This window comes from Oncorhynchus keta, chromosome 19 (assembly GCF_023373465.1).
Source record: "Oncorhynchus keta strain PuntledgeMale-10-30-2019 chromosome 19, Oket_V2, whole genome shotgun sequence".
Lineage (NCBI taxonomy): Eukaryota > Metazoa > Chordata > Actinopteri > Salmoniformes > Salmonidae > Oncorhynchus > Oncorhynchus keta.
Genome location: NC_068439.1, coordinates 37,285,495 through 37,429,673, shown reverse-complemented (window position 1 = coordinate 37,429,673; position 144,179 = coordinate 37,285,495). Strand labels below are relative to the sequence as shown.

The 144,179-nt window shown below is 43.5% G+C and overlaps 4 protein-coding genes, 1 long non-coding RNA gene and 1 pseudogene across 7 annotated transcripts in view; 1 reads left to right on the top strand and 5 right to left on the bottom strand.

Moving 5' to 3' along the window:
* The window catches only part of LOC118398206 (zinc finger protein 14-like), a 19,472-nt gene extending 9,798 nt beyond the window's left edge, over positions 1-9,674 (bottom strand). Inside the window, exons 1-7 of one of the 2 annotated variants that reach the window (XM_035793309.2) lie at positions 9,333-9,674; positions 5,913-5,952; positions 5,418-5,566; positions 3,838-4,675; positions 3,100-3,631; positions 1,402-1,499; positions 1-225 (exon numbers count right to left, since the gene is read on the bottom strand). The exon at positions 1-225 is cut by the window's left edge and continues 164 nt beyond it. In XM_035793309.2, the coding sequence (XP_035649202.1) occupies positions 1-225; positions 1,402-1,499; positions 3,100-3,631; positions 3,838-4,675; positions 5,418-5,558 (1,834 nt within the window). In that variant the 5' untranslated portion in view covers positions 5,559-5,566; positions 5,913-5,952; positions 9,333-9,674. The remainder of the gene's footprint in view (positions 226-1,401; positions 1,500-3,099; positions 3,632-3,837; positions 4,676-5,417; positions 5,567-5,912; positions 5,953-9,332) is intronic. The other variant, XM_035793308.2, reaches the window with a different exon arrangement.
* Positions 9,675-14,187: 4,513 nt separating this feature from the next.
* Positions 14,188-21,286, bottom strand: LOC118397749 (ladderlectin-like; annotated as a pseudogene).
* On the top strand, positions 19,451-21,386 carry LOC118397750 (uncharacterized). Its single transcript, XR_004828475.2, has 5 exons — positions 19,451-19,562; positions 19,695-19,748; positions 19,978-20,027; positions 20,177-20,220; positions 21,043-21,386. It is a non-coding gene; the product is annotated as an uncharacterized LOC118397750 (long non-coding RNA).
* A 14,436-nt stretch (positions 21,387-35,822) lies between these two features.
* On the bottom strand, positions 35,823-57,088 carry LOC118398205 (glycogen synthase kinase-3 beta-like). The gene is made up of 10 exons (XM_035793307.2): positions 56,661-57,088; positions 44,700-44,887; positions 44,165-44,248; positions 43,855-43,965; positions 43,489-43,619; positions 40,538-40,742; positions 40,230-40,325; positions 39,941-40,127; positions 39,568-39,639; positions 35,823-38,971 (listed from the first exon to the last, which is right to left on the bottom strand). Exons 1-10 carry the CDS (start codon positions 56,833-56,835, stop codon positions 38,907-38,909), a joined length of 1,314 nt encoding a protein of 437 aa, XP_035649200.1. The 5' UTR covers positions 56,836-57,088; the 3' UTR covers positions 35,823-38,906.
* Positions 57,089-58,154: 1,066 nt separating this feature from the next.
* Positions 58,155-96,909, bottom strand: LOC118397682 (protein capicua homolog). Its single transcript, XM_052470446.1, has 20 exons — positions 96,728-96,909; positions 89,108-93,091; positions 84,269-84,400; positions 83,559-83,727; positions 77,503-77,602; positions 76,581-76,763; positions 74,825-74,957; positions 74,067-74,242; positions 73,624-73,762; positions 72,659-72,741; positions 71,923-72,382; positions 70,903-71,042; positions 70,577-70,737; positions 68,646-69,208; positions 67,194-67,417; positions 66,831-66,976; positions 63,151-63,302; positions 61,413-61,556; positions 60,955-61,080; positions 58,155-60,754 (listed from the first exon to the last, which is right to left on the bottom strand). The coding sequence occupies exons 2-20, from the start codon at positions 92,844-92,846 to the stop codon at positions 60,468-60,470; spliced, it is 7,257 nt and encodes a 2,418-aa protein (XP_052326406.1). The 5' UTR covers positions 92,847-93,091; positions 96,728-96,909; the 3' UTR covers positions 58,155-60,467.
* A 13,933-nt stretch (positions 96,910-110,842) lies between these two features.
* LOC118398204 (ETS domain-containing transcription factor ERF-like) lies at positions 110,843-139,736 on the bottom strand. Of its 2 annotated transcripts, none has more exons than XM_052470445.1 (5): positions 139,640-139,736; positions 118,196-118,430; positions 116,307-116,419; positions 114,447-115,330; positions 110,843-114,337 (listed from the first exon to the last, which is right to left on the bottom strand). In XM_052470445.1, exons 2-5 carry the CDS (start codon positions 118,225-118,227, stop codon positions 113,771-113,773), a joined length of 1,596 nt encoding a protein of 531 aa, XP_052326405.1. In that variant the 5' UTR covers positions 118,228-118,430; positions 139,640-139,736; the 3' UTR covers positions 110,843-113,770. The 2 variants fall into 2 exon arrangements, with proteins under 2 accessions (XP_052326405.1, XP_035649199.1); XM_035793306.2 differs by lacking the exon at positions 139,640-139,736 and adding an exon at positions 137,161-137,786.
* Positions 139,737-144,179: the final 4,443 nt, after the last annotated feature.

Genomic DNA, 144,179 nt, shown 5'->3' with positions numbered 1-144,179 from the left:
CCAGGGAGGCGGCCGTTGCATAGCGCCGTCTGCAGGGGGTCATCGGGCAGCGCAAGGGGGTCTGGCCGGCGTGGGACAATCTGTGGAGGTCCAGGCCTTCCTTGGTGACACAGCGATGGCGGCAGAACTCACAGTCCAGAAGCCCTGTGGTCTTGTCCCGCCTTCCGCCTTGGCCACGGCCTCTACCCTGGCCTGTTCCCTTAACCAGGTCTATGTCCACCACTCCTGTACAGAGAAGAAAGTCTGATTACATGGCACAGAAGCAGCCATGTTAAGTGAGCATACGCATAAAAGCAGAGGGTTAGAAACATAGAAATTTACATGGTTGATAATATCAGTGAATATATCAAAAGAACAATACAATAACAAGGACAATTACCAAAGTCCTAATTTAAACAAACAAAAATACTGCAGGTGAAATACACATTACCGTTCAAAAGTCTGGGGTCACTTAGAAATGTCCTTGTTTTTGAAAGAACATTTTGTTGACCATTAAAATAACATCAAATTGATGGACAACAAATGTGCTTCCTTTCAAAAACAAGGACACATCTAAGTGACCCAAATCTTATGAATGGTAGTGTGGAACATCTTCCATCTTTGTAGGCAACAACTTCTAACAGATACACTAAAATGATTAAGGGGTAAATAAAGTGGCGGGGGAAATTCATTAGTCAAAGTGAAAGGGGGGAGTATTCACAAGGCGGAGATGACTGCGCGAGGCCTTGTAAGTTGTGTTGCAACACTGCCCTTGACGACCTCGGTAACTGGGCCCGAGCCAGCGTGATTTAATAATGATAACAAAGAACAAAAGCAACAACATAAATCAGCAGGTAATGGCCTGTGAAACGCACAACGCAGTGTATTAAAATAGATCATGTGTTCTGACAGGGGCGGCAGGGCTGGCCGTTGTACGGCATTGTGGGATAGCGGGGGGGGGATTTCCCTCTCCGCCAAGTCCTTTCTCTTATACGTTTAGTTAGCGGTTAGTGGTTCATATGGATATGAAAGCCCGCTGACTTTATTAAATGTCATTTAAACGATATTACGCCGGCGCACTCACCCGCAGAGTACGGGCGCGATCCGTCGCTTAGCCGAGGGCAGACTTGATGTAGGGAAGAGCATATGGCACAGAGACTGGTGTAGATAAGCGTGCATATGCAAAGCAACAGGCAGACGGCCAAGTGTAGTAATACAGGCAAGCAGGTGCTCGAAGAGCCACCCACACAGTCAAACACACACAGAGAAACCCACAGAATGACATCACGCAGGGCTATCTAAACCATGCGGGTAAAAAGATGAAAGATTTGAGGGCACAGACGGGTAAAGAAATCATTACATTTACATTTACATAGAAATCCACACACGAACGCATGCACACACTATTAGTATTACTCTGACCGTCGTGTGTGAGAGCATGAAGCTTCAGCCTGCTCTTGTGGAAGAAGTGTTCACCACAGATGGAGCAGGTGAAAGGATACTTCCCTGTGCGAGAGTATCTGACGGCCATTTCAAGGGAAAAGAGAGGGGGAAAAAAGAGACAATTAGATGTGTTTTTCTGAAAATATAGAGATAACATTTCAAGCGAAAAGCCATTATTTCCAACATTCACCATAAGGCCAGGATTCCTTCCTTACCACGTGACCAGTCCAGGAAAGACTTCTGGCCCTAATCATGGTCCTATATGCAATTCACAATAAGACATCTACACCACCTCATACAAATTCAACATAGGACATGTGTATTCAAACAGAGTGGTTGCTAATATATTGTAGGCTGTTTAAAGCTTTGCGCCACAAGTCATGACTGTTGATCAACACAATCCTTCTGCAATAGACATGACACGTATAACACTTCTGACCCTGTGTTTATCACATTCCCTCTCGCATATAATAAAAGCTGTGTTGTCTGTGTGTGTGGTAAACTGTCCTAGTGGATGATGCAATCAGAAATCATCTGAATGAAAGCTAATGAGTCATGGCGCAGTGTCATTACTTCCACCCCCCCCCCCCACAAACAGTAAATTGTGAGTGAGAGCAGGTTGGTTGGCACTGTGCTGGATTGTGTTCATTAGGCACCAAATGGAAGAAAACTGAAACAGGGAGGGACTACATGGAGTAGTCTAATAAGAACATCACATTTTTTAGCAAAAAAAAACATTTTGCTACGGTGTGCCATAATGAATACTGGTGTCTATGATAGGTGGTGAAGAGCAAAAAGAGAACTCCGGCCTTCAGCCATGTTGCTAATGGGCTAGTCACATAATGGCACGTCCGTGTGTGTGTGTGTGTGTGGAAGTCTTGTGTAGCCACATAATGGTGGGTCCCACCAGACAGATCTCTCAATGTGATTACACTGTCAATACATATCCTCGGGCAAGAATTTAAAAAGAAATTGCAATGGAGTATACCCATCACTAACGAAATAAGATTGACCACAAGCGACTTATAAATCGATTCCTTATACTTGTGTTATTATACTGGAACTTTGTTGAGTCACTTTAACCTCTACCTACATATTACCTCAACTACTCCTTGTATGTAGCCTCATTATTTTATTGTTACTATTAACTTTTTATTTTTTTATTTTTAAATTAGCTAATTTTTTCTTCCTTTTTAAGTTGGGAAAGGGCTCGTAAGTAAGCATTTTGCGGTAAAGTCCACACCTGATGTATTCCACGCATGTAACAATGAACATTTGATTTGTTTTTATTGGTATAAACTACTTTGTATCTCTGTGCACATGAATTAATACAGAATGTCAAATGTACAGTCTGATGGTTCTGTATGTACGAATGCAGGCCTTGCCTTCATATGTTCAATTGTATTGTAGGAGCACGGAGAAGGATGTATTTAATTATGCTCTTGTGCTTCCCATGATAACGCCTTCTCAATTGCCCCAAAGTATTGTACTGGTCTGAATGAAGAGCAATCGGTAATCAACTTAGTATTGTGCTGTTACACAATGTAATTACCAGTGTTTTTTAAACACCTCAACTAAGAGGCCACATCTAAGCAGGCATAGAGAGAGGCATAATTGCCCCTGAGGCGATAAAGTTGAATTGAATTCAGGCCAAACTGAATTGATGGCCAGACATACCTGTGAACTGGCACCTGAGATGACATTCGGAAGCAGTGTGGATAATCAGGGCATTTGTATCGAAAAAATGTTGGGTACTTTGAGTTCTTTGACTCTACATCATTGACCACACCGCGACCCTCCTCCTTGACTGTGCCCTCCGTCACCACAACACCATCTTTGTTCAAGGCATCCTGGCGTTCGTGTAGTAGGTGGTGGGTCTGGAGCGTGCCCAACAGCGTGTAGTTCTTGCCGCAGCGCAGGCAGTTGTAAGGCTTGCGGGCGCTGTGGGTGATACGGTGACGAGTCGCGCATCTGTGGTAGGCGAACGTCATGGGGCAGAGGTCACACTTAAACGGTTTGAGGCCTGAGTGGGCCTGGATGTGGGTGCGCATGCGGCTGCAGCTCTTGAAGAAACGCCCGCAGTGGGGGCACGGTCCGAAGTGGTCCCCAGGTGTTGTTTCCAGGGCCGGTAGGGGGGTGGAAGAGTCGGGGAGGGTGGTGGTAGTGAGGGGTGGATGGGTCGGGGTCTCTTCTCCGCCACTCACCACAGCTGAAAGAATTACGGAGGTCAATAATGAACACTAAAGTAGGCACAAAATGTGAGAAAACGTTTTGAAAACGTAAGAGGTGCCCCTGGATATTATTCAATGAAAAAACAGATGAGCATTCTCCCTTTCAAGATGTTTTGCTACATTGTACTCTACTGAACACAGCCCAGTCTTCCATGTTCCTTTAGTAAGCCTACCTAGTACCTACCACTGTTGCTTTTCCACTGGAACAGAGGCGTAGGTAAAATGTGGTCCACCCGGGGTGTGCAGCCCTCAGAGTCCTTTTCCCCTCTGTCTCGATGCTGCCTGCGGTGGTAGAGGTACTTAGTAGTGTTCATAAAGCTCTCTCCACACACGTCACAGTGATGTAGCGCCCCCGGCAAGCCGTGGATGGCCACACGGTGCACCTTTAGCGCCGACTCAGTGTTGAAGCCCGAGCCACAGGCCGCACAGAAGGAGGTCTGGCTCGAGGAGGAAGCCGTTGGATTGGAACTACAGACAGCAGGGTTTGTAAACATGGGAGTGTTGGGGAAGGAATGCTGGGAGTTGGAGTTTGTTTCGGATTCCAATTCATTCTCAATGCTATGTTCTTGTTCCATCCCTCCTCCATAGTCTACCTCTTCCTCCCTCTCTTTGTCACCATCCTCCTCTATATTCACATCCATCCCTCCATCACTCTGTCCCTCTACCCCCTTTTCATCTCCTATCGCAGGCTGACACTCTGTGTCCATTTCCTGGTCCCTTGGTTCTGACCCAGTGGTTGCAGAACAGTCACCCAGCTTGCTGTGCTTCTGCCACAGCTCCAGGGACTCAAACAACGCCTCACATTCCCTACACTGATAGTGGATGAGCAGGGCCGGGCTAGTCAGGTTTTGCGTTTGGGTCTGGTTCTGAGGGATGTTGGAACCGGTCGGACTTCCAGTCGCTCTCTTCCCTATGAGGGAGTGCAGGTAGGGCAGGTTTGGGTTCGTCATGAAGGTTCTCTTTTGGTTTCTCTCTTGGTGCTGGGACGGTCCATTCTGAGACTGAAGCACCACTCTGGAGCTCTAGGACATCACCACACACACAGAGAAATGAAGGAAATACTTGAAACACAGAAAAAAATAAAGAGTTATACAAAAACCATTGTTCTTTTTCTGATCACTTCATTCATTTTTCGATGCATTTTCTGAATGCTTGTCATGAGTGCAAACCTGTTGCAAGCTGATTAGTTTGTTGCTAAGGATAATAGGGAGCTAGTGACTCATTTTCATAGCAACATAATGCATTAGCTCGGGGAGTGTCACGCACCAAGGTCCTCAAGGGCCACCGGGTCTACTTTTCACATTTCTCCCTCCCTGACACTTATGTGATCGATATGACATGTCTCAAATGGCACCCTGGGGCCCAGAGGGTCTAAATAGTGCTCAATAAAGGGAATAGTCTCCCATTTGGGACACATCTAAGGTCTCCAATCTGATGAAAGAAGGCTATGATGAATAGAGGCAGACAACCTGCAGCCCACAAGGACTGTCTGGAGGTTCAGAAGTGGTTGATACCAAACATTCTTCCTTGTAAAGATTTCTTAGTCATCACTATCTGCCCAGGCTAGAAAAGGACAAAGTTATCAGATTTTCTAACCAAAAAAACTATTTTAACTACTTTCCATGACTTTAACCCTAACTTATCCTTACTCCTAATCCAACATAAAGAACAAATAGCTCATGTTCATCATCTCGATCAGAAAGTCTTGCCATTTTGGTCCTTTCAAACATGGCCATCTAGCGACTTTGCCCAAGGCTGCAGTACCTCGGTCTGTGCTGTAGGTGGCGCTGCAGGGACCGTCTCCTCTGTGTTGACAGGTTGGCAGGTGAGCTGATGAGAGATCACCACCTCCAGAGAGTTGAATATCTGGTAGCAGGTAGAGCACAAGTAGAGGGAGGAGTCCATACCTACAGCTGAGAGGAATGCACACATTATACACAAAGTAATACAGTAAAAAGGGCACACACACACGATTGCAACCCAATGAACCCATGATTTAAGCAAACACACAAATACTCAACAAGACTGCAATCCAATTAAAACACACACACACACACACACCAGGACAGAGAGACACAAACACAGTCACAATGGCTCACATACAGCTGTCAGCCGTCCCTATCACATTGAATGCTTAGTGATGGATAATGCTGGTCGGCTGACATACGGAGGCTGGCTGCATGTGTTCCCTGGGGGGGTGGGGGGTTCGATGGGTGTGAAACAGTCAGTGTGAATTTCTCGATGTATTGTCTCTCTCACCTCCTCATCCCTGTCTTCCATTGGACAGTGTGGGGGCTTTCTGAGGGTAAAACAGATGGCTGTTCAACTGTTTGGCTAGGGACCCTTTCTGCCTCAGCCTCCATGTATACACACACACACACACACACACACACACACACACACACACACACACACACACAACTATGACCCTTGCAACAGAGCAGATTACACAGACACATGCTGCACCATTTTGGTTTCCCTTGGATTGTCACACGCAACCGAGTGTCTATCCGCGTCTGGTGTCGTTAATAACAATCGCAATTCGATTTTGACCTCGATAGGCGCTTGAAGCTAAATATATGTTTTAAACGAGTGGAACAGGGTTCATTTACTGAGTTGGCATGATGTAACAGGAGAGTGCAATACCCAACACAACTCTAAGGAGATATGGGAGATCTTAGATGTGTTTCCCAATTCCAAACTCTTTGACTGTGTCGATCCTGACAACGGCACCTTAACCTCGGAGCTCTGTGTTGATCCCAGGGGGTGTCGCCATCCTAACGATGTGTGACTTCTACTAAACATCTAAAAGACTAAATGAAATATTCAATCACCTTGGTTGGGTGAATTATAATATGGTGTGGCAGTGTGAGAGTAAAGCATGTCTGTCAACAATGTTTCATCTATTTAGTCAATGAATAGTAAATCACTCACCGTATTCATCTTCCATTTCCAGTCAAAAGTGCTGCCCATGCACTTGTTTGTAAACTGAGGCAGTGGGTTTTGGTGAATATAAGCCCTTTTATTTTGCATCTTTGCAAAAAAATGTGTTTGTAGAAGGTTATATAAAACTAGAGAAACTGAAATATGGGAGACTGTTGGGCTGATAGTTATAGAATGCCAAACAGTTGGCACCATTGCTGACAGCTGCCTTCAGTGCAAAGCAAATACTGATGGACTGTGCAATGAAGCCCCCAGGCTTAACAGCGTATAATGTGCAAACGGCGAGGAATTTCCAAGGAGACGAAACCATTTTATTTTAAATCCCTTAAAAGCTTTGACACTCGCGCTTGTCTCTCTAACACTGTACTTAAGGTTAGATATTTTAATGATTTCATTTTTTTTTTTTTTAAGGAAAACATTGGCAGTTAATCACATGCACAGGTACCAGGCTACACATCTTTACATACCAAGTGGAAAAACACTGAACTGGCCTGCAGGACTGTAGGGATCTGAAAGTCATTGAAAAAGAACTAGCCTATAGGGGCTTCTTGAATGGTGTTACTGTGTGTATGACAAAGGCAAAACACCTTTTAGAACATTACAGACCATGTTCTGACCTAGGCCTATAGGCGTATTCAAGCCTTGATTCTCCAGTGGTTTCTTTTGTTCGTCTGTAGGCCTACAAGTGCATTCGGAAAGTATTCAGACCCCTGCCCCTTTTATACATTTTGTTACAGTACAGCCTAAAATGTTTGTTTGTTTTTTTAAAGAAGAAAAAAGTTAAACATGTCCTCATCAATCTACACACAATACCCCATAATGACAAGTCGAAAACAGGTTTTTTGAAATTTGCTATGAGATGAGAAATTGAGCTCAGGTGCATTCTGTTTCCATTGATCATCCTTGAAATGTTTCCACAACTTGGAGTTCACCTGTGGTAAATTTCATTGATTGGACATGATTTGGAAAGGCACACCACCTACCTATATATTTTCAATGAGCTCGGAGACAGGATTGTGTCAAGGCACAGATCTGTGGAAGGGTAACAAAACAATTCTGCAGCATTGAAGGTCCCCAAGAACACAGTGGACTCCATCAGTCTTAAATGGAAGAAGTTTGGAACCACCAAGACTCTTCCTAGAGCTGGCCGCTCGGCCAAACTGAGCAATCAGGGGAGAAGGGGCTTGGTCAGGGAGGTGACCAAGAACCCAATGGTCAGTCTGACAGAGCTCCAGAGTTCCTCTGTGGAGATGGGAGAACCTTCCAGAAGGACAACCATCTCTTCAGCACTCCACCAATCAGGCCTTTAGGGTAGAGTGGCCAGACAGAAGCCACTCCTCAGTAAAAGTCACATGACAACCCGCTTGGAGTTTGCCAAAAGGCACATAAAGGACTATGACCATGAGAAACAAGACTCTGGTCTGATGAAACCACGATTGAACTATTTTGCCTGAATGCCAAGCGTCACGTCTGGAGGAAACCTGGCACCATCCCTACAGTGAAGCATGGTGGTGGCAGCCTCATGCTGTGGGGATGTTTTTCAGTGGCAGGGAAACTAGTCAGGATCGAGGGAAATATGAACGAAGCAAAGTACAGAGAGATCTTTGATGCAAACCTGCTCCAGAACCCTCAGGAGCTCAGACTGAGGTGAAGGTTCACCTTTCAACAGGATAACAACCCTAACTACACAACCAAGACAATGCAGGAGTTGCTTCGGGACAGGTCTCTGACTGTTCTTGAATGGCCCAGCAAGAGCCTGGACTTGAAACCGATCTAACATCTCTGGAGAGACCTGAAAATAGCTGTGCAGCGACACTCCCCATCCAACCTGACAGAACGTGAGAGGATCTGCAGAGAAGAATGGAAGAAACTCCCTAAAGACAGGTGTGCAGAGCTTGTAGCATCATACCAACGACTCGAGGCTGTAATCACTGCAAATAGTGCTTCAACAAAGAGTCTGAATACTTATGTAAATGTGATATTTTAGTTGCTTTTTTTATACATTTGCAAACATTTCTAAACCTATTTTTGCTTTGTCATTATGGTGTATTGTGTGTAGATTCAGAAAAACAATGTAATCCATTTCAGAATAAGGCTGTAACGTAAAAAAATGTGGGAAAAGTCAAGGGGTCTGAATACTTTCCGAATGCACTGCATGTGGCAATTCTGCCCCTAGCTATAAAATAAGTAATCTACTAGATGCAATGAACCAATAAACCATTATATATTACAGGCCTAAACACTTCACCGCATTCTATTGTACATAAAGTCTCTTGTAAAATCAGTGGTCTAACCTTTGATAAACTTCTCAGAAATAAATTCACTGTGAAATCCATCCAAGCCTAACAAGTGGTACTGTTCAATATAGTATTGGGATTTCAGTTAAGTATTGGTGCATATATATCTTTTTTTAGTCTGATTTAAACCGTATGCAATGTCGCCCCCTGGCGAGCTATATACAACTTCACAACTTGTGGAAAGATGAGTGTGTAAAGAAATAGTTGCAGGCGTAAGTGTAGGTAGATATTTATGTTCAAATATTATTTTGAGCAGATGGTTAGCCCGATCTTGTTTGAGATATTGATGCAAGTGACATACATTTATATTGTTTTTGTCTTGTCAAGCATTATTCTTTATGCATACATATTTACAATATTTAAATGGTCCTAAAACATTTCCAGGTGTTGTTAGTAGCTGCATTGTTTGCGTTCTTGTATCAAAGTGGGCTAACTGTACCTGCAAGCCAGACAAGTGGCGTTGGTTGCTATCCCATCGAGCTGAGAAACACTATTGCGCGTGCTTTCTATGGTACAATGGCCGCACCTCTGTAGGTCGATCGTCTATATACTCCCTCTTTCAGAATACATTATCCTCTCACGAATGCTTGGTTGCTTGAATACAAATGATCGTCTGTTTCTCGAATAAGCTCAAAAGTAAACGGCCTTTCATGAAATTACATACATGTATTGACACTAACTGCAAATCGACGCTACCAAAATGTTTGCCAAAACATTCGTTGACGTCCTCCTAGTAAAACGCTACTCGATTGGTTACTTTGGCGCGGAATATTCACCAATCACGTAACGCCTTTGGATAATTCTCTACTTGCGCTTCAAATTAGCAAGCAAGTGGCACTGGCTGGCTAGTGTGGTAGCATTTGAAGAGTAGGTACAGTATATTGTAACACTGGTGCTGTTTTATATTAAAGCTGCAATATGTAACTTTTTGGGGACCCGACCAAATGCACATAGAAATGTGTCCTAGACATGTTATTCTCGTTTAAAGCAAGTCTAAGAAGCGGCATATCTGTTCTCTGTGTGTAATTTCTTTGCTTCACGTTCTTAAATTTAGTTTTTGAATCTTTTACTTTCAGTTTTGCACACTAGTTTAGGACAATGCAGAAGGCTCAGAGCGGTCTGGTAGGCTGTTTGGTGGTTTAAGACAGCTGGATTTAGGACCGCAAGGACACCACAGAGCTTGCGAACAGAAGCAGCTATTGCCTGTGTGTTATGCGCTTTCTCTGAGTTGTAAAAGTAAGCAGAGCAGAAACAGGCTACTCTTTATTTGACTGATGTAGCTGGCAAGGTAACTGCTGTTTGACTTATTAAAAAATATATATTATTCCTGTGCTGAGCTCGTAGTGCAACTGACATGTAACGTTAGCTAATGTTTCGTCCCCTCTCGAATGAAGTTCTGTCTGAGGTGAATGAACTAGCTAGTTACCACAGCCAGTTCAGCTCTAGCCTCCGGCTATCTGTCAGGTAGCAGTATCTGACATCTGTTGTCTGTATGGAAATGTTTTGTAGCCTTTATTTTGTCCAGTTTCAACAGAAGTAAATTAACTTGTCTTGTTTTCGCCAGTTGATGTACCATTGGAGTTACCAAAAGTTGGATAATATTAGATGTTATTTTGGCCACAATCAGTCAGTATAGCAATATAACTTTATTGGTCTGTCAGTTTCCCTATCTAATTCCCTACTAATTGACACGGTATAAACAGCTCTACAGGCTTCACTGTCATGGTGCACAGTCAGTACACAGCACTATGCTCATCATGTCTTAAAACCACTTAAGGATCTGCCCCTTTTTTCATTTTTTTTGCCTAAAATGACTTACCCAAATCTAACTGCCTGTAGCTCAGGCCCTGAAGCAAGGATATACATATCCTTGGTATCATTTGAAATTAAACACTTTGAAGTTTGTGGAAATATGAAAGGAATGTAGGAGAATATAACACAATAGATCTGGTAAAAGATAATACAAAGAAATGGTCAAAGATAATACAAAGAAAGAAAAAAACTTATTTTGTTAAAAAAAAATGGTACCATCATCTTTGAAATGCAAGAGAAAGGCCATAATAAATTATTCTAGCCCAGGTGCAATTTAGATTTTGGCACTAGATGTGCAAAGTTTTAGACTGATCCAATTAACCATTGCATTTCTGTCATTTCTTTTTGTCAAGACTTCCCAAATGTGCCTCATTTGTTTATTAATAACTTTTCATGTTCAAAACTGTGCACTCTCCTCAAACAATAGCATGGTATTATTTCACTGTAACAGCTACTGTAAATTGGACAGTGCAGTAGATTAACAAGAATTTAAGCTTTCTGCCAATATCAGATATGTCTATGTCCTGGGAAATGTTCTTGTAATTTACAACCTCATGTTAATCGCATTAGTCTACATTAGCTCAACCGTCCCGTGGATGGGACACCAATCCCAAAGAAGTTTTAACAGGATCAGATGGGGACAGGTGTCCCAGCAGGGTCAGACAGCCAGGAAAGACCAGTCTATGGAGCTCAGCTCAGGTGAATTTTCCAGTATATTATAACAATCAGTGAATGGCTACAAAGTTCCATCTTGAGTTGATGGGTAGACTACAGTCAGGGATCTGGGAATAATGGTAATTTCACTACTGAACCATTTATTCTATTGAATAATATAATGTATAAATTAACACCCAGAGAGCAAATCAAGTGCACTTATAGGCCTACTGCTGGCCAATCAGATAACTGTCTGCACAGTTACCTTGCACCTGCGCAGTTTCCTTGCTAATTAATCCATGTAATATAGCCTACAACGTCACAATAAATTCAGTATTTATTTTAGACAGGTCTAAAGAAGCATAAAATGAAGGAAATGTAGTCTATTTCAGAAGAACAGTATAGCATACTCTGAGTTTTCCTTATGTTAGGTCCTGATCTGGCTAGCAGGCAAGATTTGCTTAGAATTCAGTGGCATTATTTTATAGTATGAAGAATACAATTGAAAAAGCTGAATAAAATAGAAAGGATATTTTCTCCAAACGATTTGAGGGAGCGCGCACATGCGGCTATTTGTGTTGAGCGGTTAACAAAGAAATAGGTATTCCTATATGCTTAATTTAGAGTTATTAATGTAACTTTAGTTGTTCTACAAACATTGGGCTATACGTTTAGATGTTTAATACATTGTAAGGCCTCATGATGCGACTCTAATGATGATTTTTTTTAAAAAGTTGCTTAAAAGGCATGAGCTCTGCTTTTGAGAACTGTCCACATTTACTTTTCGTCAGCCAACCAGATGAAAAGGTCTAACGAACAGCAAAAGCACTAGCCTATGTCAATCTACTATCCCCTATAGTACAAACGTCAACCTATTCTAATCTGTGCGTGAAATAAATATCCCAAACATAGTCTGGGACCGTTGTGGGATGCAATAGATCCCAAATGAATACAACCACTAGCATCAAAAAACCTTTTTCAAGCATTGTGGCTGACGCAACAGATCGAAACGATTAGCTTATAATGTTGATTGACTATTAGGTTATTTCTTCACATTAGAAGCGAAGCAATGCGCACATGGCAGTAAGCTATAAGTGCAAATGTTCCATTAACTTGAAAACACCATTATCAAAAGTGACTGCAAATGAAATTATGCATGTAATGCTTTAATTATAAAGGTGCATTGTTATGGTAAAAATGATCTTCCCCAAACTTGAAACTCGTGCTGCTTATGTATGCCAGTTAGGCTCTACACCCGTTGTAAAGCAGATTAATGTGCTTAATTTTAACATGTTATTTGGCCACTTTAGTTGTGATACAAACCTTAGCAAAACATATAGACGTATGGGCTAGGCTACATTAAGTGTGCGACTATGATTTTGAAAAGGTTGCAAAAAAAAGGCATTGTTTCTTATGCTGGGCATCATTCACAAGTGATAGTATATAATTCACAAGTGATAGGCTAATATTGTCATCCATCAGACTATTCTTAATTTCATCTTGTCTTTACATATACTAAATAATATATGTGTGAAATTTGTTTTATATTTAGAATGGACTATTATCATTTACCTGTGTCGAAACAGGGGCAAGGGGAAAAATACATGTAATATATGCACTTAAATAGCGAATGGAGGATGCTTTTCCAGTGGTTCATTTTCATGCCAGCAAGGTAGGCTATACTCCTGTTGTAAATGTAAGCAATATGCTTAATACTAAAACAGTTCAGAAATAAATATAGTAGGCCTAGCCTATAGAAAGCTGATGGCCTCTACTAAAAGGAGGAGGATCCCATCACTGTTTTCTCGCACAATTGCATAGCCTATAGAAATATTGCGCAACCTGAGCTCATGGGCTCTCATGAAGTGTTTGATTAGATTTTTTCCGATTACATTTGATGTCAGAGGGATTATAGGGACAATATAGTGCTGAGTACCAGGCAGTTCGCAAGTTTGGTAGGCAACTAATGACCAGCAGCAGCATCAGAGCTTGAAGAAGCCTAATTACCTTGACTAAACGGTCACGTGGAATTTGACTGCCTTCATGACTTGTGACAGCGGGTGTGGCGGTAATACAGTCACCTCAACAGCCCTACTTAGGAGTAACATGAATTGGTGCACGAGGCAGAAATAATGCAGAGCGACTTAAGTTTCTCCATCAGCTGGAAGATTGTCCCCTTTTCTTAGTGTAGAGAGGAGGGATGATGAGTCGGGTGAGAGGTAGCCTCCCTCCCTGCCCTCACTGATCATCAGATGCAGTAAAGTAAAAAAATAAAATTATTATGCTCACTTAGCTGTGCCTCAAAAGGAATACAACGAATGATCTATTACCAGTGTGATCATATACCTAAAATGTGGTCTAAAAATGGTCTGAGAAGAACAAGATTGGCAGGGCAATTCAAGCATAGCCAATATGCAGTGATAATGTTTTGGGCCTATAGCCTGCTGCACAAACCTCATTGTTACAGAACTGTTTTTAATATGTTAATGTTGCATAGGCTTATGTTTTTTAAGTAATCTGAGCGGTAGATCTCAGCTTGCATTTTGACTCAGAAAGGGATCTTGACTCAGATAAGGTTGGTGACCACTGCACTACACTGTACCTGCTTGTTTTGTCACAAACTGATATTAGGGCAGAGTGGTTTCTGTATAAAATATATTTAAGTGTGTAAATGCTGTGTTTATTGTTGTACATCAAGCTAAGCCTAGGAACGGTAAATCATTGGTGATGCAATGCACTGACAACATCTACACAAAATATTAGGGATATTATTTATTAGTAGCAAAACTTCACTATGACATTTTACATGATTAGCATCATTGAAAAAAATTTGACGACAGCCTATTTACATGATAGAAAATCCCCCTTCAGTTAAATCTCATGCTCGACTATGATTCACAAAAACTATAGGCCTACCATATATTTACATTCTTCAATAATACTGTACAGTTTTAATGACAAAAAAAGTGGTTCAGTTGATGTTATGATGGCAGATTTAACACATCCTTTTGGAGCACACAGATGGAAATATAGATCCACATTGAACATCATTCCAGCGTTTTTCACCTAAAGAGGAAACAAGGAACGCCAATTAGCTCTCCACTTGATTGCGAGTGCATGAGGTAGACTGGCAGAAAACATCCTAAAGTTTGTACTGCTGCTGCACGGAAACGGACTCAAAACAGACATTTACATTTCCTTGTCAGACATGTTTTTCTAAACACACATAAATGAAGCTCAATGTCATTTAAGGATATTGGGATAAGAGTTTGATTACTGTACCTCCATAGTTCATCATCATGCATGGCTCTCTGCCACCGACATTATTGGGTTCTCCTGTGAGCCAGTTCCTGTAGTCAAATCTGGAGCCGTCACTCCAGAGCCACACTCGGTTCTGTGGGGAAGAAGTGGTCTCAGTGTCAAAGAAACATAACCATAGAATACAAAACAATCAAATTGTTGCCAGTAGATAATACATAGGTAAACATGCTCTAATGTAGGCCTACAGTAGAATACTGTTTTTAAGATTTCCCAAACTTAGATCTGACTTCGTTGATGATCACTCTACCTGAACAGTGTCAAATCCTCCAATCCAGGCTAAGGGTAAAGTCTTCTGTCTGTAGTATGATCAACTCTTGCACGAAATGATACTCTTCAGAGCTGTGGATGGATGCAAGGTTTGCTCCGAAGTGCACACAGTACCGCTAGAGAGAGAGAGGATAGGAACGGAGGACAGAATATAATATCACTTAGATTCTATAATGGACGTTTTTTTTTAAACATACTTGTGTTCTTGCCACATGGACGCTTTTCAATGTATAATCCAGTGTGGAACTACAGCACTGTGATCGGTGATACCTGGTGTATACCTATATTATCAGTGTAATATGTCTAAAGCCAAAAAATGTCAAGGGTGCAACAGGTTAAAATGCACCTCAGCATTCATCCACGTCTTGCCGGAACGCACAAACATGAAACACTGTGCCCCGTACTTGAGCCAGCCAGGTGGGCAAGAGTCCCTGCTCTACCTCTCCGCCTTCACCACCTCTGAATGAGACAAGATATGATCAGAACAAACTCATTGAAGCCTAACATTACCAACTTACAAAACTGAAAGCACTGTGTTGATCAACTGGCTTATGTAGAGGAAGGAAATCGGATTTCTTCATGCACCAGGTTTCAACAATCAGTGTTGTAGTTCCACACTTTCAAAAGCTATTACAAGTTGCTCATTCATTGAAGACGGCGTAACATCATCAAGCACTTACCAGCAGGTGAGCTCTGTTCCATGTGGTTTTCCATGACAGTTGTAACCTCTGAAGAAAAGAGATTCCATTTTCAAGTAAATCATGTGAGCTCTATCATTTCTGTATGAGGATGACGTGTATTTTCTTGGTTTACTGTGTGTCTTACCTGTTGCACCGCTCAGAGCAAATGCAGCACAGAGAAGCAGGGAAATGGTAAACATTGCCATGGTGACGAGATCCCTTTGTTGTTAAAAACAGCACTTAGTGATGAACTGATGATTCCCTCAAAGTTTAATGGAGTAGAATAGGTGGACTAATCGGATACACTGTTTCCTGTCAGAAAGTGTCAAAGTGAATACCAGGTTATCGCTGTCGCTTCTCTTTAGTCAAGCAACAGGGAGCACTTTTATACTGTTGGCTCATATGGCCACAAGGAAACACATTTCCTGTAACTCCATATCAGTTGAACACGGTACAAAGTATCATGTTTGTGAGAGTTGTTAAATGTGATTGCCTACTATATTGGGGCAGAGATTCAACAATAGGAAGAAAATACACATGCAGCATTTATTGAGCAAGTACAGCGGACTGATTAAAAAGTTGCCCTGCTCTCCCGTACAGGCAAAAAAAAAAAAAAAAAACATGCAGAAAACCCAGACACCTGTGGCATTGTGTTGTGTGACAAAACTGCACATTTTAGAGTGGCTTTTTATTGTCCCCAGCACAAGGTGCACCTGTGTAATGATCATGCTGTTTAACCAGCTTCTTGATATGCCATACCTGTCAGGTGGATGGATTATCTTGGCAAAGGAGAAATGCTCACTAACAAGGAAGTAAACAAATTTGTGCACAAAATTTGAGAGAAATAAGGTTTTTGTGCGTATGGAACATTTCTGGGATCTTTTATTTCAGCTCATAAAACATGGGATCAACACTTTATATGTTGTATTTAATAATATGAATATTTATTTTTCAAATCAAATCACATTTTATTGGCCGCATAGACATATTTAGCAGTTGGTATTGCGGGTGTAGCGAAATGCTTGTGTTCCTAGCTCCAACAGTGCAGTAGTATCAAACAACTCACAACAATACACACAAATCTAAAAGTAAAAGAATGGAATCAAGAAATATATCAATATTAGGATGAGCAATGTCGGTGTCCGGAGTATAAATATAGAGTGCTTTCGGAAAGTATTCAGACCCCTGGACTTTTTCCACATTTTGTTACGTTACAGACTTATTCTAAAATGGGTAATAAATAAAATAAAAATCCTCATCAATCGACACACAATACTCCATAATGACAAAGTAGAAACATGTTTTATTTTTCTTTGCTAATGTATTCAAAATAAAAAACAGATATACCTTATTTACATACTTATTCAGACCCTTTGCTATGAGACTCAAAATTGAGCTCAGGTGCTTCCTGTTTCCATTGATCATCCTTGAGACGTTTCTACAACTTGATTGGAGTCCACCTGTGGTAAATTCAATTGATTGGACATGATTTGGAAAGGCACAAACCTGTCCATATAAGGTCCCACAGTTGGCAGTGCATGTCAGAGCAAAAAGGTAAGAGGACTTGTCTGTAGAACTCTGAGACAGGGTTGTGTTGAGGCACAGATCTGGGGAAGGGTACCAAAAAATGTCTGCAGCATTGAAGGTCCCCAAGAACACAGTGGCTTCCATCATTCTTATATGGGGAACTTTGAAACCACCAAGACTCTTCCTAGAGCTGGCCAAACTGAGCAATCGGGGGGAGAAGGGCCTTGGTCAGGGAGGTGACCAATAACCCGATGACCACTCTGACAGAGCTCCAGAATTCGTCTGTGGAGATGGGAGAAACTTCCAGAAGGACAACCATCTCTGCAGAACTCCACCAATCAGGCCTTTATGGTACAGTGGCCAGATGGAAGCCACTCCTCAGTAAAATACACATCACAGCCCGCTTTGAGTTTGCCAAAAGGCACCTAATGGACTCAGACCACGAGAAACAAGATTCTCTGGTCTGATGAAACCAATATTGGAGGAAACCTGGCAACATCCCTACGGTGAAGCATGGTAGTGGCAGCATCATGCTGTGGGGATGTTTTCAGCGGAAGGGACTGGGAGACTAGTCAGGATTGAGGGAAAGATTAACAGAGCAAAGTACAGAAACCTGACAGAGCTTGAGAGGATCTGCAGAGAAGAATGGGAGAAACTCCCCAAATACAAGTGTGCTATGCTTGTAGCGTCATATCCAAGATGACTCGAGGCTGATATTGCGGCCAAAAGTGCTTCAACAAAGTACTGACTAAAGAGTTGTTGTGGAATATTTCTAACCAAAGGAGAGAGACTTTTAGATTTCAAACTTCATTATTAATTATTGCAATAATGGAGCTGGTTGCTGAGAACCCACGAGCAGATTTGGGTTGCAGCTCTTTATAGCAAAGTATATCCTTCTGAATGTTCATGACAAACAACAGATGTGTAGAATTACACAAAGGTACATTGTGCTATCAAGCAGCAGACAGCAAGATTTACACTGCGCCAGGTTTCTGTCTGTAGGTGATTTACTGTTTGTTGATACAGGGTTATCTTCTCAGTTTCGCACTTCTTAACACACAGATACTAACGCAACATGGAACACTGGGTCCTCCTCACAATTTCTGAAGTCCAGTGTTCATCTGCATGTGGGAGAGAAACTGGAGGGAAGGTTCCCCTGGCACTGGCAGACAGGCCAGCATTTCAGACAGGAATCATTCAATGGAATGCCGGCTGTCGGTTTTTATCACTAAAGCCATCATAAATCAACTGCCAGCGTTAAGCTGCAGAGGTCCAACTCAGTCCCACAGACACAGATGAGAGAGTACTAATCAAAGCTATTCGATGCATAAACAGTGTTTAAACATAAGCGTGTACTTTTCTACCTTAGAGTCTGAATACTTATGTTATTGTGATATTGAATTGTTTTGTACATTTGCAAAAATACATTGACATTTTTTTTTAAAGGTATTGTGTGTAGATTGATGAGGAAAACAAACAATTTAATCCATTTTAGAGTAAGGCTGTAACGTAACAAAGTGTGGAGAAAGTCAAGGGGTCTGAATACATTCTGAATGCACTGTATGTATGGCATGTTTTTGTTTTTGCACCATAGGTTGGGTTTATTGGTGTACCTTGAGATTGTTGCTAAAACGTGAACCCTTGACAGAGATCAAAACAAGCACTGTATCTTTAGTCAGGTGACAGGATTCCTGAAAACACCCACACATACACATCCACATGACTCTGTGTACATTTCCATTCAACTGACTTGTAATCGAACAACACAAACTGTGCACATGATGTATCGGTGTATGCATTCCCATTCAACCCACCTCTAATCCCTACAGCTAATTCATTTGTTTTAGAACTCCCAAACGCGACACTGTGTAACATGATTTAGGCAGCTCTTGATTGGATATTGCAATTCAACCTAATTTCACAAAGATGAAAGAGATGACTAAAAGATAAAGTGCTTGTTTTTTTTTCATCTTTATTGATATTCCATCCTGATCTGGCAGACAGCGAGGAACAATTCCAAAATAACAAATAACCGGCTCACGTTTTAAATCTATGGTGCAGGGAAAAAACATGCCAAAAATATACAATACCAAGTAAAAGAAAAGTCTGATCGTTTCCTTGTGGCCATGTGAGCTAACAGCACAAAAGTGCTCTTGTTTCTCCATCTGAACAGAACTAACTTGTGGTTGACTCTAGTGGCTAATGTCCTCTTCTCACCTTCGACACTCTGTGTTGCTGTTTTGATCTCCTTTTCAGTGAGTTCTTTCTCAGAAATGTATTTTAATGTCTTGTTTTCAGAAGCCCATTTGTCATCAGCGGCAGCATGGCAATGTTGACCATATCTCTTCTGCTCTGTGCGGCCGTTGCTCTGAGTAGCGCAGCAGGCAAGACACACAGTAAGACACACAGTAAGACACACAGTATCATGCTTACTCCACTAGTTGACAAAATATTGACACTTTTCTAACTTCAGACAGATCCATTGATGATGTGTTCTGTTATCCAGGAGGCCCTACCTTCACTCTTTTATTGTGTGACAGTTCTTGTTTCAGAACCTTTATTGGAGGGAAACATGGAGCAAACCCCCCCTATTGGTAAGTGTGTGTACATAAGTCTAGATGGCCCTGCAGACATTATTGAAAGTCATCTTTTACATAACTGGCATGTTTATTCATACCTATCCTTTTACGGAACCCTTTCTGGAGACTAATATGGAACATAATTCCTCTAAGTGAGTGTGTTATTTATCAGGGAATACCGAGTAGTGGCAGAATGGACAAAATGAGCTTCCCATGTCTTTCCCTCCATATGTTTCCATTTCAGTGAGGATATGGATGATGAGGGAAACACCTTTAAACAGAACCCACCTCTTGGTAAGTCTTTACCAGGAACACTCCCTTCACTAGATGCTTCCAGTAAGAGGTGTTCGTGTTAAAAGAGGAGCAGCGATCAAACAGAAATGCTGTGTAAATATTGCTACTGAGAGCTATGATTGAATGCATCCCTTTGTGTTTCACTGTAGAAAGCCTTGAGGAGATGATGGACTTTGAGCAGACATTGCCTCTGGTACGTGAGCGGATATTAATGTTTGCCAGTGAAACATGTCTATAGTTGTTTTGTTTTGCTTGTGACCCCCACCAGTGAGTCAGTCACTGCTATTTGAAACATGCACTTAGAGATATTCGTTTATCTCTGTCTTAAACCATGTCCTGTGGGTTCCAATACACCGGAAGCCTGACTCCACACATGAAATAAATATTCCAAGCTAATAGAAAATGTAAATTAAACAATAAGGGGAGGTTTAGTATTTTACATGAGGCATGCAGTGCCTGTTAAAAGGCCAACCACTTATAAGGTAACGTCAAACCAAGTAAGTTGATTTCAATTGAACTTCCCCTTTAATTCATAGTAGAGGATAAGCATGATACATCTGCTAGGAGCCATGTCCTTGTATTATCGACAAACACGATGCAGCGTGAGCCAAATTGGAACCAGCCTGTGGGGCATTGGCTCCTGCTTTCTGTCCCCTTAGCTCCTGGAAGGACAGGCAGACAGGAATTCAAATGGACCAGTCGCAGCAACATTGTTCACAATCAACTGCCCCCACACACACTTCTTATTTCGATAAGCGAAGCCTCTTCCTATGAGGGGTGTCTACCCAGACATACTGCAGATTCATCTACTGACAAATATTTTATCATATGTTACACTTACCCAGATGCAAAGCCTGCTCAAAGTCTACTATGGAGTGTACAGTTAAAGACAATAAAACACAATAAATGAAAGCTGCTTTTGCAATGTTCATGGGACAATTCCATTAGTTATATACCATTTGCCGATCCGAGCTGTACTGGCTCTGACATTTTCTTTTCACATTGTCTTTTCCAGCAACAATTATGGATTGGCCAAATTCAAAACAGGTGCAGACTTGGTAAATGCACACACCAAGTCAAGGGGTTGTGGCTTTCTCCAGCAAAGGATTTGAAATAAGACCTAACAAAAATAAATTAAACATCCGAAAAATGTCATCATCAAGAAAGTAATCAAAAAAGTCATCATCAAGTGTCTTGCCTGCTGCACCACTCAGACCAAAGGCAGCAGAGAGCAGAAGAGAAATGGTTGACATCGCCATGGGGATGATGGGGTCCTAAATACTAGATAGACAGTCAGGGGAAAATAATGGCAGAAACAATCAGAATTCAGTGAAAAAAATAAAATAACAGCAAAGTAAATGGATTATTTACTGAGGAGAGGACTTACCGGTTGCATTACGTCTCTACATGACTGTAAGGGTTGCGGAACTGGTGGCAGTGAAGTCAGACGCAGGAGAGCAGAAATAGGTAATAGCTGGAGCAGTTTAATTTCAAAACCAACGGCAATAAAAAAAAAACCTACATGGGTACAAAACCCGGCACTCACCAGTAACATGGTGCACAAGAACTTACAAACAAACAATTCCACACAAGGACATGGGGGGAACAGAGGGTTAAATGCACAACACTTAATGAGGGAAATGGAAACCAGGTGTGTAGGAAAACAAGACAAAACAAATGGAAAATGAAAAGTGGATCGACGATGGCTAGAAGACCAGTTACGCCGACTACCGAACACCGCCCCGAACAAGGAGAGGAAACGACTTCGGTGGAAGTCGTGACAATGACATACTCACTTGATCGTCATTACACAAAAAAACTACACGACACACCCAAAGTCTGCCGTCCGCAGATAGACCCTTCTCCAAAAATAGCATAGCAAACTAGGTGAGAAATCCATTTGAATTGATAAGCTCTATTTACACACTTGAAATATGTACTTATTTCTTTATTGGATCTAAAATTGGTTTATTCGGTTGATAGAGCATCCCATGTAAATAGCTAGCTAGGTATTATGGCACCCTATTATGACACCCTATTACCTTTGAAGGTTTTGTGTAATCAAATCTCGTAGCACATTCAAGTGTCAGTTTTAACAAAAGACACCCTCTATTTAATTGAAAGGATAATTTAAAATCACTTGCTGTAGCATTTGTTGACAAGTTATTCCTATCAGTGGAGGCTCCTCAAAGGAGGAAGGGGAGGACCATCCTCAGTGAATTTCATAAAAATTGTAAAGCATTGAAAAACTATACTAAATATATTCACGTCATCAAATAATTGATTAAAACACACTGTTTGCAATGGTCTACAGAAGCCTAAACAACACTCTGTAGGGTAGCACCATGGTGTAGCCGAAGGACAGCTAGCTTCCGTCCTCCTCTGGGTACATTGACTTCAATACAAAACCTAGGAGGCTCATGGTTCTCACCCCCTTCCATAGACTTACACAGTAATTATGACAACTTCCAGGGGACGTCCTCTAACCTATCAGAGCTCTTGCAGCATGAACTGGCATGTTGTCCACCCAATTAAAGGATCAGAGAATGAATCTAGTACTTAAAGCATAAGCTACAGCTAGCTAGCACTGCAATGTGGTGAGTAGTTGACTCAGTGAGAGAAAGACAATAGTTTAACAAATTAATTTATTCAAAAATTAAGGAGAAGCAAGAGAGTGTGATTTATTTTCAGTTCCACTTCCTTAGCTAGCAATTGAATCTTGATAGTTTAGCCCACTCCAACAGAGGGATGCTATGTTAGCTAGCTGGCTATGATTATCCAACTGTCACGGCTGTTGAAAGGAGCGGACCAAGGTGCAGCGTGGTGAGCGTACATTTTTGTTTATTAATCAAAATGACGCCGAACAAATCAAATCACACCCTGACCAAACCAAATAGAGACATAAAAAGGCACTCTACGGTCAGGGCGTGACACCAACAACACTGGAACTCTTTCAAGTCAAGGTAAGCTTTTGGTTTTATTTTATGGCCACCGGTGTAACTGCTTACTGACTATACACTTTAACGTTACAGCATTATTGTAGCGGGTTTACTAACATGTTACTTCTATTAGCTATATTGACTATGACGTTACTTTAGCTAATATGGTGACAACGATGTAGGCTGTGTGTGGCGGATATGATGTGGTTTGGAAAGGTTTTTTCTCCTGGTCACGTGTTGTACATTGAAGTCCACAAACGAAGGTAAAGGTGAGAGGAGGAGAGTGCATAGAGGCTAGAATGAATACAACATGGTTGCTATGATCAGGGGTGCATTCATTCCACCGATTCTGTTGAAAAATGTTTTTTAAACGGAAGCAAATGAAACGGTGATAAAAATACAGGAATTTATCCAATAGAAATTCTAGTTTGCAACTGTTGGACTAATGATTATACTCTAGATAAGCTAGACGCAGGCAAGACTGTGCAAGGCAGTATGAATGTGTCACTGTCATCTCAATATTTTCTCTCGACCTGTGTGCACCTACGTTGTAAACATTCATAAATAGGCTAGGTTGCAGCAACCTCTTGATGGGTATAGGGAAAATTGGAGTATCATCTAGTAGCCTAAACCTATCAATTTTACATTGAACTGGGTGAATGGAATATGAATGACAGTCATCCAACATGCGTGGTGTTACAGAAATAAGGCCGTGCTAATGAAAACAAAAATGGTCCTCATCATAAACGGCACCGAACCGCACTGATTCCTATAATATGAGTCATGGAACAGCAGCATGAGAAAGCAGCACTAAGTCACTTGGAATGACTTGTGGGTACATTTGTTTTTTTTGTTGCCTCATGGTATTGCCTGTGTGGAAAGTGAGGTGCCTTAATTATTAAGCACCTCTCCAAACCAATTTTATGACAGAGTAAAGGTGATTTCCAATATTAGTAAAAAAAAAAATGGTATGGACTTTTCTTACTGAGTAAATACACATATGAACTTAAATGGTAAGGCATTTCATTAAAATGAACAAACACTTTTTTCTTGTTTGCCTTGAGGCTGGTCCCACACACAACATGTGCCAGGAACTCACACCCTGTCTTGAGGAGTGATTGTGTTATGTGCGTGATGATGTGTCAATAGACCACGGGAAGAATGATTCTTTCCTTTGTGAGTGATTATTATTTGCTATGCAAACTAGCATTGTGTTGGGTTTAACTTGTTAAAAGGCTTCAGAGAAGCCTTTACCATTGGCTTCCATGATTTGATGAGCTCATCATCAGTCAGTCATTGTTTATTAGGATCCCCATTAGTTACTGCACATGCAGCAGCTACACTTCCTGGGGTCCACATAAAACATACAAATACATAAAGTACAGAACAGTTAAAGACAAGAACATAAGATTATTACATTAAATTCTAAATAAATAACATATATTGGGGATGGGGGGACAAGAGACAACTAAAATACTGTTTACACAATATTCATATACTGTACATATTCATATATACAGTACAGTTAAATTATGTTTTATGAAGCTAAACTTGCTTTTTGCAAGTAATCTCTGGTGACGGAGAATTCCACTAGGACATGACTCTATACATAACTTAGGAATGTATTATATCTCTTTTTGGTTTGGCCACAGTGAAGAAACCCATAATGGCGTGTCTGGTGGGGTATTTATGTATATATGTATGAAGTGCATGCAACGAGATTATACAAGTGGTTTGGCATTTTCAACACACAAATGTTTCTTAAAAAGATCAGAGCCTGAACGAGTACAGTTGATCTTGTGTGTCAAAAACGCAGAACATATTTTACAACAGACATAACTGTCCCCTTCTTTTCAACAACTCTGTCAATATGACTTGACCATGCTAACTGACCATCCAATGTCTCTCCTAGGAGTTCAGCCTGTCTAAGAGAAGGCTTTGAGCCAAATACAATGCTTTTGGTTTTAGATGTATGATAAATGTCCATTGGGGTGAGGGCAGGGAAGAACCTCCACACACATTCACTACATGCGTCCACATACACATAACACACAAGTAGACCAACACAAAACAAACACACATACATACACATTACACCAGGGGCGCAACTTTCACTGGAGATGTGGGGGGGGATGACCCCCCACCCCCCCAAAGATTTATAATTGCACTGTCCCTTACAAAAAAGATAGTGGTCAGAGTGCAGTATAACTGCAGTATGCTGCAAATACTTTATCCAAAATATATATATATATTTTTTTACTGCAATTAGAGTGCAGTATAACTGCAGTTCAACTGTAGTACACTGCAGTTATTCTGCAATTACTGGGTCCAAAATACAACAGTTGAATTTTGTTAAAGGAATTTGATTCCTATATGTTTATTAACCAATTAAATTAGAACACTCTGCCCATTCCTAAGAATTTGTAAGATACTTATTTGCATAAAATGGACAGAGGCCAGTCTCAAAGTCAATCAATAGCGTTTAATCCCGAGAGTACTGATCATGGTACAATTTACAACAGGTTATAAACTAAAAATGACGTCATAGGTTTTAAACTGTCCTTCCTCCACACAATGGCAGTATAGTTCAGAAGCCTTCCCACATCGTCCACCACCTGTTAAATAATTTACTACTAGCCCAAGGTCTCTCCTCTCCCTGTGTAGAGATAAGATGTCCAGTAAGGAACACAGCATTCTAGCCAGTCTGACGATAACTTCATTAGTTTCTACCAAGGAACACAGTCTTTGTTCTAATTCTTGATTATAATTACACACATTATATTCTGATAGGCTAATTGACATAATTTGAGTCAATTGGAGGTGTACCTGTGGATGTATTTCAAGGCCTACCTTCCAGCTCAGTGTCTCTTTGCTTCACATCATGGGAAAATCAACAGAAATCAGCCAAGACCTCAGAAAAATAATTGTAGACCTCCACAAGTCTGATTCATCCTTGGGAGCAATTTCCAAACACCTGAAGGTACCACGTTCATCTGTACAAACAATAGTATGTAAGTATAAACACCATGGGACCACGCAGCCGCCATTCAGCTCAGGAAGGAGACGCATCCTGTCTCCTAGAGATGAACGTACTTTGGTTCAAAAAGTGCAAATTAATCCCTGAACAACAGCAAAGGACCTTGTGAAGATGCTGGAGGAAACCGGTACAAAAGTATCTATATCCACAGTAAAACGAGTCCTATATCGACATAACCTGAAAGGCTATGTCAGTAAGGAAGAAGCCGCTGCACCAAAACCACCATAAAAAAGCCAGACTACAGTTTGCAACTGCACATGGGGACAAAGATTGTACATTTTGAAGAAATGTCCTCTGGTCTGACGAAACAAAAATAGAACTGTTTGGCCATAATGACCATTGTTATGTCTGGAGGAAAAAGGGGGAGGCTTGCAAGCCGAAGAACAACATCCCAAACATGAAGCACGGGGTGGCAGCATCATGGTGTGGGGGTGCTTTTCTGCAGGAGGGACTGGTGCACTTCACAAAATAGGTGGCATCATGAGGGAGGGAAACTATATGGATATATTGAAGGAACATCTCAAGATATCAGTCAGGAAGTTAAAGCTTGGTCGCAAATGGGTCTTCCAAATGGACAATGACCCCAAGCATACTTCCAAAGTTGTGGCAAAATGGCTTAAGGACAACAAAGTCAAGGTATTGGAGTGGTCAAAGCCCTGTCTTCAATCCCATAGAAAATTTGTGGGCAGAACTGAAAAAGCATGTGCGAGCATGGAGGCCTACAAACCTGACTCAGTTACACCAGCTCTGTCAGGAGGAATGGGCCAAAATTCACCCATCATATTGTGGGAAGCTTGTGGAAGGCTACCCTAAACGTTTGACCCAAGTTAAACCAGTTAAAGGCAATGCTACCAAATACTAATTGAGTGCATGTAAACTTCTGACCCACTGGGAATGTGATGAAAGAAAAGCTGAAATAAATTATTCTCTCTACTATTATTCTGACATTTCACATTCTTAACATTTTGTGGTGATCCTAACTGACCTAAGACAGGGAATTCTTACTAGGATTAAATGTCAAGAATTGTGAAAAACTTAGTTTAAATGTATTTGGCTAAGGTGTGTGTAAACTTCCGACTTCGACTGTAGCTACTGCAGTTTCAAAACGGCAATCTTTTTTTTGTAAGATGTGATACAAAACACGGCACAGCTGTGCTTTAGGACCATGCGGATGCCTCACAGCAGTCAGGAAGGCTGTTTTCCGGTTTCATCCGGCTGGATTTCGGACCTGTCGTGGAAATTTCCTCTATTTACCAAATCATGGGAGCAAACCACACATCAGAGTTAGTTATAAAAGTCCATCTTTAATTATATGAGCTCTATCACAATCCTGTGACTCTCAGATAAATTCAGTGTTTCTCAGTGATTTCTCTGAGAGTCCCCTTACAATGCAACTGAGTTCCTTTAATAGCAAAGACGCACATAGTCAGACAGCATAGACATAATTCATCGTTCAGCTTTGTCTCCTTTCCCAAACCCCAGAACCATAAACCAAATCCTCCATATCAACAGGCATATATCAAATTGTCATTTAGATACAACCAACTCAAAATACAACCTCCTGGACAAACTCACGGAGAGGAGGGTGAGGCTATAGGTTAAGATAAAAGCAACATTAGAGGGAGCATAGAATGATTCCAGACACTGCAACCCTTCTTTCCCCACTAGAAAAGGTAGGGAGTAAAAGATATGTTTACACATGATGACCTCTCCCCTCTCTGTGGCCCATGCAACTTAGTTTTGACATAGAACAGATAACTGCAACCTCGCCACAGTATTATCAAAAATATCATTCTGATGAGAAGTAACTTACACACATTTGATGAATATTAAACATCTTACAAATGTTACCAACAAATTCTGATCCTTCCACGACAGACCAAACAAAGTGGTGTGTGGACAGGCTGTGTGAAGGGAAAGCTTCTGAAAGGCTGTCGTATAGGAACAGCACGGGAGAGATCTAGAGGCAGCTGCTGTTTGTGTTGCGATATGTCTCTGAGCTGTAAAAACAAGCAGAGCAGAAACTGGCTACTCTTTAGTTGACTGATCTAGCTGGCAAGGAAACTTCTGTTTGACAGTTACTGTTAGCTAATGTTTTCATCCCCTCTTGAATGAAGTGAATGAACTACTAGCAGTTAGTTAGTTAGCAAGTAGCTACCACAGCCAGTTCAGCTATAGCTAGCTAACTGTCAGGTCGCAGTATCTAACAGCTGTTGTGTGTAGGGAAATGTTTTGTATCCGTTTTTTCTGATATAATATAAATTCATATGATTTATATATTTAAGGTAAAGTTAAGATAATGACTCAATAATATTCCACCCTGAAACCATATAATTGTATGAAATTTATTAAAATCATATAACTATAATCTGATGATGTGTGTAGCTTTAGTCAGAATTAGAACAAGAACTTTTGTTCCTTTTTAGTATGTAAGCAGGGTGCAAGTGGAAAACAAATGATAAGAGGAGCAGACAAGTTGTACTACTGTGTTTCCTTACAGGACATTCTGTCTCCACCCGTGGAGGGGAGAAACAGTTAGGCTTGCAGAAAATTATGAAACATGTTGCAGATTAAAGAAACAATGTGTCTCTGTAGTGGGAAAACACCAACTGTCTGAGCAAGGCGTAGTTTAAGATTTGAACTTGTTTGTGTGTGTTATAAAGATTGTGTTCGCATTTTTTATTTTAGAGCGCTCTCGTGAATAAACATTTTGACTATTGTAAACTGGGACTCTGTCTGTTTCATTTAAACCAGTACCTTACAAACTCTGGGTTGCAGACTGAGTAGATTCATTTAAGTTTATGAACATTGATAATTAAATTCTCGTAACATTTTCCCTCCCATTTCAACATAATTCAGTTTGATGATGTACCACTGTACCATTACCTAGAGCTAGCCAAAATAAATCTTGCTTGTTTGTAGGTGACCAAATACTTATTTTCCACCATAATTTGCAAATAAATTCATTAACAAAAACCTACAATGTGATTTTCTGGATTTTTTTTCTAATTTTGTCTGTCATAGTTGAAGTGTACCTATGATAAATTACAGGCCTCATCTTTTTTAGTGGGAGAACTTGCACAATTGGTGGCTGACTAAATACTTTTTTGCCCCACTGTATGTGTATTAGTCAGTATAGCAATGTAACGTTATTGATCTGTCAGTTTCCCTAGTTAATTACCTACTTACCTACGTTTTAAACAGCACTACAGGCTTCACTGTCATGGTGCTCAGTCAGTACACAACATTATGGTCATCATGTCTTAGCAGGATCAGGTGGTGACAGGTGTCCCTGCAGGGTCAGGCAGCCAGGGAAAAACAGTCTGTGACAGCGCAGAAGTGAACTTTTGCAGATACAACACTTTATTCTCTACTGTGCAGCAAACACTGGACACGCAAGAAACGTCCAAGATTGAACTTATTTTAGGGCAGTATGACAAACCTCTAAAGTTGATTACCAAACTGTATCAAGAGTTATTAGAGACTTTTCCCAATGACACAAAACAGACCTGGGAGACACTATTCATGATAATGAATGGACACAGACTATGTATACAAAAGTATGTGGACACACCTTCAAATGAATGGATTTGGCTATATCAGCCACACCGTTGCTGACAGGTGTATAAAATCGAGCACACAGCCATGCAATCTCCATAGACAAACATTGGCAGTAGAATGGCCTTACTGAAGAGCTCAGTTACTTTCGAACATTGCACCGTCATAGCATGACACCTTTCCAACAAGTCAGTTAATCAAATTTCTGCCCTGCTAGAGCTGCACTGGTTAACTGTAAGTGCTGTTATTGAAAATGGAAACGTCTAGGTTCAACAACAGCTCAGACACGAAGTGGTAGGCCACACAAGTTCACAGAACAGGACTGTCAAGTGCTGAAGTGCGTAGCGCATAAAAATCGTCTGTCCTCTGTTGCAACACTCACTACCGTGTTCCAAACTGCCTCTGGAATTAACGTCAGCACAAGAACTGTTCGTCGGGAGCTTCATGAAATGGGTTTCCATGGCCGAGCAGCCGCACACAAGCATAAGATCACCATGCTCAATGCCAAGCGTCGGCTGGAGTGGTGTAAAGCTCGCCGCCATTAGACTCTGGAGCAGTGGAAATGTGTTCTCTGGAGTGATGAATCCTGCTACACCATCTGGCAGTCCGACGGACAAATCTGTGTTTAGTGGATGTCACGAGAACGCTTCCAGCCCGAATGCATCTGCAACTGTAAAGTTAGGTGGAAGAGGAATAATGTTCTAGGGCTGTTTTTCATGATTCGGGCTAGGCCCCTTAGTTCCCGCGAAGGGAAATCTTAACGCTACAGCATACAATGACATTCTAGACAATTCTGTGCTTCCAACTTTATGGCAACAGTTTGGGGAATGCCCTTTCCTGTTTCAGCGTGACAATGCCCAGGTGCACAAAGCGAGGTCCATACAGAAATGGTTTGTCAAGATCGGTGTATAAGAACTTGACTGGCCTGCACAGAGCCCTGACCTCAACCCCATCGAACACCTTTGGGATGAATTGGAACACGACTGCAAGCCGGCCTCATCGCCCAACATCTCGTGCTCGACCTCACTAATGCTCTTGCGGCTGAATGGTAGCAAGTCTTCACAGCAATGTTCCAAGGTCTAATAGAAAGTCTTCAAAGAAGAGTAGAGGCTGTTATAGCAGCAAAGAGGGGAACAACTCCATATTATTGGCCATGATTTTGAATGAGATATTTGACAAGCAGGTGTCCACATACTTGTGATCATGTAGCATGTGTTAGAATGCTCTGTCATGTTCTTATAATTCAGACATAAATTACTGCAGTTTAAGACCATCTATAGAACAAACTATATGCCAGTGAAACTGAATAACATGCCCTTAGAATTGTAATTCCTCTGCTGGATGTGTAAAACACAAAAGGGAACATATTTACATATGTTATGGTCTTGTGAAGGCTGGCTGAATTCTGGCAAAGAGTGTTATTTTATCTCAGCATGTCTACAGATTCCCCCTTCACCCTGTTTTTGTTTGCTTGGAAATGTTGATACTGGAGACTGTTATCAGAAGAAACTGCGTAACCTAGAATCTATAGCGGCTAAGAAATGTATTGACATTAATTGGAAGGTTGGTTATCCTCCCACAATAGATGGCAGAAATGTCAAGTTATGTATCACTAGATATGATTTATTACAAGATTAAGGGTATACTGTGCAACCGTTATAAGCCCTGGATGCCTTATATGGAATACAGTACAACAAAAGGAGACTGTATTGAAAACGTGCCCACTTCAGGGGAGATACCTATTTAGGCAATCTGCCATACAGTTGGTTGTCACTCTGGCCTTGGCCCAACACCTGAAACCAATAATGAATGATTCACTAAGATTCTCAAGCTGAGTGGGGTGTGTTGGGTTGGGGCACCGCAGGGCTGTGGACTCTTCGGGACAGAACGGGGTGATCCAGCTATATTGTGTGCAAGTAAAAATAACTCTACAGTAGGCCTATGATATGAATTATATGGAGGATGTACTGTTTGTGTGTTAATGTGTAGGTGTATGTGTTTTTATAAAACGTTTGTTTTCCAAACCTTCCCTTGAGACCAAAAAAAAGATGGGAAGGCAGTCTCCAAGACGGGGGCGTGCCCAGCCTGGTTCCTCCTTAAGTCCACAATCAACTCCCTTGTTTTGCTGACGTTGAGAGAGAGGTTGTTTACCTGGCACCACACCGTCAGAATGCCTACCTCCTTCCTGTTGGCCGTCTCCTCGTTATTGGTAATCAGGTCTGTTACTGTCACGTCGTCAGCAAACTTGATGAATGTGTTGGAGGTGTGCATGGCCACGCAGTCATGGGTGAACAGGGAGTACAGGAGGGGGCTGAGCACGAACTAAACTTGGAGTCACGCAAGGATATGTTGTGTGGTCCTCACACTACGACTCAGGAAACCATGCAGTTTATTAGAGTACAGATTAAATAAATTACAATGAACTTCACATGGTGGTGAAAGTGCACGGTGATGAGCTTTATGGTCCTTTCCAGTTTGAACTGTGTGAGGCCACACAGTCGTTGGTATACAGGGAGTAAAGGACGCACCCTTGTGGGGCCCCCGTGTTGAGGATCAATGTGGAGGAGGTAATGTTGCCTACCTTCACCACCTGGCCCCTCAGGAAGTCCAGGACCCAGTTGCATAGGGAGGAGTTCAGTCCCAGGTCTGTGAGCTTTGTGCTACGCTTAGAGGGCACTAAAAGGTATTGAAGTTCGAGCTGTAGTCAAACAGTATCCTCACATATGCATTCCTCTTGTCCAGATGAGTGAGGGCAGTGTGCAGTGCAATGGCAATTGCGTTGTCCGTGGATCTGTCGGGCTGTAGGCAGAGAGGGTTGAGTGTATCGGGATGAAGGATGTGATGTGGACTACCCTCTCAAAGCACTTCATGATGACTGAGTGCTACGGGCCGGTAGTCATTCAGTTCAGTAACTTTACCTTTCTTGTGCACAGGGATGATAGTTGACATCTTGAAGCAGGTGGGGGACAACGACCTGTGCTAGAGATTGAAAATGTCCGTCAACACAACAGCTAGCTGGTCTGCACATGCACTGAGGGTGCAGTTAGGGAGGGTAGTGAGGGTTAAGCAAGTAGCCCTCGTTGTCCTCAGAGGCTCTCCTCGGCATCTCAGAGTCGTTTCACTCAAAGTGTTAAAAAAAAGGTGTTTAGCTTGTCCAGTAGGGTGGCGTTGGTGTCCGCGAAGTGACTGTCTTTCCTTTTGTAATCCATGATCGTTAGGAGTCCCGACCCGCTGAATTGCTCCTCCACTTTGACCCTATACATGTGTCTCGCCATCTTGATCAAACTGCATAGGTCATATTTTTACTGTTTAACCATACAATTGTCCTTGGTCACCTTGCCGTGTTTATAAGCAGCATCTCTCTCCTTCAGTTTCCTGACAAGGCTGCCATCAATCCACAGTTTTAGACTCAGCTAAGTTTTGAAATTCACCATCAGAATCACATTTATGAATTTTTTCATGAATCATGTGGCTGAGTTGGCATATTCATTAATGTTATCGCTAGAGGCGATCCGGAAAATATTCCAGTCCATGTGATCAAAACAGTCTTGGAGCATGGATTCTGATTGGTCAGACCAGCGCTGTACAGACCTGACCACCGGAACTTCCGAGTCTTTGTTTGTAGGCGGGGTGGAGCAAAATGGAGTCATGGTCAGATTTGCCAAAAGGAGGATGGGAAATGGCCTTATACCGTGTCGAAAGGGCGTGTAGCAGTTGTCCAGCATAGAATCTCTGCGAGTTGGACAGTCAATGTGTTCATAGCAATTAAATAATTAGTTTTGTTAAACGCCTCCGGGTACGCAGTCTCTAGTTTGTTCAGGGTCCAATTAAGCATTTTTGGTGTCTGCTTGGGGTGGGATGTAGAAAGTCATAACGATAATCCCTGCCAACTCTTTCGGAAGATAAAAATGGCGACATTTGATGACCAAATATTCCAAGTCGGGAGAGCAAAAGCTCGCAAGTTCCTGTGCATTTCCCCCATTGGTCATAAAACAGAGCCTTCCGCCTTTGTTCTTGCCAGAGAGAGCCCTCTCCTATCTGCTCGATGTGTAAAACCCTCTGGTTGTATATAATTCATTTGGATGTCAGAGGAAAGCCAGGTCTCAGAAAAACAGAGTATGTTACAAAATCAGATGTCCCCCTGGAAGGAGAACCTCGATCTGAGTTCGTCAAGTTCATTCACTAATGATTGAACATTGAACTTGCCAATCATCATATTCCAATAGTTCTGCCCGGGTGTATGAAGTTTGCACAAAACAAACATTTGAGAAAATCACTAGAAAAAGTAGAAACCTGTAATGTTTTGTAGGAGCTCAAGACGAGGCACCATCCGTGATGTATAGTGTGCAATCAGCATACAGTCATTTTAGCTTCTTGTAAGACAAGTGGCAAATAATTTGTAAAAATAGAGTAACGGCCCAAGAGAACTGCCCTGAGGGATACCGCACTGTACATGTTAGAGAAGCTTCCATTGAATACTTGAGTTCTATTGGACTCAAGTATTCAACAACAAATTGATAATATAATATCAAAGGCTGCACTGATATCTAACAATACAGCTCCAACTATCATCTTATTATATATTTCTTTTAGCCAACCATCAGTCATCTGAGCCAGTGCAGTACAGGTTGAGTCCCCTTCCATACTTGCAAGTCAGTAGTTTACTTGTTCTTTGACAAACAATTTTCTCCATCAGTTTAGTAAGAACAGTCAGCAAACTAATTGGGTGGCTGTTCGAGCCAGCAAAGGGTGCTTTACTATTTTTAGGATGTGGAATTACTTTAGCTTCCTTCCACGCCTATGGACACACTCCTTTAGGCTTAGGTTAAAGACATGGCAAATAGGGGTGGCAATACAGTCTGCTACCATTCTCAACCGTTTTCCATCTAGGCTGTCTATACCTGGTGCCTTATCATTATTAGGCTACCCTAATGGTAGTGGTTAGAGCGTTGGACTAGTAACCGGAAGGTTGCAAGTTCAAACCCCTGAGCTGACAAGGTACAAATCTGTCATTCTGCCCCTGAACAGGCAGTTAACCCACTGTTCCTAGGCTGTCATTGAAAATAAGAATTTGTTCTGAACTTACTTGCCTAGTTAAATAAAAGGTCAAATAAAAAAATATTTAAAAAAAAAAATTGACAGAATTGTTTTCCCACCTCTTCCATACAAACTTGACCAAATTCCAATCCTTTCAATATTAGATCTTTAATATGCAAATATGATGTTTCACTGTGTAATGTTGTCATTTCACTTCCGTTTGTCCTCGAGTACCCCCAACAGTACACAGTTTAGTTGACAAACAACTCATTCAACTCATTGAGGGCTTGATTAGTTGAATCAGGTGTGTTTGTCCAGGATTACAATAAATATGTGTACTGTTGGGGGTTCTCAAGAACCAGGGTTGGGAAACACTGATGTAGCCAATAATTTCAAATGACTATTCACAAACTGGACAAACAGAAGTGAAATTACATTACACAGTTAAGTTTAGTCACAAAAGTTCTCAATTGATAGTTTGTCAACCAACCAGCTGAGCTGGTTTGCCACCAATTTCTGAACAAAACAATTTTCCATTCCTCATCGATCCAGGCGGCACTAACAATTCAGTTAGTTTAACAGGTGCATGTTTGTCAACAATTGGCAAGAATACTTTTAGATTCCGAGTACTGCATCTGGTTTCCCCTCCTTATACACAGACCAACATAAATGTTTTACATCTTCAATAAGAGAGACCTGAGAAAACGTGTATGATAGCTTATTAAATACCTTTAGGCCCCGCCTTTGGCATTCCTTGTTATTGCCACAATGTTATGGTCAATACAGCCAATGGGAACTGACATTGCTTTGGAGCGAAGCTATGCCGCATTAGTGAAGATATGATCAATACAAGTGGATGGCACAGATCCAACACTATTGGTTTACACTAGTTGGTTGAGAGATAACCTGGGTCATGTTACAGAGTCTCACACACAGGAAGAAGCTTCTTCTTGAGTACAACCAGTCAATGTTCAGGTCACCGAGAAAATACGTCCGTTAGATAAGGTCTCGGGTGCTAACACCACACACATTCTCCAGATACTGATAGTTTGCGCTTGGTGGCCTATAGCAGCACCCTAAAAGAAGAGGCTTCAGATGAAGCAGGTGAACCTGCAATCACAGCACTTCTAGGCTTTCCCCATAATTTAAATCAATTTTGAATAATTAAAAAGTATAATTAAAATGCAGAAAAATACCACGCACAAACCAGAAAGTCAGATTAGATTTTTCAGACCTATTTTACACTTTATTAAATGAGATCATTTCATACAGACAGTTTGGTTCTCTCCCTCCTTCACTCTCCTCCCTCATCCCAAAAGCACACACCAGTTCTCCTGGCCAGGATGACGCAATTGAAACAGGATTGGAATGAAAAATGACTGATCCACGTCACAGAACAGTAAAAGTGACCTCACTTGGGTTGCTATACATACACATGTTGATACACACGCAACATGGTACTTATAGGATATACACTAGTAGCCTGATACTGCTAAGATTTAGTTATGAAACCAGCAGCTCGGCAGGTACATAACACACACACTTCCACACACGCTCACGGAAGCACACACAGAAGGGGGGGGTTGGTAAATGGCTCGTCGTACTGCAGTCACTGAATTTTGTCTATGGCTGCCATTTTAAAAGCAGCAGAGGTCAGATTTGTCCGTGATGGGCTCAGGCATTGTCAAGGGCGGGAGGCTGGCTGCGTCAACCGACCTTGTCGCCATCATGGCCCTCAGGTTTACCCTTCACATTACACTGGGTAAAAAAAAAGGTATTATGGCTCCTCTGCACCAAACATGACACTTTCACACACTTGAAATATTTTTTTTTAGGTACCCATTGTAATGAATGGGGGGCAAGTCATTGGCCGAATGGTTGTCTGGTAAACTCAAAACAGCCCACACTCAAATTTCCCTGTCATAGGTCAGTACATATGTGAAACTGGAAATTATTTAGTTGGAATCGTACCAGAGAGTGATTAAATCTTGATATGTCCAACCAAACACCTTTTCCCCATTCAAAAAAGTAACTTGCTTTAAAATACCAATGTGTGGGTGCCAAGTACAGTACATTTGACATAATGCCCACAAAACAGTGAGGTGCCTCAACCTCTCCCTACATGAGAGAACACCAAGTGAGCAATAAATAAAGCAGCGAGATACAGTACAATGGTATGTTGATGGAGTGCACAACCAGAGAGATGGAGAGAGAGACAACAAAGAGGGAGATTTTTTTTTTTTTTTTTTTTTTTTGTAGGGCGGTATATACATCTTAAATCAGGACATCGAAAACAAATTGTATTTACAGACTTTTGAATGGAAATGAGACCAGTCAGTTACGGACGGCTTCAACAGGTAATGGAAAATAAACGCTAATACAAATAACAAGGAAAATGAAAAAAAAAAAAAAAAGGGGGTGATATTTACAGATGTGCAATAAGATGGGGGGGGGCATAGGTCAGAGAGAGAAGCAAATGGAATCCAAAACGATATGCTACATTTCAAGCAAATCAGTTGGGATTCTGGGCTAGGAAGCAGATGGCTTCAAAGAGATAAAGGGAGGGAAAATGAGTTATTTAAATCAATGTCAGCACATGAGGGTTGTTCATACAAGGGGGTGGCAGAGGTTGTACAATAGCATAACGCGCCTGCACTAGAAAGCATTCAAGTGGTCATTACTGAGAACTGAACTAAACCTACAACACTGGCTTTTTAAAAACGGTGCAGTTTGAATTGGCGGGTACAATTCTTCACATGAACACACAAATACTCTGCTATTCCCCCCACCCTTCAATTTCTCACTTATTTTCATGAACTCCCACAAGCACATAGCAAAGTACAAGCCTATAGGACTACTATGAACTAGCTATCTGCCCTTCTACACCAGTAACAGAGTATGTCTTCACACACCCACCTTGACTCCCATTTCAGAGAATTTATTATAAGGAAAAGTCCAAAATGGAGTTAACTACTCTATATAGTATATATTTATGTCCATATGGCTGAACCCCCATAGTCGATAATCCCTTCGTCCTCTACAATCTAGATGGGTGCCACACTGACAAAGATTCTTACAAGTGTGCTGCGAAAAGTCCACTTTCTTCACTGCAAATTTGAAATTAACATCTCAAAACACAGCACGGGTTTGTATATACTTTCAGAAAGCTCCCCCTTTCAAAAATCAGGAGTTCTGAAGAGTTCATGCTATGAATGGATAACAAGCACCAAATATAATTGATGGTATGCCATTTATTGAAGCCAATAGGAAGGTGACAATTGACTACCACAGCAGTCTTAATCATCGATAGCACCTTGATCGTCTTCCCACGGACCGTAAAAGTAGGCTCAGTTTGGGATTGTCAGTGGGAGAGATGCTGCTACATAGATGTGAATCCTGGATCTCTCTAACTCCACTACCCTCTGTCAAAACTTTTCCTTTAGGTCCTCAACACACATGGGAAATTGCTAGCAAGTACGGCTACCAATTATAACTTGCACTCCCGTTTCAATGTAAAAACTCAGTGCCTTTTCCGAAGCAAATTAAAAAATAAATACATTTACAAGTAAAAGAAAAAAAAGCAGCTGTCATTTAATCTCTTTTTAAATATCATTTAAAAGTATAAAACAAACACAGCCTCTTTATCTCTCCAACTTGCAACCAACACCATTTTATCCCATTAGAATCATTTGGTCACATCGTAGACTAACTGGGGAAACACCTCAATTGGCTTCTAGAGACAAACTCCTGTTCACTTTGTGTGTGGTGGTGGCAGGAACTCGTCATGAAGTTCTCAGTCAAATAAATAAAACAGAATAAAAAGAAAAAAAATACCTTGATTTAAAAAAATAAAAAATAAAAAAGTATTATAGAGAGGACCTGTCCCACCTACTGGAGCTTTAAATGTCACCCCCAAACAGCAGGGACATGAGTGTTATAAACAGCCGGAGAGAAAGAGGGCCAAAGGAGATGCAGCGAGGGAGTGGGATAACACTTAAGGTGTCAGTACATGAGAAAGTGTGTTTGTGTCTCCAACTCTTAGCCTGTAGTGCTGATCGAGTTTCAATTTCATGTAACAAAACTACCTTGTCAGCTAATGATCTCCTCTTCCGGCTATGAATGGTTTGTTCAATGTATGTACAGTACAAAAAAGGTATGTTTGTAACCAATGGGGAAAAATAACAAGCAGCGAGGAAGAAGCAATACAGTGTGTGTGTGTGTGTGTGTGTGTTTAGGCTGGCAGACAGAGGTGTGCGTGCGTGCATGTGTGCGTGTCGGGCTGGCAGACCGAGGGTTTGCAGGGACATTTCAGGTGTTGTTTAGTGATCCGGGTACAGAGCTGTGCTGAGAAGAGCCGTCTAACCCAGAGCCATCTACAAAGGGATAGGGGAAAGAGGAAGGGAAGTGGTAGAGAGATAGTGTTAGGTATATTGAGAGGATATAATACATGGCTTTTGCTTGTCAGGAATATACTGGAAACATAAGCAATTACACAGCTAATTGTAGTAAGACCTACAACTGATTAGAAAACCTGTCCCATGTTTCCAGTTAGAGGACCTCCTTTAGACTACAAACGTTCTCAATGCAGAAAGGTGGGGTTCTCAATGCAGAAAGGTGGGGTTCTCAATGCAGAAAAGTGGGGTTCTCAATGCAGAAAAGTGGGGTTCTCAATGCAGAAAGGGACAAACATGTGTCTCACAGACTGGTGCCCCTTTGGCTGTTGTCTTCTACAGAAAGGTTACTTTGACCAGAAACATGACATTCTTTTTGCCATTTGTAAAAGCAGCATTCATCTTACTATCCATTTGGATGCAGCTTAGAGCTCCACCTAACCTAGAATGTCTGCAAGCCAATCACTGCTTCATAACACCAGGTGCAGATATGGGAATGTATGATTGACAGCTACTCTATCTACTGAAGTGAAATGCGTAGCCAATGCCTATGCTTGGAGACGGGGCGGGGCTCATACCAGAGGAAGCAGTCTGTGCGCGGGCATGAGGAGGAATGAGGGTGGAGTTCAGCTGGGGCTGGATTGACAGTTCTGGAAGGAGAGACAAGAGATGGGAAATAGCATTAGTTTTATAAGACTGTGGTAAGACCAAGGTAATCGCATTTCAGAATTAGGTCAAAGTCTTACAACACATACTACAACACATATTGAAACAAATATATTCTAAACTTCATATTGTAGATATTCTGCACCTACTAATAGGATATATGCATAGGTTACAAAACAAAGTTGGGGTCAGGTCCATTTACATTCTTGAATTGATTCCCTGAATTGAAATAGAGTCAACCCCTTTCAGGTCACAGAAAGTCCGGGTTCAACAAGGTGTACTGACCGGTGGTGCTGAAGTTGAAGAGAAGGGGCAGCTCTCGGCCGCTGGGCAGCCGGGCGTTGGGTTGGCGCAACTCGTCGAAGAAGGAGTGAGCGCAGGCCTCCAGGGGCGAAAAGCGCGTGACCGGGGTGTATTCCAGCAGGCGCGAGCACAGGGCGACGGCCTCCGGAGGGGAGCGAGGCTTAAACACCTGTAAGAGGTGGTACAAGGACAGACAACATGAAAGTTGCATTCAAAATACGACAGTTGAAAGCCAAAAATAGAATAATGTTTACACATAATAACCATTTACCTTAGTCCAGGGGTGCGCTTTGATCTGGGGGAATTTGAACTCTGTGTAATTGGGGTTCATTTCACGGATCTGTTCACGTGTTGGAGTTCCCAAAACCTGAGTAGCAGACATACAAGTATACAGTTATTAGTGTACAATGGGTATCATTTGGTTTCTCTCCACAGCACTGATTATAATCCAACCCCCCCCCCCCACACACACACACACACATCCTCATAAGCCAAATGCTAATATGTAATCAGAATGTCAGGTATTTTGTCCCTGTAGTGTAAAACAAACAAAAACACACCCTTTTCCTATTTACTCACCTTGATGATCTCTACTAGCTGGTCCACTCCGCTGTCCCCGGGGAAGATGGGCTGTCCCAGCAGCAGTTCGGCCAGCACGCAGCCCGCCGACCAGATGTCGATGTTGGCCGTGTAGTCGGTGGCGCCGAAGATGAGCTCTGGGGCGCGGTAGTACCGCGAACAGATGTACGACACGTTGGGCTCCCCACGAATAAGCTGCTTAGCACTGCAGGCAGGAGTCAACCGCAGAGGTTAAAGGTTAGACCAGGGGATCAAACATTTTTGGCCCACGACCCCATTCTGATATCTGAAAACTTTTGTGACCCCAACAATGAAATTGGGGCTATGGTAGTCAATTGCAAAACATTCAAACAGTATTTCTGATTGTATTCTCAACTCACCATCATATATATTTGTAATGTGGGGTTATGACAAATTGCCAATGAGTCTGACAATTTCTCTTATCTCACCGGCACTAATGAGATGGGTGTGCTTGACACATGTTGCGTCGGAGCGTCTCAAAGTCAGTGAATGCGTGGTCTGCAGCTTTCGGTCACATGACAGCTCAATCAGCTGTTTGATTTCACTTACTGGCATGTCAACTGAGCCAGGATCACAGTCAAACGGATTTCGCTGATTCGGACACTAGTCTGTAGATTTTTGGGGGGTATTTCCCCTGCATGCCTGCGTTCAGTTTGTTCTTTTTCAAATAAAAGTGTCTGTTGCATAGGTAAGGAGACACCTTTTCTTACACAGAAAGTCAAAGTCTGTATTTACATCCATTGCGAATGACAACAGTTCCCCTCGCAACTCAAAAAAAATTAAATAATTCCAACACTCCCCCTCGATAACCACCAAGCCTCAAAGTGAAATAGAACAGTCATGCTCTGATCCCGTATCTCCATGTAGTTTACAATTGAAGTTACCGGCAGAATATCTCCAGGTTCTGCGCTCAGATTTTTTTGCTGCCAGTTGTTCTCATGTATCCATTATTGCTCAGTGGATGTGATGGGGTCACATTGGGGTCGTGATAGGGGCTGCACCAAATGTTTGATGTATTATAATAATTGATTATGTTTAATTAATAGAAGGGGAAGGGGTATAAGACTCCTCCCCCATTACAGAGTCCTGGACCACAGATTAGCAAATACATAGATTCATTATAATGTTTAATATTGTTCCACAGTTCATTTCTAGTCTCTGCTTCTTATAAGAAACAGTCTGAGAGATGCGAGTTATTGCAGTCAAAACAGGGTGTCTGTGAGAAAGCGCCTCAAGGCTAAAAGAGATTCAGACACAGAACTCTGCAGGGGAGTGAAAGAGATTAAACTAGGCAGACATACCACTATAAAGCAACTTGGAGAATGGAAGACTACTGCGGAGCCCTTAGAAAACACTGGAACTATTGTCTCTCCTGCAAGTTTGTATAACTGTATATGCATGGGCTTGGTCTCATGAGTAGAAGGTGTTGACGTAGGCAGTGAACATCACTAGGGGTTGACTGCAAGCATATTAAAGCAACTTGGACCCTTTCCTATTTTGCAGAACTTACTTGGAAACATGCGTGCTGTTGCCACGGTCAACTTCTGTCTGTAATTGCATTAAGAGGTTTTTGATTGATTTACTTAAAGATATTGTCTGATTTCTGATTTCACCAATAAGCAAAATGATTGACAAGGAACATACCTCAACCGGTGTATGACACAATGCGTCCGTATGGCAGAGGGAGACATTCATAACTAGAGTGCAGAGGCCTGCCCGCTGTCCTGTGATAGGTGGAGCCCCATCTGTGGAAATGCCCACCTTCGATCCCATGGAATTGGTTTTGTGTCAGTATAGCCACGCAGCACACTGAACAGCCCCTGTGCTGTTTCATGCTCAAAACAGCATGTCCTCGTGAAAAGCATCTCCCTATATGCAGCGAACGAAGGTCAATGCATCTCGGCCCTCACAGCGAACGTCCATTTGGAGAGCGTAAGGTAGGGAGTTTCCTCAGTTTCCTCTTGATTGCTAGCTATAGCATCAATTCTTAGTTTCACAGAGTTATCTGACAAAGGTATTGATGGAAGTTTGTGCCTCCCCACACACGGTTTTCACCATATTAATTGCGGCCGGTAATATCTCCAGTCACCATGGGAGTGGTTCAAGTGTAACTATCAAGTGCGGCCTTTTCCCCACAATTTAAGGGAGCTCTGGTAGAATTTTTATTTATAGATTTGAATAATTTTCATTTAGATTTAAGGTTTTTTAAGGTTGGGATATATATATATATATCTCTTTGTGGTTAACCAGAGTATTCTAAAATAAATCTAGTTGAAGCTAATACAGTCTCCTAAGCTGAGTGTAGGTTATGCCAAGACTGTGTTCTTACAATACTTCCATCTCTAACCACTGCAACAGTTGTTACTGGTAAGAAAATCATTAGATGCTTAGCAGTAGAGCCATGCAGGTCTAACCATGTGGTATGGGAATAGACACGGCTCTTTGGTGCCTCCTTGAGACCACCTGACCACACTACCCTTTGGTGTTTAGCGGAAACTAAGGGATACAGCACGAGAAACCAATGAACGAGGGGTGGGTCTCCCACGTCTCAGTCTAGTTCTATTTTTTTTTTTATACCCAAGTTAATATCTCAGTGGAGATTTCTACTTATTGATTTACAATTATGTGTACTTTTTTAAATAGAAAGCAGCCCTGCATCTGTCTGCATAGTAATAGAACTGGATGTACTATGAGGAAAATATACATGGAAAGGGTGTGAGTAGGTAACTAACTAAGGACAACTGAATCAGTGTTGCATAGCCCCATTCAAGGGAGGGCATAGATGCAGTTCACATTCTGTCTGGTTGAGCCCATTTATTCAACCAGAACACATACGACCCAAGTGTACTTCAATACTAGGTACCAGTCAGTCATATTGGATCAATCGCATGTTAACACACTGTGTGGAGGGAAATATCTGACCAGCTTACCTCCCAAAGTCACAGAGCTTTAGGATGGCCGTTTCAGGGTCCACCAACAGGTTCTGGGGTTTGATGTCTCGGTGGCAGACGCCCTGGGAATGGATATAGGCCAGGCTGCGAAACAGCTGGTACATGTACACCTGAGAAGAGACAAAATGTCCGAACAGAGACCAATTAGAATTATAAACAAATCAATAAGAGGGAGTCATTCTGTGTCAATGCCAAAGCCTGTCTGGGAGAGTAAACAAAAAAAAGAAGATAAGTCACTCAATTATGAACTATACTGGACAATCAAAGTCCAATGAACAGACGCTGCGGCAAGCAAAAGTGGGACAATGAAAGGGAGCAAGTGAAAAAGAAGGCGAGAGAGTTTACCTTGACGTAAATGATCGGAATTATGCTTTTGGCCTTGTTGAAATGCCGGGCCACCCTGTACACGGTCTCCGGGACAAAGTCCAGCACCAGGTTGAGATACACCTCATCCTTCTGTATAGGGGGAAGAGAACTAAAAATTACTATATGACTACACTAAATCATAACTCCATACGTCCTCAGATTATTCTTGTACAATGAAAAAGCACTTTACAAAATGTAACAAACTTTGTAGTGGGAAAAATGACTCGTTTGAAGAGGAAACAGACAGTTCAGGTGCTCAGTGTGCCAAAAACAATGGATGGCAACCTACCTTTTCACCACTAGAGTAGAAGAAGTAGCGTAGCCTCACGATATTGCAGTGGTCCAGCTTTCGCATGATCTGTAGCTCTCGGTTCTACATAGGAACGTTAAACAAAGAATAGTGGGAAACGTCAAGGGTCTCTGATTGACCTGTAAGCACATTGATCTTTAGTAGGCGCGTGATACGCGTTGTTCAAGTACATTTCTGTTACCTCAAACAAAAAAACGTAGGCTACAATACCAATTTTCTCCCACAAATTAATATGGAAATGTTCCTTGTAAAATTACAAAGCGGTGTCCCTGTATTCAGACAAACAAGTAGCTACTCATAACATTAGTGGGAATTATGTTAAACAAATTAGTGATAACAAATGTAAGTGATAACAATTTTAGACAGCAAAAAAACCCAAAGAAAACTCAGCATTACGGTCCATTAAAAAACAGCTTTCCATAAATTATGTGCTATAGCTTGGGGGGAAAAAAAACCCAAATATGACTCTGGGTGACACGAAGCCTGTACGTCTTCAAGAGAATGGCCTCCGTACCTTGAACCTCTTATCCTGCAGCACCTTCTTAATGGCCACCATCTCCTGGCTGTCGATGAGGCGCGCCTGGTACACCACACCGAAGGAGCCATTCCCGATCACCTTGATGTCCGTGTATGACACCTCCTGTGGACGGTCGGGACCCTGCCCAGATGTGGCCACCACTGTAGTCACCTTCCCACTGTCCCCTGGGAAACAACGATACGTTGTGTTAACGACATAGTCGTCTTTTCAGATTTGAAATGGAGGTGATCAGTGTTGTGTTCATTATTAACCTATTGTCTGAACAATAAGAAAATATGTTTTACTATGGTGTGTCAATGAACAAGGACATTGATGTTAATATAGCGCATTCTGAAAGTATTCAGACCCCTTGACTTTTTTCACATTGTTACATTATAGCCATATGGTGAAGCATGCTGGTGGCAGCATCAAGCTGTGGAGGACGTTTTTCAGCAGCAGGGACTGGGAAACTTGTCAGGATCAGGGGGAGAGGAACAGAGCAAAGTACATTAGAGCTCCTTGATGAAAACCTGCTCCAGAGTGCTCGGGACCTCAGACTTGAGCAAAGGTTCACCTTCCAAAAGAACAACGACGCTACACACACAGGCAAGACAAGACAGGAGTGGCTTCAGGGCAAGTCTCTGAATGTCCTTGAGTGGCCCAACCAGAGCCCAAACTTGAACCCGAACAAACATCTCTGGAGAGACCTGACAATAACTGCGCAGCGACACACCCCATCCAACCGGACATTGCTTGAGAGGATCTGCAGAGAAGGTCACCAAATACAGGTGTGCCAATTTTATATCGTCATACCCAAAAAGACAAGGCTGTAATCGCTGCCAAAAGGTGCGTCAAAGTACAGAGTAAAGGGTCTGAATACTTATGTAAATGTGATATTTCTGTTTTTTTATTTAAATATGCAAAAACTTTGGGGTATTGTGTGTAGATTGATGGGGGGGGACTATTTAATCCATTTTAGAATAAGGCCATAACAAAATGTGGAAAAAGTTAAGGGGTCCGAATACTTTTTAAAATAAAATGTGCAAACATTTATAAAAACAGTTTTGCTTTGTCATTATGGAGTATTGTGTGTTTGATGAGAATTATAATTGAATACGTTTTAGAATAAGGCTTTAACGTAACACAATGTGCAAGTCAAGGGGTCTGAATACTTTGAATGCACTGTATATGGTTCATTCCTACAGTTACTGTATCAGGAACTGTGATGCTCTTTTGAATGAATGTATGGCTAACATCAGTGACCTAGTTTAACATTGTGACGTAAACAAGGGCTCAAGTGATAATAGGCCTTTACATTTCCAAAACAGGCAGCAGGCAGAGAAAAGAATTGCTCAGCATAGGAAATAACCCTACAGGGTCATGTTAAGGAGAAAATACTATCTAGACTTGTCCAATAAGATTGTTTGGCGTTGGAAAAAATTGTTGCGCCAATGTCCTACTGAACAGAATCCAGGGCTAGGGCTCGAGTTAGTAACTACCTCGTGGTTGTTTAATCGCCTGCCTTGTCGGAAGACAAGACAAATACATGCTTTACTGTAAAATCCAATATCACTATTCCAGGGCTATTTGTGCTCCTTTGACCATCTTTTGACCTAAGGAACACAAGACTTGCGATTACTCAATAGGCCCATCCTCGAGCTCATCCATTACACTTGAACGCAAACAAGTGTTTGGTGGCCTGGATCAGAGAGTTCTGAGGCAGCCATTACCTTCATGTGAAGGTTCATTCCCTGTATGGAGGACAGAACAGGGCCAGATGGCTGGAATTGAACTGGAGACCTTTGCACTGAGAATGACCTTGCTCTTAACATGCTGACCACACCGCTTGCGTTGCAAAACAAATGTACACATACATATCATCTAAACTCCTTGCGTCTGTGTAGCCAGGCGCTAAAATAGACCTTGATTCTATTTTTGATGCGTGATGAGCTGCAAGTCCCGCCTCTCCCATCTCCTAATTGTTTTTTTAAGACCATATACCCTTGTGGGTGATTGAAAGATGAACACTAGTCCATTTGGTGGTGGTAATGCACCTTAAAGTTGGTTGCAAACCGACATACGAAATTCCTCAGAAGGACTACTAGAAACTATTAGTTTCCCCTTTTAAAAAAAATCGGGGGATTAAATGTCAGAAGAGAATACACGATTGTGTGACTCAAAAATGGGTAAAAATTCAGAAAGACTTTAAGCATTTCAGGTAAAATAACAAGTCGATGTTCAGATCCCAGGTGAAATGAGCAAGCAATTGCAAGCTGCTGTCCACATTTTTGCTCAATGTTTCAACAAGATTGACTTACACCATGAGGTTTGAGGTCAAATTTATATCATCAAAACATAATACGGAATGGCTGCAGATCCTTTTCCCCCTTGTACTAAAGATCTCGAAGCTTCTGCGCATGCGTTTATTCTCTACTTGACGAACCGTCTCTGCTCTATTCGTAGCGAACAGGCTACTCTGTGCGAATGGTCGTTTAACAAAGATAAATCCAAGCTGAATCAATGTCCGCAAGATCACAATGATAGTATTCTACATAACAGAACTTCATATAATAGTATCGTATGACCATTGCTTTACTTGGGCCAGAGCTGTTTGGAGCGCCGTACTGGCACCTCTAATTTTTGCGGAATTTTGGGAAAACAAAGTAGCCCATCTATTCTGGACCAAGTTAATGTAACGTAACGATGTGAAACGGCTAGCTTAGTTAGCGGTGTGCGCTAAATAGCGTTTCAAATCGGTTACGTCACTTGCTCTGAGACCTTGAAGTAGTAGTTCCCCTTGCTCTGCAAGAGCCGCGGCTTTTGTGGAGCGATGGGTAACGATGCTTCGAGGGTGACTGTTGTCGTTGTGTGCAGAAGGTCCCTGGTTCGCGCCCGGGTATGGGCGAGGGGACGGTTTAAAATTATACTGTTACATTAACACAGTCAAAAATGGTTGATCAAAGTGGAAATGCGGCGGGATCTGCATTGAATAGCAATCGAGTGAGGGCATACATTTCCTGATTCCGCTTTGTTCATGTTTATTTGCCACCAGTCTGAATCTGTGCGTAACAGTAGGCAGTTCAAGAGTGCACAGATTGAAAATGTGCCAGCCTGAATGCGTGTGAAGGCTGTTCCAAATGGTCAAATTAGGGGTTTTATTAGAGTTTAAGGTCATGAAAAGTCATGGAAGTTTGTTTCATCATTTTTATGTAATTAATGAAGGCACACATACATATTATCAATCACTTAATCAGCAATCATCGGAATGACCCGTAATTGTGTGTGTGCGCCAGTGGGCTGTTGCCAGAGGAGAGAGCGCGTGACATTTCAGTAGCAGGTATAAAATAATGACAAACTAACTAGACAGCCAATTCAAAACGTGTAGCATTTCTCGCTAGTTAACTATAGCTAAACTAAGCATTAATGTCGTTGTCGCCTTCCCCCTGGCAATAGCCTAAATAGATTTGCAACGTTAGAATGCTGAGATTCTCCTCTATTAAACAGCAGCCATGTAATTGAAACAACTTTCAAAATATTCTAATAGCCTAAATGACAAATAACTTGCTGTGCATAGATCTCGCCTGATACATTCATATTTTAGCCTTATATAAAACATGTCTAGTTAGATACCTTGCTTTGAAGCAGCCTACCTTATCCATTTGACCCCTGATTCATTGAATGAGGGAATACTTTCATAAAGACAAAAAGTATTTGGTTGTAATGTTGCAATATTTTATATCAAGGGTGGCAAACATCCTCCTTTTGGTTCATTTAGTAGCCTAAACAACAGCGCAACAGGACCTTGATAAGCAGACCTGGGTGTTTCAGGGACAGAACAAAAGCCAAGCCTACACACCCAGGAGTTCTCCAAATGGAGGCGTGACTGACAGTGCAGTTCTACTTTGTGGGGGTTAAGTGCCTGGATCTAGGGCACAACGGCAGGAGATGGTAGGCCTACATGGGATCAGGCACAGCAGCCTTTGTGTCAAAGCTGACTTTTTCCATGGAGGCTATATAATAATAGTCATGACAATTTGGTTAAGTCATGGAGAAGAAATGGGGAATGTTTTTGAACCCTTAACAGTAAATCAGGAAGTCTATAGCATAACGTTATTTGTGAACATAGTCTAATGGGACAGACTAGGAACATGACCGCTCCTGCACTTCTTTCATCAAGTCAAGCACTGAGTAAGAAGTTACTATAAGACAAAGACACAGCATTTCTCTCATGTGGCAAAAACTCAACAGCGGGCGCTCGCCGCTAGGCAAAATACACAGGTTGGCTATGCTACACTCTTATAAAGTAGCTGAAACGATTTTTTGAAGGGACCTTTTAATAACCTAATACGATTACCAAACATGTTCCAACGCCTTAAATTGCAAAAACTTCAATAGGTAAATATTTTAAAAAGTGTATTTTTCCATATACAGATAAGGTGTCTGTTTGAATAAAATCAACTTTGTAGGCTACGGAGCTTGTCTGACACTAAGTACAGTCATTAAAAATTAAGACAAATTACTAAAGAGGGAGCCAGACATCAATATAGCCTAACAAGATGGGGGGGGACTAGACTTACTGACACTCTTGCTCCCACTGCCGCTGGCTTTGGCAGATTCTGCCAATCTGCTGTTACACTCCTGAAGTTGCCGGTAATAGGCTACGCCAGCAGCAGTCGGCAACCTTTTCCATTTGGAGTGCCAAGTTATCATTCCATTTCTACGGATCTCCGTACCCGTTATGATTTTCATATGCACATTGTCATGGAACAGTTGCATTTCATTTATAATAAAGTCCTCATATCTCAAAACCAATGTCATGTGGTTAAATCAAAATGATCTAAAAAGTAACTTCTATTCCTATTGCCAATGTAAAAAAAAAGCCTAAATAAAGCCAACAAATAAAAACATTGCAGCCTGCAGGTTGAATTGGCTACACATGGCCTGTCTGTAAGGAACTTGAAACATTGTGTAACTTGGCCCAAAGCTCATGCTAGCAAACTTGCAACATTGTACAAAATATTCTGGGCCCTCAATTTCCCAGGTGCCAGTGAGCTCAGGACAGACACAGCTGTAAGCTATTTGCCCAAGGGATAAGAAGTAATCAGGTAGGCCTATTATCTTTTTTTTCCCCGAAAGGGAGAGAGCTGGAACGATGTTTCAAACAGGCTACGTTGAGGAGCTATTGTCATTCTGAAATGGAAGTAAAAACAGATTGTTTGTTTGAGGCAAAGAAAAAATTACTTTGAGAAGCTCCACAGTGATGCTGAGTTAAGACAATCAGAAATAGTATCAGAGCCCCAAAATGGGTACATTTACAGGCCTCCATTTGTGCACAGGTCAGTTAGCCTAGGACTACTTCTAAGCGTAATCAGGTGCGTGTTCTTACTCAAGACTGACAGGAGCGCTTCAAACAAAAGACAAGGAATAAATTGACTACTCGTAAATGGAATAAAATAACTTCTCACAAGTGTAGCCTAGGTTGTGCGCTCTGCAAACAACGTGTCCACTCCTATGACGACGGTAACTAACAATATATTGAATGCATTAACAGAAATTGCAGTAACCAAACAAACATTGTAGATTAGAAATTATGGGAATTAAATGGTAGGCTAAATGTACTACTGGTGTGCCTCTGCAATGGATTAGTCCACTGAGACAGGAGTGAATCAGACAGGTGTCTCGTGTGCCATACATTTTTTGGATACATTTTCCACTGCTCGACAAAAAAAGTACAGTAGGTAGCGTTAATGCACTAACGGATGCCAGCCACCGATAAACCCCACAGAAGAAGGGGGGGCAACAACGGTAGCTAGCCGTGCACCGGTAAACAGTGTCCTACGTCCGCGCCTGTCGGGGACTGTTTTCCCACAGTTCTGTTAACGACGGCGAGGGCGGGGGGGAATCAATGGGATAGAATGGCGCCGGAGGGGATGACCAGGCCCAAATTGCAGACATGTGTATGAAGAGGAGATGCCTTTACAGAAGTCGAAGCGCCAGATGCCTGGCGAGACAGCGTCGGTGAGTGGATAATCCGCCTTTACCCTCCGTTCTACTGGCGAAAGTGAAATCACCGGATAATAAACTGGATGAGCTCCGTTCGAGACCATCCTATCAATGGGATATTAAAAACGAATATTCTGTTTCACAGAGTCGTGGCTGAACAAGGACATCCCGTGCACCGGCAAGACAGAACAGCATCCTACGGTAAAGATCGGGTTGTGGTGGGTCTGTCAACAGCTGGTGCGATCTCTAATATTAGGGAAGTCTCTAGGTTTTGCTCGCTTAAATTAGAGTGCCTCATGATATGCTGTAGACCACATTATTTATCAAGAGAGTTTATCAATATTCTTTGTAGTTGTCTACTTACCACCACAAACCGATGCTGGCACTAAGACCGCACTCAACGAGCTGTATAAGGCCATAAACAAACAAGAAAATGGTCAACCACTGCTGAATGAGGTAAAATGTAAATCCGTTTTATCAAATTCCTACCAGCATGTCACGTGCGCAAAAAAATACAGTCCTGTCTCATCGCTGCAGATCCCGTACAGACTCGGGAGAGGAGAAGGTCGAGAGCCAGCGTCCTCCGAAACACAACCCAACCAAGACGCACTGCTTCTTGACACAATGCCCACTTAACCGGGAATCCAGCCACACCAATGTGTCAGAGGAAACAGTACACCTGGCAACCGTGTCAGCGTGCAAGCGCCCAGCTCGCCACAGGGGTCACTAGAGCGCAATGGACAAGGACATCAATGCCGGCCAAACACTCCCCAAACCCGGCGACGCTGGGCCAATTGTGCGCCGCCCTATGGGTCTCACGGTCGTGGCTGGCTGCACTGAGCTAAAGGTGAAAGCTGATGCTTTCAAGTAGCGGGACACTAATTCGGACGTTTTAAGAAATCCTGCACCACCCTCAGACAAACCATCAAACAGGCAAAGCGTCAATACAGCACTAATATCCAATCCTACTACACTGGCTCTGCCGCTTGTCGGATGTGGCAGGTCTTGCAAACTTGCATTTCGCTACACTCGCATTAACATCTGCTAACCATGTGTATGTGACAAATAAATTTGATTTGAAACTATCACGAATTACACAAGGGGAAACCCAGCCACGAGCTGCCCAGTGGCACGAGCCTACCAGATGAGCTAAATGCCTTCTATTCTCATTTCTATGCACTTTGAACCATGAATGAGAGCACCAGCTGTTCCTGGATGACTGTGTGATCATTCTCCATAGCAGATGTAAAACCTTTAAAACAGGTTAACATTCACAAGGCCGAGGGCCAGACGGATTACCAGGATGCCTACTCAGAGCACCAGCTGGCAAGTGTCGACTGACACTTTTAACCTAGCCCCGACCCAGTCTGTAATACCCACATATTTCAAGCAGACCACCATAGTCTCTGTGCCCAAGAACGACAAGGTAACCTGCCTAAATGCCTACCATCCCATAGCATTCACATCTGTAGCCATGAAATGCTTTCACCTTCATCCCAGAAACCATGGACCAATGGTCCATGACAATCTTTATTGCACTCCACCCTGCCCTTTCCCACCTGGACAAAAGGAACAACTGTGTGAGAAAGCTGTTTATTGACTACAGCTCAGCATTCAACACCATAGTGCCCACCAAGCTAATTACTAAGTTAACCCTATCACTGAACACCTCCCTCTGTAACTGGATCCTGGACTTCCAAACGGGCCACCCCCAGGTAGTGAGGGTAGGCAACAACACATCAGACATGCTGACCCCCCTCATTTTATTAGAAATGTTTGCGCTGACTCTCTTGCACAGGGTTGATGTAAACTCACTGGACTCTAACCACACTACAATGACCCACCATAACACACATATTCCTTCATACTCTGCTGCTACTCTTTATTATCTATGCATGGACACTTTACCCCTACATATTACCTCGACTTACCCGTACCACTGCACATTGATTCTGTACTGTATATAGCCTCGTTATTGTGTTACTATTTTTTCCCTTTAGTTTATTCCGCCAATTGTACTTTGGGAGATGCCCACATGGACTAACACCCCAAACTGCTGGCTGCAGTTGCGCACCAGAGGCCAATACAGCAACGAGCAACTCTGATCGATGTGGGAAGAGAGCGTGAAGACGTGCTAGCCAGTTAGTGGAAAGACAGGTAAGGTCCACAGCCCACCTGTAGCTAGATTACAGAAAGATTATAGCTAAATAACTTATGCTGTTTTCATGCTCACATTCATTTCAAATCTAGTTATCAAACAGAAAGAGAAAGATTTGCTCTCTCATAGCAGCTAGCTCGCGGTAGTATTATTAGCTGGGTCGATGCTCGTCACTGCAATTCTATAGCCCAGCTGTCCATATAGCGCACACTATTCAACAACAACAGACTGCCACGGTGGAGGATGAATTGCACTAACAAGGTGTCTTGTTTACACTGAAAACTCCTGCTGCAATGTAGTAGGATTTCAAAGTCTAGATCAATCAGCCCAGAATTGATTTCAATGCTTTGACCTCAAGATTCATAATTCTCACCATGTAATTGTTTTGTACATTAGAAGCTACTAAGCCCCAGCTAGGCTATAGCCTACACTATTGCAGCTAACCCCACATTTCTTATCTTCCCTCTCAACTGCCTGAGGGGGCCCTCTACCTGACTGTATGAGGCCACCCCCTCCCACCTTGCTTGGAGCCTGTCCTTTGTCCTGCCACCTTATTTCAAACGTGTTCAGAAGTTATTCTGTACAATGACCATCTTTGATTGTTTTTCTCCATTGATGTGATTATAACCCATAAGCTACCCCCCCCAAGTGGTGACCTGGGATAACCTCACCCTTGAGACCACACCTCAGAGTTGAATTATTTTCCATAACTTACACACCGATCAAGGCTCTACGCTAAAACATGTGTTTTCTGTGGTCTACACATAATAAAGACCTTTATAGTTAAAAAAAACAAAAACAAGACTGGACCTTGGATTCCTCAAACCATCCAACACCCGTGTTGGCCTGTGCCACGTCATGTGCTTGACAATACTATCACGTGATAAGATTTCAGTGTTCCACAAATAAACAATGTTTACTTAGTTGCATTTTCTATCAGTTATCACAATACTCTAATCAACTAGAGTAACAGGAGTAAATATACTCTAGTTTAAGGTAGGTTTCCACTTGGCTATTTACCTAATTAAAACACACTTTGCTGCTGACAGACGGTATTAGAGACATCTAAACTCTAAGGGGAAATATGGTGTGCTCCCTAAGAAATGTACAGGCAAAAATACAATAAACAGTGACATGGAACGCAACTTACTGTTCAATAACGCACACGAAAGGAACCATTCATTTATCAGTCAGGAGTGCCAATAACTTATGCCACATTCAAAACAACTGGGAACTCCAGGGGGTGGAAGAAGCTCTGACTTGGAAAAAATAGTTTTGAACGGTCATCCAACTCAGAATTCTAAGTCGGAAACTCGGGCATCTTTCTGACCTGAAGACCACTGATGTCATGCCTCCACCTTATTCCCTCCCCCGAGTTCCCAGTCGTCCTCAAAGCACCATTAGTTCTTTACAAGAACTGTGAACTGGTTCTGGCACCAGGAGCCTGAGTAGAAGGTACTCACGTGTGCACTGTGTGGGAGAGAGGTCATACATACAATGAGAACAGCTTGAGAGAGGCAGCCTTTCATACACTCTATAGGGAACAAAATGGTGGTGGTGGAATAAATTAAACCACAAGACATTTATCATCGATAAATTCAAAAAGCAATTGTTATTCATTACAGTTTACTACAGTAAAGAAAATGTCATGTAGGCTGCATGAGCACATCAAATGTTTCTTTCCATTTGGGCTCCCGAGTGGTGCAGCAATCTTGGAATGGATGCAAGGTAGCCTACTAATAATAGGCATTGAAAGTGGGTTGCATCGAAATCTGTAAAATGTCAAACGCACCTGTCAATACAGTAACCAGCAGTTACCTCCCTGACCAAGGCTCTTCTCCCCCGATCGCTCAGTTTTGCCGGGTGGCCAGCGCTAAGTCTTCGTGGTTCCAAACGTCTTCCATTTAAGAATGATGGAGGCCACTGTGTTCTTTGGGATCTTCAATGCTGCAGAAATGTTTTGGTACCCTTCTCCAGTTACGTGCCTCGACACAATCCTGTCTCAGAGCTCTACAGACAATTCCTTCGACCTCATGGCTTGATTTTTGCTCTGACATGCAATGTCAAAGGTGGAACCTTATATCGACAGGTGTGCACCTTTCCAAATCCTGTCCAAACAATCAAGTTATAGAAACATGTCAAGGACGATCGATGGAAACAGGATGCACCTGAGCTCAATTTCAAGTCTTATAGCAAAGGGTCTGAATTCTTATGTAAATAAGGTATTTCTGTTGAATTTTTAATTAATTTGCAAATTTCTAAAAACCTGTTTTTGCTTTGTTATTATGTGGTATTGTGTGTTGATTGATGAGGATGTGGAAAAAGTGAAAGGGTCTGAATACTTTCTGAATGCACTGTATGAGAACACGAAAGATGAGCTGAAACGCTAAAACAATAACACTATCTGGCCTAAAATTCGCTCACTGCAAATCATTAAAAACAACACTGTTGGCTACTTCGAAGCAACATTATAACTCAAGAAGATCTAAATGTATATCACCAGTAAAACCTGAAAATCACCATTCACGATTGACAGTGAGAAATGTGAAGGGGACCACAAAGATGTGTTTTGTGAAGTAGGGATAAAAGTAACACGAGCAGAACGTGATCTGCACATACGCAGAAGCTTCGGGATTTTTAGTTATATGGGAAAAAGGTCCGGGAAAAGTCGGCCAACATAATATACTCTACATGACTAACATGGACCATCATGGTGGATAAAGCCATCCAATTCGCACTACAAGGGAGAAATTGTAACCATGTTCTATGAAACAAAAACATTTGCAAACTATGCATGGAAGTTGTTGATGTGTTATGTGAGAAAGTATTTCAGCTTGTCATCTACTAGTCTACTTTGAGAATGATTAGCTCGCTAACATTAAAACAGCTGGCTCGGTTACATGTTTCGTCACTTTATATCAAGTTCTGTATCACCTGTTAATTAACGGCCAATGTATAGAGAGAGGGCTCTTTCAAGACTGGTTATTTGTCTGGGCTACTGGATAGACTTAATCCATGACTTAATTTGAACAATAGATAAGGGTGCTCTTAACATAAATCTGTGTTGGAAACGCAAAGCTAGTTATCTGGCTACAAGTAGCTTAGTCAACCGTTATGAACAAATAATTAGGCTACCTAGCGTATAGTACCAACTGACAGCTAACGCTAGCCTGTAGTTTGTTGTGCCAGTTAACGCGTTAGCTAGTTCAAGAAACTATTTCTCTTTACCTATCGCTAACTCGTTTGCTTGTTAACATGTACAAACGGTGTGTCACTAACGTTAGCATAGCTACAGTAGCTAGATAGCTTACTAGCGAAACTAGATCGAATCCCCTTTTTAAACTAGCTAGTAACTAGTCACCTAAAACCTATATTAGACGCTAGCTATCTGCTCTAGTTACAAGTTAGCTAGCATGTCTTAGCACACGTAGTTAAGGCTGTTTGCGTTGCTTAAGCTTTCTTTATATATTTAGCTAACTAGCTAGTTACGGTACCTCGAGGTCATTAACTAGCTAACATAACTAACACAACCAGCTGCCGAGATAAAGCTAAATAAGGTTAGCTAACTAACGCGAATGTCTTGATTTTTGGCTTTGGTTAACAAGTTAACTAGTTTGCTAACTGACGCGTTAGCCGTGTAGCCAACGATAGCTACTGAAGGCTGGCTAGCTAGCTAACTTGCTTTTTCAAACTAACGTGCAGAACTGCCCACCCTAGCTGCAACATTGGACACTGGACTGCAATGCGTGTCTTTTAATCATCTAAGACAATAGTTTTCATAAAATACATAAACTTACTGGACAGCTTTAAATTCGAGCATCCAGACGAACTGCTCCCCGAGGCCTGCGGGACCCCGGTCTTTCCCGTGCTGCTCCCCACGGCAGCGGCTGATCCAGTGGATGCTGCAGTGGCTCCGGGAACACCTTGTGGCTCAGCAAACGAGCTAGTTCTGGGCCGCCCGCTGCCGCTCATATCTCTGTGCAAGGGTAGCGGGCGGGGGGCTAGGGATTCACTATTTATAGCCAAGTGAGTTTAAATGTTGCCTGTTTTGACTGCAAATGCAATAATCATTGAAAGACAGACAGAATTGACACCGTTCAGATGAGTCGTCCCTTGCACTGCCTGTCTGAGCTCGTAGATCGTATACAACTGACAGATTACATTTCCTCCTGGGAAATGAAGTTCGACGTGGCTGCTGCTTCCCGTGTCTTTGAAAATACCTATAGAACTACACTACTAAAATAACGTTGCGTTTCACCAGAGGTGGCGCTCCGTCTGGGATTTCTACCGTGACTGTAATAATGATGTGTAAACAAAAGGGAGAACAGACATGAAAACTACAAATCCAATAATGTTTTAGATTAGAGGAGAGAAAGTAAGAATTCCACATAAAGATAATGGCGAGTGCGATCTGGAATCCTTGGGACGTCCGCACCCTAAACCCTGACCCAAACCCATAACCTAAACTTAACCATTTTACATTTTAATGGGGTTAAGGTTAGGGTTGCAATTGGGTAGGGACATCCAAAGGGTTCGGTATAGCACACACCTACAAATAATCCTTAATCTTTCTTTCAAGCCCCTTCACATGCCTCTGGTGGCCTCACAGCAGTTGTCTCCCACTTCTGACACCATCGTAGCAAATCCAGGGCGGTTACTGACCGGGCCTCGAACCCGGGTGTCTGGTTCCCGAGGAATGCACACAATTCACAACAATGTTGTCAGAGGTGGCAAGTGACTCAAATGTAGTGCCTGGTGTCAATTAATGGATGATGCAAAAAGTGTCACCCAGGTATCTGAATGGTCTGGTACACCAACTGTAGTTTTGGATTAACTATCGTGAGATTATGAGTTCATATCGCCACCTGCCTTGGCAGGAAGGATCTTAACATTGTAATTGCAGTTAATTCCAGGTAATCCCACTTTAAGATGACTGACGGCACAGGTGCGAGATGTCTACTTGTGTATGGAAAATCAATTAACAAAGGGAATCTCAAAATACTGGTGATTTCACTTTGTGGAAGCAACCATAGTCGACTGTTGGGGAGTCACTGGTTGACGTTCACTGAATTCAGATTCTCTTTTAGTCATACTTTCAATTATCAGTATGGGCTCACACCTTTAGGCAAAACATGGGGGTGTCTACATCCACATAGCATAAAGTAGTTCTTTGTTATTACAGACCTTACAGGGGTAATTCCGTTGGAATCTTGGGTCAGTTGTACAGAGATGGATTCCATTATACCAGCACACTCACATTCACTAATCTGACTCAGAACAAAGACAAAGGATATTGTGTTAGGTCTTTAATATTTTCAATATTTAGTTTTTTTTTGTGTTTTGTTTAGAAATATTGCACATGGTCAACATGCCTGTTTATGAGCTAACACTCATCTCTCTCATTCTAAAATTCCTTCTCCAAAGTATGGACAGTTTATTTTAAGCACAATCATACAGTGTACACGCATACATGTGTGTGTATGTATGTCTGTGTGTTTGCGTGCGCACATGCATGTTCATGGAATCATTTCAGGCCTCACCTTTGCAAGATTCAACAAATCTTTGATAAATTCTATGTCTTTGATCTTGGACTATCTCATTAATATAACAAATCAAGATGTCATATAATAGTCCTTGTGACTGTAAAAATACTGCCTCTAGAATACGTGAAGAACATATGATTGATAATGTCTTATTGTATGGTATGTGAAGGAATCCGGGTGTGGCTGATTCCATACATGCATGTGCGCAAACACACACGTCATCTATATGCACATATGGAAATATATATATATATATTTTTTCACACATCCAACTGTATACAGAGAAATAAAGGTATATCCATAACTACCCCAACTCTTCCCAAAACAAGTGAAGAGGCAAAAAGTGCTATTTGAATTTCTTTGACTTTAGTTAGTTAGCTACGCTCTATCTCTTCAAATATAGTAATCTCAGATCATTCTTCTTATGCCATTGTTATTAGAATGGGTCTTCTGACTGTACTGCAAATATCTATGACACCGACCCATATAACCCACCCATTCCAAATATCGTATTGCACCATTTAATAAGGAAAAAATAAAGTGGCAGAGAGGGAAGAGAGAGGGCTCCAGAGAATGCCCTACAGGGCTGGTCTAGGATCTGCTTTCCCTGAACTAAACCCTAACCAGAGCCATCCTGAGCTACATAACAGAACTGACCCTGGACCAGTGCTTAAGGGCACTTTCTAACAACACTTGGATAGAGGGGCAGGGAGAGGAAGCAAGGGGGGAAGGAAAGGGACTAGAAATGGAAGAGGGGGGATTGATAACAACAAGGTTATTTCTATGAAACAATCTCTAAAAACAATACTTTCCTGATTTAAGTTGCAGTCACAAGACCACACATTGTGCAAACACCTGATTTCAACGTTTAAAAACAAACTGCCTGCCCCCTCCTCTATGTGTCTACTGAGAAGTCATGGGAGAGGGGAAATGGCCCAAAGTAAAATTTAAAAGAGGGCTCGCGTGGGCTGTTTCAAAACCCCTTTTATGTAAGTTTATGCTGGAGAAACACCAATAAGAGCCACAAGAGAAAACAGGCCACATAAAACGTGTTATTTCCACTGCAACAATAAAAGATAAAACAACATATCCACTGTGTGACTACTAGAAGTTGATCCAATATCTACTTTTGCTTGTGAACTGTCACTTGGGAGCCAAGTGAGCCATGTCACATCATCTGCTTCCGGTGTCCTTGGTGGAATCCGCAGCCTCCACTCGAGTTGACCAATGAATGGACCATCGTCTGGTTCAGCCTTTCTCTGTGCTCTGTTACAGCCAACCATTGTTGAGTTTGTTGCTTTGTCACGCATCACCCTTCAATCTTTACATATTTCATATCTCATAATGGTGTCCACAAGGGGGGGAAACCCCAATATACAACATCCTCTCCAGCCAATAGGAACTCAACCTGTCTGTGACAGTGATAACTGATTGGGCCAGGGATTGGGTCAATTGTCACACTGAGTCCCGCCTCCCTTTATCGGGAGCCAATGGTATCCATGCTTGACTCACTTTCTTCAATCGCTAAAAACTGTGCAGGCCAATGGCTTGGTTAGGCGAATGTTGAGTAGACTGATAGACTGTGTGTGTGAGTCCATTTCAGTGCTGTCTGTTGTTGCAGCATAGAGGGGAATTTCAGTGGAGGTTACATTTGGATACATCCCAACCACTGTGCTGAGGAGTGGAGGGAAGTCAAGTCAATGGCAAACTGCATCCGCACAAATTGTTACAACGTGCCGTTGTGTATGGTCATCTTTCGTGTGACAGTGCTTGCGACTGCCACCCAAGAGTAACAGTCTGCGTTGGTGGGGTGCGCGTGTATGTGCGAGAGAGACAGAAAGAATTGTGTGTACCACAGAATGTTCTGTATCAAACTACAAATGTGCTGAGAGTACGGCCAGTACAGAACTGTGCCGACGAGATACTGAAGCCCTGTTACTACATGTACAAGGACATGCAGTGCGTCACAACAACACTCTCTCTCTCTCTTTTGTCACTTTCTCTCCATCTACTCCATTCTCTTGTTTTTCTCCTTCTTTCCATCCCTCTTTCTTTCCATTCCTACAATTTACCCAAACTCCTGGGCTCCTCGGGACTCCTCCCTCTTTCTCCGGGCTCCGTCCCTGTACCATCTCGAGTGTTAGTATTTGAGGAGCCGTTGGCGGCGGAGGTGGAGTCTGTTGACCCCGGGACCCCTGTTGTTGACCCGCCGGGCTCAGAGATTCCAGGGGTTCCAGGTGTGGCTGTCTGCATGATCTTCTGCCTCACTTCCCTGATCTTCAGCTGCAGACACCCCTTGGAGGGAAAGGTGTCTGAGTAGCGTGCCTGGAAGGCTGCAGTGGCCTGGGCTAGAGGAGGAGAGGAGGGAAAGCAGATGAGCCCTCTGAAGGAAAGAATTGCAGTGCAGCATTCGCATGGTTGTATCAGAGACTAGTTGGTTGTAATCTGGTCTTGCTCAACCGCAAAGCCAGTATACAAAGTGACCAATCAGCTTAAACAATTCTGCTACATCAGTCAATGAGAGAAGCAGATGGTGACGGGTGGCTACCTGAAGGGAAGAACCCGTGTTCCTGGAAGAGCTGCATGACAAGAGCCCTGCGCTGGTCCAGAGTCCTCCGGAGAGAGGAGTACGGCACTCTGTCCATCTCTCCCAAGACATCCTCAGACTCAGCAACTAGAGAGGGATACGAGAGATGAGAGGAGAGAAGAGAGGGGAAAAGATGGTGATTGAGAGAAGTGAGGGATGAGAGGAGTGAGTAACATGAAGAGGGAGTGAGAGGAGAGAAGGGTGATTGAGAGAAGTGAGAGAATGGAAGAATGGAGAAAAGAGGAGGTAACGAAAAATTCTAAAGTAATGTTTGAGAAAAGAATGCAAGGAGGAAGGGAGTAACTAAGGAAAAAGCTATTGGGGTCTACTAAAAGTAGTGTACTATGTAGGGAATAGGGTGCCATTTAGGATACAAGCCATAACCTATGACAGACTGTCGTACACTCCACACTATTTACCAGCTCTGTCAAAGGTGAAGATGTCCCCCTCACACTTGACGTCGCTCTTGGGTGTGTTGGGCTCCGAGCTGCAGCTGGAGAGACGGCTCCGAGCTGCAGTCTTCCTCCTGGGAGAGCTGGGGTCCTCTGCAGACGAGTCCAGGTCTGAAGGGGATGAGGAAGAGGAGTAGAGGAGGAAGAGAAGAGAGGAAGAAAAGGGGAGAGGAAGAGAAGAAGAGGAAGAGAGGAGGAGGAGGAAGAGGAGGAGGAAGAAAATGGGAGAGGAAGAGAAGAAGAGGAAGAGAGGAGGAGGAGAAAGAGGAGGAGGAAGAAAAGGGGAGAGGAAGAGAAGAGGAGGAAGAGAATGAGAGGAAGAGAAGAGGAGGAGGAAGAGAAGAGAGGAAGAAAAGAGGAGAGGAAGAGAAGAAGAGGAAGAGGAGGAAGAGAAGAGGAGGAGGAAGAAAAGGGGAGAGGAAGAGAAGGAGAGGAAGAGAGGAGGAGGAGGAAGAGAAGGGGAAGGGGAGGAGGAGAGGAAGAGAAGAGGAGGAGGAACAAAAGAGGAGAGGAAGAAAAGGGGAGAGGAAAAGAAGAGGAGGATACAGAAGAAGAGGAGAGGAAGAAAAGGGGAGAGGAAAAGAAGAGGATAATACAGAAGAAGAGGAGAGGAAGAAAATGGGAGAGGAAGAGAAGAGGGTGATACAGAAGAAGGGGAGAAGGAGGAAGACAGAGAAAGAGGAGGGGAGGAAGAAGATACAGAGGAAAAGGAGGTGGTGGTGAGTGAGTGAAGAAAGAGGAGGCAGATATAGAATGAAGAGAAGGCGTTTTTAAGAATAATATTATAATGTATTTCTGGTCTTGACGGAGGAAAGAAATCCGTTCAAATTCATTTTAGTGGCTGTGCTAGATTCTTAATACATTTTCTTTTGAATATGTATCTCTCCCTAGTCATGCTTGTTTCAAGATATGGCTTAAACTTAAACCTCCAAGCCCAAATCTTGAGACTGACCAAGACAGCAGGGAAGATTATTGGTATGACACTGCCCTCCTCTCTCCAGGACATTTTCCAGGAGGCCGTCATCAGACAGGCCAGAAAGGTCATATCGGACCCCACACATGCACTGAACAGAGTTCCAGCTGATGCCATCTACGAGGCGTTATATGGTGCCTATATGCAGGCTGAACAGATATACATATTCACTTGTCCCCGAGGCAGACGTGGGAGATGGCAATGACGGACTGGACCTGGCCTGTAGGCCTTAAAGGGATACTACGGGAATTTTGGCGAAGAGGCCCTTTATCTACTTCCCCAGAGTCAGATGAACTAGTGGATGCCATTTTTATGCCTCTAGTGTCCAGTATGAAGGAAGTTGGAGGTAGTTTCGTGAGCCAATGCTAACTGGCGTTAGTGCAATGACTGGAAGTCTATGGGTTTCTGTGACTAGGTGGAACTGCCATCTAGTCACAGCCTTGCCTGACATAAGCTTATTAACCTTTTGTGTGGGTGGGGAGGGCGGTGTATGACGGGGTGTTATTCTCAATTGATTCTATGTATTTCTGTATGAATGTGGAAAAGGCTGCACTCTCTATTGTCCAAGTCAAATTTCCACTTGGGGACAATAAAGTATATCATATCAATAATGTTAGAGATTCAATTTGTATAGAGGACAGGCTAAATTTGTAAATACATTTTTAATTTTTAATGCTTAAATTTGTAAACACATTTTTCATTTTTAATGCTATCTTTCTGTCTCTCTCTCACCTGTGGAGTTCCTCCTCTTCTTCCGGTAGCTGCCCAGTATGGCTCGAGGGGAAGTGGCCAGACTCTGGAGGGTGGGAGAGGGCAGCACCTCTTCTGGTCTGAACTCTGGCAGCTCGGCAAAGCGCTCCTCGAAATAGGACCCCGACAGGACCCTGGTAGTTGAAATATAGTTAGATTTTATGAGACCCATTTTGGGATCGAACCGTACCCGACTCCACGAGGGAGCTAAAAAGGGCTAAAAAGGTATCAGCACAATGGACAGAGCGCACCGCGGTGTGTGTAGGGGGGCTATGTAAAGCCACTGAGGCAGTCAGGTGTGACTCCTCTGGGTTTCCATAAAAAGCGTGAAAAAAACGCTTCTCATCTCTGGTAGGCTAAGTGAATAAAGTAATACGCCTGTAATATTTGATTTTGATTTATACAAGACGGGGTCAACTTTACCGGTCGGGTGCCATATTAAATGCTGAAATGTCTCCTGGCTCCTCTGCTGTTCCTAAGGGGGGGGGGTCACATGTCCATTAATTTGGGTAGTGTGTGCCTTTAATGTGGGTGGATAGAAATACTGAACGGTAATGATTTCAGTTGCAGGGAGAATGACCATTGTTACGTCCTGACAATGTTTATGAGGTTACTGCTTATGAATGAGGAAGGTGTCTCCAGCATCATCAAATATGTTGAGACCAGAATAAGGAGAGGGGTGTGTGGCAAAGAGGTGCTACAGCCACGTCCCTCTCCACTATTGCACACTGACTCGCGCCAATTCTTCTGCACTATTTGTTTTATTGTGTCAACTGTTTGTCAATGTTTAGCAATGCCCTGTGAAATATACACAAGAGTGTACAACATTTTAGGAAGACCATCCTGATATTGAGCTACACCACTCCTTCTGCCCTCAGGACAGTCTCAATTCGTCAGGGCATGGACTCTACAAGGTGTCGAAAGCGTTCCACAGGGATGCTGGCCCGTGTTGACTCCAATGCTTCCTACAGTTGTGTCAAGTTGGCTGGATGTCCTCTGGGTGGTGGACCATTGATACACACGGGAGACAGTTGAGAGTGAAAAACCCAGTAGGGTTGTGCCAGGCACCTACTACCATACCCCGTTCAACGACACTTAAATACCCCGCTCAAAGGCACTTAAATACCCCGTTCAACGACACTTAAATACCCCGTTCAACGACACTTAAATACCCCGCTCAAAGGCACTTAAATACCCCGTTCAACGACACTTAAATACCCCGCTCAAAGGCACTTAAATACCCCGTTCAACGACACTTAAATACCCCGTTCAACGAAACGTAAATACCCCGTTCAACGACACTTAAATACCCCGTTCAAAGACACTTAAATACCCCGTTCAAAGACACTTAAATACCCCGTTCAAAGACACTTAAATACCCCGTTCAACGACACTTAAATACCCCGTTCAACGACACTTAAATACCCCGTTCAACGACACTTAAATACCCCGTTCAACGACACTTAAATACCCCGCTCAAAGGCACTTAAATACCCCGTTCAACGACACTTAAATACCCCGTTCAACGACACTTAAATACCCCGCTCAAAGGCACTTAAATACCCCGTTCAACGACACTTAAATACCCCGTTCAACGACACTTAAATACCCCGCTCAAAGGCACTTAAATACCCCGTTCAACGACACTTAAATACCCCGCTCAAAGGCACTTAAATACCCCGTTCAACGACACTTAAATACCCTGTTCAACGACACTTAAATACCCCGCTCAACGACACTTAAATACCCCGCTCAAAGGCACTTAAATACCCCGTTCAAAGGCACTTAAATACCCCGATCAACGACACTTAAATACCCCGTTCAACGACACTTAAATACCCATCATCTACACTGATTCACGTGGATTTAACAAGTGACATCAATAAGGGATCATAATACCCCGTTCACAGAAAGAGGTGTTCTTACCACCCAGTTTATCAGTGAAGTTATTATTAAATACCCGTTCATACAGACACTTAAATACCCCCCCTTCTGCTGGCAAAGGCTGGCACATATCAATGACGGATCACCACCTCAAGCTGAACCTCAGCAAGACGGAGCAAGGACTGCCCGTAATGATCTCGCCATCACGTTCAACTCCATTGTGTCCTCCTCCCAGAGCGCTATACCTGGACAACACCCTGTGTTCAACTAACATCAAGGCGGTGTCCCGTTCCTGTACATGCTCTAAACATCCCAGAGTACGTGCCTCACACAGGAAGCGGCGCAGGTCCTAAAGGCACTTGTCATCTCCCGTCTTGATTACTGCAACTCGCTGTTGGCTGGGCTCCCTGCCTGTGCCATTAAACCCCTACAACTCATCCAGAAATACCCCGTCTGGTGTTCACTTCCCAAATAGCCTGTTCAACTGGCTTCAGTTAAATACCCATCATCCATGGTGCTGATTCACGTGAGGGGAACGGCACCTTTCCAGGCTCTGAAGGACATCAAACAAGGGCATCATCCACCTGGCCTCATATGGTCAGTCTATCAAAACTGTCAAGAACAAACTCCCTCACGAGCAGGACAGTTCTTCCGGAGACACCTGAAACCCCACCTTTTGTAGGATAGGTAAGTAATTTATCAGTGAAGATTTAGATTATTAATGTTCCACTGGATGTCATAAGGTGTATGCCAATTTGTATTTAGCGTGCATGACTTAAATGTAAATGTAATACGGCCCATTCTGAAAGTATTCAGACTCTTGACCTTTTCCACATTTAGTTACGTTACAGCCTTATTCTAAAAATGGATTCAATGACGTTCTGTCCTCATCAATCTACACACAATACCCCCATAATGATGAAGCCAAAACAGGTTTCTAGTAATGTTTGCAAATGTATTTTACATTTTTAAACAGATATACCGTATTTACATAATTATTCAGACCCTTTGCAATGAGACTTGAAATTGAGCTCAGGTGCATCCTGTTTCCATTGATCATCCTTAAGATGTTTCTACAGCTTGACCTGTGGTGGACATACCTGGCCTGCGTGCCGAGAATAGGACTGACCAAATGTATTTGAATGGCCATTTGGGGATGTTCTAGTTAGTTCACGTTATGGTAACTCAAGGGGAGGTTGTATTTGAGCCTGGTAGACCCCACCAATGCTTTATTGGTTAAGACAGGTTTTGCCTGATGAGATTATTTTTTGTATATATTATATATATATATATATATATATATATATATATATATATATATTTGTAAATACCACCGTCATCTTTGTGTAAATAAATCCAACACTCATTTGCACCTCTACCTGCCTGCCTCCTGAATATTTGTCCTTACGACTGCTAGAAAGCCCCTATTTTACGCTGATACAGCGCAGCAGAGAGAGGGTCGATTTCCAACCTGTCACTTCTAAAGCACTCAATGATCTCGGAGCCTCTGCATGTGAACGTTATGTTTATTGTGGTGTAGTGTGATATAAGCAGAATTCAATACAATTCCAATGCAAGAACCCCCCATCCTGGCGCCGGGTCTGGATCGAACCCTCAACGTTACTGATGTAAGCAACAAGCTCCAACCAACTGATTCCCTGGCTACATAATCTTCTCCAATTGGTCATAACTGTCAACTGTCAATACACGATTACTGTCAACTATGGTAACGTTTTCATTTCCTCCCATTGCTCCCTCCCCCAATCCCTGCCACTCACTTGTCAATGGAGTCGGAGGGCTTTCTGAGTGGCGGAGGGCGGAATTTGGTCTTCTTGGCTGAGGGGGGTGCGTCCCTGTCAGTCTGTGGGGCAGGCGGAGGAGTGTCCTGTCCTGTGGTAGGGTGGGGAGGTTCCCTCGGTCCAGCCTGGAGAGAGAGAGAGAGAGAGAGAGAGAGAGAGAGAGAGAGAGAGAGAGAGAGAGAGAGAGAGAAGAAATAATTATGAGGAAGGATCAGTAACCATACCAGCAGCCTCGTCCTTGATCAGTGTTTGCGATAATTGTTTGCATCGCAATAATCATTTGCAGGACGACTAACAAATTAATTGCATTGCTTTTGTAATATGTATAGAGTCGTCTCTTACCCCTTTGCTGTGGCCCTCGTTGCCACTGTCCCCTTTGTTGTGGCCCTCATGGGGCCAATCATCTGTCTCCCTGGACCTCTCTGGTTCAGGTGTCCCACATTCCATCTTTATCCACCTCTCCCTCTCTCCATCCACGTCTGTCTGTTTCTCTTTGGTATAATCTCTGGCATCGTCCGTGTTCTCTTCTTTCACGTGGCTGGCTCGACCACCATTTTCTTCACTCCCTACAGGAAAAGACACGACAGTGGCTCATGATTCCTAGTAAAAATACACTACATGATCAAAAGCACCAGCTAGTTGAACATCTCATTCCAAAATAATGAACAGTAATATGGAGTTGGTTCCCACTTTGCTGCTATAACAGCCTCCACTCTTCTGGGAAGACTTTCCACTAGATGTTGGAACATTGCTATGGGGACTTGCTTTCATTCAGCCACAAGAGCATTAGTGTGGTCGGGCACTGATGTTGGGCAATTAGGCCTGGCTCGCAGTGGGCGTCCCAATTCATTCCAAATGTGTTCGGGGTTGAGGTCAGGGCTCTGTGCAGGCCAGTCAAGTTCTTCCACTGATCTCGACAAACCATTTCTGTGTGGACCTTGCTTTGTACACGGGGAATTATCATGCTGAAACAGGAAAGGGCCTTTCCCAAACTGTTGCCACAAAATTGGAAGCACAGAATCGTCTAGAAAGTCATTGTATACTGTAGTATTAAGATCTCCCTTCACTGGAACTAAGGAGCCTGAAACATGAAAAACCATTATTCCAGACCATTATTCCTCTTCTGCCAAACTTTACAGTTTGCACTATGCATTGGGGCAAGTAGCGTTCTCCTGACATCCGCCAAACCAAGATTTGTCTGTCGGACTGCCTGATGGTGAAAGGTGATTCATCACACCAGAGAACGCATTTCCACTGCTCCAGAGTCCAATGGCAGCGAGCTTTACACCACTCAAGCTGACGCATAGCATTGCGCTTGGTGATCTTATGCTTGTGTGCGGCTGCTCAACCATGGAAACCCACTTCATGAAGGTCCCGACAAACACTTCTTGTGCTTACGTTGCACCAAGAGGCAGTTTGGAACTCAGTAGTGAGTGTTGCAACTGAGGATAGACTATTTTTTATGTGCGTTCTGTGGGCTTGTGTGGCCTATCACTTCACGGTTGAACCGTTGTTGCTCCTAGACATTTCCACTTCACAATAACAGCACTTACAGATGACAGGGACAGCTCTAGCAGGGCAGAAATTTGAAAAGGCCAAATCCACTATTTTGAAGCGGTGTCCACATACTTTTGTATATATAGTCTATATAGTAGCATAGCTAGTTATAAAAGAGGCAACTATAGCATTAAGCAGAGAAGTGAGGAGAGGAGAGATGGAGGTAAGAGAGGAGGAGGGGAAAGGGTACAGAGTGAGAGTGAGGGTGAGGGCAGGTGGACTACAGTTTTGACGTACCTGTTGGTGTGTTGCTGCTGGACGTACCCATTGAGTTAGCACCGGGTTTGCTATGTGCCTCGACATCCTCTGTCATCTTTTCTTTCTTTATGCTCTCTTTCTTTATATGTGTCTTGGTCTTCCTTTGGGCCTGGCCCTCCACCTGTGGCTTGTGCTCCATCTCTGCAGTCAGGTGTGGCATTCCCTCTTCATGTGACAGGGTCACGTCCTTTGAACCCTGGACGCCGACAGCTGAGCGTGATGATTGGCCGGACACTTCTTGAGCCAAATTGGGGGGCACAGAGGTCATGGAAACCCCATCTGGCGCCAGGGTGACGTTCTGGTCCGGGTAAATGGCGGTGAGGAGTTGACGTCCAGTCCCCGGGGCTCCAGGGGAAAGGGCTGGGGCTAGCCAGGGTGGTTGGCCTGCTACAAGAGGGTGCACAAGGGCTTGGCCAGCCGGGGCGATGGCGGTGAAGCCCAGGGTAGTCAGGGACGATGGCAGGTAGGCGGGGCCTGAAGAGGGAGGGGCCTGGCCTGTTGCCGTGGAGACCCCTCCGGTGCCTGATTGGACATAAGTGATCCTAGAGTAAAGGAAAGACAAAAAGCAGGAGGGTCAGCTATGTACACATTGTTCTGATGAAGGTCAATTGACAAAGGCACAGACACAATAAACTAAAAGTCTGCAGAGGTTCTCTTGTCATTAAAACCACGTGAAAGTAATAGTGGGACATATACACTGAACAAAAATAAAACGCTACATGCAACAATTTCAAAGATTTGACTGAGTTACAGTTAATTTGAAGAAATCAGTCAATTGAAGTAAATTAATTAATCTATGGATTTCACATGACTGGGAATACAGATATGCATCTGTTGGTCACAAATACCTTTAAAAAAAGGTAGGGGCGTGGATCAGAAAACCAGTCAGTATCTGGTGTGACCATTTGCCTCATGCTGTGCAACACATCTCCTTTGCATAGAGTTGATCATGCTGATGACTGTGGCCTGTGGAATGTTGTGCCACTCCTCTTCAATGGCTGTGAGAAGTTGCTGGATACTGGAGGGAACTGGAACACGCTGTGTTTTACGTGGATCCAGAGCAATGGGTGAGCTGTCTTCTCAGTATGCAGGCCATGGAAGAATTGGGACATTTTCAGCTTCCAGGAATTGTGCCCAGATCCTTGCGAAATGGGACCGCGCATTATCATGCTGAAATATGAGGTGATGGCGGCAGATGAATGGCACAACAATGGGCCTCAGGATCTCGTCACTGTATCGCTGTGCATTCAAATTGCCATCTATAAAATGAAATTGTGTTCGTTGTCCGTAGCTTATGCCTGTCCATAACAAAACCCCACTGCCACCATGGGGAACTCTGTTCACAATGTTGACATCAGCAAACCATTCACCCACACGACGCCATACATGTGGTCTGCGGTTGTGAGGCCGGTCGGACATACTGCTAAATTCTCTAAAACGATGTTGGAGTCGGGTTATGGTAGAGAAATGAACATTAAAATCTATGGAAACAGCTCTGGTGAACATTCCTGAAGTCAGCATGCTGACTGCACGCTCCCTCAAAACTTGAGACATCTGTGGCATTGTGTTGTATCACAAAACTGCACATTTTAGAGTGGCCTTTTATTGTCCCCGGCACAAGGTGCACCTGCGTAATGATCATGCTGTTTAATCAGCTTCTTGATTTGCCACACCTGTCAGCTGGATCGCTTATCTTGGCAAAGGAGAAATGCTCACTAACAGGGATGTTAACAAATTTGTGCACAAAATGTGAGAAAAATAAGCTTTTTGTGCATATGGAAAATGTATTGAATCGTTTATTTCAGCTCATGAAACATGGGACCAACACTTTACATGTTGCGCTTATGTATATTTTTGTTCAGTATAATATACTGCATAATCAGACGTTTCTCGTAGGTTAAAGTGAGTACCTTGTTGGAGGCGAGGTTAGCAACACGGTCTGAGGGGGTGTGATGCCCGAAGTCATCACAGTGGCTGTTGCCATGGATACAGGGAAGGGACTCCCAGGAAGCACTGCTCCAGCAGAGTGGACATTTGTCTGGACCATCGGCATGGGGGCGATCTGGATAATCTGCAGGATAACACACACATCAACAGGTCAGCCAAGAGGCTAGTGGTCCCCATGCATCAGCTGCTTGGAGCTTGGGTTGTGTGTCATTATTCCCGCAGTAACAACACATTTATTCGGAGAGTTGCTGTTATATTGTATGTAATCCTTGTGTGTAATAATCGCTACCTTGCTTCCTGGTAGAGCACCATTTTGCACAGGAAGGGGAGGAGCCACCATGCAGCTGGGCTGAGGAGGAGTAGAGCCAGTTCTCACTGTTGCCATGGGAACCAACATCTTGCTCTGCAAGACTGGAGACTGGGCTTGGACTGGTGTGAGAGAGAGAGAGAGAGAGAGAGAGAGAGAGAGAGAGAGAGAGAGAGAGAGAGAGAGAGAGAGAGAGAGAGAGAGAGAGAGAGAGAGAGAGAGAGAGAGAGAGAGAGAGAGAGAGAGAGAGAGAGAGAGAGTGAAAGAGAGGGAGGGAGGGAGAGCGAGAGATGTTGGTTTAGGTAACACTGTGTTAACATGATGATGACAACCATAAGGTGACAACCATAAGGTGATGAATCTCTCAGTGACAGGTAACATTAAAGTGCTCGACTAACCAGAGTGTTGTACTTATTCGGGGCTTGAAGGAGCAAAAATAAAACTTAGACTTGTGAATTTTGGATGGTCGTAAACATATCCCCTTGTATATAACAAAGTATCCTCCCCTTTTCCATAGGTCCTCCCCTTTTCCATCCCTGTCGAACAATCTCTCCTCTCTCTCACCTCTTTCTCCAGGGCTGACCCCTCCCACTGTGGCATATCTTATTTCCACTCCTGCCCCCGAATGTATTCCATTGGCCAGGGAGACATGTGTGGGCGGAGTGGAGGGCAGCGTGCGGATGCCGGTTGGCTGCTGGGTTAGCTGGGGGGAGGGGGTCTTGGGGTTGGCGCTGACAGATGACAGGGTGGGCAGGATATACTGCACCTGGGTGAGGCCAGGTTTGGCACCGCCAGGGGGGGTGAGAGAACCGGCAGGAAGGAACTGGGGCTGCAGCAGGGGGAGGGGGAAAGGTAGGGTGCTGTGGGTGGAGCTTAAGAGAGGTTGAGGCGGGGCTATAAGCTGTATAGACTGGTTGGGGAAAGCACCGTCCAGCACTAGACTGGTGACCTGCAGCCCCCCCGGCCCCACACTCACGGGATTTGAAGAGGACAAGTACCCACCCCCTGCTGTGAAAGGCCCGCCGCCTGCTCCCGGTCCTCCAATCAGAAGCATGGCTTTCTTCTCCCCAGGCAGGGCACTGAGGGCAATGGAGCCTTCCATTGGCTTGCTGGCGATGGGGATGGGCATGCTGGTAATGGGGCATACCATGTTGGTCACCACGGTGGGGGCCATCCGGACTGCACCGAGCACCTGGGTGAGTCCATAACCCAGAGCAGGGGTCGAGGTGATGGGCGCTGATCCAGGGATGGAATTAGAAGGAACGTGCCCCCCTCCACCCCTTCCTCTTTTTGATTCTCCACTTCCCTCTTCTCCTCCCTCCATCCCTCGTTTTCTCTTCCTCTCAGAGCTCTCTCCGGCGCTCCCCTTTGTGTCCCCCTTGGTAGAGTCGGAGTGGGAGTCAGCGTGGGAGGTGTTGTTGGAGGAGGGGAGAGAGGAACGGACCACTGGCTGGAAGGCTTGCTGGAGGGGGAGAGATCAAAGAGAAATGTTAACTAAGGTTCCTCCTGAATTAACTCTCTTAGTGCACCAATGTAGAATTTAAACTTGATCAGACTCACACCACCTTAGCATGGGTGAGAAGAAACAGTAGGAATCGAATCTACTAGATATCTGTTCAGTAGGACAATGCTACTTCATTTGGCAGCTCCATTACCCATGAAATCTAAATTGTACCTAGTTAATAGCACCTACAGTCCAAAAGGCTAAAGAGGCTATACGGCTAAACGTGTAGAGTACCTGTCCATCCGGCTCATCCTCGTCACTGTCAGTCACTCTCTCTTTACACTTGAGGTCTATGGATCCTTCAGGGCACGAGTCCTCTGGACATAAAGAGGAAGCAATAGGTCCAATCAGATGTGACAAAAGACTAATGAAACAATAGCGGTGCGTGCCATTAAAAATGGACGAATATGAGACAGACAACCAACATCCCAGCTAGGGGGAAATTAGTTATCTGTGAGATTATTCCTGTTGTAAAACATCTACAGACTACATGTGCAAGACATTGAGGAGCCATATAACAGGAACAGTTTTAAAACCGTAGAAACAGAATAGGGAATCTATTCTATTTCTATGAATGCGACAGTGGATGTCATAGAGATCCTATTAAATTACTAGAGGAGCTATGTCATTAACCCTCAAAGTTCCAGAAGGGGATGATAATGGCAGCCATTTTGGTCAGGGAGAAATCCAAACCAGTCTAATTGGAATGAATGGCAGTAGAGGCATACATGTAGGTGATGAATTTCCTACATTTATTTTTAAAATTCTAATTCCTAATTCTATGGTAGCCACACTAAGGGTGCATTTGTAAATTCACTCTAGCTATCTACTCCGATTTTAGAGCACTCTCGTCCTCGTGTGCCAGAGCACAGAATAACTGATGAACTTACGAATGCGCAACACCGTTGAATATGAACGGTGTCAGTAAGAGTTGTAATTCAATTGTTTCAAGCAGCACAGTCACAGTCACCAACCCTCTAGAGTAAAATGGCCAGAGTGAGGTGTTCTCTCATTTGTGTCTGGAAGTAGCTAGCAAGCTAGCCAACTTTAGCCAGTTAGCTTGGGTGCTTGACTGCACTGCAAGTGTGAGCTCTGAAAGCTCCGAGAGCGAAACGCTCTGACTATACAAACGCACAGAGCAAACTATGGCACTCCAGAGCCAATTTACTAACACCACCTAAATATGACTGTGACCTCACCCATGACATCATCGTCCCCCTCTTCCTCACAGATAACCATGCGCTCCTCGTCGCTGGTCACGTCCTCGCTGGCCCCACACTGTGCCAGGGAGAGAGTAGGGGGGTGGCTGTGGAACGAGCCGGTCTCTTCTAGGCACAACTGGGTGAGAAATGCAGAGCCAGAAGTTAGCTCCACGGCCCCATTGGCCGCCGTGCATCACCTGGGTGTGGGCGCCATACATTGGTAGTAAAAGTGGGTGAGTTCCCTTGTTACTATGCTAAGTGCTTTGAGATATACTGTAATGCAGTCTGTTAGTGTATAACTACTACTAAACAGAGAGAGAAGAAAGATGGAAAAAAAGATGAAGAAAAGACTAAACAAAAAGGATAAGCAGTGGAAAATGGCGCACAAAACAGGTCGAACATAAGAAAACGGGATGCCACTAACTATATCAGTCCTGTACCTTCTCCACATCTCTGGCCTGCTCCCTCCTCTCCAGGCTGTGTACTGCACTATAGGAGAAGGCACGGGTGCGAGGGAGCTGGCCACTGTAGTCCCCCACATGATGCTCAGAACCCCCAGGCCAGCCCGGGCCTGCCGTACCCTTCAACTCCATGCCCTGAGACACTGACTCGGGCTCTATGGAGGAGGGTGAGAAAGAGTCTTAGTAAAACCACATACACATTAAACAAGGCTGGTTTTCCGGACACACATTAAACGTAGTGCTGGACTAAAAAGCACTTTCAATGGAGGTTCTCAATTGAGCTTGCCATTTCGTCCAGTTTCCGGGAAACAGGCCAATAGCGTACAATGCACGCAAGACATTTAAAAAGAGTAAACGCACTCATACAAGCACACAATCACACAATTACACACAACCAAGATGATTCAAAATAGCTTGTACAAGCACAGGGAAAAACAAACCCACCCACACGCACCCTCAGAGGAGTGGAGCACAGACACATACCAATAAGTAGGTAACACTTTTCATTATACAGTCCTCTCTCACTACTATGTACATGTTCCTGTAAGTAAAGTGTAAGACTTTAAGATGATAAATAAACATACACAAATGCACACACACCTATGGTGAAAAGACACACACACACACACACACACACACACACACACACACACACACACACACACACACACACACACACACACACACACACACACACACACACACACACACACACACACACACATACACACACTGACCTGCGCTCTCCGACATGCTCCTCTCGCGTGCCTCTTTGGCCCCCGGGGTCCCTCGGCCCTCAGAGATAGACTTCCTCCTGTCCTTGTTGCACCACTTCCAGTCTGGGTGGGCCCTGAAGTGAGCCTCCTTCACCTGGGAGTGAGGAATGGAGGGAGGGAGAATGGAGTCAAAAGGAGTCATAACATGAAAAGGATAGAAGGAAGGACATAAAGAAAACCGAATATCCTATTCCCCGGTTCAGTCCTTGGGTGTATTGAAAGGCACAATAAACAGCATAATCTTTTGATATTAACATAATCATTATTCCCAGATCAGTTTGTGCTGTATGGTCTATGTACCAATGATGTGCATAAACCCTGGATTGCTGATGCTATGTATTGGCCATTGAGAGGCTTTGAAGCCACCGGTCGGCCATATTGGCACTCCCCCAGTAGGAGCAGTCCTCCATAGGAATGAATGGAATTATACAGTTTCAAGAACAAAACTACATTTATATAAGTATTTTTTTTGCTGTAGTGGGGACAGTAACATTAGAACTCTCTTTTAAAAAATGACAATTTAAAAAATAATTAAAAATAATTTAGCTAACATAATATAATTTAAAAGTATGCATTAGGGTGTCTGTAATAGAATAAACATGCAAAAAATGAATGTAGACATTAATAAATGCATTTCTATAGCTTCCCAAAAATGTTTTACACTGGAGGAGAAACCAAAATGACTGTGCAGTGGCTTCAATACAGCGCCCCCTGTCAGTCATAAAGGGTTTATATACAGTGCCTTGGAAAGTATTCAGACCCCTTGACTTTTTCCACATTTTGTTACGTTACAGCCTTATTCTAAAATGGATTAAATAAATAAAAATCCTCAGCAATACCCCATAATGGCAAAGTGAAAACAGGTTTATAGAAATGTTTGCAAATACCTTATAAGAATTCCGACCCTTTGCTATGAGACTCGAAATTTGAGCTCAGGTGCATCCTGTTTCCATTGATCATCCTTGATGTTTCTACAACTTGACTGGAGTCCATCTGTGGTAAATTCAATTGATTGGACATGATTTGGAAAGGCACACACATGTCTATATAAGGTCCCACAGTTGACAGCGCATGTCAGAGGACAAAAACTAACCATGAGGTCGAAGGAATTGTCCGTAGAGATCCGAGACAGGATTGTGTCGAAGCACAGACTGGGGAAGGGTACCAAAACATTTCAGCAGCATTGAAGGTCCCCAGGAACACAGCGGCTTCCATTAAGCACACAGCCAAGACAATGCAGGAGTGGCTTCAGGACAAGTCTCTGAATGTCCTTGAATGGCCCAGCCAGAGACTGGACTTGAACCAGATCTAACATCTCTGGAGAGACCTGAAAATAGCTGTGCAGTGACACTCCCCTTCCAACCTGACAGAGCTTGAGAGGATCTGCAGAGAGGAATGGGAGAAACTCCCCAAATACAGGTGTGCCAAGCTTGTAGCGTCATACCCAAGAAGACTCAAGGCTGTAATTGCTTCCAGAGGTGCTTCAACAAAGTACTGAGTAAAGGGTCTGAATATGTACATGCAATATATCTGTTTTTATTTTTAATACATTTGTAAAAATTTCTAAAAACCTGATTTTGCTTTGTCATTATGGGGTATTGTGTGTAGATTGATGAGGATTTTAAAAATTTAGAATAAGGCTGTAACGTAACAAAATGTGGAAAAAGTCAAGGGGTCTGAATACTTTCTGAATGCACTGTACATCATTGGTATGTACCTGGAAGGCGAGGTCGTGGTACTTCTGCTTCTCTTGTGGCCCCAGGGCGTACCACCACTCGCCCAGGATCTTGCTGACCGTGCGGTTGTCCTGGTTGGGGTGCCTCTGGTGCACGAGCGCCCGGTGACGCTTGCTAAAGATCATGAATGCGTTCATTGGCCGCCGAATGTGGTCCTTTTCCCTCTAAGAGAGAGAGAGAGAGAGAGAGAGAGAGAGAGAGAGAGAGAGAGAGAGAGAGAGAGAGAGAGAGAGAGAGAGAGAGAGAGAGAGACAGAGAGAGAGAGAGAGACAGAGAGAGAGAGAGAGAGACAGAGACAGAGAGAGAGAGAGAGACAGAGAGAGAGAGAGAGAGAGAGAGAGAGAGAGAGAGAGAGAGAGAGAGAGAGAGAGAGAGAGAGAGAGAGAGAGAGAGAGAGAGAGACAGAGAGAGAGAGAGAGAGAGAGAGAGAGAGAGAGAGAGAGAGAGAGAGAGAGAGAGAGAGAGAGAGAGAGAGAGAGAGAGAGAAAAATAATAATAAGGAAGGATCAGTAACCATACCAGCAGCCTCATCCTTGATCAGTGTTTGCGATAATTGTTTGCATCGCAATAATCGTTTGCAGGACGACTAACAAATTAATTGCATTGCTTTTGTAATATCTAGAGAGAGAGGTAAGAGGGTACATGGAAGCAATGAGCCACAAGGAGTAGTTCGAATTTGACCCTAACCACTGATACAGGGTCAGATATTCTTTATCCCCCTAATGGTAAGATTGACATTGGGGGTCATGTAATCTGATCCTTGATCTGTAGATAACGGCAATTTCAAGTTTGAGCTAATGGCACACAGAGAGAGGGACACATTCTGTATGTGAGTGAGAGATATTGGACTGAGAGACAGAGCTAATAAAATAAAAACCAGAGACAGTCAAGCAGAGAGCTCACCTTTCTGTCTCCATCTTTTGGAAGAGCACTGAGGGACTGAGTCCGCCTCTTCATAGTGCCTGTAGATGGGGCAGGATCATTTGCTACACCCGGAAAGAACCTGCCAATCAGAAACTCAATGTGAATATGGTCTGGCAATCAGAAACTCAATGTGAATATGGCCTGCCAATCAGAAACATAATGTGAATATGGCCTGCCAATCAGAAACTCAATGTGAATATGGCCTGCCAATCAGAAACATAATGTGAATATGGCCTGCCAATCAGAAACTCAATGTGAATATGGCCTGCCAATCAGAAACAAATTTGAATATGGCCTGCCAATCAGAAACTTGATGTGAATATGGCCTGCCAATCAGAAATGTAATGTGAATATGGTCTGCCAATCAGAAACTCAATGTGAATATGGCCTGCCAATCAGAAACTCAATGTGAATATGGCCTGCAAATCAGATACTTAATGTGAATATGGCCTGCCAATCAGAAATGTAATGTGAATATGGTCTGCCAATCAGAAACTCAATGTGAATATGGCCTGCCAATCAGAAACAAATTTGAATATGGCCTGCCAATCAGAAACGTAATGTGAATATGGCCTGCCAATCAGAAACTTAATGTGAATATGGCCTGACAATCAGAGACTTAATGTGAATATGGCCTGCCAATCAGAAACATAATGTGAATATGGCCTGCCAATCAGAAACTTAATGTGAATATGGCCTGCCAATCAGAAACATAATGTGAATATGGCCTGCCAATCAAAAACATAATGTGAATATGGCCTGCCAATCAGAAACGTAATGTGAATATGGCCTGCCAATCAGAAACTTAATGTGAATATGGCCTGCCAATCAGAAACTTAATGTGAATATGGCCTGACAATCAGAAACTTAATGTGAATATGGCCTGACAATCAGAAACATAATGTGAATATGGCCTGCCAATCAGAAACTTAATGTGAATATGGCCTGCCAATCAGAAACAAATTTGAATATGGCCTGCCAATCAGAAACATAATGTGAATATGGCCTGCCAATCAGAAACTTAATGTGAATATGGCCTGCCAATCAGAAACAAATTTGAATATGGCCTGCCAATCAGAAACTTAATGTGAATATGGCCTGACAATCAGAAACATAATGTGAATATGGCCTGCCAATCAAAAACATAATGTGAATATGGCCTGCCAATCAGAAACTTAATGTGAATATGGCCTGCCAATCAGAAACAAATTTGAATATGGCCTGCCAATCAGAAACAAAATGTGAATATGGCCTGCCAATCAAAAACTTAATGTGAATATGGCCTGCCAATCAGAAACATAATGTGAATATGGCCTGCCAATCAGAAACTTAATATGAATATGGCCTGCCAATCAGAAACATAATGTGAATATGGCCTGCCAATCAGAAACAAATTTGAATATGGCCTGCCAATCAGAAACATAATGTGAATATGGCCTGCCAATCAGAAACTTAATGTGAATATGGCCTGCCAATCAGAAACAAATTTGAATATGGCCTGCCAATCAGAAACAAAATGTGAATATGGCCTGCCAATCAGAAACTTAATGTGAATATGGCCTGCCAATCAGAAACAAATTTGAATATGGCCTGCCAATCAGAAACATAATGTGAATATGGCCTGCCAATCAGAAACTTAATGTGAATATGGCCTGCCAATCAGAAACAAATGTGAATATGGCCTGCCAATCAGAAACTTAATGTGAATATGGCCTGCCAATCAGAAACAAATTTGAATATGGCCTGCCAATCAGAAACATAATGTGAATATGGCCTGCCAATCAGAAACTTAATGTGAATATGGCCTGCCAATCAGAAACATAATGTGAATATGGCCTGCCAATCAGAAACTTAATGTGAATATGGCCTGCCAATCAGAAACTTAATGTGAATATGGCCTGCCAATCAGAAACTTAATGTGAATATGGCCTGCCAATCAGAAACATAATGTGAATATGGCCTGCCAATCAGAAACTTAATGTGAATATGGCCTGCCAATCAGAAACATAATGTGAATATGGCCTGTCAATCAGAAACTTATTGTGAATATGGCCTGCCAATCAGAAACTTAATGTGAATATGGCCTGCCAATCAGAAACTTAATGTGAATATGGCCTGCCAATCAGAAACTTAATGTGAATATGGCCTGACAATCAGAAACATAATGTGAATATGGCCTGCCAATCAAAAACATAATGTGAATATGGCCTGCCAATCAGAAACTTAATGTGAATATGGCCTGCCAATCAGAAACTTAATGTGAATATGGCCTGCCAATCAGAAACTTAATGTGAATTTGGCCTGCCAATCAAAAACATAATGTGAATATGGCCTGCCAATCAAAAACATAATGTGAATATGGCCTGCCAATCAGAAACTTAATGTGAATATGGCCTGCCAATCAGAAACTTAATGTGAATATGGCCTGCCAATCAGAAACTTAATGTGAATATGGCCTGCCAATCAGAAACTCAATGTGAATATGGCCTGCCAATCAGAAACAAATTTGAATATGGCCTGCCAATCAGAAACTTGATGAATATGGCCTGCCAATCAGAAATGTAATGTGAATATGGTCTGCCAATCAGAAACTCAATGTGAATATGGCCTGCAATCAGAAACTCAATGTGAATATGGCCTGCAAATCAGATACTTAATGTGAATATGGCCTGCCAATCAGAAATGTAATGTGAATATGGTCTGCCAATCAGAAACTCAATGTGAATATGGCCTGCCAATCAGAAACAAATTTGAATATGGCCTGCCAATCAGAAACGTAATGTGAATATGGCCTGCCAATCAGAAACTTAATGTGAATATGGCCTGACAATCAGAGACTTAATGTGAATATGGCCTGCCAATCAGAAACATAATGTGAATATGGCCTGCCAATCAGAAACTTAATGTGAATATGGCCTGCCAATCAGAAACATAATGTGAATATGGCCTGCCAATCAAAAACATAATGTGAATATGGCCTGCCAATCAGAAACGTAATGTGAATATGGCCTGCCAATCAGAAACTTAATGTGAATATGGCCTGCCAATCAGAAACTTAATGTGAATATGGCCTGACAATCAGAAACTTAATGTGAATATGGCCTGACAATCAGAAACATAATGTGAATATGGCCTGCCAATCAGAAACTTAATGTGAATATGGCCTGCCAATCAGAAACAAATTTGAATATGGCCTGCCAATCAGAAACATAATGTGAATATGGCCTGCCAATCAGAAACTTAATGTGAATATGGCCTGCCAATCAGAAACAAATTTGAATATGGCCTGCCAATCAGAAACTTAATGTGAATATGGCCTGACAATCAGAAACATAATGTGAATATGGCCTGCCAATCAAAAACATAATGTGAATATGGCCTGCCAATCAGAAACTTAATGTGAATATGGCCTGCCAATCAGAAACAAATTTGAATATGGCCTGCCAATCAGAAACAAAATGTGAATATGGCCTGCCAATCAGAAACTTAATGTGAATATGGCCTGCCAATCAGAAACATAATGTGAATATGGCCTGCCAATCAGAAACTTAATATGAATATGGCCTGCCAATCAGAAACATAATGTGAATATGGCCTGCCAATCAGAAACAAATTTGAATATGGCCTGCCAATCAGAAACATAATGTGAATATGGCCTGCCAATCAGAAACTTAATGTGAATATGGCCTGCCAATCAGAAACAAATTTGAATATGGCCTGCCAATCAGAAACAAAATGTGAATATGGCCTGCCAATCAGAAACTTAATGTGAATATGGCCTGCCAATCAGAAACAAATTTGAATATGGCCTGCCAATCAGAAACATAATGTGAATATGGCCTGCCAATCAGAAACTTAATGTGAATATGGCCTGCCAATCAGAAACAAATGTGAATATGGCCTGCCAATCAGAAACTTAATGTGAATATGGCCTGCCAATCAGAAACAAATTTGAATATGGCCTGCCAATCAGAAACATAATGTGAATATGGCCTGCCAATCAGAAACTTAATGTGAATATGGCCTGCCAATCAGAAACATAATGTGAATATGGCCTGCCAATCAGAAACTTAATGTGAATATGGCCTGCCAATCAGAAACTTAATGTGAATATGGCCTGCCAATCAGAAACTTAATGTGAATATGGCTCAGAAACATAATGTGAATATGGCCTGCCAATCAGAAACTTAATGTGAATATGGCCTGCCAATCAGAAACATAATGTGAATATGGCCTGTCAATCAGAAACTTATTGTGAATATGGCCTGCCAATCAGAAACTTAATGTGAATATGGCCTGCCAATCAGAAACTTAATGTGAATATGGCCTGCCAATCAGAAACTTAATGTGAATATGGCCTGACAATCAGAAACATAATGTGAATATGGCCTGCCAATCAAAAACATAATGTGAATATGGCCTGCCAATCAGAAACTTAATGTGAATATGGCCTGCCAATCAGAAACTTAATGTGAATATGGCCTGCCAATCAGAAACGTAATGTGAATTTGGCCTGCCAATCAAAAACATAATGTGAATATGGCCTGCCAATCAAAAACATAATGTGAATATGGCCTGCCAATCAGAAACTTAATGTGAATATGGCCTGCCAATCAGAAACTTAATGTGAATATGGCCTGCCAATCAGAAACTTAATGTGAATATGGCCTGCCAATCAGAAACGTAATGTGAATATGGCCTGCCAATCAGAAACGTAATGTGAATATGGCCTGCCAATCAGAAACGTAATGTGAATATGGCCTGTCAATCAGAAACTTAATGTGAATATGGCCTGCCAATCAGAAACGTAATGTGAATATGGCCTGCCAATCAGAAACGTAATGTGAATATGGCCTGCCAATCAGAAACTTAATGTGAATTTGGCCTGCCAATCAAAAACATAATGTGAATATGGCCTGCCAATCAAAAACATAATGTGAATATGGCCTGCCAATCAGAAACTTAATGTGAATATGGCCTGCCAATCAGAAACTTAATGTGAATATGGCCTGCCAATCAGAAACTTAATGTGAATATGGCCTGCCAATCAGAAAAACATAATAATGTGTTAATGTGTAGGAGAACCAGAAAAAAGGGCAGATTTTTCAATTCTGTGCTAATAGGCTATTTCTTCAAGAGAATATGCCCTTAGTAACATACCACGATTAAGAATTGTTAAATTAAACAGCCACCACTAACATTGAGTGGCTGTTGCCAACATACTGACTCAACTCCAGCCACTTTAATAATGGAAATTGATGTAAAAAATGTATCACTAGCCACTTTAAACAATGCCACGTAATATAATGTTTACATACCCTACATTACTCATCTCATATGTATATACTGTACTCTCTATCATCTACTGCATCTTTATGTAATACATGTATCACTAGCCACTTTAAACTATGCCACTTTGTTTACATACCCTACATTACTCATCTCATATGTATATACTGTACTCGATACCATCAACTGCATCTTGCCTATGCCGTTCTGTACCATCACTCATTCATATATCTTTATGTACATATTCTTTATCCCTTTACACTTGTGTGTATAAGGTAGTAGTTGTGGAATTGTTAGGTTAGATTATTCGTTGGTTATTACTGCATTGTCGGAACTAGAAGCACAAGCATTTCGCTACACTAATACAATTTGATTTGAATTGTTGAGTGGGGCAAAAAGCTTTATCCTTCTTCATCACTTAATTTCTAAGCCCATTTGGGGGGTTTAAAGTGGTACATTCTACTGTATACAAACACAGCTATAACATTTGCTCTATGTAGGTCTCTCCATCAAACTAAATTTATTCAACAATCAATGAAGCTAGAGCAATTGAAAGAGAACCGGTCTTTCCTGGTTCCTAAGGCAACGCAAACCTTTGTGAAAGACTATTCTAGAAAGCCCTAGGGGAGCTTTCAAATATTATAGACAACATTATTTCCTTTTACATCCCACTTGTAGTGTGTCACCTGCAATACAACAGATGACACACTTTCGAACGACCATTAAACAACCTAGAAAAAACGTACGGGTCATCTGCATCGCTCTCCGTCTCGCTGTCGGCTCCGCCTCTTTCTGCTCTTTCAGCTTGGGGGTTGTTGTCATTGGAGGAGGGCGGTGGGCGGGATGGAGACCCTGGTCCTGCATCTGGTGGGCCCATCCGTCCGTCACTCACTAGGGCCACCCCACAACGAGGCTCTGACCAAGAGAGAGGGGAGTTAGTTGGTGGATCCTGGTTGGTTGTCATCCGTCATCTATGACTGGTTGGTAATTATCACTCTGCTCTGTGTCGTGGCACCTACCTTCCGCACCATGCGAAAGGCCTGCCAATCAGAAATGCACCATTATTCCCAGAGAACACATAGCTCCTTGTTGATTATCCCATACATTAAGTAGATAAAATGGTTTCAGAGAGAAATTATGATTCTTGGACTAAATAATAAACTCAATGTAATCCATGTAATTAAATATCAATGTAATTGCAAAAAACAGGCAGGTCACCAACATAAAAGTTTTTTGTATTTGTACTGTGAGTTATTTATTTTAGTTCAGTTATTCGACAGTTATTTATTTATGAAGTGATGCAGCAAATAGTGAAAGATGCAATGCGGTATACTGTACACTTTTCCCCATAAATATCATTACAATATAAGTAAGTACAACACCTATGAGTTGTGTATGCAACCTGGTCAGAATAGGCCTATTTATTTCAACACATAAGTGTTGATCAAATCCTCACCGTTGCTCTGATTGACAAGCTGTTGGCCATCAGTGGGCTGGGCAGCCGCACTCGATTGGCTGGGCTCCAGGAAAGGGACCAATGAATGCCAAGGAAACACTGGCACTGACCGGGGCTCCACATTGGTCCATACTGTGGGAGGAAAAGGCGGATTCGGGAGGAAAATAATATGAATAGTTGGTGATTAAAAAAAAATAGTGAGGGTTAACTGCAGTGGTCCCCAAATTGTCTTTGTGCCATGACGGCGTGTCCACACTGCCATTTGAATTCTCTTGTGACCCTTAAGAAAAACAAAATATTTCCTGTTAGAGCCCAGTCTTTAGTCATGTCCTTCTCAGCCCCATTGGGAAGTGACCCACCATGTCGGAATCCACACTGGTTAACAGTCATGCAGTCAAATGGAATACTAATATACAGGGTCTTATTTGAAAAGGAACATAGGTCTTGGTTAGTATATAATATGCTTCAATTGATTAAGATATTTCTCCAAGTACATAGAGAACAAATTATATTTTACAATGACAACCTAGTTGGTCAAGAACAACATATACTGTACTTACAGTATATGGTGTTTCACACATTGCAACTTCTTTTACGATTTTTGAGTCACATTGAGATTGTTCCCCTGACATTTTCAAGTGACCCCTGAGTGTCCACACCACTAAGGATCTATCATGGTCCACACACACCAACACAGTCCTGAACAGGGCACGACAACGCCTCTTCCCCCTCGGGAGGCTGAAAAGATTTGGAATGGGCCTTCAGATCCTCAAAAAGATCTACAGCTGCACCATTGAGAGCATCTTGACTGGTTGCATCACCGCTTGGTATGGCAACTGCTTGGCATCCGACCACAAGATGCTACAGAGGGTAGTGCGTACGTCCAAGTACATCACTGGGGCCGAGCTCAAGGACCTCTATACCAGGCGGTGTCAGAGGAAGGCCCTGAAAATGATCAAAGACTCCAGCCACCCAAGTCATAGACTGTTCTCTCTGCTACTGCATGGCAAGCGGTACCAATGCACCAAGTCTGTAACCAACAGGACCCCGAAGAGCTTCTGCCCCCAAGCCATAAGGCTGCTAAATACAGTAGTTGGTTAAAAAGTTAACCAAATAGCTACCTGGACTCTCTGCATTGACATACATTTTTGGACAAACTTTTCTGACTCATCACATATGCTGTTGCTGCTATTATTATCGGTCACTTTATTCCTAGTTCTATGTACATACAGTATCTACCCCAATTACCTCGTACCCATACACATCGACTAGGTACTGGTACCTAGTTAAATGTCTACAAAGCACAGACATCTCTGGGTCGCTCCTCTTTTCAGTTCGCTGCAGCTAGCGACTGGAACGGGCTGCAACAAACACTCAAACAGGACAGTTTTATCTCCATCTCTTCATTCAATGGCTCAGTCATGGACACTCTCACTGACAGTTGTGGCTGATTCGCGTGATGTATTGTTGTCTCTACCTTCTTTCCCTTTGTGCTGTTGTCTGTGCCCAATAATGTTTGTACCACCTTTTATGCTGCTACAATGTTGTATTGCTACCATGCTATGCTGTCATGTGTAGCAGCATTGCTATGTTGTCGTCTCAGGTAGGCCGTCATTGTAAATAAGAATTTGTTCTTAACTGAGTTGCCTAGTTAAATAAAGGTTAAATAAAATGAAAATAAAACCTTGTGTATAAAGCCAAGTTATCGTTTGCTCCTTGAGTATTTATTACTACTCATTACTACGTGTTTTACTTTTCTATTATTTCTCTATTTTCTTTCCCTCTGCATTGTTGGGAAGGACCCGTAAGTAAACATTTCACTGTTAAGTCCACACCTGTTGTTTACGAAGCACGTGACAAATAACATTCCATTTGACTCGATGTCGGTCAGGTGAGAATACTGTACACGAGGAAGGATGAATGAGTTGTGTTTACAAGAGAGAGGGGTTTCTTCTCAGAAGTGTTTGAAGTGGTTAACGTGCAAGCCCTCCTCAGATAATCTCATGACACGCCGGAGGGTCACGGTCTAGACGGGTTAGCTCTGAACTCTGGGGTCTGTTCAATGAGAGAGTATTACATTGAAAATACTAACTGGTGTCTATGGGGTTTTAGATTCTAGACGAAAGTTAGGAGCGGAAGCATAGGGGCGAATCCTAACTTCCATTTAATCTACATGTTCACTTAATCTCCCATTGACTTCAATGGGACTAAGTGAACATTTGAAGTGGAAGTTAAGAGCGTCTGCTAAATGACTTAAATGTAAATGTAAGTTAGGATTCGCCCCCATAGAGAATAACTGATAGAAAAGCAGAGAGAAGCACGATCCAACAAGCAGAGAGAGTTCTAAGTTTAACTGCACTAATTCCATAGAGAGACAAAGTATCCATGACAACACTGCAATATGATTACTTCTTTCAATTCAGTGGGATAAAAAGAAACACTGGACTTGCCCTTGGTGCTTTGCCCGAGGTTGTGTGTTGTCTGCTATATTGAGCGCTGTGTGTGTGACTGGGTGACTGTGTGTGTGTGCATTTGTCAGCAGCCTTGCATGTCTAGACACGTTCCTTTTAAGAGTTTAACTGAAACTGCTCGCAGACCAACACCCTGTATCACCCACTCGTTGACATCCCACCCTACACCAAACCACACACCACACACATTCTGAAAGACATAACAGGCCAACATTATATTTAGCTGCCTACTACGTAATGCCTGACAGAGCATTCTTGCGGCCATGTTGCAAAAGTACAAATGTACATTTCTTGTCACTGAAGTCACTCATTTTCACACATTGGTAACTGCCAAAATAAAGGAAACACTTGAGTAAATGAGAGTTCTTGGCGGCTCTGTTACGATGTGGGGGTGCATTTTCCTGGCATGGTTTAGATCCACACAACCCCGTAGACGGCAAGGTAAACGCCAGTAATTACACAGCCTTTCTGTGGTCACATTCAATCTGTGGTGAATTGTTTCTACCATCCCTCCAATAATAACTCTCCCCATTTCCCTTATCACTGATGTATTTTACTATGATGTCTATATACCCCTAACCCCTATACACCTCTATATACTAACCCCTATACACCTCTATATACTAACCCCTATACACCTCTATATACTAACCCCTATACACCTCTATATACTAACCCCTATACACCTCTATATACTAACCCCTATACACCTCTATATACTAACCCCTATACACCTCTATATACTAACCCCTATACACCTCTATATACTAACCCCTATACACCTCTATATACTAACCCCTATACACCTCTATATAATAACCCCTATACACCTCTATATACTAACCCCTATACACCTCTATATACTAACCCCTATACACCTCTATATACTAACCCCTATACACCTCTATATACTAACCCCTATACACCTCTATATACTAACCCCTATACACCTCTATATACTAACCCCTATACACCTCTATATACTAACCCCTATACACCTCTATATACTAACCCCTATACACCTCTATATACTAACCCCTATACACCTCTATATACTAACCCCTATACACCTCTATATAATAACCACTATACACCTCTATATACTAACCCCTATACACCTCTATATACTAACCCCTATACACCTCTATATACTAACCCCTATACACCTCTATATACTAACCCCTATACACCTCTATATACTAACCCCTATACACCTCTATATACTAACCCCTATACACCTCTATATACTAACCCCTATACACCTCTATATACTAACCCCTATACACCTCTATATACTAACCCCTATAAACCTCTATATACTAATCCCTATACACCTCTATATACTAACCTATATAGACCCCTATATACTAATCCCTATATACTAACCCCTATACACCTCTATATACTAAAGTTGCTAGCTAGCATTAAACTTATCTTATAAAAAACAATTAATCTTCACATAATCACTTGTCAACACAATAGAAAATCTTTGGAGGGAGTTGAAAGTACATGTTGCCCAGCAACAGCCCCAAAACATCACTGCTCTAGAGGAGATCTGCATGGAGGAATGGGCCAAAATACCATAAACTGTGTGAAAACCTTGTGAAGACTTACAGAAAACGTTTGACCTCTGTCATTGCCAACAAAGGGTATATAACAAAGTATTGAGATAAACTTTTGTTATTGACCAAATACTTATTTTCCACCATAATTTGCAAATAAATTCATAAAAAATCCTACAATGTAATTTTCTGGATTTTTTTTCTAATTTTGTCTGTCATAGTTTAAGTGTACCTATGATGAAAATTACAGGCCTCTCTCATCTTTTTAAGTGGGAGAACTTGCACAATTGGTGGTTGACTAAATACTTTTTTGCCCCACTGTATATTGTATATTGTATAAATTGTATATATATATATATATATATATATATATAAATGGTCCGATTAATCGGTATAGGCTTTTTTTTTGGTCCTCCAATAAATCGGTATCAGCGTTGAAAAATCATAATCGGTCGACCTCTAATACTAACACCTATATACTAACCCCTATATACTAAATCCTATACTTAAGCAATAAGGTACGAGGGGGTATGGTATATGGCTAATATACCGCGGATAAGGGCTGTTATTTCGCACGACGAAAGTGCCTGGATGCAGCCATTAGCTGTGGTATATTGGCCATATACCACATATAAACTGGTTACCAACGTAATCAGAGCAGTAGAAATAAATATTTTGTCATACCTGTGGTATACCGTCTGATATACCACAGCTGTCAGCCAATCAGCATTCAGGGCATGAACCACCCAGTTTATAAACCCTTTTATATTAACTCCTATATACCCCTATAATGATTGTGGTGTTACCTGTACCGGGCCGTCCCATGATGATGTCCTTGCGGGGTGCAGGTTGAGGGGACTCGGCTGGTAGGATGAGGGGCAGCAGGGCAGTGGGCGAGGGGTGGCAGGCTACCGGCTGGGGCAGTGTCCCTCCAATGGCGTCCTGATGTCCTCCAGACTTCCTCTCCCACTCCCTACCGCCTGATCCAGAGCTAGAGAGGGCGGAGCCAGTAGAGGACATTGAGGCGGAGCCACCACTGGGGGCTGGGCTGGAGTGGACAGGGCATCCCGTGACGGCTGGGGTCAGGGACTGGGAGGAGGTTACAAGGACCAGGGTGGAGGCGGGGTTTCGCATGAGGACCGCTCCATTGGTGACGGCGCCGTTGATGGGCACGGGTGCTTGGAGGCCGGTGGCAAGATGCAGGGGCTGGCTGTGGTCTCTTGAGGAGCAGCCCCCTCCTCCCCTCCTCCCTAAGGGTCCCTCGGTAAACTTGGCCAGGGGGACGTCGGGGTTCCTCACGATGACGGGGGAGTCTCGCAGGGGCACGATGCGGCGGGGGCTGGGGTCCTGGGGCAGTGGGGAGGGAGGGGTGGGGGACACCAGCATGGGCGGAGGGGTGGAGGCAGCGGAGGACGGGGGTCGGCTAGTGGCGCTCCGGGGCCGGGGGAAGGAGAGCGAGGAGGGGGTGGTGGGCTGGCTCTGAGGGGAAAGCACCCTGAAGGCGGCTGGCCGGAGCCCTATAGTCTCCCCTAGTTGCTGGTCGGGGAGGGGCAGTGGCGGAGGAAGGGCATCCAGTTTCCGCTTGCTGGGGCTCATGGGCACGGTGAAGGTGAGGTTGGTCTGGAAGGTGGGTACGATGCCCGACAGGTGATGCTCGCGCTCCGAGCCCGGCGTGCTCATCTTAGTCCCGCTCAGATGGCGGTGGCGGCGAGGGGTGAGAGAAGGCGGGGCCGTGATGGGGCTGAAGGTGGCCGGGCGGAAGCTGAGGAGCGGGGATGGCGAGGGCGACGGCGTGGGTGAGAAGGGCGATTGGTTGGAGATGGGAGAGAAGGAGGGCGTGCCCGAGCGGGAGCTGCCCAGAGACACCAGCATGGTGGCCGCCTCGCACTCATCAAAGTCGAAGTGTGATAGGTCCTGGGGCAGGAACGAGGGCAGGACCATGCGGGGGCGTGAATCCCCTCCCCTACTGCTCGCTTCGCTGCTGTCTCGCGACGTGTTGTCCCAGTCGAACTCCGAACTGGTCCGGCCGCCGCCCAGCCTCAGGTCTGACGGGGTTAGGGTGCCCGTACTGCTGGCCCCGCCACGGTCTCTGCCCCCTCCGCTGGCCTCCATCTCTTTAGTTCTCATGGAGAGATGACGCGAGCAGTAGCCTCTTCTCTGGGACTCCTTAGAGCAGCCCTCTCTGGAGCACAGCCTCCTCCACTGCTTGCCGTTGAACTTCTTGCGGATGCCCGTGGGGGTACACACCACGTCGCCCTTCTTGTACTTCTGCTGGGCCACCGTGAGAGGGGTGCGGGAGCGCGACGAGGACGACGAACCCGAGCCTCCACCCCCTCCAGATGCACCGTGGGAGTTGGTGTTTGACGAGGGTGGCTTATCCAGGGAGCCGCGGGAGGACGAGGAGGGCAGAGGGAGCTGAGGGGTGGCGATGATGGCCGCCCCCGCTGACAGGGCTCCCGACTCCAGGCCCATTAGCACTGTGGGGGAGGCAGGGGGGTGGGGGTTGAGGGCCAAGTGGGGGCCCACCAGCGGGGTGCCTCCGAGGCCCCGGACCACGGACAGGTGGGGGCTGAGGTAGCCCGGGGGCGGCTTGGAGAGTATGTGCCTGTGTTGGGACACCGCCAGGGCCTTGGCCGCACCTCCCGCCGCCCCCATGGGCACCATGCTGAAGTGGGACACCTCTATGTCCTCCTCTGGGGTCAGGGGCATGAAGTGGTGATGCTGCTTGGCCCTTTCTCGGTTATCTCTCTCTTGTTTCCTCTGGAGCTCCCGCTCTCTCTCCACCAGGTCCTTCTCTCGCTCCCAGTCTCTTCCGGGCACCAGACTCAGCACCGAGGCAGGGGTGACGGGGGAGCTGACAGTCGAGGAAGACGAGGAGGCGGGGGCCGTTCCAGGGTATGAAAGCCTCCCCAACACAGACCCAGCCACAGCTGCGCTGAGCCCCATCCCATGGCTGAGGAAACACAGCTCTGGCTCCACTTCTATTTCGTCCCTGTCCTCTCTTTCTCTCTCCCTCTCTCTCCCCCTCTCGGCAGCAGCATCGCCCTCCTCTCGCCCCCCTCCGGTGGGTCCCAGGTCCAGGTCCCAGGGCGGCACCAGCAGGCGGAGGCTCTGACGGGACACCCACACAGCGGTCGGAGTGCCCACCCTGCCATCCCCCTCCTCATCCCCTGGGGGCGCTCTGTCCTCTAACAACACTCTATAGGGGTAGGACACAGCCGGGTGGGAGTCCACCTGGGTGACCAGGCCCTCTCGGTACCACTGGCGCTGGGCCTCTGTGGTGCCGCCGTCTTCGTTGCCTCCGAAGGGCACGCACACAGGGGTGCCGATGGGCACGGCCTGGGAGCCGGGCGGCGGGGCATCCATGATGATGTCCACAGGCCCCTGGGGGCCCTCGCGAAACGGGTAGCGGTACAGCTCCTTCTCGCCGTTCAGCTGCACCTCCAGGCTGCCGTGCTCGCCGCTCACCCGCCGCACCACACCCGCTCGGAACACCGAGTCCATGCTCTCCCTCCCCACTCCCCTTCCGTTCTCCTCTTCCCACTTTCCAGTTCTCCTCCTAGCCTGCCTGGCTAGCACCCGCTGGTTCTTTAGACCTTTTGCCAAGGCGTCGGCTAGCGCGTCCGACAGGCTCTGTGGGGTCGGAGTGCGTGGGGTGCTACGTTGCACCAGGTCCAGTGTGTGTGCTTCGGTGTTGGGGTTGGTGTGGGGAAAGTTGGGGCGGCGTAGATCGCTCACGTCAGGGTCGTGTTCGCTGGCTGTGTCTGTAGAGGAGCAGCGGACAGGGCTGGGGGCGATTTCTCTGCCTCCCTCTGGGCCTCTCCTGTCTCTGTCCCCTGTGGGAGGGGGTCCAGGTGTGTTGTCCCTGTCCTGTGGTGGAGCTATAGTGGTAATGTAGTCCTCCACTGGTCTCCTGGTCTGACTGTTGATGTCAGTAAGCAAACCGCCCTCACTCGCCGTCGACCCGGGCCCCGAAGATAAGCCCGACGACTGACTACCGGTGTTACTACCACAGTGAGCACTACTGCTGTTCAGTGGGGGCGTGCAGGGGTTGCCATGGTATCCGTGGTTGCTGGCGGCAGCAGCTGCAGCAGCACAGTGCTCAGAGGTGTACTTCTTTTTGGGGACGCGGGCCTTGAAGGTGGCTGTCTTGCGGTTGGACGAGGGGTTGGGGCTGTTGGCAGCACTGGCGGCGCTGCTGCTGCTGTCTGTGCTGTGGGCGCTCAGCGACTTGACACTCCCCGGGCGGGAGTCCTCTGACTTCCCAGGGAGGGACCCTGCTGCTGCGGCCGCTGTCTCTGGGAGCTGGGGCCCCTCTCTGTGGACCTCCCTCTCTGGCGTGGCCCTAGCCGTAAGTGTCATCGACTCTTCCTGAGAAGACTCTGAGTGAGATGAGGTTTGGGGTGGGGTCTGACTTTTAGGGGATTGGTCTCTGTTCTCGTCCGAGTCTCTTTTCTCCCCACTGTCCACCGCCCCCCGTCTCTTCCCACCTTTGGCCCGGGTCGACGGGGGCGAGCGCCTTCCTTGCTTTTTAATCGGCTTCATCTCTGCATTGGCGTTTGCTTTACGATTTACAGTGGCTTACTTTTCCAGAGACCAGATTCTCAGTTCCTCTCGCCTCCCTCTATTTCCCTGCTCTTCCAGCCCCTCTTGCTCTCCTCCCTCTATTTCCCTGCTCGTCCAGCCTCTCTTGCTCTCCTCCCTCTATTTCCCTGCTCTTCCAGCTCCTCTCTTTCTCATCCCGCCCTTTCCTCTTTCTGTCTCCAGCTCTTTCCACCTTATTCCAGATCCTGAAACACAGCAGAACATAAAGAGGACTGGATTATTCATGTGATAAATGCATTGTGACATTATAAAAAGCCCATTCACCAGAAAATGGCTGAGGTGGGGTGAAGTTGCTGTCAAAGTAAAAAGGACAGTTTTTAAAAAATAATTTCAAACATAGGCCTATTCCATAAAACCATGTATTTTTTGTCCTTGGTAATACATTCATTATTGAATGATATATCACCCAACACAATAAGTAATGGGTATTACTATTTTATTACAAACATTAGGAAAACCTGCTATTTCCATTACATAGACTGACCAGGTGAATCCAGGTGAAAGCTATGATCCCTTATTGGTCACTTGTTAAATCCACTTCAATCAGATCTCCAGAGTGGCGCAGCGGTCTAAGGCACTGCATCTCAGTGCTAGAGGCATCACTACAGACCCTGGTTAAATCCCGGGCTGTATCACAACCGGTCGTGATTGGGAGTCCCATAGAGCGGCGCACAATTGGCCCAGCGTTGTCTGGGTTAGGGGAGGGTTTGACCTCGGTAGGCCATCATTGTAAAATTAGAATTTGTTCTTCACTGACTTGTCTAATTAAATAAAGGTTGAATAAAATAACTAAATAAATCATCTGTGTATATTAAGGGGAGGAGACTAGGTTAAAGAAGGATTGTAAAAGCCTTGAGACAATTTAAACAATGATGTGTAATGTGTGCCATTCAGAGGGTGAACAGGCAAGACAAAAAATATAAGTGCCTTTAAACAGGGTATGGTAGTAGATGCCAGGCGCACCGGTTTGAGTGTGTCAAGAACTGCAACGTTACTGGGTTTCCCTTGTGTATCAAGAATGGTCCACCGCCCAAAGGACATCCAGCCAACTGTGGGAAGTATTGGAGTCAACATGGGCCAGCATCCCGGTGGAACGCTTTTGACACTTTATCGAGTCCATGCCCAGACGAATTGAGGCGGTTCTGATGGCAAAAGTGGGTTGCAACTCAAAATGAAGAAGGTGTTCCTAATGTTTTGTATACTCAGTGTACAATGCGTACATTACATAATGTAGCTTATATTATATATAATTATACACCTAACACTGTGTGAATACACATTAAACCATAATGAAGCAATCTTATATAATGTGTAAAGTAATATAACAATATAGCATAGCAGAATAGCGGCAGGCACATTTGGAAGTGCTTCTGGACGAGCACTTCCAAATGAGTCTGCACCCCCACACACACGCGCTGGTTTCTTGGCTAAGGCAGTGGAGGTGGGGGAATTCCTTCTTGTTCACTCGCATTTCTCTCATTCTCTCTCTCTCTCTTACTCAAGCGTTCTTTTCCCCTCTCTCTCACTCGTTCTCGGTGGTGACCTTTATCTATTTCATAGCCGAACCAATCCGCCCCTACAATCCACACTTCCTGTCATGGACCATTACCTAACTTCCTGCTACTTTATTACCCTGTCTCTTTAGCCCTCTCTTTCTCCTTAGATTTCATACCAACCACTCATTTAGAGGCATTTTCCACTGCCAGGGAAAACATCCATGTTGTGGAATGCTGACCTATGTGGATGAAAGAAACTATCTGAAAACCAACAGTTTTGGTTTGGGTTTTCCATTGAAACAGGCAGCGTCAAGTGTTGTAGGCCTATCTTTCTTACATCATGGGTTGTTTCTTCCAGTACACAGTTCCCATCGGCCTCAGTTTCAGACAACACCACAAAGTGATTCGACAAAAAGCCTAATCATCTTATAGTGCACGAGCAAATACAAACATCAAAAGTCGAGACCAAATTATTTAGCAGAGTATCAGTTTTGCTTTAATCACATGGGATTTAATGCTACATGTCATGGTATGTTTGAGACATATACAACATGTCTGGGAGAAATTATGACATTTATTGAATATTAGGTTGTTACAATGTCATGTACGTCCAGCCATTTGGAGCTCTACAGAACTCCAGGGCATCTACTTGTAATAAGAAACTACAGACCTGTGTTGTTGTGACCACACAACATGTAAACTGCTGTTTGATAATACACACAGTTACAACCCAGTATCTGTGTTATGCAAATTAGATTCAGGAGACTTGAGATTGCATTCAAAGAACTGTCATCGTAAAATAATTTGTTGGAAGGGTGCACATTGTTTATTCAAAAGTGCATTATGCACACCAGCAAGTATGTGGGTGTGTCATAATGATAACTTCGAGAGAAGGCACAATGGCATTTCCATTCTAAATGTAGGAGCCTTATCCATTTGTCAATATTGCATTCATGTTCAATCTCGTGTTGATTCAATGTTCAATAAATGTTGCCATATCAACGCTGTATAACCCAAGCATTGCCATTTGTCACCATTGGAGAACTTGTTGTAATGTCCTATTAGAGCATTATGAAAATCCATATTAGCATAACATCCCATTGGGCACAGACGTCAATTCAACCGCTATTCCACGTTGGTTCAACATCATTTCATTGAAATGACGAGAAAGCAACGTTAATTTAACCAGTGCGTGCCCAGTGGGATGAATTTACACCTCGACAGCTTCGATGCATAAATATATAACTATAAAACTATGATAACTGGTGGAGAATATGGACCTAAAGTGCAACTACCGGCTAATGTACACATGTCACGTACTTAAAGTAGACTAAGGCTGAATGTAGATATCTTTTTTTATATTTTTTTAACTACAACCCTAAACTGAAGTACTGTAAAATGCAAACGATTGCAAGAATGTGGTCACTGTTAGTTTTGCTGAATAGTACCGTGCTGTGTATGTGTGAAGCACTCTTATTGGTCGTAGTGCTTTGCGATTACTATCAGTTTACTACACAACAGGGCCGGGAAGTCCAGTGACGCAGGCCAAACAACACAAGGCCGCTTAGAAAAAAAATATTCTTCTTGCAACATTTACACGTGATATTAAAAACGTAAAGGCCCATTATTCCGATATATGGTGTTGTGGAACAAAGTATAACGGTTGTTACAAACAGACAGTAAGTAGGCGTCCTTAAATCAAACAATATGTAATTACATCGCGCGACAGAAACCAAAGTAATTATGTGGTAAATTCATTCGTGTGACAATTGCTGTGAAATGTTGACGATACTGGATGCAACTTAGTAACACATTTCCCGACGAGCGCAAACTGCAACATTGTAAATTAAGTTACAATAAAAAGTAACATTTGTGGACACAACGTAGAAACGAGGCCCACAAGCCCAGACGAAGGACAGATGGAAATATACATTTTGTATGACGAATAGTAGCCTATAGAGGGATAATAATGCTAAAAACTCTATGTTGGTGATTCAGATGACTTCAAGGTTTTGCCTTCAATCGCAACGGAAGAAAAACACTTCTAGGAAGTCTCACTCTTATAACGACAGTTATGGCGTTGAATATTTTCTGGGAGAAAAGTTTTAGGCTGACAATCCACCCGTACCGCTCCCTTTTCAATGAAGTGTGGCATCCAATCCACCCTTTGCTTCTCTCCGCAGTGTATTACAAGCTAGGAAAATTATATTTCATTAGTAGTTACAAAGGGTGCTTACTATAGACAACGTCTACAACGTAGCATCTCGATAAAGCAAAACAGGCTACTGCAGTGCTGCAGAAGAAAGATTTGTAGGTTTTACTCACCACAATATTATTTTCAATGCAGATATTTATCGAGTCAGTAACAAAATTGATAGTTGGCCAAAAGTCGGAAATCCAGGGTTGACAATTAACGGACTGTCATATTATCTTTTGTCTGTAAAGCAACTTAAAGGAGGTAAAACTACTGCTCGGTACATTCTACACTACAGTCGCAAAATGGTGAATGAAGCCCAAACCCTTGACAACTAGTCCATGTAGCCAATCAGAGGACACATTTGAGTACAGTAGCCAGTAGATTTCATGGATCCAAGGAGCTACATAGCAGTGTCTAAATTTGATTGACACCGTGTTTAGTCGAATAGTGCTGTTGGAAAACACCAAACAGCTGTTTAGGACAGGGCTGCGGCATCCAATAGCTCTTTAGGGGAGGTCTGCTGACAGGGAGTAGGCGGTCGAATGGAAGAAAAATAACGCCTCACCAATCCACAGACGCATGCAGCGGCACTGACAGCGGCGGTAATGGTCCTATAAAAATGGTCATTTAGGATTTGATGTTCTTTAACGCTCGCTTTTGCAGTTGTGGTAATGTAAGGACATTGTTACAAAATTATATTTAACCTGTAGTTTAACCTGTACATTGCGAGTATAAAAGAGGAGGCAAATTAAGTTCAACCAGCAACTAAATGGGGAGGGTGAAGTTAATGGATAGACAAAGTTTAGAGCTGTTTATTTGCGCTGATCGATGCGCTTAAGCAAGTAACATAGAAAACCTAGACATTATGAATGTCCATTTCTGTTATTTATTTCGAATATAAGTATTTGTATCTATTGTTATTTTTCTGTTGTATACTTTTAATATTTCTTTCTTGTCCTGTATATTAGCCAGTCTAGCCAACCACTGCGCTATATAGACTTATCGTTGACGTCAGCCCGCGCTTTGTCCCGCCTCCCTATCAAACCTGATAGACTTTAAAGCTAACGTCACCAAATCAATCTACGATTGGCCAAATGATAGAGGGTCTCTAGGCCAATGACCAAGTACTGTGATGAGGTCATCATGCTTGTTGCCATCAGCTGAGCCAAACAGGAAGGGTCCAGAGTAAATTTGACTAAACCTAAGGATTACTGTTCCTAAGGGAATTACCCATATATATTCCTCTATAGGCAATCCTCAGTTAAACATTTCACAATGTTGACATGTATCCTGTTTGTATGGATTGGTTTGTAGCAGTGCACCACACTGTGCATCGTCAGCCTGCATGTACAAATGGTGAGCGGACTGGTCTTGGTCAACACTATAGTTCTGCTTTCTGTGGCATTGCAGTGTGTTTGTCACGCGTTGTACCATGTAGTTATAACATGCTAGGGCGTTACGGAACCTTTGCGTGTGGAAGTAAACACAGACACACACACATGCATGCATGCAGACACACGGATTTGCATGCCTGTTCCACACCCTGATGGGTAAAGCACTGCAGTCTCTCAGCAGTCTGCATTCATTACCCCATCGACGCATATCATCAGGAATGTAAGACAACAGAATATGAGAGAAGTAACTTTGAGAAATGATTTCGTAAACCAATGATATAGACATAGAAAGTTTGAGAGATGCAAACACCATACAGAATTTCTCATTTTTGGAAGGGCTTGTTGAGTAATCCGGTAACATTTTATTTAAAGCCTGCAGGTATAATAAAATAAAATACAATTGTATTAGTCACATACACATATTTAGTCATTGGAATTAAGGAATATATAAATATTAGGATGAGCAATGTCAGATTGGCATTAACAGTAGAATACAATATATACATATGAAATGACTAAAGCAGTATCAAATCAAATGTATTTATATAGCCCTTCGTACATCAGCTGATATCTCAAAAGTGCTGTACAGAAACCCAGCCTAAAACCCCAAACAGCAAGCAATGCAGGTGTAGAAGCACGGTGGCTAGGAAAAACTCCCTAGAAAGGCCAAAACCTAGGAAGAAACCTAGAGAGGAACCAGGCTATGTGGGGTGGCCAGTCCTCTTCTGGCTGTGCCGGGTGGAGATTATAACAGAACATGGCCAAGATGTTCAAATGTTCATAAATGACCAGCATGGTCGTATAATAATAAGGCAGAACAGTTGAAACTGGAGCAGCAGCACGGCCAGCACATTATTAAAGTGACCAGTGATTCCATGTCTATGTACATAGGGCAGCAGCCACTAAGGTGCAGGGTTGAGTAACTGGGTGGTAGCCGGCTAGTAATGGCTAGTTTGATGGCCTTGAGATAGAAGCTGTTTTTCAGTCTCTTGGTCCCAGCTTTGATGCACCTATACTGACGTCGCCTTCTGTATGATAGAGGGGTGAACAGGTCGTGGCTCGGGTGGTTGATGTCCTTCATGCACTTTTTGGCCTACCTGTGACCTTATGGTTTTTAACTCGGTATAAACCATTTTTAATGTCTTACAATAAGGAGTATATTATTTCATATCTCTGTCAACATTTCAACTAATTAAAAATGGCTAGTATTTAGTCAAAATCATTATGGGATGATTATAAGACATTACAACAGGGCTATAGGTGCTCATGACAAGTCTTACAATGCATTATAACTGCATCATAACCCATTACACCTAATTCTGCAATCCTGTTCTTATCTCTTCGCCCTTTTAGGAGCATGACAAATAGTTCATGTAGGATAGCAGAAATCCTATATCCACATTACATAAACGCATGGCTTTGTGGGAAAGTTTAATCCCACTGTGACCCTGCCTCACTGAGGTTATCTGCATGGACACGGAAGAGAGATACCATACAGTAAACATGCACTAACATGCAACACTGTTACTGTGAGCAGAGTTCAAATGGTGAGTCTTACCAGTCTAGAAAAGCAGCTCACCCATTCATGACACATTGGTAATGAATCCCAATTACAGAGATCTGGCTCATATGCTGTCCAGGCCAATCTCTTTCCCTAAACACACACACACGCATGTTCTCGTACAAACACGCACACAAAGTAACTCTTGGGCTTTGAGTTTCTGCTGAGTTCCTGTTTACAAAAGGGGCCTGATGCAGTCTGTCTTTAATTGGTTACAGGGACCCTGGATTAAAATTACTTTAACTGGAAACAGTACATTGAACATACTTTGTACTCCAAGAGTTGGCTTACCTTGGGTCCATGTAACCAGCCACTTATGTTCAGAAAATGATTATAATGGAGGTAGCTTTGAAACTAGCAGAGAACAATATGTGATGTAAACCAATGTAAATAAAGGCAAGGACAAATGTACACTATTGTCACATCCTGACCATAGAGAGTCGTTATTTTCTATGGTGGAGTAGGTCAGAGCTGACTGGGGGGTTAGTCTAGTTTATTATTTCTATGTGGGGTTCTAGTTTTGTTTTCTATGTTGGTGATTTTGTATGATTCCCAATTAGAGGCAGCTGGTAATCGTTGTCTCTAATTGGGGATCATATTTAGGTAGCTTTTTTCCACCTGTGTTTTGGTGGGATATTGTTTATGTGTAGTTGCATGTTAGCACTCCATTGTCGTCACGTTTCGTTTCGTCTTCATTGTTTTGTTGTGTGGTTCACTTATTTCTAATAAAAGATGTGGGACCCAGATCACGCTGCACGTTGGTCCGAGTATGCTTCCAACGATCGTGACAACTATGTAACCCATAATGCAATAGGCTGGAGTTCTATAGATGGATACCATCTGAAGCCTATAAACCTGCATAAAGCAGACAATGCCCAAGGTTCTATTGGTAGAACGATATTTTACAGCACATGAAGTCGCATATTTACTACAAAATGTTAATTGCACTGTAATAACCTATGAATAACTATTTGTTTCTACTACTTATCAATACATTATGTAGTTTTGTTTTATAAATGTTCTGAAATAAAACAAAACTGAACAAAAATGTAAATGCAACATGCAACAATCTCAGAGATTATACTGAGTTACAGTTCATATAAAGAAATCAGTCAATTGAAATAAATAAATTAGGCCCTAATCTATGGATTTCACATGACTGCGAACGCAGATATGCATCCGTTGGTCACAGATACCTTAAAAAAATAGGTAGGGGCGTGGATCAGAAAACCAGTCAGTATCTGGTGTGACCATTGTTTGCTTCATGAAGCGAGACATCTCCTTCGCATAGAGTTGATCAGCCTGGTTCCTTTCTAGGTTCCTTCCTAGGTTTTGGCCTTTCTCGGGAGTTTTCCCTAGCCACTGTGCTTCTACACCTGCATTGCTTGCTGTTTGGGGTTTTAGGCTGGGTTTCTGTACAGCACTTTGAGATATCAGCTGATGTAAGAAGGGTTATATAAATACATTTCATTTGTTGATTGTTGTCTGTGGGATGTTGTCCCTCCTCTTCAATGACTGTGCGAAGTTGCTGGATATCGGCGGGAACTGGAACACGCTGTATAACACGTCAATCCATAGGATCCCAAACTTCCTCAATGGGTGACATGTCTGGTGAGTATGCAGGCCATGGAAGAATTGGGACATTTTCAGCTTCCAGGAAATGTGTACAGATCCCTGCGACATGGGGCCTTGCATTATCATGCTGAAACATGAGGTGATGGCGGCGGATGAATGACACGACAATGGGCTTCAGGATCTCGTCATGCTATCTCTGCGCATGCAATTGTGTTCATGGTCCGTAGCTTATGCCTGCCCATACCATAGCCCCACCGCCACCATGGGGAACTCTGTTCACAACATTGACATCAGCAAACCGCTAACCCACACAACGCCATCTGCCCAGTACAGTTTAAACCAGGATTCATCTGTGAAGAGCACACTTCTCCAGTGTGCATCGAAGGTGAGCATTTGCCCACTAAAGTCGATTTCGTTGCCGAACTGCAGTCAGGTCAGGACCCTGGTGAGGATGATGAGTTGAGCTTTCCCTGAGACGGTTTCTGACAGTTTTTGGAAATATTATTTGGTTGTGCAAACCCAGTTTCATCAGCTGTCCGGGTGGCTGGTCTCAGACGATCCCGCAGGTGAAGAAGCCAGATGTGGAGGTCCTGGGCTGTCATGGTTACACGTGGTCTGCGGTTCTGAGGCCAGTAGGACGTACTGCCAAATTATCTAAAACAACATTGGTAGATCATGGTAGAGAAACAAACATTCAATTCTCTGGCAACAGTTCTGGTGGACATTCCTGCAGTCTGCATGCTCCCTCAAAACTTGAGACATCTGTCGCATTGTGTTGTGTGACAAAACTGCAGATTTTAGAGTGGCCTTTTATCATCCCAGCACAAGGTGCACCTATGTAATGAGCATGCTGTTTAATCAGCTTCTTGATATGCCACATCTGTCAAGGTGTATTATCTTGGAAAAGGAGAAATGCTCACTAACAGGGATGTTAACCAATTTGTGCATAATAATTTTGAGAAATAATATTTTTGTGCGTATGGAAAATTTCTGGGTTCTTGTTTTTTCAGCTCATGAAACATGGGACCAACACTTTATATGTTGCATTTATATTTTTGTTCATTGTAGTTCCCTCAATCACAGAGAAGTTCTGTCAAATAAATCAAATCACAAAAGCAACATTAATGTATTTGCTATCCCCACTAGCTGACACACAACATTCTCTGTCTGCTGTGTTGAGTTAGTGAGAGCATAAAAAATTCGGTTCTACGGCAACACACACAATGAAGGATAATTAGCCTTGTTCTTTGGGGCCCAGCCTCCATCTCTTCTCAAGACTTGGACCTCAGCCCTCGCCCCAGGGCCAGGCAACATCTCTCCCAGCGGGTGGCTTAAAGTGCCCTGTCAATCAACCTTTGTGGGAAGCACCCCCCTCCCCCCCTCCCCCTGCTCTAATGAGGTGACAGTCAAGAGGAAAGAAGAGATACCGCTACGCAGGGGCACTGAGGACGAGCACGTTCTGAAATTGCATTTTTGTCTTCCCCAGTTTTAGAATTGGAATGTGATACAAAGCAGGACAACAGTGTGCCTTAGGACCATGCAGATGCTGCCGATAGGTCGGGTAGGCTGATTGGAGTGTTTATCCGACTGCATTTAGGACTGCGCTGACACCACAGAGCTGGCTGACAGGCTGTGTGAAGGAAAAGCTTCTGGAAGACTAGCTGGACCAGCACGGGAGAGTTGAACATGGTTCAGTGTGTTTCTGTTGCACTCTTTCACCAAGTTGTAAAAGGTAGCAGAACAGAAACGGTCTACTCTTTAGTTGACTGATGTAGCTGGAAAAAACGAAACAAGTGTTTATTCGTAGTGCTGAGCTAGTATAGTAACTGACATGTGACGTTAGCTAATGTTTTATCCCTTCTCGACTGAGGTGAATGAATAAGCTACGCTAGCTAGTAGCTACCACAGCCAGGTCAGCTCTAGCTTCTAGTTATCTGTCAGATAGCGAGGTGGCTGTTATTACTATCTAACAGCAGTTGCTGACCAAAAGTTGGCTTACATTAGCTATTATTTTTGCCTCTATCGAACTAGACCTGAATCAAACGATTAAACTATCAGCCAAACGATTGAAGATTGATATTCTGACTTTTTTTCACTGCAATGTGAGTTGTATTAGTAAAATAAAATACAATTTTATTGGTCACATAAACATGCTTTGCAGATGTTAATGCGAGTGTAGCGAAATGCTTGTGCTTTTAGTTCCTACCGTGCAGTAATATCTAACAAGTAATCTAACAATTTCACAACAACTACCTTATACACATAAGTGTAATGGAATTAATAAGAATATGTACATATAAATATATGGATTTTTTTATTTCACCTTTAATTAACCTCTTGCTCCTACCCGACACGCAGGCGTCCCATCTAGACATCTGGAAATGCAAATGCGCTACGCTAAATGCTAATAGCACTCGTTAAAACTCAAACGTTCATTAAAATACACATGCAGGGTACTGAATTAAAGCTACACTCGTTGTGAATCCCGGCAACAAGTCCGATTTTTAAAATGCTTTTCGGCGAAAGCATGAGAAGCTATTATCTGATAGCATGTAACACCCCAAAAGACCCGCAGTGGACGTAAACAAAATAATTAGCATAGTCGGCGCTACACAAAACGCACAAATAAAATATAAAACATTCATTACCTTTGACTATCTTCTTTGTTGGCACACCTAGATGTCCCATAAACATCACTATTGGGTCTTTTTTTCGATTAAATCGGTCCATATATAGCCTAGATATCGATCTATGAAGACTGTGATCAAGGAAAAAAATAGCGTTTTATAACGTAACGTCATTTTTTTAAATTAAAAAAGTCGACGATAAACTTTCACAAAACACTTCGAAATACTTTTGTAATGCAACTTTAGGTATTAGTAAACGTTAATAAGTGATCAAATTGATCACGAGGCGATGTATATTCTATAGCTGTACGTCTGGAAGTAATGTCCGGGTAAATCTCAACCAAAATATCTGGTAGGAGACCGGAAGAAAGGCGCTACCTTGTGTCCGTTTGACCAAGAAACAAATCGTAGGCAAATGACAAGACTGTTGACATCGTGTGGAAGCTGTAGGTATTGCAACCTCGGCCCCATTTAATGTGGTTCACATTCAACAATGGGTTCTAGTGGCGCATGGATATATTTTCGCATTTTCAGTGATCAGATTTTCCTGCGCTTTTTGATGAAACGCACGTTCTGTTATAGTCACAGCCGTGATTTAACCAGTTTTATAAACGTCTGAGTGTTTTCTATCCACACATACTAATCATATGCATATACTATATTCCTGGCATGAGTAGCAGGGCGCTGAAATGTTGCGCGATTTTTAACAGAATGTTCGAAAAAGTAGGGGGTAGGAGTAACAGGTTTATTTAACCAGGTAGGCAAGTTGAGAACAAGTTCTCATTTACAATTGCGACCTGGCAATGAGTGATGGCCGATTATATAAAGTGGCATTGTTTAAAGTGACTAGTGATACATTTACTACATCCAATTTTTAATTATTAAGTGTCTGGAGATTTCAGTCAGTATGTTGGCAGCAGCCACTCAATGTTAGTGATGGCTGTTTAATAGTCTGATGGCCTTGAGATAGAAGCTGTTTTTCAGTCTCTTGGTCCCAGCTTTGATGCACCTGTACTGACCTCGCCTTCTGGATGATAGCGGGGTGAACAGGCAGTGGCTCGGGTGGTTGTTCTCCTTGATGATCTTTTTGGCCTTCCTGTGAAATTGGTGTAGGTGTCCTGGAGGGCAGGTAGTTTGCCCCCGGTAATGCGTTGTGCAGACCTCACTACCCTTTGGAGAGCCTTACGGTTGTGGGCGGAGCAGTTTCCATATCAGCCGGTGATACAGCCCGACAGGATTCTCTCGATTGTGCATCTGTAAAAGTTTGTGAGTGTTTTTGGTGACAAGCCAAATTTCTTCAGCCTCCTGAGGTTGAAGAGGCACTGTGGCGCCTTCTTCACCATGTGGTCTGTGTGGGTGGACCATTTCAGTTTGTCTGTGATGTGTAAGCCGAGGAACTTAAAACTTTCCACCTTCTCCACTACTGTCCCGTCGATGTGGATAGGGGGGTGCTCCCTCTGCTGTTTCCTGAAGTTCACGATCATCTCCTGTGTTTTGTTGATGTTGATGTTGAGTGTGAGGTTATTTTCCTGACACCACACTCCGAGGGCCCTCACCTCCTCCTTGTAGGCCTTCTCGTCGTTGTTGGTAATCAAGCCTACCACTGTAGTGTCGTCTGCAAACTTGATGATTGAGTTGGAGGCGTGCATGGCCATGCAGTCATGGGTGAAGAGGAAGTACAGGAGAGGGCTGAGAACGCACCCTTGTGGGGCCCCAGTGTTGAGGATCAGCGGGCGGAGATGTTGTTTCCTACCCTCACCACCTAGGGGCGGCCCGTCAGAAAGTCTAGAACCCAGTTGCATAGGACGGGGTCGAGACCCAGGGTCTCGAGCTTAATAACGAGTTTGGAGGGTACTATGGTGTTAAATGCTGAGCTGTAATCGATGAACAGCATTCTTACATAGTTATTCCTCTTGGCCAGATAGGGTAGGGCAGTGTGATTGTGTCGTCTGTGGACCTATTGGGGCGGTAAGTAAATTGGAGTGGGTCTAGGGAGTCAGGTAGGGTGGAGGTGATAGGATCCTTGACTAGTCTCACAAAGCACTTCATGATGACGGAAGTGAGTGCTACGGGGCGATAGTCGTTTAGCTCAGTTACCTTAGCTTTCTTGGGAACAGGAACAATGGTGGCCCTCTTGAAGCATGTGGGAACAGCACACAGGGATCAGGATTGATTGAATATGTCCGTATACACATGAGCCAGCTGGTCTGCGCATGTGCCTAGGGATGCCGTCTGGGCCGGCAGCCTTGCAAGGGTTAACACGTTTAAATGTTTTACTCACGTTGGCTGCAGGGAAGGAGAGCCCACAGGTTTTGCTAGCGGGCCGTGTCAGTGGCACTGTATTTTCCTCAAAGTGAGCAAAGAAGTTGTTTAGTTTGTCTGTGAGCAAGACATCGGTGTCCGCGACAGGGATGGTTTTCTTTTTGAAATTCGTGTTTGACTGTTGACCCTGCCACATACATCTTGTGTCTGAGCCGTTGAATTGCGACTACTTTGTCTCTATACTGACGCTTAGCTTGTTTGATTGCCTTGCGGAGGGAATAGCTACACTGTTTGTATTCGGTCATGTTTCCGGTCGCTGGAAAAGCAGTGGTTCGTGCTTTCAGTTTTGCGCGAATGCTGCCATCAATCCACGGTTTCTGGTTGTAATAGTCACCGTGGGTACAACATCACCGATGCACTTACTAATAAACTCACTCACCGAATCAGCGTATACATAAATGTTGTTGTCTGAGGCTATCTGGAACATATCCCAGTCCACGTGATCGAAGCAATATTGAATCGTGGAATCAGATTGGTCGGACCAGCGTTGAACAGACCTGAGAACGGGTGCTCCCGAGTGAGCCATGTTTCCGTGAAACAGAGAATGTTACAATCTCTGATGTCTCTCTGGAAGGCAACCCTTGCTCGAATTTCGTCTACCTTGTTGTCAAGAGACTGGACATTGGCGAGTAGTACACTCGGGAGCGGTGAGCCGGTCTACGGAGCCTGACCAGAAGAGCGCTCCGTCTGCCCCCTCTACGGTGCCATTGTTTTGGGTCGCCAACTGGGATCCGATCCAATGTCCTGTGTGGTGGTCCAAACAGAGGATCCGCTTCGGGAAAACCCTATTCCTGGTCGTGATGTTGGTATGTTGAGGTTGCTCTAATATCCAATAGTTCTTCCCGGCTGTATGTAATAAGACTTAAGATTTCCTGGGGTAACAGTGTAAGAAATAATACATTAAAAAAACGAAATACTGCATAGTTTCCTAAGAACGTGAAGCGAGGCGACAATCTCTGTCGGCGCCATCACATATGGCAATATAACTTTATTGATCTGTCAGTTTCCCTAGCGAATTTCCCACTTTTCACACAGACACAGTCAGTAATAAACATCTCTAACTTTACAGGCTTCACTGTCATGGTGCACATTAGATCCTTATATGGAATACTGCATGACAAAAGGAGTCTGTATTGAAAACATGCCCACATCAGGGGAGATCCTTATATGGGCAATCTCTAGCTGCTGGGCTGCTCAGTCCTGGCCCTGGGGGCGTGCCGTACTGTGGTCACTCAGGCCTTGCCCTAACACACCTGAAACCAATAATGAATGTTTCACTAAGATCCTAAAGTGGTGTGGGGTGTGTTGGGGCGCTACAGGGCTGTGGATCCCTAGGTGTAGGATAGGGTGACCCAGCTATATTATGTGCAAGTAAAGAGCGCTCGACAGACCTATGATATGAATTATATGACGGATGTACTGTTCCTGTGTGTTAATGTGTAGGTGTATGTGTGCTTTCCCTTAAGACATAAAAACAAGATGGGAAGGAAGTTGTGGTGGGGAAAGAGTTCAGTTATTGACTAGACTGGTGGGAGTAGGCTGCTCGTGTTGGCTGGGCGGTCTGGCTGAAATTTGATATAGAGTATGTCTTAAAGACAATCAATTACCATGGATCTAGTTCAGTCTTAGCAATCACTTAAACATATTTAATCATCTCTTACCTAGCTTGATGACTGGGGATTTTTTCTTATTTCTTACTTTTTGTTGTTCTTCTGGTCCTTCTGTGGCTCAGTTGGTAGAGCATGGCGCTTGTAACGCCAGGGTAGTGGGTTCGATTCCCGGGACCACCCATACGTAGAATGTATGCACACATGACTGTAAGTCGCTTTGGATAAAAGCGTCAGCTAAATGGCATATATTATTATATTATTATTATTTTATTATTGTTCTAAAGAGATTTGCCAGGTCGAGGTTGTAAATGAGAACTTGTTCTAAACTGGCCTACCTGGATAAATAAAGGTGAAATAAATACATATAAACTGGCTGGAAGGGCCATGGGTCATATTAGATTGTGTAAACATGCAGGAAATGTTCTTCGGATGCCCCTAAAAATGGGAGGACCCCCAGACTCCCTGCCAAGTCCATTTAATTTACAATCTGTAGAATCTACAAGAATAGAAAGGTTCAGAACTTTTGTGAAAAATCACCGCACAGTTGAGAAATATATGGCAAATAGAAATCAAACCACCTGGATGGTGTTCAAAGATAGATGGGAGGGGTTGAACCGAGCTTGAAGAGGGGAATAAAAACAAACAAAAGATAACTATGGTAAAATATTCTGTGTCCTTAAAATGTAAAAACAAATGTCCTCTCACTGTCAACTGTGTTTCTTTTCAGCTAACTTAACATGTGTAAATATTTGTATGAACACACGATTCAACAGAAACAGAAAAACTGAACAAGTTCCACAGACATGTGACTAACAGAAATTGTTCAGGGACACATTATTCAAAGGGGGGTCAAAATCAAAAGTATTAGTCAGTATCTGGTGTGGCCACAAGCTGAATTAAGTACTGCAGTGCATCTCCTCCTTATGGACTGCACCAGATTTGCCAGTTCTTGCTGTGAAATGTTACCACACTCTTCCACCAAGGCACCTGCAAGTTCCCGGACATTTCTGGGAGGGAATGGCCCTAGCCCTCAACCCCCGATCCCAGACATGCTACATGGGATTGAGATCTGGGCTCTTAGCTGGCCATGGCTAGAACACTGACATTCCTGTCTTGCAGGAAATCACACACAGAACAAGCAGTATGGCTAGTGGCATTGTCATGCTGGAGGCATGTCAGGATGAGCCTGGAAGGAAGGGTACCACATGAGGGAGGAGGATGTCTGCAATGACAAGCTCAGTCAGATGATGCTGTGACACACCGCCCAAAACCATGATGGACCCTCCACCTCGATCCCGCTCCAGCATACAGGCCTCGGTGTAACACTCATTCCTTTGACGATAAACGCGAACCCGACCATCACCCCTGGTGAGAAAAAAAATGTGACTCGTCAGTGAAGAGCATTGTTTGCCAGTCCTGTCTGGTCCAGCAATGGTGAATTTGTGCCCATAGGCAACGTTGTTGACAGTGATGTCTGATGAGGACCTGCCTTACAACAGGCCTACAAGCCCTCAGTTCAGCCTCTCTCAGCCTATTGCGGACAGTCTGAGCACTGATGGAGGGATTGTGCGTTCCTGGTGTAACTCGGGCAGTTGTTGCCATACTGTACCTGTCCCACAGGTGTGATGTTCAGATGTTCCAATCCTGTGCAGGCGTCGTTACACATGGTCTGCCACTGCCAGGATGATCAGCGGTCCGTCCGGTCTCCCTGTAGCGCTCGCTGTCTTAGGCGTCCCACAGTACAGACATTGCAATTTATTGCCCCGGCCACATCTGCACTCCTCATGCCTCCTTCCTAAGACATGTTCACGCAGATGAGCAGGGACCCAGGGCATGTTTCTTTTGGTGTTTTTCAGAGTCAGTAGAAAGGCCTCTTTAGTGTCCTAAGTTCTCATAGCTGTGACCTTAATTGCCTACCGTCTGTAAGCCGTGTCTTAACGACCGTTCCACAGGTGCATGTTCAGTAATTGTTTATGGTTCATTGAACAAGCATGGGAAACGGTGTTTATACCCTTTACAAAGAAGAGGTTATTTGGATTTTTACAAATGATCTTTGAAAGTCAGGGTCCTGAAAAATTGACTTTTCTTTTTTTGCTTGACTTCGTCTCCCGTGGAGATTACTGGTTAAACATGGACATAACACACTAATTGAACTAATCTCAAAGCATTACCATAAATGACCAGTAGAGGGGGGCAGTCTCCAAGTTAAGGCCATTGGAAATTCCTAGGACAGTTACTACATCTTTCAGTGCAGCTTACTTCTCTGTTATGAAAGTTTGGTTGGTCGTGATGTTCACTGGCCTTCAACAACAAGAGTTAGTTGGTCGTTATATTTACTAGCTTACAAGTGCGAGAGCTATTTTATTTATGGATGGGTTTGAAAACGTCACAATCAAGGGGGAGCGGAATCTTAAATGGAGTTAGATGTACAATGACACCCAAGACAGATGGTGTGGGGTTATTCTAAGGGATTTAAACAAACCGTTAGGAACACACACAATTCCTACTGCATGAGCATTTCTATTACAATAGCTACATTCCATGTTCAAGGACACTTCGCATTGGCGGTCAAGAGTCATTTGCTAGATGGCATTTTGTGAGCTGTTCAGGAGAAAAGTGTAAATATTGTCATTGTTGAACTTGGAGAATGTGTCTGCTACACTTCAGTTTCCTATGGTTCATAAAAAGTTCATAAAAAGTTACATCTGCACAGACCTTAAAAGGGCACTGGGTAATTGTTAACCAAGGTGAAACCTTAGAATACCATTTTGAATCAAAAGGTTGACGTGTCTCTGTGACTAACACATTCACAACAGTGCGGCAGTAAAACGTGTCAAGGTGAAAGAAAACCTGCTCACAAATATAGTACAGCTAAGCAGGGCGAGGTCGAAAGGCATTACCCTGAAGCGCCTGTAATGAATATAATAAAACTCATGTGTAGCTCATAGATTTTTTTTTTTAAATACAAAGAAAGACACTTGTCCATTTTTACCTGTTTTAATTAACCCTGATTACAATTTAATTACAAATGAGGGGAAAAATACAAGAGAAACAGAAGGTATACATGTTGCCTCATGGTATAGAGTCCTCTCTGTTTGACTGTTAAGTAACCACTGAAAGGAGAGTGAAAGAAGAGTGAAAGAAGAGTGAAAGGAGAGTGAAAGGAGAGTGAAAGGAGAGTGAAAGGAGAGTGAAAGGAGAGTGAAAGGAGAGTGAAAGGAGAGTGAAAGGAGAGTGAAAGAAGAGTGAAAGAAGAGTGAAAGAAGAGTGAAAGAAGAGGGATAACGACACCATTCAAATAATACAATGTCAAAGCAATAGAATGTATTTCTTACAGAGTCCCCCCCCCACAAAAAAAAAGAATCATCTATATACACAAAGACCAAAAAATATATTTCAAAACAAAGGTAATGTGATAGGATTATGTGAGCTCCTCTTTTCCATGTGTCCATAATTACAAATACAACTAGCTCAGTTGAAGTTAAAACTACTATTTTAGTTCAGCTAATAGTAAGATGGAGGAGTTGTCGTTGTCTGGAAAATACATACTGAAAATATAAAATACATACTGAAAATATAAAATACAAAACACGAAGGATTCAAATAGCCATGGAAAAGAGGTAGGCCCAGAGGGGTACAAAATAATCAAATAGTAAATCATGTTAATAATAATAACAACAATGACAGTAAATAATCATGAGGGACAAATAATAAACAGCAATGACGAGAGGGAAAAGTGGGAACATTTTTAGATGATTTTCTTTTGAAGCAACAAGGCAGCTGTCAGTTACAATGCAAGGCAGGACAAAAGACTGTACTGGGTGGCTAACGGCAACACCAAAATCTGCATACAGACACCCACTTACACCATACTAGTGCTATGAACATACTCTTGAGCGAGTCTTTTTTTTGGGGCCCGGCTCTTGTTGAGTTACAAAGGCCGGAGGGACCCTAGACGGCACCCGCAGAGCGTCTTCTCAGATTACGGGAAGTCCCTCTCTGAGGTTTTGTGATGTCATATCCTGCATGGGCGAGGGTTGTTTCTTTGGTTAAGAGTCTTCCAACCCAGAGAGACTAGTACGGGGGTGGGGGATCATGTCGCTAGTGATGTCACCTTCCATTTACTCTAGGTTAACCCACATTACAGACCTCTCAGCAGACCAGGTCTACCTCAAACATGTACATATTCAGGTGGCGGAGTGTTACTGATGCATTCTCCTAGTATAGTTCATGGTCCAAGACAACGGCCAAGTCCAGACAAACGGTGGGTTCAATAGCCAACAAAGGTGCCCTGTCCTTGTGTTTCCAGGAGAGTTTGGGTTGCTGAGAGGGGGTGGGATCCTGGTCTTAAAGTTGGGGTTCGGGGGCAAGACAAGCATGTCTGTTCTTTAGTGATGGCCAGAAAAGGTGACCCCAAAATCTTAAAAAGTTTCACTTTTCACCCACCAATCTTCAAGCCCCCCCAAACAGAACACTTGTTTTTACATTATAAATATTATATGTGTTCCGATTGCTCTTGCACATGAACCCTTTCCAATTCAGCTCCACTGTCAAGAGGCAAGGTGAGGAGAGGCTATATATATATATATATATATATATATATATATATATATATCCGACAGAGTTATCATTAAAAATAGCATTTCTTGCATTTCCTGATTCATATCAAATTATCATTTTTTGAATTATAACATTTGTATTTAATATATTCCAATAAAATATGTGTAGTATTGGTTTTAGTCATTCAGATTCTGTTTCTTGGTATAAAAAAAGGCAAAGTGGCAGTACGGTATGCTTGAGGCTTCTATAGTGTGTAAGTGTGTACATTATTTGGCCAGGGTAATTCACGTATAGTCGCCTGTCAGCTTTAAAAAAAGCACAATCTCAATTTGTCTTGTTTGTTCAAAAAAATGGGCTGCGTATTTGTAAAATACAGAAAATAAAATGGAATTTTAAAAAGTTAAAAATGTCACTAAAAGGCTTTGCATGAGCTCACCTAGGTACTCGTATTCATTTCACTGTATACTTTTTTGGGGAGTGAGAAAAAAATATATTCGTTTCAGTTCAAGAACATTGTATATACAGAGGTACTTCTAACCCTCCGTGCACCGCGTCTTCCCAAATACTGTCCTTTTTTGAGGCGCTCTCTATGGGAGAAAGAAGCAGCTCAAACCAGGGGAACGGAGGAGACCTCTAAAATACTCTTTCAACACCATTCCAAGCGGACAAATTACCAATCTCCTCATTTCACTCTCCTTATAAGATTGTGCAAAAGTCATGTAGGGTCTCCACATTAATGGCCCCTAACATGTAGGGCCCCAACTTGAAGGGTTTTTGCTGCTCCCCTTTTTGGACCCTGCCCAGTGCACGAGCTGTCCATTAAGGCTTGGATGCACGCCATTTTGTTTTTTGTCCCTACGCTCAAGTCGATGGGGGACGATGGTCAAAGAGAGAGCGCTGACTCAGACACAAATTCAGTCCTAAGTCTCTAAGTCAGTCCCTGTGATTAGACAGATATGGACAGGGAAGTCTCTTCGTTATGACTCCTGAGCTCCCTTCCCAGTCAAAGGTGATGGAATAGTTGACAAGAGTTGGTACGAGGCCCCTCGCTTTCCTTTGCTTTGTAAACCATTGTATGTGAAGACAGGCACTTCTGTAATCTCTTTTCAAGTCTGTTGAAGATAAGGGGTGGGGGGGATTCTTTCCCATCTGTGTTGATGCATCTCTGAAATGCAAAAGGAGCTATGGGTGTTACTGGGAGATGTTGAGGCGAGATGGGAGGCACCTAAAGGCAGTGTACAGGTCTAAGGGATGGATCCTGGATTTAGGCCCAGGGGGTCTTTCGTTTAGAGGGGGTGTCAGTATTAATTTGTGTCTATGACCATCCCTTAGTGTCTCAGTCACAGAATGCTGAGCTGTTTGTTAATGTTCTGGGTTTCATGTGTTGCAAATGGGAGTAAAAAAAGCTTTTTGCCCAGGCACTTGTTTCTATGTGCATGCTTGGTTATATGAGTGAATGTGTATGTAGGTACGGGCATGTGATTGTGTGTATGCGTGTCCACGGTTTGTGCGTATCCCTGCCTCAGCAAGCTCCATGGCTCTCCAGAGACAGCTGGGCTGTGGCTCTCTGCAACTCGGAGCTGGCCCTGCGCTGGGCCGGAGGGGGAGGAGCGCGCAGACTCAGGGACAGGCTTCTCCTTGGCCCCTCCCCATTCTCTGACTCCCTCCTTGCTGGCTCCACCTGTTTCTCTGCCCGCACTTTCTTGTCCTCGGCCTCGTCGCGCTCGCCATCGGCCTCCATCTTCTGGTCCTCGCTCCAGCGCCGTTTGAAGCGCAGCTTCAGGGGGATGCAGAGGGTGCCGCCAGGGCTGATGGGAGGGCCTTGGCCTGGCTCGCGCTTCAGGGCCAACAGGGAGGGGGTTAGAGGGCCCATGGGAGGGGCGGCGGGGGTCTTGAACACGTCCTCGTCCAGGTCGTCCTCGACGATGGCGCCCAGGTTGCCGTTGGTGATGGCAGTAGGGGCGGTTCCGTTGGTGGGATGAGGGGGGGTGAAGACGTCTCCCTCATCATCATCAAGCAGCTCGTCCTCCTCGCTGATGTCGGTCACCTCCACCTCCTCATCGGACTCAACGTCGGAGACGGGCTCCACCTAGTCAATAAGAGACAACAGATGAGTCATTGTTGAGAACATCTCTTTTTACATTAACAAACTGGTGGTTCGTCAGGCTAATCTTGATTCTGGTTAGGAATTGGCTCACCTTGATTTTTGGGCCCACTGAGGAGGAGGAGTTAGAGAGTAGTCCTGAGGCAGCGTAGGAGCCTAGGCTAGAGGAGGAGCCCCCGGTAGAGGAGGTGGAGCCGTCCTTCTGTTTACGCCCCAGCGGAGGCGGCTGCAGCTTGAACTTGAAGGGCGAGGGGTGCTGCTCCTCCCCTTGGTGGTGGTGCAACGAATGGGAGTGAGGCATGGGCGGGGCATGGTGGTGGGCTGTCATGGGCTTGTCAGGGGCGGCAGAGGGCCTGTGGGGCTGGGGGACCACGATGTTGGGGTAGTGGAAGAAGGCTCTGGGGCTGAGGTGGTAGTTGTAGACACTCTGGTGGTGGGCCTGCAGGTAGCGCTTCATGTCGTCCGGGTTGAAGGAGAAGTGGGAGCCCAGCATGGGGCTGAGGGAGGGGGACGGGGTATAAGGCAGGTGGGAGCCAGGGGTCATGGAAAGGGCCGGAGACAGGGTGGGGCCCAGGAGGCCCCCAGGGCCCGGCAGGGGGGACACAGGGAACGGGGACATGGGGTCACCATGGACCCTGTGGCCGGGCGGGGGGCGGCCTAGCCCACCAGGGCCTCCGTAGGCGCGAAACAGCGAGTCGTGGGAGAGGCGGGGGTGGAGGAGGCCACGGAATGCCCGTTCAGGGCCCGTGCCGCCTCGATCTTCACCCCCCACGCCTTCCTCCAGCTCAGAGTTGGTGGAGGTGCCATCGCTGCAGTCGGAGACAGAGCCGCGTCCCAGGCGGCGGGCCACGCTGCTGAACATGCCCGGGCTGCGCAGGTCCTCACTGGGGGAGAGCACATCGGACGGGGTGGAGGGGGGAAAGCGGAAGTGGCTGCCCCCAGTCGGCACGGGAGGGGCGCTCTGGGGGACTCCCCTACCTGGAGAGACGACGAGTGAGTTAGAGGGTAGGAATGAAACTGAGGTAATCAGAGAGTAAAATAAGAGAAAGAGAGACGAGGAAAACAGAAGAGGAAAAACAAGTGAGAGGCACTAGGTGACAGAAGGATGAGTGACTGAAAGTGAAACCAAGTAAGAAGAAGCAGGTGAGTGAGAGGAAAAGTCACTGTATACCGAGAAACACACAGCTCACACTGGCCACGTGTTACATTCCACTTTCCGACGCTTCCATGCCAAATTGTGGCACACAATAAATTCTTGGCATCCTCGCCCGTGCCAAAATTAAATATTGGAAAGTTATTTTTTGCCATCACAAACATGGATCAGGTTGCTCCATTTCCCTAAAACCGCTGAGTGAGTTAACGTCGGAGAGGCATGGGTGTGTGTGTGTGTGTGTGTGTGTGTCCGTTATATCAAAACACATGTCAAAACCCCGGAACCACATCACATATGGAGTATAATAAAAACATCACGCAGCAGTTATGCCACATGGTATCAGAATTCAAGTGTGCCGTATTTACACTGTGGTGGTTGTGATTACCGCTGGAGGGGATTTAAGGGAAAACACTTGGTATGAAGCGGATAAAACACAGATGCAATCCTCGCTGCACTACATAAACCCGATGGGGATGGATTCGTGTTTTAGCATTTAGCCCTCGCCATTACCAGTCAGTCGGTGTAGCGGTTTCCATTACAAAATGGCGCTACTATGGGTTAAGCTCTCAGGTCTGCATTAGCGTAGTCTTTGAAACGTTTGTAATTGGACAGATGCATACAAATGAAATAAAAAAATCTCTGTAAATAACACGAGGACTTTATGGAAATGCTTCCAAACGACGGACGCGCACAACGTATTCAGCTATGCTCAAACTGCTAACAATGTTGATGTCTCGGATCACTCTGTGCCAGTGATAGTCGCTGATGGATTTTTAACCAGACTAGAGACAGAGTACTGACCAGAGCCCATGTCGATGAAGGGGTAGTTGACCAGCACCAGCTTGTTGAAGTTGAACTTGTAGGTGAACCTCTTCCCTTTGGTCTTGTGGAGGATTCTCTTGTTGTAGTAATATCTGTGGGGGGGGTTGCATGGTTACTAACCCTTTGTTCAATTTACATGTTTAAATAAGGATTAAATACATTCAATTACATACTTTCCAGCATTACTGAGTGCAATACACAGGAAACCCCCCAAAAACGTGCAGTATCCATCACTGTGTAGTTGTTTATCTAAGGGTCTCATTATGTGCCGTAACCAACCATGCCTCAATATGAAACGTAATGAGTAGACAGTGTAGTATACTACGCCTCTCTTGCAAGATGCGTTTTACCTCAATGAGACAAACATTTACAAACGACGGTTAAATAAACACACTGGGAAACTGATTCAGGTCTTGAAGAACTCCTGTTGCACTGAGTGGGAGGAAGTCCTCAGAGACTGAGTGCACTACAGTGGCTGCTGAACCAAAAGGCAGCTAGTTCTAGCCTTTTCATTGCCGATCCTCTCACTCAGTGTCCGCACTGACTCGATGAATGAAGGGCCTCCTCCCGATTGCTGCGACTCCAAAATTATGACTAGAGTGGGCTCCCACCTACACACATGCTAAATGGCAGTGATAGTGGAGGGCTGCCTGGTGCTTGCTTTGATATAGACGATGTGAAGTGGAGACGGGAGGTTTGGACTGGAACATAATGTTCACAGGCGCAGAAAGAGAGGACTCGAACACGTGGGGGGGGCAGGAAGTACCACACGAGCGCCAACACAAGCACACACTCTGGAGTTGACAGAGACAGACAGAGAGACAGAGAGACAGAGAGAGCTAGGCGAAACATGCGGGGACACACAAGCTCACACATGGGCTGCGGTGCTTTGAAGAACATTTGAACTCACTTCAAACAAAGCACAAAGGGCTAACGTTACTACTGCCTGAATGCCACAGCTTTAAAGCACCACATTTTGAACACAAACGGAGCTCGTCGTCCCCGAATCAAAGCCTGAACCCTAATGAGGAAAGAACATTGCAGTCTTTCAATTACTTCAGAATGGAAAACTACTTTCATTGAAGAGTTTTACGACGGAACAATAGTACCAGAGGTTAGGGTCCGCCCGGTCGAGGAGACTAGTTTACTATAGAAACAAACCCACAAGGCGCAGATGGGATGGAGGAGGACTGGCAGAGAAAGCAGCAGTGACGAGCCGTTGGTAGGATGAGCACTAGCTGACCCACACCAACCTACGACTTGAAGGTGATGCTGACAAGCTGGTATGTGTCCAGCGCTGGCTGCTAAGTGTGTGTGTGTGTGTGTGTGATAGCCAGAGATGTGTGAAATTGAGTGAGGGAGTGAGTACAGAGGACTAAATAAAAGCTCTCCTCTTCCCACGTGCTCTGCAGGTGTGTGGGTTTCTAAAAAGACAAACGTCATCTAAATGAGCGGTCACATTAAAACGAGGGACCTTGACGGACGTCGGAGATCAACAAGTCGCGATGAGCCGCGCTCCCGCTTGCTCCTGCGCTCTCCTCCCACTCTCATTGAAAGAGTAACGAGGAGGGAGCCACTCCAGAGCTCTCGTTATTCCGGCCCAACTTAAATCAGCTAAAAGCGGTCTTCAAATGGAGAGAGATGAGTTGGGTGTGTTAGAGCAGAAGCAGAAGTTTAAGCACACTGCAGCCCTGAATACAGATTTACCCCACTCCTGGTCTAAGAACAAAATACCACTCAACCTGTATTTACACAGGTTTCTCACACTGAAATAAAAACCTATTTTGCAAGAGAGATTTGTTCACTTCCTTCCATCCTACAATACCCAGAACCCCTACGTCGTAGTGACAGTTGTTCCCGTTTCTTACCGAAGCGCCCTGCTCAGCTTGTCGTAGTTCATCTGAGGTTTGCACTTGCGGGCGCCCCACAGTCGGGCCACCTCTTCGGGGTCCTTGATGACAAACTCTCCGTAGTCGCCCTGCCAGGCGATGACTTCATGGTACTCCTCCTTCCGCAGCAGCTCCAGGATGAAGCACCACAGCTGGATCTGTCGCGAGCCGGGGCTCGACTCGGGCTTGTAGGCCCAGTCGGGGAAGGCGAACCCTGTTGACGGGGAGAAGGAGACAAGGGGTTAGATGGAGGCGTAGTGCTCATATGCTGGGGGTGGTGGAACATGGGGCTGAGAACAGCAGAGGCAACAGGGAAAAGGCGGGTGGAGAGTCGACAAAGGGTTGACTCTCCATGTGGCGGGTCACAAGAAAATTACTGACTAAGTCACTTTGGATGAAAGGGTCTTACAGAGCTGTGCTGGGATCAGTGTATAAAAGCAAAGGAGTGTTGGTTTTTGGGGTAAACTTGTTTTGAGTTTGAAATCAAAGCTGTACAGGGATTGGACCTGGCGCTTTCATATCAGTTTCATGTTCGTCGTATATCAGCCTTGAGTACGAAGACAAAATAAAAGATAGAACGAGCATTAGACACAGAACATGTGAGAGCAGTGAGAGTGAATGTGTTTTAGCGAGGTAGGTTGTCCTTAAAGACGCAACACCCCTTCAACGCAAGGCCAGGCAGACTAGCAGAGACACCACACACACACACACACACAGACACCTCCTTAGGACTAAATGTGCTCTAGCAACCAGGCCGAGAAAATCTCTCATAGAAACATATGGGCACAATACAACACATAAAACGCCCTACGGAGTGCATACCAGACATATTTATGTTGTCATAGGAAAACATTAGGACATATCTAAAACACTAGAGTAAACGCATCGATAAAAACACACAAGAACACAGTCCGCAATGCAGACACTGTCCCATTGAACCACCTGTTGGGCCAAAGTCCACATTTGTAACTTTACATCTTCATTCCAGTTCAAATGCTGCTGCACCAGAATGACTGATGCCCATTGTCACTAAACCTCTTTGTAAGCCGACACGTTGAAATCATGAAGGTAGAATCGATTTTGCAAGTCACCCAGTTAAAAGCCTATGACACGCGACTCATTCCGAGCAATCGAATAGGCTAAACCATTGAACTACTTCAATCGTCTCGTCTGAAATGACTAAACGATGAATGGTTTCTGATGGCCATCCGGTGTGTCGCAGCCCATAAAGCATACGCATATCATTCCCACATCGTAGACGATAAGGGCCCAGATCAATGGCGCCACTTCAGCATCTGTACCAGTTGGGCAGATGCTGGCAAGCTGGTGCCAACGCACATGTAAAGTCCAGCAGGAACAGAGAACATGAAAGCAAGTGAGCAAATTGAACAAACACACATGTACAGAAAAGGTAAAAGTGGGCGCAGAGTGCTCACACACACGAACAGCAGCAATGCCCACTGAGCGTGCGTCAGTGCTGACTCATGGCCTGTTCTTGTTTGTCATTCAGCTTTCACATGGAGTACGCCTTTCCCCTCCGCGCTGCCATCCCTTTCTTTTCTTCGCTCCCTCTGACACCATCACCTAGCAACAGGGTATTTTAGCTCTATAAATAAACACACCGAACAAAAAAAACTGTAATTCAATTAAAAGGTTCCTAATTTTTTCCCCAGAAAGTAGGTGGGGGGGGGGGTGAGAGAGAAATTGGGCGAGAGGGGCCAGGGAAGAGGCGTCAAAGGATAAAAAAAAAAGAGAACATCTTGTCATCTGTGGTTTCACTGATGAAAGTTCACTGTTCCGCTGTCCATTAGCCGGCTGCCTTGGGAAAACGACACAGACATCCACCGGTGTCCGTCACATACAACAAATCTCCAACACTCACAATGCTGCTCCTATCTAGACAGAGGAGTGAAGAAAAAAAAGAGAAAACAAAACACACAGCTATTACAAGCCTGTTTTCTGCTCTGTTGCGCTAACTACAAGTGGTCCTGGTGGGACTGCTGCTGGTCCTGCGGGTGACAGTAACTATGATAGGAATAACACACAGATAAACACGCTCATAGCTCGGCACCATAATAACACACGCGTGTGGTGTGCTGATACCTGGGACGACAGTCAGTCAGTCAGCCATAATGACCCAACGAACATCAAGCGTGTGAGGTCAGTAAGAAGGCACAGTTAGTTGTCCAACCATTCTCCCTGGGTCTTTAAGGGAAAGAACGGAAGGAGTAGTGACAGAAAGTGTATTTTTAGGACAACCACAAGAGAGCCTATTATTCGGGGAACCTGAATTTCCCTTCCAGCAGAACACACAGGATCTTCACACGAGAACCATTTTCATACAAGGCTTTCAATACAGCTATTTTTATTTAAAAAACGTCCCTCTGATGTCATGTGTTTATAATAGTAGCTTTAATAACAGGTGTGCATTGTACGCCAACTGCTCTGAGACCAGGGGCTCCGTCTCTTTCTCACCCTGTTCCCGCCATCAATTCCCCCTTTTCCCTCCCTTCCTCCTATTCTTTCCTGGCTCTATATTTAACTTCAGGAAAAAGGTTGGCTGGCCTCCGTTTGCTAGTGATGGCTGTCTGGCCACAGAGATGGGTAGGTGAGGGCACGGGGGCGAATGGACTTGTTCTCCATGTGAGTAGAGCGTAGTCACTGGACTACACTCCATTGGCTTTCAACAGGGACATGCCATGGTGCACTGTTATTGCGAGAGGGCGAACACTGTCAAAAAAACAAGCACAAAAGATGCTTGATGCTAAAAAGTGGATGCTAACATTGACTCATGCTCGCATAAGGGCTAATAGTTCCCGATCCTAAAGACATGGCCATCAACACCAACTCGTGATTTTATTTAACTAGGCAGGTCAGTCAAGAACAAATTCTTATTTACAATGACGGCCTGCCCCCGGCCAAACCCTAACCCAGACGACACCGGGCCAATTGTGCGCTGCCCTATGGGACTCCCAATCGCGGCCGGTTGTGATACAGCCTAGAATCGAACCAGGGTCTGTAGTGACGCCTTAGATGCAGTGCCTTAGACCACTGTGCCACTCAGGAGCCCTAAAGCCAGATAGGTCCAAGTATTAAAAGTGAGAGAAGGGGGTGGCTTAATAAAAACAGGAATGAGACAGAAGAAAAGCAAATTAACATGTAGGAGGGGGGGGTATAAGGAGATGAGAAGAGTAAAGAAACTCTTGATATGCGATCGTCATCTTCACGTCAACAATCGTCAATGTCGAAGCCGCAGAGATGAACGCGAGTTAGAATGCAACGGTGGTCGGACCGATGTGGGGCCGGACTGCGACGGTGTAATGGATCCCGAGATGCGCCGGGGCCAACTGTGCCCAGACAGAAACCAGACGCGTCTCGGGGAGTTCCGTGCAGTGCAAGCTGTGATTAAAATCAGCCCTAGATGGTTAGACAGAGTGCGTGTTTGCGTCAATTTCCCTGCTATGTGAGGACTGTCGAGTATGAGTGCAGGTCTCGCCTCATGCGGGGAGGACTCTGAGCCAGTGTTTAAGAGCACGCCTGTGCAGGCTCTGCTCAGTCTCCACCCTCAGCAATAGATCCCTGGGACAGACATCCTAAATACTAGTCTTGAAGACCTGAGGTTAGGAAATGGAGTTGTGTTGATCTCCATAATAACTTGATTTGTGCGTATATTATTAGCAACTAAAACAGCACTCATAATTCACTATAAAAGTATTTGGTAAAGCTCAACCAATTTGAAGATCTGAGTAGGAATTGTTTGACCAGGCTTGACCCTTAACACTAGAATCGCTAAAACAGTCATTTGGATTGCTCACGAATAAAATAAAATAAAGGGTTTTTAAAGTATAACTGCCATTTTTAAAGTCATGCCCCACTCTGTCCTTGACTTTTCCTAAAATAAGTCTATATGACACACCATTGTTTTTAGAATCTTAATATCACAAACATAATTGAAGGTAACCAGTTTTAGGAGGGAATGTCATTTTGTGAATGGTTTTCCCTTTGCCCTCCTTTACCCGACAGTAGGGCCTGCTCCTCTCCTCCAGAGAGTTGAAGATGCCTGCCCAGCTGATAATCACCCTGATAGTGGTCTAAAACCTGAACTACACCGAAAATTATTTCACAACAGATTAAATAAATGAAGTATGATGAATGAGAAAGGAGGAGAATGGGTGAGTTGATGAGCGAGGGGGAGCGAATGACACAATTATGTAATCACCAAATTGTGAATGAGCAGGGCGGGCCATTCTATTGAATCAGTCTACCTCAAAATGGTATGCACGTTATCAGTCCACCGAATCTAAGCCTTTTTAAAATCAGTCTACTCGGAGTACACAGTGAGAGCGTGAGTAATGTACAAATTGCAAGAAGACCAAGACAAATGGATGCAACATGCTGCGTTAGGGTTGCTACAAAATCTCAATGTAAACACTCAAGATGGTAGGAAAGAAATGAATCATGACACCTGATGATTTGTCTTCTTATTCTCCGCCTGAACCGACACCTCCGAGGCCTAAGCTCCAAAAAAAAAAAAAGCCAGAACGGTACACGTGCCCGCACCACCACCAAATGAAAACAGAGAGACAGGAGAGAGGAAGGGAGGGCACTGTTTGGATAGAACCTGCCGGTGACAATGCTATGGCCCAATTGACAGCACAACATTAATTGAGAGGGTCGGCATCTTACATCTTAAGGGGGAAAAAAACAAACATCCGTAAAGCGCTCACCAGCTTTTGTTGTTTATGTGACAACTGCCAACTGATGCCATTGTGTGAAGATGCTCCAATTGGCTGAAAAACATTGAAAAGTTCACTGTTGTGATAGACACATTCATTAGAAATGCCAGTATTGCTTTTGTGCGGATTTGCACGATTTACCGAGCACACTTGGCGCTTATCATGATGTTTAGGCTACTGAGGTAATCAGTTGACCAGGCGTCTTGGAGGTATGGAGCCTTTTTTTGTTATCGTAAATAAAATAAATAAAAACTGTTACCGCGTTCCAACACATATGCTTTCCGTTTCATAGTTGTAACAAAGGCATTCCAAGAATAAAATCGATTGAACACTGGGGGTGTCACCTGATGCCGAGCAGTTCTCGTGTTGAGGAAATGGTGGAATAGCAACACAAAAAGAACACAAGAGAGGTATTTGCACACGCTTAATCTAAGCCTCATCATCCCAACGATGAACCATGTGACTTCGTAGAGAGGAGAGCCAGTGACCTGGAGGTCCTGGAAGCGATCAGAGGGGACATGGAGGATTGTCGGCTGGGTAAGCATGGCTCAGTGCAGGCTTTTTCCTCCATGCTCTGGGCTTGTACTAAGAGGGTCATTTGCAAGACCAAATCAGGTCCGGCCCAAGTGAGAGGACGACCGTGTATTTATTGTCTAAATCCCCACTACCCCAGAGAATCAAATCAAATGTTATTTGTTAAATGCGCCGAACACAACAAGTGTAGTAGACTTTACCGTGAAATGCTTACTTACAAACCCCTTAACTCTTTGTTTCTTCTTAAAACTGCATTGTTGGTTGAGAAAATATTTTCTAAAACTAAAGTTAAATAAAAAAACTTTTACATTTTTTTAAGTAACAATAAAGAGGCTATATACAGGGTATCAAGTCAATGTGCAGTGGTACAGGTTAGTACAGGTTAGTCGAGGTAATATGTACATGTCAGTAGGGGTAAAGTGACTATGTATAGATAAACAGTGAGTAGCAACAGAGTTTAAAAAAAGGGGCAAATAGTCCAGTTGGCCATTTGATGAATTGTTCAGCAGTCTTATGGCTTGGAGGTAGAAGCTGTTCAGGAGCCATTTGGACATAGACTTGGTGCTCCGGCACAGCCTGACTAGGGTGGCTGGAGTCTGACGCTTTTAGGGCCTTCCCCTGACACGGCCAGTTATCAAGGTCCTGGATGGGCGGAAGCTTGGCCCCAGTAATGTACTGGGCCGTACGCACTACCCTCTGTAGCGCCTTGCGGTCAGATGCCGAGCAATTGCCATACCAGGCGGTGATGCTACCAGTCAAAATGCTCTCGATGATGCAGCTGTAGAACTGTTTGAGGATCTGAGGACCTATGACAAATCTTTTCAGTCTCATGAGGGGGAATAGGTATTGTCGTGCCCTCTTCACGACTGTCTTGGTGTGTTTGGACTGTGATAGTTTGTTGGCGATGTGGACACCAAGGAAGCTCTCGACCTGCTCCACTACAGCCCCATCGATGTGAATGGGGGCGTGCTCAGCCCTTCTTTTCCTGTAGTCCACAATTAGCTCCTTTGTCTTGATCATGTTAAGGGAGAGGTTGTTGTCCTGGCACCACACTGCCAGGTCTCTGACATCCTCCCTATAGGCAGTCTCGTTGTCGGTGATCAGGCCTACCACCTACCACAGACACTGTGGGGCATGCTGTTGAAAGAAGTCGGCTCTGATTGGCTTTTTCTCATAGACAAGCATCCTGGCTGTGACATGGAAATGGGCCAATCCAGAGGGCAGTGGTCTGAAGGTGGGTTCTGACTGGTCTGTCCAGATAGCCTCCCAGACGGGGTGGACCCAGATTGGCCTGTTTGCACAGTTGGCCCTTTCAGTCCCCTGTGGGTGACAAAGACGGAGACAGTCGTCTGGGCCCCAGGTTATTGGTGGTGGTACAGGGGCCTGGCAATCACACCATGGGGAGAAATGCAAGTGAGTTCCATTGTCTTAACTCATGTCAGTTTGTTATATCTTACCCCCTGCTCCTATGGTATTTGTTCTATTATTTGAGACACCATCTCCTGGCTGTGCTCAGATTCTTATTCCGTATCATTCCGCCAAGGAGTGAGATTCATGATATGGTGCACTAAAGTCGGCTTCTGAACTCAGGGGCATCAAGGCAGCACAGATTAGAGGTATGGCCTGTGCTCTGTTGGAGACAGAAGAGGCTTTGGCCTCTGTAGACCACAGCCGTGTCTGGCATCTTCTAAGCCAGATCGGTCTGTTCAAATCCTCGGACAGCGCACGCTACAAAACTTCACTCAGCGAGGTATGAAATCTCACGTCTGTGAGTTCGCAAAAACACAATAACTTTCTGGATGACGGGAGAGATTCTGGAAAAGTAAGAGCAAACAGAGCAGGAGAAAGTGTGGGGGGGTGACATGGAAGAGAAGGCCAAGAGCTAACATGGACACTGAGACATTCAGAAAGTCAGTGAGAAAGATCAAGACGTAGTAGGCCAAGACAGAGCAGGAGATCCAGGAAACGTTAAGGGTAAATAAAGTGGACCAGGGGGGCTACAGGCAGTGGACCGGGGGACTAGAAATGGGGATGGGGGAGTAAAAGTCAGAGAAACAGATAGATTGCCCCGTTTCGAACATTCTGTGTTGTGGTTAGGTCTCCAGACAGTCTTTACTTTCATTTTTGTTCAGACAGCGGCTGACGACAACTTGGTGGCTCCAGCTGTGGGATTAGCGCACAGTCGACACAAGGGCTCCCTCCCCTAACCGACGGCTGTCGCCACAGCCCAGAATAAAACACCAAACCAAAGGAGCGAGATGAATCAGTCAGGGCTGGCGCTGCCAATTCCTTCACTGACGGCTAATGCATCTTTCATCTTCCATCTTTCCATGGAGACCAAAGGTCTTCATAGTCATAAGTAATAGTAGTCATGGTGGCAGTACTCTACGTGCTTCCACTCAGAGACCTCTCGTAATCAATAACTAGCTTCAAATTGACTCGATACAAATACCTCAACAGATTAGGCTACATGGGAGCATTTTGCTGTAATTTCAGAGCCGTGTTCAATAGCAGGGCATCATTAATGATGTTTACACCAATCGGTTTTAGGTAGCCTGCATACAGGCTACTGGAATGTGTACAGTCCATATTTCAGCAGAAACTAACTCGACCTCACGACTGCCCGGCCGCCCAGTCTTTAGTCAGCTGTTCGTACAGACACACACACACATTTGTTTTATACATTTTTTTGATGGTTATTTATTTTGCGATAGTCTTCATCCGTATGCGCCGGTTACGCAGTTATACAGTAACTGTGCCGGCCCTGAATGTAGGCTGTGTGCGAATCAAACTTTAGGAAGGCTACATTGTTTATTTTAGTGGGACATGCAACACAGCTACGGCGGTAGGCCATCATTGTAAATAACAATTTGATCTTAACTGACTTGCCTAGCTAAATAGAAGGTTACATATTATTATATTCGTTTTGTTATCTACTTGAGTGTGATTGATGATCGGCTGTATGCAAAAACACTACCCCTGAAGGTGACAATTTGAATCATCTCAGTGTTCACATTTTCCTCATTCGGTTTAATCTAAGCCCTTCTGCATCAACACGGGATCCTTCACCGAGACTACATTTTGTGCATAAAAATAGAGGGAGCCAATGTGGCGTCGCCACAAAGATGGCAAACAGCATCAGCACTAGCGTGAGAATTGAGAAAGAGTGTGCTGCATTTGTCTGTGTGGGCAATACAACACATTCAGCCATTTAACTGCTATGTGGGGGATCCGGCCCGGTAATAAACCGCCATGTGAGTGTGTGTGTGTGTGTTCAGCAGAGCACAATACAAAACGCAGAGTAAATCTTCACTCCCCCTCTATATATAGTAAGTAGAGGCGGTCTGATAGAAGTAACATAATTGATCTTAAAATAAAAAAAAGGGGGCAGGGGGTGGCCTTGGTGACATTCTGGGGGTTCTCACTCGTCAGGTAAAAGAACAAATGTTCTGCTGAATTAACTCCGAGCTGTGGTCTCTGGCTGTAAAGTTACCAACTGGAGAGAAGACGGGGAGAAAACAAACATACCGAGGGAGTTTTAAACCTCCCCTGATAAGATGGAACCATTTGTAGACTAACGGGAAGAAGGGTAAGATTCCCTTCTGTTCTGTAGCAGCCCGTAAAATGACCACCCCTTCTGCTTTCTCCTTCCTCACACCTTACACGCTTTGATCTTGCTTCTGGTGAAGAATCGGGTGCAAGCTGTCAAGTTTGTGCGAAGTAGCGTGAGAAAGGATGGAGTCCACACTGCTGTGTTCTCACCAGTCCAGCCTTCACACAGGCTTGTGTTCAAGGAAACATGCTACAGAATCTCACTGAGAGTACACCACTAACACAAACATTAGTTTGAAGTAAAACACACCACCACACACACATGTGGAAAAGCCAAAGCCACAAGGATCCAGAGAGTTCTGACAGACACAGGCGAGACAAAACCTCAGGGTTCCCACCAAATCCAGGGCGTGAGCAGACAAGAAAGAAATACCCATGGTGCTTCCCTACGTCCACAAGCCACAAGAAAGAGCAACCAGCACTATTGACAGTTTGGGGGACAAAGATTGCCATGGGTGAATGATGTGATGGTGTTAATTGTGTCCAAATGCAGTCCTTTGACATTAAAACAAATAGTGTACTAGAAAAGGTGTTCTGTTAACTTATTTCGCAGTATTTTCACACCCGGATGAAATGCATGCCCAAATTCAACTGCCTGCTACTCATCCCCAGAAGATAAGATATGCATATTATTAGTAGATTTGGATAGAAAACACTCGGAAGTTTCTAAAAAACTGTTTGAATCATGTCTGTGAGTACAATAGAACTTATTTAGCAAGCGAAACCGAGGAAACTGAGGTCACTCTTTTCAATGGGTTTTCACTGGGAATCCAGATTTCTTAAGGGACCTTCTTGCAGTTCCTATCACTTCCACTGGATGTCAACAGTCTTTAGAAATTGGTTGAGGTTATTCCTTTGTGAAATGAAGAAGTGCGGCCATCTTGAAAGAGGGCCATCTTGAACGAGGGTCACTTGAAGTGTACTGTTAGAGGCACGTGACCAGAAAGCATGCTTCAGTTTGTTTTCTTCCTGTATTGAACACAGATCATCACATCTTCAATTTTATAGATTATTTACATTAAAAAAATACCTCAAGTTGAATTACAAAAGTAGTTTGCCAAAACATTTCAAAGTTTACAGGCAACTTTTGAGCTATTTTGTAGTCACATTGACCAAGTTGGAACCAGTGTTTTTCTGGATCAAATGTGCCAAATAAATTGACATTTTGGACGGAATTAATCGAACAAAATGACCATTTGTGATGTTTATGGGACATATTGGAGTGCCAACAAAAGAAGCTCATCAAAGGTAAGGCATGAATTAGATTTTTATTCTACGTTTTGTGTCGCGCCTGCAGGGTTGAAATATGGTTTCTCTTTGTTTACTATGGTGCTATCCTCAGATAATAGCATCGTTTGGGTTCACCCCAAAAATTATTTTTGAAATCTGACATGTTGGCTGGATTCACAACAAGTGTAGCTTTAATTTGCTATCGTGCATATGTGATTTAATGAAAGTTAGATTTTTATAGTAATTTTTTTGAATTTGGTGCTCTGCATTTTCCCTGGCTTTTGGCCAGGTGGGACACTAGCGTCCCACATATCCCAGAGAGGTTAAAGTGTATGGTATAGTACTTCACAACGTTAATCTTTCTCTGATTATGCCCGTTAGACTTAAACCTTTAACATTTTTAGTTAAAGACCAAAGGACTAGATTTGAAAGCAAAAAATATATATATTTAAAATAAAGTCTGTTCAGATTTCAAATGGGGGAGAAAAGCCCACCATAAGCCTAAGTATTCATGACATTCTAGAAAGAAATGCTCCCTCTCCCAGAGTAAAATGTACGCAAGTTGACTTAAAATTGATGGGTCACATCAAGCTTGGAGTTTGTGAATTTGTGTAGAAGGCGGAACCTCAAACACCTGACAGGATACACAGATCGAGAAGCCCTGACATGTTATCTGCTCAGCAGCCTGACTATTATTTGGTTCCACTTGGGCTACCCTGGCGTTTCATCTACACTGCAGGAGCCCTTTCAACCACGGAGCCGGGAGGGGGAGTAACCCTACTGTAGTAGTACACATACTCTACTGTAGTCAGTCAGTGGGTAATGGACTATGGTGTGTGCTTTTGTTTGACCTGCATTACCTGGGCTTGGTGTGTGTGAGCTATAACCAAAGCACAGTTCCAGGCAACAACAACAAAAATCTTCCTACGCGTCATCATCACGGGTCAGAATACAGAGTTCACTTGAGATGGTGCAGGTTGCCAATCAGACACTTGAAGTCTGACGACAGTCATAACCTGTTAATTAGGGGTTTTCCACAACCTTCATCTATTACTTGGCCAGCTAGGCCTAGCCAACATATTGGGGATATGCTATTAGCCTAGGCCTAATTCAATCCACTATGCTTACTAATTTGCTTTCCTGACAGTCATGTTTAAAAATGCAGACAGGAACCATGTTGAATATTCCCACTGACAAACATGAGCACCCTGTGCAGGCTAATTGCTCATGTATGGGTCCTTTGACTTCGCACACAGGAGAAGACAACAAAAAGTGCCCGGCTACAGCTGTGATGTCTTACATGGCGGGTTGACATAATGAGTAACACAAGTGGAAAATTGGAGCTAGCGGGCCAGACTCCACTCGCGCCCTACCAGGATGGGAGCAGTGTGACCCATTTAACTGGACTCCCAATGCAGTTGACATGGCACCTTTGCGCTGTTTCACCTGGGCCAGTCAGCCAGGAGCACGCAATGTTCCGAATTAAACAGACTTCAGTCTATGTGGATTCGGGAACCATGTAGACCTATATGACATTACATAATCTACAACATAAACATGTGCCTGAATAGCCTATTGATAGATATATATATATATTTATCACACTAACAATATTTCCTGGAATGTTGGCATAAGTTTACGTTACAATATTAACACAGAGTAGCATAATGTGACTCCCATATGGCATAATGACTAGGGCTGTCTACAACAAAAAGATATATTGTTCGACCAAGAGTCTGTTCTTTGAACCAACTGATTGGTAGAAATGTTAAAACGTGTATTTTTCCATATATAGACACATCCTATGTGTTCAAATCAAATCAACTATATGCACTGAGCTTGTCTGATGCTTTAAGCGAACTGTTTGATGAAATAATTAAAAAGACACAAATGACTAGAGGGAGTCTGACCACAATTGATTTGATTCTGCTGGGCCTGGCTCAGACTTGCTGCGCTGTGTAATTTTTAAAATGTATTTTAACAAGCACCCGTTGTCTCCCTCTCCTCCCTGCTGCAGCGACCACCACAGAACATCAGTGTGTATCGCACTGTCCGCGTTGCTGAAGCTGCAACATAATTACAGCCATTTCCGACTGAAAAGTTGTAAGGAAAAACATTTCTTTAGGAATAACATTCCCTATTCCCTCAACCCTTGCTCTCGTTACGTGACACATGTATGCATCGTATGCACATGACCAATAGGGCTGGACCTATGGCATATCATAATTACATTAATAAACGGGTAACCGTAAACACATGACAGCAAATTGGATGGAGAGGATGTAACAAACTCGAAAGTGGGGGAATGTTTACTGGTTGCTCAGGAGATAAAGGATACGTGGAATAAATGTGACTAGTTGTGGAAAATATGGAGATGAAGAAAGAGAAGGTAGGTAAGGAGCAAGCAGCTGCATGGATATTATGTGTACCAAACAGGTGCCGTTAGAGTACAATACTTTTCCTGGCTGTTTGGAACAGTAAAGTAAAGTAAACAACTCTAAATAAATAAGCTTATAAGAGCGTGGTAATGTTTATTTTTATACAGCATTTATTACAGCAAAGAGTAAAAACAGTCGCATATATTCATGTATGCAATTTCCAAAAATGGAATGGTTTAGGCCTATATGTTGTTGACGCAAATAATTCAAATGGTCACTATTTTATTTTAAAACTAAAATGCTTGGATTGCATTTCAAATCGTGAATGACTCCTATGCTGTGTGATGACATTAACAAATAAATGATTGATTGATACAGTAGCCTACATGCGTATTGAAATATGCACCCTAGTAAGTTCCGGTATTAAACAGAATTTGCTCAAGCCTACAGCTTAAATGGTGGTTATTCAAGGATACTATACCTACTAATGATAACGACATGACTTATTATAACGATGACCATAATAATAACAATAACGAGATCAAGGAAAAAGGAGGGTTATCATCATCGTCATTATTAAACATTTAAATTCTGACAATTTGGAACAGCGCAAATACGAAATAAATTATAAATAATACCAGAGAGGCTGGTCTAATGAAAAGAAAATGTTTTTTAAAAATAAAGTGTTAAGCCTTTATTACAGCATATTCATAGATTAAAAAGGGAAATGGGGATACCTGGTCAGTTATACAACCGAATGCATTCAACTGAAATGTGTATTCTGCATTTAACCCAACCACTGAGGGCTGCCTTAAATCGACATTCACGTTTTTGACACTGAGGAATAGTGGGTTAACTGCCTTGCTCAGGGGCAGAACGACAGATTATTTACCTTGTCAGCACTGGGATTTGATACAGCAACTTTTTCAGTTACATGTTGTGGTTGCCTGAGGCTTGGTGCTCATGGAATCAGTAGGCTACTAAACAAACACTCAAACAGAAGCAGAATCTGTATTATTTATGTAGATATGATTTATAAAGCCAGGCACATTTAAAAAGTTGGGTTATTGATTATAGGCCTAATTAAGTTGGAGTTTCTTCTCTCCTCATTTTTCTTAGACAACTATGTCCAGGGCTGTTTTCTCATCCGACCCCGCTGTTGCCTCTGCCGCGTTGTTATAATAATAATAATAAATGCCATTTAGCAGACGCTTTTATCCAAAGCGACTTACAGTCATGTGTGCATACATTCTACGTATGGGTGGTCCCGGGAATCGAACCCACTACCCTGGCGTTACAAGCGCCATGCTCTACCAACTGTGCTACAGAAGGACCAATTCTCAATACTAATATGCTGGCTAACTGTTCTAATATGCACATAGCAACATGGTCTAGGAAGAACTTCAGAACTCCAGACAGCGACCATTATCCAACGCCGGAGAAGGCGCATTTGTTATAAAATCATCTTATTTGTTGCACAATTGTTCTTACATAATATAACCATATAAAATTTCCATAGCAAATGTCTTCTTCGCCTGGATGGACTGTGCCACGGCCTCCACAATGGATTAGTCCAAACAGACAGGCACGAACCAGACAGGTGTTTTACACGCCAGGATTATTTTTTTTTTGCTGCTGCTCAGCTAAAGGACTCTTGGTCAACCGACAGCCTATCGACCAGTCGACTAAATGGGGTCAGCCCTAATAATGACACAGTTTTTAAGACAGCGGAGTTGGGACACAGATGTGGGAGAACAGTGGCTGAGCCTACAAGATGGATTCCCGAAATGTGACGCATTCAGGAACAATTTGAACCAATGAGTGGATTACAGAGGAGTGCAAGCCATGAAACTACTTAGGAACACTAAATCTGCCCTGGGGGATGTACAACTGCTCCTCCTGCAATCTTTCTTTTCAGAGGTAGTAAGAGATACCTGGAATCCTGCACAATAGAGGAACCTGGGTGGGGTGCTGACTGAAGGCCCAAGGCAAGAATAACATTTGGTGTATGAAAACAAAATCCACATTTTACCTCACCCTTTAGTTTCCCCAGTTCCCACATCTCATTAGTCACATTTTCCACATGTTGTGGTGTTACAATGTGGGATTAAAATGAATTAAAATAATTTTCTGTCAATGATCTACACAAAATACTCTGTAAAGGTGGAAGAAAGATTCTAACATTTGTAAAAAAGAATATGTATATATATTTTTTTAAACACAAAAAAAACACTAGCTAATATATCTTGATTAGATAGGTTTTCAACACCCTGAGTCAATACATGTTAGAGTCACCTTTGGCAACGATTACAGCTGCAAGTCTTTCTGGGTAAGTCTCTAATAACGTTCCAGACCTGCTAGACAACCATTTTCAGGTCTTGACATAGATATAAGTCAAAACTGTTAACTCAGCCACTCAGGAACATTCAATGTCTTCTTGGTAAGAACCTCCAGTGTACATTTGGCCTTGTGTTTTAAGTTGTCTGCCGAAAAGGTGAATTAATCTCCAAGTGTCTGGTGGAAAGCAGACAAACATATTTTCCTCTAGGATATTGCCTGTGCTTAGCTCCATTCAGTTATTTTTTTATCCTGAAAAACTCCTGAATGATTACATGCATACCCGTAACATGATGCAGCCACAAGTATGTGTGGTATTGGATTTGCCCGAAGCATAACACTTTGTATTCAGGATAAAAAGTTAACTGCTTTGCCACATTTTTTTGCAGTATTACGTTAGTGCCTTGTTGCAAACAGGATGCATGTTTTGGAATATTTTTATTCTGTGCAGGCTTCCTTTTCACTCTGTCAATTGTGTTGTGGGGTAACTACAATGTTGATGCATCCTCAGTTCTATCACCGCCATTAAACTCTAACCGTTTTAAAGTAACCATTGGCCTCATGGTGAAATCCCGGAGCGGTTTCCTTGCTCTCCGGCAACTGAGTTAGGAAGGACACCTGTATCTTTGTAGTGACTGTGTGTATTAATACACCATCCTAAGAGTAATTTATAACTTCACCATGCTCAAAGGGATATTCAATGTCTCCTTTTAAAAATGTTGACCCATCTACCAATAGGTTCCTTTCTTTGCGAGGCATTGGAAATTCTCCAGTCTTCGCGGTTGAATCAGTGTTTGAAAATTCCCTGCTCAACTGAGGGACCTTACAGATAATTGTGTGTGTGGGATACAGAGATGATGTAGTCAATCAAAAATCATGTTAAACACTATTATTGCACACAGAGTGAATCCATGCAACGTATGCGAGTTGTTACGCAAATGTTTTGTACTGAACTTATTTAGGCTTGCCATAACAAAAGGGGTTGAACACTTATTGACTCAAGACATTTCAGCTTTAATTAATTTGGAAAAACATAGACAGAACAAAAATATAAAACTGCTAAATGTTAGTCCCATGTTTCTGAAATAAATGATCCCAGAAGTGTTCTAGGCGCACAAAACTCTTCTCAGATTTTGCGCACAAATTTGATTACATACCTGTTAGTGAGCATTTCTCCTTTGCCAAGATAATCGATCCACCTGACAGGTGTGTCATGTCAAGAAGCCGATTAAAAAATAATGATCATTACACATGTGCACCTTGTGCTGGGGACAAATGACAACTCTAAAATGTGCATGTTTTGTCACAGGACACAATGCCAGATGTCTCAAGTTGAGGGAACATGCAATTGGCATGCTGACTGAAGGAATGTCCACCAGAGCTGTTGCCAGAGAATTTAATGTTAATTTCTCTACCAACTTTGTTTTAGAGAATTTGGCAGTACGTCCAACAGGCTTCACAATCGCAGACCATGTGTAACCACACCAGCCCAGGACCTCCACATCCAGCTTCTTCATCTGTGGGAGACCAGCCACATGGACAGCTGATGAAACTGTGGGTTTGCCCAACCAAATAATTGTTAATAAACTGTCAGAAACTCGTTGGCCTGACTAAAGTTCGGTGTTGTAGCGGACTTCAGTGAGCAATTGCTCACCATTGATAGCCACAAGCATGCTAGAGAAGTATGCTCTTCACAGATGAATCCTGGTTTCAACTGTGCCGGGCAGATGGCAGACAGAGTATGCTACCATGTGGGCGAGCGGTTTGCTGATGTCAACGTTATGAACAGAGTGCGCTATGGTGGCCGTAAGATCATGGTATGGGCCGGCATAAGCTACAGACAACGAACACAATTGCATTTTATCAATGGCAATTTGAATGCACAGAGATACTTTGATGAGATCCTGAGGCCCATTGTCGTGCCATTCATCTGTCGCCATCACCACATGCATGGTCCCATGTCGCAAGGATCTGTACACAATTCCTGGAAGCTGAAAATGTCTGTTCTTCCATGGCCTGCATACATGTCACCCATTGAGCATGTTTCGCCGTGTACGACAGCGTGTTCCAGTTCCCGCCAGTATCCAGCAACTTCGCACTGCCATTGAAGAGGAATGGGAAAACATTCCACAGGCAACAATCAGGTGCCTGATAAACTCTATGCGAAGGACATGTGTCTCGCTGCATGAGGCAAATGGTGGTCACACCAGAAACTGACTGGTTTTCTGATCCACAACCCTAGCTTTCTTTTCTTTTTTATAATAATAATATAATAATATATGCCATTTAGCTGACGCTTTTATCCAAAGCGACTTACAGTCATGTGTGCATACATTCTACGTATGGGTGGTCCCGGGAATCGAACCCACTACCCTGGCGTTACAAGCGCCATGCTCTACCAACTGAGCCACAGAAGGTAACTGATCAACAGATGCATACCTGCATTCCCAGTCATGTGAAATCCACTAATTCATTTATTTCAATTGACTGATTTCCTCATGTGAACTGTAAAATCTTAAATTGTTGCATGTTATTTGTGTTCGGTGTAATTACACTTTAACATTACGGGGTATTGTGTGTAGGCCAGTGGCAAAAGAAATCTCAATTGAATCCTTCAAATTCAGGTAGTAACAACAAAATGTGGAAAAAGTCAAGTGGTGTGAAAATACTTTAGCAAGGCACTGTATAGGCTGGTAAAAATAGCACCATGCTCTGAAATACAGTGAGTAAACCAAACTTTAGAAACACCTTCGTAATATTGCGTTGATACTCAGTGTGTAGTGTAATATATTTTTTTATTTATTATTTAACTAGGCAAGTCAGTTAAGAACAAATTCTTATTTACAATGACGGGCTAGGAACAGTGCCTTGTTCAGGGGCAGAAAGACAGATTTTTTACCTTATCAGCACGGGATTCAATCTAGCAACCTTGTGGTTACTGGCCCAACGCTCTAACCACTAGTCTACCTGCCACCCCTTTGCCGTGTGACATGATGCATGACACACCTATTTGTATTAAACTATAGAGAAGGCCTCGATCTTGCGAACTAGACCTACTCAGGGAGGCAGAAGGGTGTGATTGCGGCCCGCAATTCAGGGTGTTCCTGCATATATACTTCTATTGGCCCATTTGTAAACCACAAACAAACAAATTTGCAAATGACTGGGACTACAGTAGCTGTAAGATAAAGGTCCTAAAAAAGGCTTCTCTGTGACGTCACATGGTATAATGAATTTTTTTTTAAATCTTTGATTTTCAAAATCTGAAAAATGTCTATCTGGGTCAAGTCATTGGGAAACTCAGTGTTTAATGTTTTCAATTGAAACGTAGGAATGTTCACACATATGTAGACACTGGTTTTGTGCTGAAGATAATGAAAATGGGGCTGAAAAGCAGTGGCTAAATGTCAAATGCGTGTCCTACAATGCCCAACTAACATCCCTGGTTGCTAATGGATGAAAACAAAATATAGTTTGTCTATTTTCTTGGTCATCAACAGGTCAGTAGTGCCCGTTTGATAGCTAACGTTACCTTGCTTAACATGGGCTAATGTTACTCGCCAGGAATGTCCATTTTGGGCGAATTGGCTAGTTAGCTAAGTCAAGTGTGGAAGTTTGAAAGTTGGTTAGCTAACTGCCTCGACTAATAATAGCCATGTAAACTTCGCTATCAGAGACACCGATATAGTGAACCGTTCGCTAACAAATAGACAGTGGTGTGAGCAACGGATTTTCCGTAATTACTTCACAAACTTTCCCTGACAAGTTAGCTAGCTAGCTCTGCTTGGACTCGAGTGGGAAATTGCGGCAATTCTATTCTAACGTTAGTTAGCTAACTAGCCTAGTGCTATAGCTTGTATGGATTTAACGTCTCATTACATAAGAGTTCTCACCGAGTTATTAGTACGATAACCATGGGTCATTTATCACACAATGGTATATCATTACATGTGCATCATTTGCCATTACCAAATGTATCCAGGTGAGGTTGTGTTGTTACGTGAAACAATAACAAGTGCCAGTCGAGCGCCATAAAGTATCAAGCACTTTCCAGTGGACAACAGGGTCAGACATCCATTCGGACAATAGTTGGTCCGCGAACATTATCGTAACTTACCCGTATCCCCCGGGGTTTTCATGGTGACTCTGGTCAATTCAGACAGTTTCCCGTTTGGTTTCTAGCTCGCTTGGTATCCGACACCCAGACTTCGTTGTTCTTCTTGATATGTTGCAAAATTCCTCGTTAGCTTTAAAACTTTTCCGTTTCTAAGCTTAGCCTAAATCACTCTGCTCTAAACCCCTGGCCCCTACTGTTCCCTAGTTACTTTTGAGCTCCAAGTTGTATTTTTTTGTGTTCTTTTTCACAAATCGTTGAGACGAATGGTGTTCTCGCTTTGTATAAATCCAATCGTGAGCTCTGAATGGCGTTGAACTTTTATGTCCGTCGTGCTGATAGCGGGGGAATGCCTTGAAACACTCGGTTCTAATTATTTAGCTCATCAGTTTAACCGCGTTACAATGTTGCATGGTCGAATCTTCCACATCATCATTCCAGCAGTCAAAACAACGCAAGATAAAATCTCAATCTGAATAGTATGGAACCACGTTTTTTTTCTTTCTCTTTCTACAGACTTTTCATTTTCCACTCACTTCGTATTCTCTACCCCCCTTCCTCTCTAGGGGTGTCGTGTTTCGCTCTCCCTACCACACGGGGCCGCCCACGCGGACCTGGGAAGGAGCTACGCCTACTTGCCATCCGCCTGGTTGGCGTCACTACACGGTGCGACGTTGCTGTGGAGACCCGCCGCCGGTAAATTGGTGTATCCTGTTTTGCCGCGAGTATGTAACCGCGTCAAATCATAATCAGTGATTATTTTATAGTCTTCCCACTTACTGGTCAAGCAAACATATGGTTTCAAAGTGGTGCACCTGTAAAGCAGGATAGCATCAGAAACCACAAAATCAAAGTAAGCATCAACAAACTAAAAAAAAAAATATTAACGCTGTATCTGTGTCTCTCTGGGCCATGGCTCCTGGTGGACTTGCTATCAAGTGGGGCCATTTTTCAGCTTTCATTTAAACAACAATGGCTCACTGTGAACTTTAGCACCTTCGCACAAAGCAACTGTTTTGAATATGCAGAGATTGTTTCAACTGTTCTGCCTGCAGCTATGGAATCCTGACCTGTTCACCAGAGGTGCTACCTGTCCCAGACCTGCTGTTTTCAACTCTCTAGAGACAGCAGGAGTGATAGAGATACTCTTAATGATCAGCTATGAAAAGCCAACTGACATTTACTCCTGAGGTGCTGACTTGCTGCACCCTAGACAACTACAGTGATTATTATTATTTGACCATGCTGGTCATTTATGAACATTTCAACATCTTGGCCATGTTATGTTATAATCCCTGTGCCAGAAGAGGACTGGCCACCCCTCATAGCCTGGTTCCTCTCTAGGTTTCTTCCTAGGTTACGGCCTTTCTAGGGAGTTTTTCCTAGCCACTGTGCTTCTACACCTGCATTGCTTGCTGTTTGGGGTTTTAGGCTGGGTTTCTGTACAGCACTTTGAGATATATATATCTATATGCCATTTAGCAGACGCTTTTATTCAAAGCGACTTACAGTCATGTGTGCATACATTCTACGTATGGGTGGTCCCGGGAATCGAACCCACTACCCTGGCGTTACAAGCGCCATGCTCTACCAACTGAGCTACAGAAGGACCATATCAGCTGATGTACAAAGGGCTATATAAATACATTTGATTTGATTTGATTTTGTTGATTGTGCGCTTCACAAGTCCTTACTGTCAGCCCGAGCTATGAAAACACCATTTCCCTTGTATAACATAAGGGTAAGTATACACAATGCACATGCAACAGTCAAAAAGCAGCGTATTTTGTGTATTGATGGTAAGATATTGGCTAGTGCAACATTGTGGACTCAATTTGAACCTGAATGCATCACCGACATGTCCTGTTATCATTTTCAGTCATAGTTTAAAATACAAAAAATTGACCTTTATTTAACTAGGCAAGTCAGTTAAGAACAAATTCTTATTTTCAATGACAGCCTAGGAACAGGAGCAGAGCGACAGATTTTTACCTAGCCAGCTCAGGGATTCAATCTTGCAACCTTTCGGTTACTAGTCCAACACTCTGACCATTAGGCTACCTGCCGCACCTGCACCAAAGGAGTCTGCTGGATCTTTCTCTAAAAGGGGGGCTGAACTTCCTCAATTAATCTTGGTTTCAATTCTCCCCATTAGGAAATGCGAATGAGATTTGGGTTTTGGAGGCATGCTTTTACGTGGGTGTCTCTCGTTTGTGTGTGTGTGTGTTTGTTCGAACCAGAGGAGGCTGGGAGGAGGAGCTATAGGAGGACAGGCTCATTGTGATGGCTGGAATAGAATAAATGGAATGGAATCAAACATGTAGTTTCCATATGTTTGATACCGTTCCATTAATTCCATTCCAGCCATTACAATGAGCCTGTCCTCCAAAAGCTCCTCCCACCCACCACCTCCTTTGGTTCAAACGTGGGAAGCTATTGTACTTTCACTCTGCCAAAACAATACACAGTTACAGTCACTCACCCTTCTAGATAACTTGAAACAGTCTAACCAGGTCTTGTTTCTGGAAGTAGCCGAGCTAGCCAACTTCCTTCAACAGTTAGCTTCAGCCACTGATGTGGGACCATGGCAAAGTTGGTTTGACTTTGGATAGCCTATCTCTGGGGATAGATAGCGACTCAATAAATTACACAATGTAAATGGGACAATATTTTCATGTTGCACATCTTTTAGGTGTCTCATTAAATGCTTTCAATATTTGTATGTTCATTTCTACAATTTTTAGTTGATTTGAGGTTTTAAAGTCATTGAAATTTGGAGCTATTGACATTTTAAAATATTGTCCTATGTGCATTGTGTCATTTACTGATGGTCCCTAACTAGCTCCATAGGGATATCGAATGTCAAACCAAATTGACCATGGCCAATTGATGATTACTTGGGTGCTACCAGCTGTGGGCATTGGGCAGGGTTAAATTAAACCCAACTCAGGAAAACTGTTATGGTACCCTTCATTCCGTGACATACAATTGTTTCCTAATTATCTCGCAAATCTCTGTTTTGAACGAGACTGACTTTATGACTACGTTATCCTATTTCCACTTTGTACTCAATCGACACTAGAATATATTTTTCGGACGAATATCAATGCCACATAGGCTGTTTCCTACCAGAGAAATTGTTTATTGCCTTCAGTTGCATTCCTCATTCTAATCGGTCTAATGAAGGATCCTTCAGACTTTTCGTTATAGGAGTATTTCTTTAGAGATCCGGGAGAGAACATACATGAGATTAAGGGAGAAATAAAAAGTTGATGAGACCCAAGAGGAGGGTTGGAGAGGAGATGATATGTGCGCTGTTGAAGAAACCGATGGAGGGGAAATTGAAGTGGAGAACAACAAGGGATCGTAGGTGGCCTTCTGTTTCTTTTCATCCAACTCTCTCTCACTCTTTCGCGTTGCTCCCACTCCCTCTGTCTCTCCCTCCCCTGTTCTTGTTTCCTCTAAGTGGTTGTGTGTGGAAACGGAAGGGTAGTAGGTGACATTTCATAGACTGTCCTACACAAGCACCAGAGTAACAGAACAGTGTAACGTAGCCGAAAAACAGTCCTCCACCACTGTGCCAAGCATCTCTGCCTCTCTTCTACCAGCCATTGGCATCATATGTTTCCATATACTTATTATTAAACCAAAACCTCAAGCCATATTCCATTATTCTTGTCATCCCTCACTCCCATTCCTTCTCCAAAGAGTGTGAAGAAACTGTGACCCCCCCCAGTAGCCAACTTGTCTAGGGTGAGGTAACGGTTTTGCTGTTAGACACAATAACGTAAGGAAGTAAGCACACTATATACAGGAAATATTTAAAAAGTTAGTTCCAATACCATATTTACAGTTGACGTCGGAAGTTTACATACACTTAGGTTGGAGTCATTAACTTGTTTTTCAACCACTCCACAAATTTCTTGTTAACAAACTATAATTTTGGCAAGTTGGTTAGTACATCTACTTTGTGCATGACACAAGTCATTTTTCCAACAATTGTTTACAGACAGATTATTTCACTTATAATTCACTGTATCACAATTCCAGTGGGTCAGAAGTTGACTGTGCCTTTAAACAGCTTGGAAAATTACAGAAAATTCTGTCATGGCTTTAGAAGCTTCTGATAGGCTAATTGACATAATTTAAGTCAATATGAGGTGTACCTGTGGATGTATTTCTAGGCCTACCTTCAAACTCAGTGCCTCTTTGCTTGACATCATGGGAAAATCAAAATAAATCAGCCAAGACCTCAGAAAAAGAATTGTAGACCTCCACCAAGTCTGGGTCATCCTTGGGAGCAATTTCCAAATGCCTGAAGGTACCACGTTCATCTGTACAAACAATATAAACACCATGGGACCACACAGCCATCATACCACTCAGGAAGGAGACGCGTTCTGTCTCCTGGAGATGAACGTACTTTGGTGCGAAAAGTGCAAATCAATCCCAGAACAACAGCAAAGGACCTTGTGAAGATGCTGGAGGAAGCGGGTACAAAAGTATCTATATCCACAGTAGAAATGAGTCCTATATCGACATAACCTGAAAGGCCGCTCAGCAAGGAAGAAGCCACTGCTCCAAAACCGCCATTAAAAAAAAGCCAGACTACGGTTTGCAGCTGCACATGGGACAAATACTTTTTTGAGAAATGTCCTCGGGTCTGATGAAACAAAAATAGAACTGTTTGGCCATAATGACCATCGTTATGTTAGGAGGGAAAAGGGGGAGACTTGCAAGCCGAAAAACACCATCCCAACCGTGAAGCACGGGGGTGGCAGCATCTTGCTTTGCTGCAAGAGGGTCTGGTGCACTTCACAAAATAGATGGCTTCATGAGGAAGGGAATTTATGTGGATATATTGAAGCAACATCTCAAGACATCAGTCGGGAAGTTAAAGCTTGGTCGCAAATGGGTCTTCCAAATTGACTGACCCAAAGCATACTTCCAAAGTTGTGGCAAAATGGCTTAAGGACAACCAAGTCAAGGTATTGGAGTGGCCATCACAAAGCCCTGACCTCAATCCTATTGACAATTTGTGGGCAGAACTGAAAAAGCATGTGCGAGCAAGGAGGCATACAAACCTGGTTCAGTTACGCCAGCTCTGTCAGAAGGAATGGGACAAAATTCACCCAACTTATTGTAGGAAGCTTGTGGAAGGCTACCCGAAACATTTGACCCAAGTTAAACAATTTAAAGGCAATGCTACCAAATACTAATTGAGTGTATGTAAACTTCTGACCCACTGGAAATGTGATGAAAGAAATAAAAGCTGAAATAAATCATTCTCTCTACTATTATTCTGCCATTTCAAATTCTTAAAATAAAGTGGTGATCCTAAGACAGGGAAATTTTACAAGGATTACATGTCAGGAATTGTGAAAAACTGAGTTTAAATGTATTTGGCTAAGGTGTATGTAAACTTCCGACTTCAACTGTACATGTGCAGGGATACTGGAGTGATGGAGGTAGATACAGTGCATTCGGAAACTATTCAGACCCATTGACTTTTTCCACATTTTGTTACTTTTCAGCCTTATTCTAAATGGTATTTTTTTCCTCATCAATCTACACACAATACCCCATAATGACAAATCCAAAACAGATTTTTAGATAAAACTTAAATAATTACGTTTACATAAGTATTCAGACCTTTTACTCAGTACTTCGTGGAAGCACCATTGACAGGGATTACAGCCTTGAGTCTTCTTAGGTATGACCCTTCAAGCTTGGCACCCCTGTATTTGGGGAGTTTCTCCCATTCTTCTCTACAGATCCCCTCAAGTTCTGTCAGGTTAGATTGGGAGCGTCGCTGTATAGCCATTTTCAGGTCTCTCCAGAGATGTTCCATCTGGCACTCTGGAGCAGGTTTTCATCAAGGATCTCTCTGTAGTTTGCTCCCTTCACCTTTCCCTTGATCCTGACTAGTCGCCGTTCCCTGTCACTGAAAAACATCTCCACAGCATGATGCTGCCACCACCATGCTTCATTTAAGGGATGGTGCCAGGTTTCCTCCAGACGTGATGCTTGTCATTCAGGCCAAAGAGTTCAATCTTGGTTTCATCAGACCAGGGAACTTTATTTCACATGGTCTGAGAGTCCTTTAGGTGCCTTTCGGCAAACTCCAAGCGGGCTGTCATGTGCCTTTTACCGAGGAGTGGCTTCCGCCTGGCCACTCTACCATAAAGGCCTGATTGGTGGAGTGCTGCAGAGATGGTTGTCCTTATAGAAGTTTCTTCCATCTCTACATAGGAGCTCTGTCAGAGTGACCATTGGGTTCTTGGTCACCTACCTGACCAAGGCTCTTCTCCCCCGATGGCTCAGTTTGGCCGGGCTACCAGCTCTAGGAAGAGTCTTGGTGGTTACAAACTTCTTCCATTTAAGAATGATAAAGGCCACTGTGTTCTTGGATACCTTCAATGCTGCAGAAATGCTTTGGTACCCTTCCCCAGATCTGTGCCTTGATACAATCCTGTCTCAGAGTTTTACGGACAATTGTTTTTTGCTCTGACATGCACTGTCAACTGTGAGACCTTATATAGACAGGTATGTGCCTTTCTAAATCGCTCCGGTTGGAGCGAGCGGTCGCATTCGCACTTCGCTCTGCAGGTTGTATAACTTTTTCATTACATTTCATTATAGTACAACGGTTGATTTGTCTAATCTTAGCAATTCTTCTTAGCTAGCTACATAGCCGTCCTTGTATCAGAGATAATTGCATAATTATCGTATTTCGTCGCCCTAACGTAGCCTTCACTGCTATTCGCCCAGGAGCTAGCTAACGCTAGCTAACGCACACAGATTAGCATCACTGTAGTGCTATTCACTCAACTGTACGACTTGATTAGTTTACTGTTAGCTAGCTACATAATCTTAGCCATTCTTCTTAGCTAGCTACATAGCCGTCCTTGTATCAGAGATAATTGCATAATTATCGTATTTCGTATTTCGTCGCCCTAACGTAGCCTTCACTGCTATTCGCCCAGGAGCTAGCAACGCTAGCTAACGCACACAGATTAGCA

Bases quoted from the DNA above. Each gene is read 5' to 3' on its own strand.
- LOC118397682 (XM_052470446.1), bottom strand. From the start codon at position 92,846: ATGAAGCCGATTAAAAAGCAAGGAAGGCGCTCGCCCCCGTCGACCCGG. The intron at 84,401-89,107 runs GTAACACCACAA...TTCCTCCCACAG, and splicing joins CATGGGACGGCCCGGTACAG to TATGGACCAATGTGGAGCCC. The intron at 66,977-67,193 runs GTAAGAGACGAC...CTCTCTCTCCAG, and splicing joins ACGAGGGCCACAGCAAAGGG to GCTGGACCGAGGGAACCTCC.
- LOC118398204 (XM_035793306.2), bottom strand. From the start codon at position 137,182: ATGAAAACCCCGGGGGATACGG. The intron at 116,420-118,195 runs GTAAGAAACGGG...CCCCCCCCACAG, and splicing joins AAGCTGAGCAGGGCGCTTCG to ATATTACTACAACAAGAGAA. The intron at 115,331-116,306 runs GTCAGTACTCTG...TCGTCTCTCCAG, and splicing joins CTTCATCGACATGGGCTCTG to GTAGGGGAGTCCCCCAGAGC.
- LOC118398205 (XM_035793307.2), bottom strand. From the start codon at position 56,835: ATGAGCGGCAGCGGGCGGCCCAGAACTAGCTCGTTTGCTGAGCCACAA. The intron at 40,128-40,229 runs GTAAATGGTTAT...CACCTCTTACAG, and splicing joins AAGCGCACCCCTGGACTAAG to GTGTTTAAGCCTCGCTCCCC. The intron at 39,640-39,940 runs GTCAGTACACCT...CTCTCCTTCCAG, and splicing joins CTTCAACTTCAGCACCACCG to AACTGTCAATCCAGCCCCAG.